At 39.7% G+C, this 102492-nt stretch overlaps 1 protein-coding gene across 2 annotated transcripts; it reads right to left on the bottom strand.

Annotated features, from left to right (window-relative positions):
* Positions 1-1148: 1148 nt before the first annotated feature.
* Positions 1149-85624, bottom strand: KDM7A (lysine demethylase 7A). 2 transcript variants are annotated; one of them, XM_045792524.2, is made up of 20 exons: positions 85358-85623; positions 47108-47193; positions 41631-41748; positions 37513-37673; positions 35550-35691; positions 35053-35239; positions 33684-33846; positions 30174-30261; positions 28810-28916; positions 25906-25997; positions 23608-23697; positions 16696-16905; positions 15117-15241; positions 14751-14905; positions 13413-13510; positions 12781-12929; positions 12436-12644; positions 10998-11083; positions 8499-8772; positions 1149-7692 (listed from the first exon to the last, which is right to left on the bottom strand). In XM_045792524.2, exons 1-20 carry the CDS (start codon positions 85549-85551, stop codon positions 7598-7600), a joined length of 2829 nt encoding a protein of 942 aa, XP_045648480.2. In that variant the 5' UTR covers positions 85552-85623; the 3' UTR covers positions 1149-7597. The 2 variants fall into 2 exon arrangements, with proteins under 2 accessions (XP_045648480.2, XP_087716915.1); XM_087860789.1 differs by lacking the exons at positions 33684-33846; positions 35053-35239; positions 35550-35691 and having other exon boundaries at positions 85358-85624.
* Positions 85625-102492: the final 16868 nt, after the last annotated feature.

Here is a 102492-nt window from a genome sequence, read left to right as displayed (position 1 = left end):
AGGGGTGGGTAACACGCCACACCGCACAGTCATGGGTCTGTCTCAGTCTCACTGCTCGGTGCAAACTCAAACATCAGGCTAGAAGTCTGAGCACAGTAGGTCCTGATAACTAATAACTGACGTGCCTGATGAAGGGTGAGCATCCCACAGGTATACAGACAGTCTGTGGATTTTTACAAAAGAACAGATTAGTTCAGATTTAGGTCTCAATCAGCTGGACCAAAAAGCAGGCCAATTAAGACGAAAGAGGAGGTGTAAATGTGCCTTGGGTAACACTCTTGGAACAGCCGTGGCGGTACGCTAAATATGTGCACTCTGGAATACCTACTGTCTTGCAGGTATTAGGGACACGAAGAGCACAGGCCTCTGTTCCCTCTGGAGCCTTGGTTTCCACGACCTGTGCTCGGGGTCCTCCTCTGGACTGGACTCTCAGCCACTTCCTGCCCCCTTTCCAGGCCCTTCTTCCGCCTAAAGTGCTGCCCCCAACCCCATACTCCTCCTTCCTTGGTCCATGGCTCCTCTCTCACTTTACCACATATCATCCCAGACCTGGCTTTGGAGTCCCTCAAAAGCACCATGTCTGAAACAGAATTCGTCTTTCTCACTAAACTAGCACTTCCGCTCCCAGCTTCTCTGAGGCAGCTGGTCACCACGACACATCCCTCCCCCCACCTTCACATCTACCATAAGCTCCCTGAGACTGGGACTTTGTTTTGCTCACTCCTGCAGCCCCAGCACTAGAACAGCACTTGGTATACTGCAGGTGCTCAATAAATATTTGTGGGGTGCCAGGGCTGGGGACAATGAGTGCTCTTAAATGTCTGTCAGTAAGCAGCCACATCCCAATTACCCTCTTTGTGTTCGTTCCTCTCTTTCAGCAACTCCTTCCCCAGCAACACTTTTCATAAAAGAACAGGGCACATTACTTTTCACATTTAAATCTTCAGAAACAGTAAGAAGCGTTAAGTTTGACATAGTTTTTCACATTCTCAAATCTATGAGTTAATAAGCAGAAAAAGGGAACGGAAAGTCAGAATTGGATATAGAATTCAGATCTTTTTTTCTTTCAAAGACACATTTTATACAACTTTCAACATTTATACTTTCAAACAAAATGAGCAAAAAATACACCGAGTGCTAAAAAAAAATCAAAACAGAAGTAATACAATTTTAATTTCAATATTTTAAAATACAGAAATTGGAAAGTAAGAATACTAAATACAACTTTAAACAAGTCACTTGTCCTCCCCTATAATAACCAATGTAAGCTACTTAAAGACTTACAAATTTAAAAGAGAAACAAAATAAATACTGTACACTTTCCCTGCCTGCAGGCAAAAGATGGGAAATACTGTTATGAACTTAAAAAAAATGCTCTTAAAGCTTCAGCATCCCATTTCCCAGCCACACCCCACTCTGTTGTCACACCGTGTGCTTCTGTATTCAAAGGACACACATGTGCACACATACTGACTGCCTATACAAACAGACAAGACACTACTCTGCAGACACCCCAAACAAGAAGGGTAACAGACACCTTGGACCATGGGCATAAAAATCAGTTAAGGAAAGTCAGTCAGGCTAGCAAAACATTACTACAAAACTAGTAAATACCATAGCCAACAACTGTCCCCTTTTCAAATTTCACAGATTTAAAATCCCTAAAACCAATACTACCCCCGCATCGCCACCCTCTACAACCCCATCCCCACCCCCAAAAAAACCTGCTGAAGCACTGGCAAAGTTAGACATTTCACAGTAAATGTGAAAATTCATATTATATAATCTCTTAAAATGAACCTTTTCACCCTCTTTCCACAGCATGAAACTGTTATGGCTTAATTTATATTAAAAGTAGAAAAGTCTTTTCGGAAGGAAATACAGTCTGCAAAGATGCATATGTGTTTCCTGATCAGTGCTATTTCATATCTAACAACTGCATGACTTGCTTTTGCAGTCAGAAGCTGTTTTTGAAAAATTGAGGTTATAGCTTTTGATTCAGTCTAACCATAAATGTAAGGCCCTTAGTTTGGTTTAGGTTTCTTTTGCAAGATAAAATAACCTTGGGGTTCACTTATCAAGTTACACCTCAGGTCCCTGACTATAATGTGGAAGTTTATATGTATGCTTTGTAAAAATAAAAGGTTACTTATGAATCTTAGAGGGAAGAAATGATTCTAGGCAAGGAATCAACTCCTCATTATATATCACACTTAATGCTGGTAACTGTTACCAACCAAAATCGACCAAAGAAATACAAGAGTATGTCTGGGTTACTTTATTCCTGCAAAATATTATATATTCCAGCACTTATGATCATTGTTTTGGTGAAAAATCTTGGGGGAAAAAGAGCTGACATTTTGAAAAGGAAATGGCCAAAATAAAACTGGGTGGAGGCAAGGTTTATCTTTATGATTAAGTTCCCTTTAGGACTGCTTTCTGAAATAAAGAAAAGTGAATTCAGAATGTCACAGGTCTTGCATAGGTAAACTACTTGGAGGTCAAGGGCTACGTGGTAGCCAGGGTTTATTAGTGAAATAGTGCAGAGCAGATAAACTTGGAAGAATCACTGAATACAGTTTCAAAAAGGTTTTAACAAAAAATTTAATTTTGCACTTATTAAGACAAAGCTTTAGGACACTAGCAAGGGCACCAAGGGTGAGTGTGAGAGTCTAAGGGGTAGAATGCAGGCAAGTGAGTATTATATTCCCTACCCATTATAAAGGGAAAAAATACCATAAAAGAATAAAACCACAGTCACGATAAGCTAATTGCTTTGGAAATAGGCATTTGTCTTCTTAACGACCTTACTTTAAAATTTGTTTATGTGAGGGTATCAAATATTTAATGATGTTCACTGAAAAACAAAGTAAAAGGGTTTTTAGTAAGGCTACAGTATTAAAATTCCATTACATTCCTCAGCAATGTAGTAAGTCCATTATTTGCACCCCTTTCTTTCCACCTGCCTCACAGCGTGTGACCATTCACCGCACTGGATGAGCAGAGCGTGTACAACGTCACACGACAGGGCCGGTCTGAGGAAGCAGGGTACCTGAGCTCTAGGGTCCACTGTGACCCCAGGCGGGTCACCGCGCTCCTGGCTTTCATCTGTCTCCTTTGTTTGCCGAAAACATTCTTTTCCTAAGCTCATGATTTGAAGCTCAACCTTCTCAAGACTGCTTTAGATAAAGGCCCAGGACATCTGAAAATGGCCCATGATTTTTAGCTTCTCTTTTTGGAGGGAGCAATTAGCTTAATATTTACTGGGGGAAAATGAGCTTTTGAAAAATTTCCAGATTTACATTATTAAGTCCTCATTTCTTAATATGAAATTGCAAAATGCTTTACATACTGCAACAGTTACTTCTGGCAGTAGTCGAGTGGGCTGTACAATTACGCATCCACTCTTCGGGGAGTAGCCCTAGCGCTACAGAGAGCATCTCTTGAAAAGGGCAGAACGAACCTTCACCTTCGAAGATGTCAATTCTCCTTTCCACCGTTACAGGGCTTTCTCCCTCTACCCAGCAAGCTGCTGGTAGCCAACCCTGAGCTGTCTTTGTTGGTTCCCACCTTCTGACCACCTTCTATTTTTTCCCTAGCTCCTTGGGTAGTTGCTCCATCATTTTAATTCCATGACTCACCTTACCTTTACCTAGTGCCTGAAGAGTAGGCAGAATCTGTGCAGCAGTACTGTCCTAATTCCTCTTCAAGCAAAACCTAAAACCATCCTGGAATTCCTTTAAATCATCTTGATGCTTACTTGGGGATAAAACGTTCTCACTCTTATCCATAAACTATCTCCCTTCTTTCCACCCCCACCCCCAACACTTCAAGCATGGACTCTGATTTTAATTCAACACCTTGTTAGAGAGTCTTCAGATGTTTTAGGTAGCATGCTCTGGGCAGATACTTGATATGAAACAAATTTTGAGTAACAGTTTTCATTTAAGAAAGCATATAAATGTGCACTGTCCTTTGTAACTTAAATAATGATAAATTCTCTGCAAGTATAAAGTGTTAGTAATTAAGGAACGCTTTTCTATGTTTTTCTTAACCACATTTTTATCCAAACTTACAAATGAAAAAATCAAGACTCAGAAAGAGTAAGTGACCTATTTACAGTCACACAGCTGATACATAAATGACAGAACTTGGACAAAAACCCGGGTTCGTGCTCCCTTCCATGCCATATACCACGCCCCTCTATTACCAACATTAAACTATTGACTTTTGAAATGTTTCTTAAATTTTAAAAATTAAAAAAAAATTGACTTCCACTTCTACAGTTGTACATTTCAGTTGAAACTAATAAAGTTATGCTATTTTTCTTAATACACGGGCCCTCTTTTGCTTCAAGTTTGCTTAGAAATGAAAATAATACTGCTTATTTCTTGGAGAAGATACCTTGAAGAGCAGAGACCACAGCATCAGCTTTATATTCCCCCACAGTACTAAGCAGCGCTGGGCACACAGTCCTCTGCAAATACGTGCTGCCGTCATACGAGTCAATACAGTAGAGCTCATTTGAAAGGCAAAAGTCAGGATTATTAAAAAATAGATCAGATTTCAAGCTAAGTATTTAAGTCGTGACAACGATGGTCTTGTTTTCTCTGAGTTTCTATGATTTCAGTTGGAATTTTTAATTATGCTTAAAAATTAACTGATGCTTACGAGATTCAGTGTATTTCTAGGATGCTGAACTACTATAAACCGCCAGCTTTGGACTTTTTACATCATCAATCAATTCTGGAAAGCATATTATATGACATTATAAGTTACAGTACAGGGGATCCCAGGTTAACAGAAGTCACTTATTTGAATCAATACAGAAAATCATTATCTATTACTACTACTAAAATAGCGTATGTTAAGTTGCAACTGTTTTACCTATTTATCTGCACATAACTAGCTAAATGCCACCACTGTTGTCTCCTTGTCTAAGCTGCAGCACCTGTGTGGGAGAAGAGTTTATAAAGGAGACTGAGGAAAACATGGAAGGCTGTCTATTACAGCTGCATCCAGATCCTGGCTGCAGTCACCTCCAAGTCCAGCCACTTCCGTGAGATAAAGGGATGCATCACGGTCAGTAAGTTTAGAAGAAACTTGACTAGGCCACTCACTGGGCTAGTAGGCTGAATTTTCACCAGTTTGGAAAAAGATACAGGAATTGTTTCAGTGGTCAGATTATCTTACTGAAAGTTTTTTTTAACTTAGCCAGTTCATGGGCTAAACCTGCCAAAAATGAATCCACAGTACCTTCACTTAATACTTACATACTGGCTACTTAAAATTAGGTTTATTGGCCTAAGTACACAGGGCAGATACTGGTCACCATTTTAATTCATAAAAATAAATTGATTTTAATTTTTATAGCTAAAGAAAAGAAGTCAGGTACTTAAAAATACTTAGAGCTATGAAAAATGTAAAGAAAACAAAAGAACCCAGATCATGATGTAGCTGGAAGAAGGAATTATAATTCTGATTTCTTAAACCAAAACAAAATCATGTGAACTCTAACGCTAAAACGGTGTCTACAAAAAACCCAAACCATCACAATAATATATTGGGAGGTAGGAAAATCAGTCAAACCCCAACTTTTGACATCCTGAGATCCAATGACCAAGCAAATGACTGATTATACCCATCTCTTAACCAGTTTTGGCATAGTGTAGACAGAGTTTAAGTAGGCCCTTCACAGACATTTAGTATTTCCATAAAAATTATTTTTCCTGACACCTAGATAAGACCCAGAATTTGGTCCAGTCACTTGGACCAAAAAGGTTAATCCATAAGATATCTTGTATTTATTCCATGAGATATTGGAATGGAGACAGAATAAGAAATATTTCTCTTTGAAAATACACATTTGAATGCAACCATGAAAGATGATGGCATAAATTTTTTTTCTTAGCGCTTCAAGTGATACTTAATACAGAAGGGAAAGTCCTGCTACCTTGCTGAGTAAAAAAGAGACAAATCCATAATATGGCCATATTACTTCTCCATAAAAATAAATTTAATCCTATTTGCCTCTATTTTCTTTGTAGAATTTTGTAAAATGTTCTTTTGTCAAATTTGGGAATATCTTCACCCCAGCCCCAGAAATCACTTATTTTTATGCCATGGGGAGGAAAAGGGTAAATATAAGCTATTACAAGCAACTGAAACCTGGCATTTAGTAAGAACTGTGCATATAGGAGAGAAATGATTCCTTAAAGCTCAACCAGATACTTAATCTCAATATGTACTGGTTAAGTTAGGACAGATGGAAGAAACTTAAAGAAGTACCCATTTTACTCCAAATCCGTATCTTAAGTAATTCTTTAGAAGGTTAAGAAATAAGAAACTAAACACACATACACCCAAAAGATCTACTCCAACATGCTTGCTTCTACACAACTTAATATAGTATAGTCCTATTATATTACGGCTTATTATGCAGATTTGAATATACTAAGTCAAACCACATCTCATTATTTTCCAACAAGTTAGGTACACAGAATAAAAGCATCATAAAATACAACCTCTGTGGCAGGTGCTCGCCCTGCCCTCCAACACCAGCAGTATGAAGAAGGCCCTCTGGAGTTACAAATGTATTTGAAAAACTATAAACATGACAATTTAACCAAACTTATAATCCTTTTCCCACAAGTAGGAAAAAGATATTAAAGCTGTTCTCTTTGGGACCCAGATATCCTCAGCAAAAATGAAAATGCGAGAAGCCTATTTTTACAGAATTAGAAGAAAACTGCAATGTCAAACGAAATGAGAAATGTGGGATCTTTTATGTAATTCTTACACATTGGCTGTGAAAGTGTTTCCCTGCAAAGAGAAGAGTCTTGTTGCGTCGTCACAAAATGATGGGGAGTGCAGAGGGAAGGTGGGATATACGGTGATCAACCTGGATAACAGTATGCACCTTGGATGTTAGCAAAAGCGAAGCTAATAGCTTATAAAAAACACATGAAATATATAAAATAAAATGATTTTCATATACATCTTAATTTAAAATAATTAATGCATCAAATCCCTGTTTAAGACTTTAACCTGAATATCAAATTTAAGAGTCCAGACTAGTTACTGTTACTGTGGCTCTTCCCCACACGTAACATACACACTATCAAAAATAATTTAAAAACTTTCACATTCTTAAATCTAAATTAGTGAGATATTTCTCCAGAAATCTTCCAAATAAATAGCTTTAAAAAAGAAAGAATTTAAAAGCTGTTAACTTTAAAAAAAAAATCTGTTAAATAAATTATTGATAATTCTTTACCCTACCACTGAAAATAAATCAAGACACTACCAACAACAAAATGAAATTCAAGCCCTGACAAGAGACCTGTTCCAGTTCAAGGTCTCTTTTTAAGGTTCTACCCTCCTTCTTCCTCTCCCCCACCAGGTCCCAAGCGGTTATTGCTGAGTGGGTGTGGCACAGTGAAAATGCAGCATCGGGTTCATTTTGTTCTTCAGGCAGTGTTCTCTACTGTACATGCAAACTGCTTCAGGCGGGGGCGCGGCGGCAGCTCCAGGCTCCCGCACCCCCCCCCAAACTAGTCTGTCTCCAAAGGAAAGAGGGGCCGCAACAGCAGCCCCGTCACACAAAGAATCGGGCATGGCCATTTCTGTTCAACTTCAGGATCTTCCCAAGACGTTGTTTGGCTGTTGCCATTCCTTTTTTTGGACGTTTACCTATAAGACAGCAACAACAGTGTAAATAATAGTGAAATCCATTCCTGACCAACAGCACCTGCAAGACTTAAAGGAAGAGCTGTACGGCAAGCAAGCCTTTCAGGTGGCCAAAGCGGCAAAGTCACGCTCCTGGAATTCTGTTTCAAACCTCCCAGCTCATTCCTTGAGAGATAAAGGCCAACCTCCTTCACGTGACTTACCAGGCCGACCCACAGTCTGATCCCAGCCTCTCTCTCTTGAGCAGGCGCCCTGACTGAGAGTATCTCGCATCAAACTGTGCCTTAGTTATGGGATCAAGCCCCACATCAGGCTCCTCCGCTATGAGCCTGCTTCTTCCTCTCCCACTCCCCCTGCTTGTGTTCCCTCTCTCGCTGGCTGTCTCTATCCTGTCGAATAAATAAATAAAATCTTAAAAAAAAAAAAAAAAAAAAAAACTGTGCCTCGGCCACAAAACTGACTGCAGCTTCTTAAATCGCCCACGGACTGTCTCTCACCTGGCTACCGTGGGCCATACTATCTCCCTGACCTTCAGGGCGGTCTACCCTGTCACCTCCCCAACCCAGCAGGGCTAAGCCCTTACCATCCTGGTCGGGACCTACCTCCTCCTCCTCTAGAAAGCCACTCCCAATCCTCAGGACTGACCTAGGTGGCCTTCTCTGTTCCCACAGTGACCTGTGCATACTGCCATCCCTGCGCCGTCCAGAGCGCATCAGGCTGGGAGCAGCTTGAGGGCAGAGACTGAACTGCCGCCGTCGCCGTCATACACGGTCAAAAATACCCTCAGCCTACAGACGTGTGAGTGTTACCTTTTGTTGCCTGGTTGCTGACAGGTGGTGGATTTGATGCAGGTCTCTTGGTGGGGTGAAGGGGCACTGAAAAGGAAGTTTCACCAACTGGCCTTTCTGGGCTTATGCTGCCATTATTTATCTGGCACGCCCCCGAAATCAAGCTTGAATTCTGCGTATACTTCCCATTTTGAGGGGCTGAGCCACTGCTGTCCACAGAATTCCTACTTTGTACCTTCTGACTGATTTCTGATGAACCCTCCTTTTTGATGCATTTCTGGCCTCTGCTTAGATCCTAAAAAAGGAAGGAAATAAGGCTGGATTTTTAGAGTTCCTTTAAGATAAGTGAGGTATTTAACCTCTCTATGCAATAGCAAGTCAAGAGAGAAAAGAAATAGACTACTGAACTTTGGTTTTCTTAACATGTAGCAGCCACAGACGACCACCCCTTCAGGATGGTCGTGTCATTCCAAAACCCGACAGCACGAAAGGATTCAAGCATTGAAGTTTTGCATCATAACTTAAGTCCAGAAGAAAACATTTTTGCTTGTGTGTGTGTGTGTGTGTGTATATATATATATATATATATACTTTACATATATGTAAATTTGTATATTTATATATAACTATATATAATATCTAACATATATTGTTTATTATAATATGGCATTCTCCACATGTCATGACATGCCACAGAAGGAACACGTGACTGGGACGTGTGGGCCTACCATTTCCTCAGCATGTCACAGCTCCCGTGTTATCTCTCACGGTGTAATCCACTATCTTTTTTAGAATCTAACTTCTGTTAAGGTTCATCTCCACTGTATTTAAATTGCTTGCTAAAAAAAGCACCTAGGTGCTGAGCCCTAAGCCTGGTTTTTCTCTGACAATTCTTCCTTCAGTCCCTTTAAGAGATCACCAAAGGAACCATCAGGAAAAAACAAACAATGCTACTGATGGGTAGGTCTTGAAACCAATGGAAAGGGTCATGGCCAGAATTTTTAAAAGAAAGGAAAATACAAACTTAAAAAGAGCATGCTGAAGATGTGATGTTTCATGAAACTAGCATATGTGTGTGTGTGATGTAAAATAAATTCCGGATTCTGTAATGGTCAAACAAGTTTTAAAAACAACACTAGAGGCAAAAGAAATCTGATTTTCTCTAAGGTGATCTTGCTAATTATCTGTCCTCTACTTCTCTATTTTCAAAGACAGTTATAAAAACAACAGCTAGATTTAAATAATAGCTTACTTTTCTTAAAAAGATTTTATTTCTAAGTAATCTCTACACCCAACGTGGGGCTCAAACTTACAACCCTGAGATCAAGAGTTGCGTGCTCTACCAACTGAGCCAGCCAGGCACCCCGATAATAGCTTACTTTTAATACTGAATCCTGTAATGCCAGTAAGTTATAAATGTTATGACCGGTGAGAGACTATAAAATCATATAATGAATAAATGAATTACTAATATTAAAGGATTCCTTCCTTGACCTTTGATTCTGGAGCATATTCTTCTATTAAAAGAACTTGTACTTACAAAATCTTGCCTTAAAAAAATAACTTGGCTCTTTTTCTTACTGTAAAATGTGTAAGTATTTAGAAAACATAGATAAACCAAATGAAGAAAATGAAAACCACCCACAAGGGGTGCCTGAGTTGCTCAGGTGGTTAAGCGTCCGTCTCTTGATCGTGGCTCCATCTCAGGGTCGTAAGTTCATGCCCCACACTGGAGCCTACATCCCAGCATGAAGCCTACCTAAAATACCTGAGTCCACTACTCAGAGTACGCTTGGGGAAGAAGAAGTTAGGGGACTCTGCTCTGCAGCATGGTAATTTTGATCCTTTGGCTGGCATCTTCCAAAGTTTGTAGGAGGAGGTCATATTGCTTTCTTGTTTGGTGCTACTGGTAAAGCTGTGGCTTTCCAAAAAGCTCTTTGGGGTTCATCTTGTTTGGTATAAGCATTAATACACTGAGATCCCAAGGCTTCAAGAGTCTTCTCTTAGAGCAAGGGCTCTTAATCAGGATTCAATGGACGGTCTGGTGTAAGGGGTGGGGCACAAACCATAAGAAAATGCTACGGAGAAATCAGTATTCATGATGAACATTTTTCTGGTAAGACAGTTGATAACTGTCATCAAATTCTTAAAGAAATTTACTGTCTAAAAATGTTCAAGAAACAATGTCAAAGATTAAAAAGAGATCCTTGTGGTACTTTCTTTTTTTTTCCTTCCCTTCTAGTCAGACATAACCTAGAAGTGTTGGCTGCCAGGAGTTTTTAACTTTCCTTGAATAAACTATTCTTTTCCAGATCACAGTCTATCCGTGAGCCTTGCGTTAGTTGTTACATCAGAATTCCTAAAAACGGATAGCTGTTCAAAGGTGCATTTAATTGTAAGTTATTTTTTAGCTTTCCAGATCTAATGGTTATTTACTGGTTGCAGTAAAAAAATAGAAAGCAAAAACAGAGTTAATGATGATCCTAAATCTTCTTTTGATGTTTCAAGCCTTGCATATACCTGAAGATGAAATCTGGACGTTGTATCAAACTGTTTAATCCAGGAAGAACTCCTCAAGTCTTGATCTTCGGTCTTGACATGGTACCCTAAACAGAAGTTTTAATTAAATTATCTCCACACAAACTTGATCGTAACTAGCAAAATTAACCTAATGTTTAAAACTAAAAGTACATTTAGGTCGACGTTTTATTAAAACACGAATATGTTAACTTATTATTTACTCATATACTTTTTACCACACTGCTTTCCCTCTCAAAAACAAAAGAGCACCAGCTCACAATCTTACATTTAATTCTTTCAAGTCTCTCAGAGACTGTCTTTATATGACAGGTTTTGTGCCAGATGCTGGAAGATCCAGAGTCAAATTCTATGGCCATCTGTTGTAGATGGAAAAGCCAAATGCAATATACTCTCTCTAAAACTGGTATATTTTTCCATATAGAAAAAAGGCATATGTTTGCCTGAATTCTGCGGTATTTTCATAGAAGCCTTCTTTTCAAGCGAGGACCAAAGAAATCACAGGGAGAGAGAATGGTGTGGACAGACAAACCCAGACCTGAATTTGAGTTTTTCCATTACCGATGCATCTTTAGGCAAGTTATTTAACCTCTCTAAACCTTGGTTTCCTCTTACACAGTAAGTCAAGATTTTGAGATCAGACAGTCCTGGATTCCAATTCCAACACCACTGGAAAATAATAGCTAAGTAAGTACGGGCAAGTTCAATTAGCTTCATTAAGTCTCCTTGCCTCTACCTGTAAAAGTCTTATTACATACACCAAAAATGTGGTTTCAAGAATTAAGTGAAATGGAAATCAGGTTGCCGGTACACAATTCACACAACTAGACCAGAATGAACACAATTTCTACAGCAGGCATTTGGTTTTAATGTGGTACCATCTTCTCTCCCATCCTCCTCAGACTTTCGGGCAACAAAATTTCTCCCAAAGGCACAGAGAACAAAACGCTACATGGCCATCATTGGTACTGTCCCTGAGTCTTCTCTTTCCAATACTTCTTTTTCAAGTAGGAGAGAGAATGTCCTCAACCAGAAACAGATCAAAACTTGTTTTCCCTCCCACAAAAGGAAAGAGGATTGATGGTTCAAGCCTAGTGGACCATGTAAGACATCTCAACACTCCTTCCATTCCGAAAAGCTTATGAAAGGGAATAAGTACTAAGTTTCTTGCAATAGCAGTGGTAGGATTATGCCAATGAACACAATTCTCTAGCCATTAATTCACATTTTGAGTTCTTATAACCCGCATCTTATATTTGTCAACATTATGTATTTTTTGGGCAACATGCTTAACACCATTTCCAACTACAGATGTGCAATTAACAGTTATTCATAATGTCTAACCTCAACTACGATTACAGAGCTCTGAAGCTGGGGGTCCTATGTTACTTTTTAGAGTCTGATCATTTACGTTTCTTACCACATTCCACTGGTTTATCACAGCGATACACCTGTCTAGCCTCCTGGTTACTGCTGTGGCAGCTGCCGGGATCTTGGAGAGAGTCTCTTTCGCCATTGCACTCTGTGCTTTGTATCTGCCTCTGTAAACATGTGGAGTAGTGCAACCCTGCCATAGACAACATGCCCTGAATAGCTTCTTCCTCTGTGCTCGTCGAGGTAGGACATTCCCTAAAGAGAAGGTAAGCAAAAGGACAAGAGCTTATTTCTTCTTTTGATATCTACAGTAAAATTTAAAATTAAAAAATGTTTTCATATAGTTTTTACATCACAATGTAATAAGACTACTAACCATCAGTAAGCCTACCTTTTAATTGGAATTTCACTTCTAGATGACTTCTGGCCCTTCTGAAGGAAGTTCCTCATCACAGTAGAGTCCTCCTTGAAGTTTGATGTTATTTCTTGTTTTTTTTCATCACCTGAACTTTCAGACTCTTCAGTGGTAAAATTATTTTTCTGAGATAATAAATAATTAAATGGAAGCAAATCTACGTAAGAAATCTGAGTAAGTCTCTACTAACCAAAAACATCGTATCAGTCTAGGCAAAGTTAGAATCTTAATTATCATGGAATTATTTCTGCATTTCCTATGACAGAGTTAAAATCTCTAGTAATTATAGTACGTAATTCCCTAGTAAAAAACATACAGTACAGGTTTTCTGTAAAGTAAAATGAAATATGAGAAATGTAAGAATAGTATCTCCATCTTCCCTCTCTAAAACCGGACAAAAGCTATGTTAATCAAATGTTAACAGTCAATGACAGGGTGCGTGTGTGCATGTGTGTGTGTGTGATTACCATTACAGGGAAGACCTTGTGCCACAAAGGTCATGGAGACAGGCTTTGGGAAAAGCTGTAGTTTATATTCCCCGCAGGTGAAGGAAAGGAGGTATCCTCTTTCCATCAAATAAAGCACAAGTCACAGGGGTTCAGGCCTACCAGTGCAGTACAGTCAGGTCCAGAGTCTTCTGAATCAGAAATATCAGAATATTCTGATGATCGATTCCTGAGTTCTGATTTCACACTTGTAAAAAACCCTGCGAAGAGAAAGGAAGAGAGAAAAAGAGAAAGTCAGTGGAAGCTTAGGAACAGGGTAGTACCTTATGTCGGACTGGCTTCCGTGCAGGTCTCGACTTCTCCAGCTCCGTCCATTTCCACTGCTTTCATCTTCTTCGTTCCTTTCTTCCCCCAAAGACTTTCTCCCAAATTGACCAAGATACAGATTGCATTGTACTCTTAAAACGTTCGTGGCATTTACTGAACATGATGATACATTCCTCATTTGCGTGGAAATTTTTTATTTCTTTCCAGAAAAAAACCTCCAACACTAAAATTGGCTACAAGATGCTCTTCACTTTCCCTCTTGCATTTTTTCTCTCAACAGAAAACAAAAAAATAACTCTCCTAAACCTCAGAAGCACTCAAGTAGATGGTGAAATCCACAAGCTTCAAAACCAGGCTTTACCACTGCCCTTCTCTCCCACGTGGCACTGCCAAGTAACAAGTGTTTGCTAACTCCACTGACTGGCTGCCTTTCCCCTGGCACGTGACACATGCAGAGTCACCAACGACAGCAATACCCAATTTACTTAGAATTAGCAGGAATGGAGGTATTCAACACAGATGAAATGTTAATTTTTCTTGTCAAATTATCAAAGTATTTAACCACTTTTTAAAACAGAAGGGTATAAGAAGGCCCTGAAGAATGCTAAGAAATTAAGACTTCTCTCAAAGAAGAAGGATCTCAAGGAGAAGGAGGTGTTCCTATTTGTCACACTGATGATAACCAATCAGTAACCAAGCAGAGGTCTTCTGTCAACAGGCAATCAAACAGAACAATACACGATTACTAATAGCTTCAGATAGCTAATTATAGATGTCTCCTAATTCTGAAAACCATATACATGTTAGCTAAAATTATATATGAAACTGTATGAAACTTCTGACTATTTTATTTGGAATAGAGGCCCATAAAATGCACAAGCTTTCATGTGACTCTTGTAAAAACTGTCATCTGACAAGGGTGTCACTGACCAGCACATACCCTCGTCACTAAAAAGACCTTCCTTGGGCACGACACCTCAGCTGGCATTCACGTTCACATTTCCCTGATGGATAAACTACTCAGAAATACTGCAGATGTTTCAAAAGAGTATTAGGGACATGACAATTTTCAATCCTACTACAAACTTAAGAACTTTAAAATTAGCAAGTGACTTTACATATTATCACATAGGTATAAGCAGACCTTTCAAAAGACCATTAAAACAAACATACTGTTAAGTGGTTTTTGAGACTCTTCATTCTCCATCCCCTCTATTCCCGAACTCTCTTCCAACTTCATTTTTGCCTTTTTTGTCCTTCTCTTGTCCTCCTCATTTTCACTATCTGCTGTATAAAGACTTGGATCTGCAAAGGGTTGTCTCTCATCCCTGCACATAGAGGGGAAAATAATCAAGTCACAAAACAGTGCAACATCACAGCCAAGTTCTATACCGTCCCCCTTAATCTCCAGTTGGAGTGCAGAACTGAGACACTTTCCCCACATCGGAGTCAGATGTGCACGGGTGGGGAGCAGGGATTAAATGAACAGGGGAATCAGTGAAAACTCATCTGTATGACACTTTTATCTGCTTTACGTACTTAATTATCCTTCCATTTGTCAGCAGTAATCGTAGATCATTATCTCTTGCCCTCCATTCAGGTATTGTGGAAGACGGCTGGAGATGTTTGTTAAATTTTCCATTCAGTTTAGAGCTCAAGATGTCCTTAAAAATATAAAAACAGAACTTAACTTACCATCTGCCCTCAGATATACCTGCCTGACTAAAGAAACCTGGTAGAGCGCCACCTCCCGCCACAGCCCTGCCTCCCAAACTGCGCACGGTGTGCGGCTCTGACGCTAAGTGGGTCCTAAAACCAAAGCATGACTATGGTTCATCTTTCTGTACGGCCATTAACAATAAAGCAGAATGTAAACTTTACATCAAGTAAATTCAAAGACATCTGACTCTTGCAGAAAGCTGAAAAGCTGGAGAAGCAGCGCCTTAATGTGCTGGAATTCTCTTTTCCTTGTTCCTTCCCACTGAAGCACTAGCTGCTGGGTCCTTCCCGGTCATCCTACCCTTGACCTAAGCCCTCGTTCTTCACACGAGGCACTGTCAGCAACTCCTAGATCACCAACTGCTAGCCCTGGGGACAAAGGCCACTGTGTGACATAAAAGCACAACAACAGCTGGTTTTTAAAAAAGAGTATTTCCTTTTTGTGGAAATTTTTTTCCTTAATAATAAATAGAACCTTCCATAAGCTAAATCTTCTCCCAGATGGCTATGGGTTAAAGAGGTTCAGAACAACAAAAGCTTAAAACAATATCAATACAATTATTTAAATGTAAAACCTTTAAGTTACCATTTCTATAGAATTTCTTCAAATATTTTAATTCAGAAATAATTCCATCTTATTCATTTTAAATTATTCCTGTCCTTTACTTAAGATGTGAAATGATGGATGTCTTATCACAAACTCACTACCATGTTTTAAAAAGGCCCCGCCCCTCTCCCCTTTGTCCATTAAGCCAGCATTTCCCAAATTTGAATGTGTTTATTCTAACAGTTTCCCCCTCCAATAGGTGCCCATGCTAGTATTGCTGGGAGAGTAACAGGCTTTCTGCACCTGCTCTCCCCTCTGTTTCCTCAAAGCTTTGTATACACTTGACTTCTTCCAGTATCCGTCAGCTCAAACGCCGCCACCCGCGAGGCCCTCTGACGGCCACGGCTAATGTAGCTGACCACAGCCCAGCCCCCTTACTCTCTCTCCCTCTACTGTTTCAGCTTCCTTCATAGTACTTATTATCGGAAATTATTTTAGTGTATGTCTTGTTTCCCATTCTTCCAACCTGAGCTAGAATGGAAGCTACACATTGGCAGAGACTTAAGTTTCGCTCACTCTGGTAACTTCCCCAGGGCCTAGAAGAGCACAGGGTTATTTAGTAAACACTCAAGATATATGTCCGCAAAGAAAATGAGATCTACTCAGCCTACAACACTGACGCCTAGAAAGCTGAAGCGTGTTCCCTGTCACGGACGTCAGTACTGTTGGCCCCTACAATGCTAAGCAGAGATTAGCAAACAAACATCACCAGACGATTCTTTTTATCATTCCTTTAAAGAACTTTCAAGAACAACCAAGTCTCTTTCTATAACCATGAAACATCATACTTGCCTCTTCCCATGGACACATCTCTAACCTCCTGAGGACCTCCCTTGTATGGAGCTCTAGGATGTCTAGGTTAGAAGGAGTTCGGACATTATGATCTCGAAGTTTTCTCATCTTTCGTCGGGAATGGTATGGGGAAGTTGCTTCATTTGAGGATCGTGAAACTGGACACACAGTAGGAATTCCCTGAGATTTAACTGGTTTGCCATTTTCCTCCTTTAAAAATTAAATTCAGAGTGTTTTTATTACAAGGGCACATATATACCTGACTCAATAATGGGCTGTAAAAATATTTTAACAAACAAAAACTATTCATATAAATAACAAAGACCAAATAGTAACACTCGTAAGATTCAACATAAGCTTTGCTGAGACCTTTATTCCCCTCTCTCCCCCACATAATATACTGTGAACATGTTTCTTTGATTTTAAATATCATTTTAAAAGCTGGGTAGTATTCCACTGTATAGATACAGCATAACTTATTAACCCAATACTTACTAGTAATTATAGGCTGCTTCCAGTTCTTTCCTATGATGAACATTCTTTCACATATATATTTGCATGAATCAGTAATTGCTTTTTAAATCAAAGTCACCAATCTGTGTAGTTTTAAAAATTAATTCTATAAATGTATCATGAAAAGCAGCGGTATACTCTTCCCCATCCCTGATTCCCATTCTCCAGAGGCAGCCACTTGCAAGTTTCCTTTCATTATAGTGACATAGACATAATTTTATGGCACATATGAGGTAACATGTAACTTACCATTTTAACATTTTTAAGTGTACAGTTCAGTGGCATTAAGGACGTTTCACACTGATACGCAACCGCACACCACCATCCACCTCCAGAGCTTTTTCATCTTCCCAAACTTAAACTCTGTGCCCATTACACAGTAACTCCCATTCCTCCTTACCACCAGCCCCTGGCAACCTTCCACTTTCTCTATGAATAGGACTCTTCTAGGAAGTTCATGTAAGTGGAATCACACAGTAGTTGCACCTTTGTGACTGGCTTATTTCACTTAATGTAATATCGTAAAGGTTCATCCATGTTGTAGCATGGGTCAGAGTTTGCTTCTTTTTGCAGGCTGAATAATACTCCATTGTATGTCTATTATGTATATACCACTTCTTGTTCATTCGTTCCTCCATCACGGACAATTAGGCTGTTTCTACCTTTTGGCTGCTGTAAATGCTGCTGCTACGGACACATGAGAAAATCCTGCTTTCAATCCTTTTGGGTCTATACTCAGCACCTGCAACTCTTATAGCTGTTTTTGTTGGTGGTGGTAAATTTGCCTCCAAATTTCTTTCTTTTTTTTTTTTTTATTAAAGATTTTTATTTATTTATCCGACAGAGATAGAGACAGCCAGCGAGAGAGGGAACACAAGCAGGGGGAGTGGGAGAGGAAGAAGCAGGCTCATAGCAGAGGAGCCTGATGTGGGGCTCAATCCCAGAACACCGGGATCACACCCTGAGCCAAAGGCAGACGCTTAACTGCTGTGCCACCCAGGCGCCCCCTGCCTCCAAATTTCTAGTATGTTTAAACTGTTATTTCTTGGTTTTCCAGCTTTATTATTTTTTTTAAGATTTTATTTTTAAGTAATCTCTATATCCAACGTGGGGCTCAAAACCACAACCCTGAGATCAGGAGTCACAGGCTCTACTGACTGAGCCGGCCAGGCCCCCTTTCAGCTGTAGACGTCACCGAACTCCTACTACACAAGATGAAGTTTCAGTCCTCGCACACTGCTCCTAAATGTACACATACTTCCTGTTCCTTCAGTAAACTGAACTCGGTAAAAATTATTTACAACCCAGTGCCACGTAATATATTATTACATTTCCTTTCTTTTACATCTTGTCTCAACTCTACAGCTGCTTTGTTTTCTATGTATCTATCACCAGTTGATCCCAAAATTCTTCACTGGGAGAATGCAAACATTCAAACACATTAGGTAATCTATCAATTTTCTATTTTTCTTTAGAGGCATTCCTCCTAGGCAGGAACGCCAGCTAAAGTACAAGACGCCCAGCTAAATCTGAATTTCAGATAAACAAGAATTATGGAGCCCTTCATCCTCCTGATCCAACCTGGAATGGCTGTTCTACGGGCCTGCACAGGTCATCAGAAACCTTTCCTGCCCCACTTGCACTCCACCACTTAAAACTGCACCCCCCCCCCATCGCTGGCTGTCACTCCGTATCTTTTCCCCCTTCTATATTTTTCTCCATAGCATTTGTCAATTCCTGATACATTAAAATATTTATGGCTAGCCTCTTCCTACTCCGCTCCATGAGGGCAGGACCTCTATTTTCTTCAGTGCTCTCTGCCCATCTGGGTATTCCAAATTTGTTGGAAGAATTCCAGAGCTCCTTTTTTGGCTTATTTCCCCTCTTTTGGAACAGCACCCCTTCTAAGAGTTTCTTGAGAAGGGATTCATGGGAGGTACATTTTTTGAGATCTTGCCTCTTTGACACCTTTTTTAAAGATTTCGTTTATTTATTTGAGAGAGAGAGAGCACAAGCAGGGGGAGCAGAGGCAGAGCGAGAAGCAGGCTCCCTGCTGAGCAAGGAGCCCGCTGTGTGGCTTGATCCCAGGATATACTCTCTTACACGTATTCTAAAATGTAACCACTACGTGGCACAGGTCTCTTCTCACTCACTGTACTGAGCATTCTGTAGGCAAGATGTGCCCTTCAATTCTAAAACATTTTCTTTGTTTATTCCTCTGATTATCTTCTCCTTGTTTTCTATGTTCTCTTTCTGGACTTCCTATTATTTTGATGGTGACTATGTAAAATGACCTTCAAATTTTTCCGTCCTATTTTAGTCTTTTTTTTTTTTAAACTTTGTGAGAGATTTTCCCAACGTTATTTTCCAATGATTTTACTAAATTTTTTAAGACAGAACGGAGTTTTCTTGTTTTTATTAAGATTTTATTTATTTGTCAGGGAGAGAAAGAGCACAAGCTGGGGGCAGAGGAGCAGAGGCAGAGGGAGAAGCAGGCTCCCCGCTGAACTAAGAGCCTGATGTGGGGCTCGATCCCAGCACCCCGGGATCATGACCTGAGCCGAAAGCAGATGCTTAACCGACTGAGCCACATAGCCTTCCCTATATTTTGTTTCTATTATATTTCTAGTTTCCAAGAACCCCTTTTCTTTCTTCTCTGAATGTTCCTTTGTTATAGCTGCCTCTTCTTTTTTCATGGAGACAATATTTATGTACTTTTTTCTCTCAAGGATATCAATTATATTTGGGTTTTGAGCTAAAGAACTTATTTCCTTCAAATACTTTTTTTTCTTTTTCTCCTTTATTTTTGGTCTTTGTCTTCAAAACTCTTCTTGGCTCTCCATGCATTTTAAAAGAGAAACTATTAAAAAGCTAATTGGTTTCAAGAAATGGTGGTAAGAGAACTAGATAAACGTATGGGAGGAAAATAGTGCCTTAAATTTACCTTATGCTACACACAAAGATTCAAGATTAGCCATGCACCCAAATGTAAAGGCTTCCAAGGGCGGGGGAGTATCTTCAACCCTTGGGGTGGGCAAAGAATTCTTAAGAGAGGACACTAAAAAATACCAACTATAAATAAGAAAACAAATTTATAGATTGGACTTCTTCAAAATTAAAAATTTCTGCTCGTAAAAAGACACCATTAAGATAAAGAAAAGATAAGCCACAGGCTGTGGGTGAATATTCACATGAATGCGTGCATGCCAAATGACAAAGAACTTGTGTCTAAGATATATAGTGAACACCTACAAATCAATAAAAACAACATAATTTCTTAAATGGACGAAAACTTCAAACAGGTACCTCATAAGAAAAGATATACAAATAACCAACACACAAAAGGTGCTCAACATCATTAGTCTTTAAGAAAATGCAAATTAACACCACACTGAAATCATATTTCATACTCGCTACAAAAGTAAAAATTAAAGAGATGGAAAACACTGAACACTTGCAAGAATACAGAACAATGACAACTCCTACACACTGATGGTGACAGTGGCACAACCATTCTGGAAAACTGTGTGGCAGATTCTTATAAAGTGGAAATTCACTTAGGACTTGCTAACTCTACTCCCAGGTACTAATTACCCCCCAAAAATGAAAACATGTATTTTCCACAAAAAGACATACAAGGCTGTTTATAAGTTTTATTCATACCGGCTACATCTGTATATGACCCAAATATCCATCAACAGAAGGAGGGAAAACAAATCACGGTATATTCATTCAATGGAATACCACTCAGCAACAAAAAAAGAACTACTGGCAGATGCAGCAACATGGATGAATCTCAAAATCATTCTGTTGAAAGAAGCCAGACACAAAAATAGGATACACTGTATGATTGCCTTTATTTGAAATTCAAAAACAGACAAACCAACCTGCAACGAGAGCCACACAGGTTTGAATGGTGGTAGTTTATGGCAGTCTGACTGACCAGAAAGGGGAGAAAGGACTTTCTGGGGGTGACAAAAATGATTTATAGGCCTCAATGGCAATATTCGTTACACAGGCATCTGAGTTTCTGTCAAAACTCATGATCTGTGCATTTCATTGCATGTAAAAAGAAAAAAGCTAACTGGGAGCTCTGTGTGAGCAGGGCTTTGTCAACTGGTGGGTTTCACTGCAGGAAGCTGCCTGGGTGGAAACCTCCATTGGAAGGTTCCAAATGGTCACTCTCAGTGGATCATCTTCTTGGCCTGGGAGGTATAGGCCAGGGTGCCAGTGTTTGGAAAGTCAAGTGGAAAAAGAATCATTCACTATGTAGACTATCACTTAATCCTCTTGTTTTCAGTATGGTACCCATGTCCCTCAGCTGGGTTCAGTGTCCCAAAGTCCAGTCTCAAGTTCAATCTCTCAAACAACTAAATCTCTAGAGTTTTCAGCATGTGTTAAGATAGGGATTTGGAGATCAATTTGTTTCTTAAACAGACCTATAATCAATCCTGTTCTCAAGCCCACCTCCACTCTTACATTCAGAGGGTCCAAGCATCCCTAATTCCTGGCTTTTTGTTGGTTCTCCTGTACAAGTAAGACCTGCCTCTGGGCTTCTCCCTCTGCCCACACAGATTTTGGCTCTCTCTAGCCTGCTAAATCTGTGATCACTTGTATATTTGCTTTCCAGCTTCCAAAACTGCGCTGGAGTTCATCTCTATTATTCTCTTTGTCTTCAGGAATACCTTTTTTATTCTTTTTTTTTTTTAAGATTGTATTTATTTATTTGATACAGAAAGAGAGAGCAAGCACAAGCAGGGGGAGCAGCAGGCAGAGAGAGAGAGAGAAGCAGACTCCCTACTGAGCAAGGAGCCCGATGTGGGGCTCAATCCCAGGACCCTGGGATCATGACCTGAGCCAAAGGCAGACGCTTAACCGACTGAGCCACCCAGACGCCCCAAGGAATATCTTTTTTATTCTTTTACTATCATTTTAGTTCCAACAGGTGAGAGCAGGAAGCAGGTATGGTCCATCTACCAAGTTTAATTAGAATCCTCTTATTCATTTTATTAAAGGGAAAATGCTCAATTAAGGGATATGCCATTTAGAAAGCACAAACTAATTTATATTTCCTAACCAGGAGGACAAGAATATAGAATGTTATCTCTGTCCATTAGATAAATGATCATATGAAATCATAAATTATTTGGCAAAATGTGGCTGATACTTTTTCACACACTGAGAACATTTTTCATATTTTTATTGGATTGGCATTTCTATTTCTTCTTTAGTGAAATACCTGTTTATTTTCTTTGCACATTTTTCTACAGCCATTTTGCTTCCTTTGGACTCTCAACCCTCCAATTAAAAAAACAACAACAACACATTGTTGGCTACTTTTGCCCAATTATTCTTGCAGGTATAACTCAGCATTTTAAATGTGTAATGTTAATTTAGAATTGACGTACTCTAGAAATGACATTTATTCAACTACTGTTTCACTTCCCTTAGTAAAGATTTATAGTTTTTTTCATACAGACCCACACCTTTCTTATTGAGTTTACTCTTAGTTTTGGTTGTGATATTGAGATTTATGTATTTATACATCTACATATATATTTAAGATTATATATGTGACTTTTGATTTAAAAATCTACTTATATGCAATCACTACTACTCTTTAAAAATAGAAAATATTTTTCTGCCATATCTGAATAAACTGAAAATTATATGAAATATTCTATCCAAGGATATTAAACACTGCATTTCATTATTTCTTAGATATATACCTCCTCCACTCCCCAAACACAGCCCTAATCTGTTAAATTACCAGTTAGCCTCCATTCCTCCACTTAATTTCCTTTCAGTTCAAGCTAGACACTAACAGAACCACCTTCCTGAAGAATTATTTTAATTAAAATCTCCTTTAATACCCAGAATAGTTCCTAACTAATCAATTAAAACACCTAATCTCAGATTTGATGGGCTTTTATCAAGGGGTATTTACGTAACCAAGTTGTTCTAATACTTCAGTCAAGGGGGTCTCCTTGCCTCACCCCCAGCGTGAGGCATCCCAGGTTCCAAACCAGCTTCACCTGGCTCTACTCGCCCCACCTTACATTTTCTCTCTTCCTCTAATTCCTTAACACATATTCATCTCTGCACAGCAGAAATGAATGGGATCTGAAGTTTTGTGTATGCTGTATTTCTTATTCTTGGAGTAAGCTGAAGAAACTGAAGTAACTGGTAACTGCTTCCTCATTACTTCATTAGGATACAATACTCTCAATTTCTCTGTAGGACTTTGGAAGCCTGAAAACCTGAGATTCCTTCCAAGATGCAGCTCATTCTATTTCAAAGACTATAAGGGCTTTTGAATGTTTGTAATGTGATGGCAGATCCATTTGCTCCTCAAAGCAGACAGTAACCAGGCATTTAGATGATAGTTTCTACTCTTACCTCTATTGCTCGAATGACTTTTGAAAGTTCTTTAATAAGATGTCCGGGTCTGACATTGTCTGGGATCTCAAAGGCATGTTCAGATACAAGCTATATTTGGATTAACAAAGATAAGACAACCAAAGTTATTCACACTATAATAGATAAAAACTATTTACTAAACAAATTTTGGATTCTCTAGATTTTATAGACATAGCAAAATACTCATAAGCCAGGTCTCAGAGCTCATGTAGTTGGTACAATACTCTTTAAGGCGATCCTTATTAAGTTACAAAATCCTCTTAGCTTAAGTTAAAGATGGACAGTCTCACAGTGAATTTTGCTTTATACTGAGAAGTAACCCTGTACTCTATTCCTCAAAGCCTCCTGTGATTCTAACTACTACTATAATTAGTAAAGTAAATAAGTCCAACATTTAATTCATAATACATAAGGATTTATAAGTGGGAACACAGGCACTAAAAAATGATCCTATTTCCTATGGAAGGTCTAATTTTGAATAAATTTTTGTAAACTTTTTTCTTTTACTAGGAAAAAGATCCCATCAAAAGGACAGAGGAATCGGTGAGTTACCATATCTACCCAAATGCAAACTACTGTCATTATTTCTTACGTCTATTTCTAAATACTAACCTTTGTATCTAAGAACATTTTAATTTTTTAGACGCATTTAATATGCTAGTTTTTACTTTTGCTTTACATTTTCTCCTTGGTTTTAGCATAATTTGTTAAAACAAACTAGTAACAACAGTAACAGTAAGTGCTAACTGTGAACCGGTCAAGATTCTATACTGTTAAGCACTTACGAGTGTTCACTCATTAGTCCTTTCAACAACACTATGACAGAGAGACTACTACTATTCTCATTTTACAATTGAGGGAATGAAAGCACAGAGGTTGGCTAGTCTATTAGCAGCACAGCTGAGGTTTGAATCCAAACATCTGACTCCAGAGTCCATGCTCCTGACCACTATGCTGAGCTGCTTCTCATGGTAGCACAAGGTGAACAGAGAGTTAAATGCAAACATGCTTTTAAAAGAGCACTTCAAATGTCATGATTAACAGTACTCATTACTGACAAATTTTACTGTGCATCAAAATCACCTACAAGGCTGGTTAAAAACAGAGGTTCAGATCCCACCAACCGGTCTATTAAATCAGTATCTCTCAGGGAGGATCCAAGGAGCTTATTTTTTAAAAGATTCTGACAAACACACAGGTCTGAGAACAACTTACCTAAAGCCTTCAGCAGGTAACAAATGATATAGTTTTTGCAACACAGACTTTACTTTGTTATTACCCGGTTACACAGTTCGGTAATCTACTTATGCCTTTACTTGTCAGCTAGATGACGATGCCTCTGACACAGGAAGACCTGAGTTTTACTTTCCTGAATGCTTCCACAGTGCCTTGCTCTAGTGGGTACATAAGAGCAATGATAATAATGTGAAAGGAGTAAAAAATTACTGGGAGGGTAACCTTTTAATAACTGTCTCCAGTATCTCTTAAGAGCAGGATTTTTATTTCAAGTGGACATTCAAAACATTAGTATGGAAATGTATTTCCATCAGCATACATATCTATCACTTATTAAAGAGTTGCATGTAACGTTCCAGGAGGGAAATAAAGAGAAGCAAGTCCCTGGTCTTTAAGAGCTCATAAACCTAATGAGGAGATAGGACATTACTTTTAAGTCCACTGGCACAGGAAATGTGCTACATAAGCATAAGGGAAGGACACGGACACGCTGACTCCAAATGGGGACCTGGGATGACCTCCTGGAGGTAGTAGGATTCAAATGCAAACATCACATTTATTAGTGAAAATGAAAGCTCCTGCTTGAACCTTGACCTCCCTTTCCCTTCATTTTTTATGAAAGTCTAGCAGATGGAAAGGCATACAGGCTTTGCAGTCAGAGGTCAAGCTTTAGCCCAAGGTCCGCCACAAGATCTTGGGCAAGATATAAAATTCTTTGAACCTCAGCTTCTCCATATATAAAATGGGGATAACGAAAGCAGATGTGAGCTCAAAGTTATTTATTATTATCCTATATCTACGTGTTCATTTCTTAGTCAATACCCTAAATCTACTTGAATTACTTTCTTTTAATGAATATAAACATACGCCAGCACACCCGTATACACTGTATAATAAAATGGAGGTTGTACCAAACCATGACTTCCATTCCCTCGACTGCCACCACTCACGTGCTGCCAAAGCCGCCTAAGGACTCTTGTTTCTGATCTTCCCACAGAAACGATAACAATAACAATTATTTCTCCAAAGAAAATGACTTACTTCTTTCTTCATCCATAACTTTAAAGCAGCATGCAGTGCTTTCACTCCCTGTACTAGGTAAGTTTGAGGCTGGAAACCATCTTCTCTCAGCTCTGTGGGGATGGAAGTGGGGTGGGGAAAGGAGTTAAACTGCCCCGAAGATACCATGGTTAGTTTCAGACGCTGAGCAACCAACAACTATCACACTGTGTAACTTCCAAATTCCCAGAGAGGGAAAAAAGTGAAATAGAAAGAATGAAAAAGACATGGAATGACATTAAATGTGGTTGTACCGAATGCTCCAAGTAAAAGGAAGCTCACAGACAGCGCTGAGTAAGAGACAAGGCATGGAACAATGTCTGTATGGATCTATTCACACGAACTCTAAAAACGGAAACCATTAAGCTATTTTATCATGTGTGACACAGCTGATAAAACTAAAGAAAAGGATTACCACAAAACCAGGATAGGGGTTCTCTTTAGAAGGTAGGGAGGAGGGTGCAATGGGAAAAGATGACTGGATGTTTCAAAGGTACTGGCAAGGCTGAGCCAGTGGTACGGGTGACCCAGGTGAGCCTTATAATTAATACTGAAACTATTAGGACCGTGTGTACGTACGCAGTGTGTGGTCTATACAGTCAGCTACAGGCATGGCAGAGTTCACGAATGTAAAGGCAAACACCCCCCCAACACACACACACACACACACACACACACACACACACACACACACATCTTCTCTGGGTCTTTAAAAATTATCTGAAACTAACACAAAATATATTAGATACGGTCTAAAATAAATTCAGGTAAGTCAAAGCAAAAGCAAAAGGTTTCACTTCTGCTAATTCACTTACATACATCCAAAATTAGTTCACTGTTTTACGATTACTGACACTAAACACAGTTAAGTTTCATACAATCTATCCTCATTTAACCCATCATATAAGCCTTATAACAGCCTGAGACCTGGTAAATAACAGGCCACAATGGGAAGTTAAAAGATCAGGGACAAAAGAGCATAATGTGGCATAACGAGACTACCATCCCTGCTTCCAGGATGAATGCCTAGGATGATGGCAATTGGTACAATGCTCATTTCGCCCCAGCCTTAGTGGGACTGGACTGACTCACTAGTATTGCCAGGTATCGTATCCTGTACTGACCCAGCTGATGAAATAAAAATATTTTAAAACCTGACCTACGAATATCCTTTTACAGTAATCTCTTTGAAGTCGTTAACGTATAGGATCATGTTTTCAATCAGACCTCAATATTTCTGAACTCTTAATGGCCTAAAACAAAGGCTTAATTATTATTCTAAGACTAAGCAGTCTGCTGTTTGCAGCTGGAAGAGGAACAGCAAGATTTTACCTTTCCGATAAATTCTTAATTTGTTCTAAAAAAGTTGATTGATGAACCCCTCTTGGACATTAGGAAAAAGCATCACTTGAGGGGTGGGTCTATGTTAGTGAGGAAAGAAAAGACGGAAAAAGGCTCTGAACTTTCTGAGTACTGAATTGCCAATCTCTTATCTGGAGGATTCATTAACTGGGTTTTATTTCCAAAAGACAAGAACACTGATAAATGTTTTTGTAAATATTTGTAAGTGTTCCTGTTTTTCTAGGCTTCTACTTGGACAGGAGACTGAAACTTTACTGCCCAGTACTCTACTGGAAACTACATATGGCAATTTTACGTGTGGTCCACTATGAGATTCCTGCAGCCCAGACACCAAGACACGCTCACTGAAGATGAGGTGCCTCAGCCTCGCCAATACCTGAAAACACCGAGTGACTCAGGGACTCGGGGTAAGGATGCATTTCTGGAGAGAGAGTGGGCTTGTGGAGAAAGCAGCCAATCCTCTTCACCCATGGGCTCCTTCCTCCATCGTATATATATACACCTGTACCATGTCAAGACATTGATCTCTCTACTGCTGCAAGCTGTGCGATGGGGCCCTACTGTTCCTTCCAAAGACAGTGAGGTTGCTTTCTGTTTTTGTTGTTTGAGGAAAAAATCATAAATGAGTTTTATCATTTAATTCTGGGCGTGCTTCCCTGGGAAGTAAGTTACTGATTGTTTCTTTTCATTTTACCTTTTCTTCCTCTGCAACTTTTAAATGGGAAAAAAAAAACCATATGTTTAGAACAGACTTTACTGTTTAATCTGTTTATATCTGTTCTTCTGAGAGTTCATTATAATAGTAGTCCGATTTGCAAACTGACTAGAAAAGTCAGACGACACAGAAACCAGACAAACTCTATTCTCATGGGCACAAGCGAAAGAACAGATAGAAGCAGACGTGACAATCAGTCTCCAACATGACTACTCGAAGATTATTAAACCAAAGATAAAACACCAAAATCTGAAATTCCACATAAAAAAAGGTAGCTAAGCTTACATAAAAGAATGTCCCCTCCCCAAAACCATTTTCTTCAACGGACTTGTAGCCTGACCTTTAGCTGGTCTGTGCTAACAGGTGCCTTGGACCGGCCAACATCATAGTCATAATGGGAATGGCCAAGCACTCCCTGGTTCTCTCAGGACAAGAAAAATTCCCTCAATTTTTTAAAGGAAATGTCTGGGAACACATACGACAGTAACAGCTCCATAGCCTGAACCGTACCCTTGTGAGGGAGGCACTTTTACATGTCTGACAATGTGTTCAGGCTACTAGAGTCCAAGGTGAAATGAACATTTTTCAGTATTACCTGTGCTGTTCTGATGCAGCTCTTCATAGATCTGATTTTTAAGGCTATGGACCAGAGACTGATGTGCTAAAAAGGTTCCTGGCAGGGGGAAATCATGCATTTTAAAAAACAGGGGCAATAGCTACACCATAATGAAAAAGGGCCCCTCTTTCTATCAGTGGCCTTTCGTGAATTTACAAACATCATGCATCATAATGTACAGATTATTAATTACCTTTCAAGGTTTCCAGCAAATTTTTGGCTACAAACCAACATATGGCTTCAAAGAAAGGGAATTTGAAAAGATCTGGTGTTTTTAGCCTTTTCTCCATCTCATAACACCTAAAGAAAATTTGAAGAAATTTAGTATTAATATTAGCATTCAAAGTTAAACGGAGGCAACCAACTTAAGGAAAATAAAAGGAGCAGGCCACAACATGTAATATCAATCAAGTAGTGTACCCTAACACCACCACATCTGAGTAAGAATGAACTGTAATCTCATCCAGGTGTGACCTTAACAAATCTGACAGTATACTGAAGATTTACACTGGTCTTCCAAAAGATCAGAACCTTGGGATTACATCGTGGTTTTAGCAGAAGGAATTTTATTTATTTGTTCCTAACAAATAAAACAGTATGTGTAGAAAACAGCTCCCTGTGTTAATACCACAACACCCACTCAGGGAGTTTTCTTTAGGCTCTTCTAAGCATTCCAGCTCAAGGACACACTTGGTGCTGGTCAAGGTGAGAAGACAGGAACCAGAGCTTGCCACAGTGTTATTCTTCTGTGGGAGTCCTGGCAGCAGTCCCTACAGCCAGTAGTCATCTTTCCCCCAGGGACACTCCAGGTAAAGGAACAAGATTCACATTTGATGGGTGTGGGAGGTGCCCTGGCTTTGAGCTTCATGTCACAATTTCTCACAATACCTCCAAAGACACATAGCTTCCAGGGCTCCCCCCGGGGCATGCCAAGTTACAAGAGTCATCACACTCAGGAAAGCCCAAAGACATGGCTTCCGACTAGGTATCTCTAGTTCTCCCAGTCCTGATGCAGTTAATCAATCAGAAATCATTTTACCTTAAGCAGTGTTGCCTGGTAACATTCTACTCTCTTTAGGCTACCAGGGGACAGAGTTACCCAAAGGTCAATCTCAGACAGAAGGGAAAATAGCTGTTAATCCTTTACCTGCAGCAAAACTAACGCAGGTGTTCAGACAGCAATCCTAACTTAGGATTACTTTCCCCCAACACCATGTCACACCTGAGTCCGGCTGGATTTGGTTCATTTCCCTAACTGTAAAAACAGCCAAAGGATAGAGCACACATATTTTTATAAAATTTTGAAATTCAGGGATACATTTACTGTCAAACTGAATAAATGACTCTTTGTTTTTAGGGTTGAAATGCATCAATGAGTCTTCCTGACAAAATAGTAGGATAATACATTTGGTTTAAAGGTCCTATTCCTAATAACTCCTCAGGGCCTACCTCCATGAGATCGCAATTAAAATATATTGCTGAATTTGTATGAAACTTTAAAAATGATGTCTTATTTATGAAAAAACAAAAGATCCTTTAAATACTGATGACACAAACCTGAGCTGCATGCCAATGTTAAGGTTGTGCAGAAAGTTCCCCCCAAAAGCCATACAGTCCTGAGATGTGAGCACAGCATGAATCCACCCTGGAATAGTTAAAACATACATCAGTGAGTTTTCAATATTTAAACCAAACAAATGTGATATCTACCTGTGAAATGAGAAACTCAAAATACCAACATCAGTTTACTTCATACTCCACCAGAGCTAGAGAAGTTAATGCCTATTATAATCTGTAGACACATTCATTCAAGTATTTATTAAATACCTACTATAGGCCAGACTCTGTGTGGAGTCTGAGGAAACAAATGCATTGATCCAATCAGACAAAATCACGGTACAGGATAGGTGATGGTTTTTGTGGTTGTTGCTGTTTTAGTTTTTTAGTTTAAAACCACAATCCAACTTCACACTGAAGAGGTTATTCTGAGAGGAGTCAAAAACGTGGTAAGAGTGAGGTGAGCACGCTTCTGGTAAATGAACGTGGGACTGGCTGAGTGCTTCACTTCTTTAGTGTCACCCTGAAACGAGCAGTGCCCTGAGGCACTAAGCAAGGAGCAGGAGTGGAACTCGACTGGAGACCTGGTGCTAAGAAGAAAAAGGCAGATCACCCACACTTCACTGTGGAGAGCTATCGGTCCTAAGATACAAATGTTGGCAATTAAAATGATGTCTTATTTTCCCATAAAGATGTTTTCAAAGTAAGAATCATTTCTAAGAGATGATGTCTAACTTCTGAAAAAATATCCATAGACTGAACATAAAGCCTTCGTATAAATATAAATATATACACATGTTGGCGTGTAAAACTTAGCTATTAAAATAAACCCCATTTTCTTAATAGTTTTCATCTTTTGCTCCCTCATTGTGCCGTGACGCACATGAAAAGAATTCCGTTAAAGACTGACTTTCAAGTGGTGCCCTCTGTGTGCTCAGGGACACAAAGCCTCCAGCTGCACCCTGAAATCACAAATGAACAATGTCCGTCACCTACAAATCCTACAGATCAATGGTTCTCAACAAAGGCAGCACTGCCTGCAAAGGACGTTCTGGAAAGTCTGGAGGACTTTCTTTGATTGTCTCAATGATCAAGAGGCTTTAGTGTCATTTCACAAGCCAGAGCCAGGGATGCAACGAGCAGGCCACTCCATATAGTAAGAACCAGTCGTGCATTACTCAGGACTCTCCACTGGGCATTTGCACAGGTACAAAATCTGTCATGAATGGTCTAAGTCTAGAAACTCTAAGTCCATTGTATGTGTAAGCAAAGTATTTTTTGCACAGTTTTGGCAAAATTTTCCAGGAATACAACTACTCTGTAAATTGAAGGAAACTATAGTTTGTCTGGAAATGTATCAGTTGCCAGCTACCCTGGGAAAAAACAACAGTCCCTAAGGCAGCGGTTCTCTAAGTGGGGTTCCCAGACCGGCAGCATCAGCCGGCAGTTGGGAACCTTTAGAAATGCAATTCTCAGCCCCCCGCCTCCCAGATATACTGAATCAGCACTGCTGGGGACGAGGGCCAGCAATCCATGTTTTAATAAGCCTTCCAGGTGATTCTAATGGTCACTGACATTTGAGAACCATTAATCTACATCAATGCTATAGAATTTGAGTTGCCAATCACACACCCGTATGGGCAGGCACATTCTGAAATAGTATTTTATTATAAATTGCTTTTTAGTTTCTTCTTTCTATTCTAGTTAGATCATTATATCAATTTCAGGGGAAATAATTGGTATAGGAGGTTTTATCATGAATGAATCTGAATTCAAGATTTTGAAGAGAGCATAACAAAATATTTGTTACAAAAGGGAGCCCTGGGAAGAGGATTTAAGGGAGGAGCTGAGCCCACACACAATAAAAACACTGATACTTCTCTAGATTTATAAATTCTGGTGGTTCTAGGCATTTATTCAATACATATTTATTCTTACCCCAGAGGCAAGGCAAGAAAGCAAGGCCTGCAGCAACAGATCCCTGTGAACTCTGCAGCCTTTAAGGGCACCAATATCAGAAAAACGTAATGCTCAAACCAGTGGCTGGGAGAGTCCACAATCAGCATTCAGTCACATCTCAAAGTGACACGCCTCATTCCTATACTTGAGGCTACAGCTAAGGCTGGTATCAGTCCCTTCCCAGGGTCCCTCGAAATATACCCACTGCCTCCAATGTTCCAGGACAGCAGCCCAGATTCTTATAGCAGGCTTGGCCCTTTGATAGCAATGTAGAGTCGACCAGTTAAAACTGAAAGCATGTCATCAAAATTTTAAGATTTTGTGCAAAGGACGTTACAAAGAACATATAAAGAAAGTGAAAAGATAAGCCCCAGAATAGGAGAGTTACTTGCAAATCATATACCTGGATATGTCTAGATCATATATCTAGTATACAGAATATATCAAGAACACTTACAACTCAACAATAAAAAGACAACCTAATTTGAAAATGGGCAAAGAATCTGAATAGACATTTCTCCAAAGACAGATATACAAATAGCCAATAAGCACAAGAAAAAAGTTCAGCATCATTATTCATTAAGGAAATGCATATCAAAACCACAATAAGATACCATTACTTCACAACTACTAGAACGGTCAAAATAAAAAAGATAATTACGGTGTTGGTAAAGATGTGGAGAAATCGGAACACGTATACATTGCTGGTGGGAATGTAAAGTGGTGCAACCATATGGAAAAGAGTTTAGCAGTTCCTCAAAAAGTCAAACATCATAAACTCTATGGCCCCACAATTTCATTACTAGGTATATATATAACCAAGAGAAAATGAAAACCACACCTCCACACAAAAACTTCTACACAAGTGTTCAAAGCATCACTATTCATAATAGCCAAAGAGTGGAAACAATCCAGTGTTCATCAATTGATGAATGGATAAACAAAATGTGGTCTATCCATACAGTGGAATATCATTTGGCCATAAAAAGTGAGGAAGCACTGACATGTGATACAACACGGATGAGCCTAGTAAACACTAAGCTAACTAAAAGAAGCTAAACACAAAAGGCCACGTATTTCACATATTATACGTGAAATATCCAGAATCGGCAAATCCACAGACAGAAAGTACATGAAGTGGTTGCCAGGGGCTCAGGGGAGGGGGAATGGGGAACGCCTATTAACTGGTAGGGGTTCCTTTTTGAGGTGATGAAATGTTCTGGAAGTGGTATGGGTGCACAACTTTGTTAATCCACCAAAAAACCACTGACTTGTACACTTTGAAAGGGTAAATATTATGGTATATGAATTTTATCTGAATAAAAATTAAAATGAAGGCAAATGACATAAAACACAATTCCAAAACAGGTCCTAACTACAAGAGAAGCCCTCTAAGGGACAAAGCAGTGAAAAGTCCAAGATCGGAATTATCTCTCAGGCTATGCAAAGCTATTTCCAACCATGTTAAAGCCAGAGGTTCTAATAGAAAGCCAACTCCACGTGACTGAGGATCAACTATGGGGAGAGGGGATGGTGGGATGAAAGCCTTACCTGTAGGAACAAATAAAGTATGTCCCTGCTTTACCACACATTTGTAGCATTTATCCACCTTATCTCCAAAGAACACCTCACTCTGGGTCACAGATGAACTCCAAGACTCATAGAGTGCCAAGTTTTCATCTGTTGGCTTTATCAAATAGAAAATCTTCTCACCCTAGAAGGAAGTAATCACACTATTTTTGAAAAAAAAAAAAGCCACTCTTAGGATGGCCTACATGGATCAATTTGCCAATATAATGATCTAAATTAAATCAGATAATCATCAGATTTTTTTAGGCTCGAGAGGACATCTTTCACAAACCTGGTCAGTTAACTATTGCCCTTAATAAGCATCTTCACAAAAGCTAAAGCTCCCCCTCCAAAAGACGACCAGGGGTCAGTAAAGTAGCTTTGGAGAAACAGTTACGAGAGAGGAGGGTAAACAATCACAAACATCTTAGTGATCTCATTTTCAAGGTATGGAAGCAAATACATGTTAATAGGCCCAGGTCACAGAGTCATCTCTGCAAACGTTGCCCTTGCCCCTAAAATCTATAATATGTTATTTTTTTAAAGACATGTAAATAAACTTCCTTTAATCAACTAACCCTTTGCCTTCTCATAGAGAAGAGGAATAGGAGCTCAAGGACACAGCACAGAATACAGTCCAGAGCATTGCTGAAGCACAGACATTGTATATAGATGAAGATCTAGTTCTAGGCCAGCATGTCCAATAGAACTTTGTGTGATGATGAAAATGTTTTATATCTGCACTATACAATACACTAGTTGTAAGCCACATGTGGCTACTGAGCACCTGAAATGTGACTAGTGCAAATAAGGAACTGAATTTTAAATTATATTTAATTATAATTACTTAAATTGAGCCACATGTGGCCAGTGGCTACTGTACTGAATAGTGCAATTCTAGATAAAACAAGGTGAATATAAGCTGCCAAGAAGAATTAGTATTTTCATGGGCATTTCTGACTTATTCAACTAGCTGTCCTGGCCTACCCTTAAAATCAGAAGCAAATATTACTGTAATTTTGCTGTAATCAGGTATCTGATTCAGGGATTAACTGACAGTTGGCTAGGGTGAAGAGGAAACAAAGAGACAAAAGGCTACAAGAGACCAATTTATAAGATGGGCACAAAAAGGGGAACCTAAATATAAATTAAAAACTCATGGTGGCCCCTCCATTACGTGAGATTAAAAAAAAAAACCACATAATGCTTAAAGATAAAATGCTGGATCCTACTTAAAAAGTACAAAAACTTCCCTCTTAATAAATGTCATTTACAGCAAATGAATGGATTCCTGGAAAAACAGGACTAAATGTTTCGTCAACAAGAGAACAAACAAATACCCCAATCTTACCCAGAGGACATGGTACCAAACTGAAGTTCCACCAAAGTCAATGTGGAAATCTGTGTAGCTGTCTTGAACTCCCATTAAGCAATATTTCTGAACAAATGGCTTGGGAAAAACTGAATCATCTGGCCAATAATTTTCCACCCAGGAAAGTTTTCTGGCTATATCAGGGACCTCCACCAATTCAGACATCCTTTAAAAAAACAAACACACGTATACGCACATACCCACATCATGCAAATTAAAAGTTCTTAAAGTTTCATCTCCCATCTCAACCCAAACCAAGAAATTAAATGGAACTCTAGGTTAACAACAATACTTAAAAGTTTAAAATTCATCATATTTCTAAATATTCTCTGTGCGTGCCAAAGCAAAATGTAAACATTGCTATTACTGGACCACTTCAGAAGTCATAATTAGGTTTCTTACTAAAATAAATTTATCATTTAACTACATTTAGCTAACACTGAGAAGACTAAACCAAAATGTCCAGAACTACTCACTTTGTATCTGAAAATTCAAGGCTGATCACATTTAACACTTTGGGTCTGTTAGGATTCGTGAAGTATTTAACATAATTGTGAAGTGTCATTTTGCTGTCTGCCTGCCTTGCCACATCAATGACATCTATCACTTTGTCACCACCTGCAGAGAAAAATTATAGTCTTATTATTGGGCTTAAGAGTTACAGCAATAGACGCCCTAAACAAAAATATTTTAAAGACTGTATTTACTTAAAGCCAACCATAAAACTGCATAGCCTAGACAAAGATTCTGCCTGTATCCTTACTTTTTAAGTCCAACTGGAGCTTTTGAAAAAGGGGGCCGCTTTGGAGGGAAAGAATAAAGCAATTAAGACAGAGTTACTAATTAACACGAGTGTGAAAACATAAATGTTTACAAAGTTTTCTACACACTAATGATTTCTCATGTGCAGCTCACGCTGACAAAAATGCCTTATATTGGTATGTGTGGACTGTGCCACGTGTTCTGAGTTTCCATGTCCTCATGCATAAAATGAGGGGACTGACTTCATCCTTTCGCTTCTATAACACCTAAGATTCTATCATTTAGAAAAACCAGTCAGTCACTGCGGAATTCGTGAACAACGCAACCATGACAATTTCTGCTTGCCAGGCAGTATCTTCTCTTCTAATACTCTGCTTCAAGAAAAAAATCAGTGGTTAGGAGGCAAAAATCAGTTCATATTAATGCATGTGAAATGAGTTCTCAATTGGGATTAATTTAGAATTTTCCTATAAAACCATGAGGTGTCTTTTGTACATCACTGTCCTGTCACCCTAGAAAGCATATCCAGTTTTGCAATGTCCTATAGGACAAATGGAATTCAAAATATGGTAACAATAAATCAGTCTGAGAGAGAAATCAAATACATGCCATTTTCTCACTTTAGTGTAACTTTATATTAACGCACTGCCTTTATACTTAAGAGGCAAAACAGTTCTGTTAACTGGAGCATTTTGCAGTGCTAAAAAGTAAACTAGGCATCTGAGTATTTTTTCCTATACTTATATTACACTAGCCACTTATTTTACAGTGCTACTGATGCAGACAGGCTCAGGTTAAACCTCAGCCTCATCCCCTAGTTTGTCAAATAATTCAAAATTAGCTAAATGTGAAGTCATGACATTAAACTCGCTTTCCTCAGTGAAGCAATTATCAATGAAAACCGTCACCCAATGGCTCAATAAAGGGACAAGTTCTCAGACATTTTATACTCAGGAGATAACGCACTGCAGTAAATGTACACTTCGGAGTCAAGGTCAGGTTGAGATCTAATCCTTAAAAAATCTCTATCTACAGCTGACAAGGAATGTGATCTACATATAGTCAGTTTCAACTATAGATACCATGATGAGAATGAACAAAATGACTGAAAATGTCAAGAAGACTGCAACAGAGAAATGGTTTTCTCCCTTGGTTCTTATATCCTCCTGGGCCTCCAAACCACACACTGAGTGCGGACACCATGAAGTGGCAATATCATCAAGTCATGAATATAGAAACGGGCTTGAACATGGTCTCCTCTTTCTTCCAGCCCTTCTCTAGGCACCAGAGGTCACTGACGCAGGATCCAGAAACTGAGCTCCTGAATGCTACAGAGTCCTAGAACCAGAGTCATTGCCCAGTGTCTTCCTCCTGGTATCTGCAGTTACGCCTCAGCAACTGTTTCTCCTAAGCAAGTACCAGAAAATTTGATAACAACAACAAAAAAATGGCAGGATGACACTGAGTAGATAAGAGATCAACGGTTTCATTCTTTTTCTGACAGTTGTAGGTTTGCTCAGAAGAAACAGTTTTCGACCTAGGTGATACTGAATTTCACTTCTCCTGACCCAGAAAACTAAACTAACATCTCCTCACTCAACTTCTAATGTAATTAGAACAATACTACGACTTCATTCCCCGCATTTTCCCAAGTACTTAAAGGAATCAAGTGCGTACCTACATAGCGTTCCACATCCATGACAGAAAAGGTAGGTGGAGGGAGCCTGAGGCCTAGGTCATCTAATTTGGGGACCATAATAGGAACTTCAAATCCATGTTTCTCCAGGTATCTTTGTGTCAGCTGGCTGCCATGCATCTTCACAATCATTTCATCGGCACTGAGGAGAACATATAAGAGTAAAATGTCATCTTTGCTGATAAGTTCATCTTTAAAAAATAGTTCGGTAATGGGCTGAATCATATACTATATTATTGTCTGTATCAGCAGTTCTCAATCTATCATACCCGATTCTCCTTTCTAGAACAAATGTTTTATCAAGTCCCTTTTACTCTTCTAAAGTAAAAGTCATAGATAATTACTTGAATACATATAATTTGAAAAATACATATATATTATATTAAATGCCTTCACCAAAACAAGAGAAAAAATTAGTTATAGCAAAATATATATTTCAAGATGTAAATGTTTAGGTAAACTACACTAGGAGAGATAATATAATACTAGGATGATTACAACATGTAATAAGTGACTGAGTTTAAGAGAAGTAACTAGATCGGAAGCCACCAAACACAAGCTGTGCAGGAAATCAGAAGAGCAAAAGGTAAGGGGGCACATTAGAATAAAAATTCTAATTGTTGGTGGGAATGCCAGTTGGTACAGCCACTCTGGAAAACAGTGTGGAGGTCCCTTAAAAAGTTAAAAATCGAGCTACCCTATGACCCAGCCATTGCACTACTGGGTATTTACCCCAAAGATACAGACGTAGTGAAGAGAAGGGCCATATGCACCCCAATGTTCATAGCAGCATTGTCCACAATAGCTAAATCGTGGAAGGAACTGAGATGCCCTTCAACAGATGACTGGATTAAGAAGTTGAGGTCCATATATACAATGGAATATTACTCAACTATCAGAAAGAATAAGTTCTCAACATTTGCTGCAACATGGACGGCATTGGAGGAGATAATGCTAAGTGAAATAAGTCAAGCAGATAAAGACAATTATCATATGATTTCTCTCATCTATGGAACATAAGAACTAGGAAGATCGGTAGGGGAAGAAAGGGCTAAAGAAAGGGGGGGTAATCAGAAGAAGGAATGAAGCATGAGAGACTATGGACTCTGAGAAACAAACTGAGGGCTTCAGAGGGGAGCGGGGTGGGGGAATGGGATAGGCTGGTGATGGGTAGTAAGGAGGGCACGTATTGCATGGTGCACTGGGTGTTATACGCAACTAATGAATCATCGAACTTTACATCAAAACCAGGGATGTACTGTATGGTGACTAACATAATATAATAAAAAAAAATTTAAAAAAAAAGAATAAAAATCCTTGTCAGGATAAGTAAAACAGAGAAGATTATATCTGGCTACAAAATTCTTTTTTTTTTTTTTAAAGATTTTATTTATTTATTTGATAGAGACAGCCAGCGAGAGAGGGAACACAAGCAGGGGGAGTGGGAGAGGAAGAAGCAGGCTTCCAGCCAAGGAGCCCGATGTGGGGCTCGATCCCAGAACGCTGGGATCACGCCCTGAGCCGAAGGCAGAAGCTTAACGACTGAGCCACCCAGGCGCCCCTGGCTACAAAATTCTACACAAATATTTGTTAGACATCTCAAGTCTCACGGACATAGAACAATTCACTGTTGTCCTGCACAACGAAGGACGACCAGCTCCCATGATCCCCATCCATTGAGATAAATGTAGAAAACGAACTTCCGATTTATCAGTTACAACCAGTATTTAAGTTTCAGTAAGTGGTCACCTTAAGCCACTGAAAAGGGATGCTCAGCCCCAGCTGCCCGCTCCCATGAGTACACATCATAAGCATCACACTTAAGTGTGGTTTGTCCCTTTCCACTGTCCTCTAACTATAAATCAAAGATCTCTTTTAATGGGGATGTTCTAGATTTTATCTCCCAATTGCTCCCAGAATGCAGCTGTTGCACAAATAAGTACAACACCTGCTTTACAGGTTAAAACACAACAGTTTCCATTTACACAATCAGAGCTTAACTGTCTTGCTGTCACCCGCAGCCTCGGCACCAAGGAGAAGACAAGAGGTACTGGTTCTCTGATTTACTGGGTTCTGATCTGTCCACCTTCTCAATGAGAAAAGGTCAGGTTGAAGCTCCCCAAAATGAGACAGACTTTTTCTGGATAGTCTTATATTTGAAGGGTTTAGATCTCCTTCATCTGACTCACCGAGTTCTGTACTGCCCTTTAGTTTCCCCACAAGCATATACCAGTCTCCCTCCTTCCCCAGGCTCTGAGACTCAAACAACTCAAACTCCAATCTGAGGGAGAACTTTGAATCACCTGTACTCCACGATCTTTAATGTTTGGTGTTTTACTTCCCCTGTCGATCAAAAATATACAAATACAAGTGCTTAAAAACATAGGTACATCATTATTTACAAGAGAAAAAAATTGGAGACAAACTAACCATAATCGTGGAGGGATGGTTAAGTCCATTATGGTGAATATACACAACCGCCTACTACAGCAGTTAAGGAGGGAGGTTAATGTGCGTATGCTTGGGCAACGATACCGATGAAACAGAACAAAAAAAAGCAAGCTGCACATCATATGCATAACATAACCTCACTTTATTTTTTAAAAATTAGATGCATATATATATATATACACACCACATCCATACATCTATATAGATAAATATCTTCAATGTAATTATTTATGTAGAAAAATGTCTCAAAAGGCTCACACTAAGTTTTAAAATGGGGGGGGAGTTGAGATAACCCATTCACTTTATTTTATACATTTCTGTGTTAATCGCATCAAGTATGTGTAATTTAATTACCGTCACTCCATATATGGTTTTAAATGACGTGCAGGTTTATGGAGTACCTTTAATTCACGGTAATTACAGTTGAGACATGTGTGACCATCTCTATCACCTGCTCTCATTTGCTATTGCTATTACTTTGGCACAGAAGCCACAGGCATCGCTCGCCAGGATTTTCAACACTGTTCTTTTGGATCACAAGCCTATTTGAAAAGAATAAAAGCTATGGCTCTTCTTCCCGAAAAATGCACCTTCACACATTGACACTAAATTGTTTATGCAGCTTTAAGAAACTCACAAGCCTGTCTGAAGCCAGTTCACAGACCCAGGCTGAAAATTCTGGCCCTAGGCTCCAAACCAATCAAGGAAAACAAACATTCCTCCAACCACTTTGAAACTGATAAAAGAGAGTATTTGAGATGAGGGCCTTTAATATCACAAAAGTCATGTGGAAACCAGTGTGGAAAGCTCAGCAGACCTGAGGGAGCCAACACTAGGTGCGTATCAATTATATGTTTCTGTTTAAGGATTAAGGGGGAGAGGGATAGACAGGAATGTTAAAGACTGAAGAAATAGCAAGGGTTTTATAGTTACAGGATCTGAAATAATTCCGTAATAGGCTGCATGTGATGTTGAGATTTAAATTTAAATTGTGCTTCCCCTCTTTAACAAGACTGGATATGATCTTCTGTAAAAGGCTATTAAGCATTATCGCTCTAAATAGATGTCAGGCAGCGAGCAGGAAATGATCTAAATTAGCATGATTAAATGCTGTGTAATACTTTTGACTCTCTCTGAGCCACAGATAAGTCAAACACTTTCCATTATCTTTTAAAAATCAAAAAGCCCAGTCCTGCTGCCACCAGAGAGGCTGAGCAATGGTTATGGGTACTTCTGACAGACCTAGCGTGGAGAGAAAGATATGAAAACAACATAAGAAAAAACTAGTCTGAAAATCAGAATAGGTGAGGTAGAAGGGGAAAAGAAGCAGCAGCTGCGTATCATGAGGAAACCAGTACTGGCAACAACTGCCTGAGATTAGTGTATTTCAAATGTTCTGGACAGAAATCAACAGTTAATGTATTTTTACAAGGTGCCCGGTACACATATATAACACGACAGTTCCATGAAACTGTGCTATTCACTCCGATTACTTACAATGCGCCAATATTTTCTATTTCATTAAAAAAAAAAAAAGTAAAAGGCTGAGAATGGGTTGCAATCTGAAGTCTGAACACATTGCTTTAGATAATGCCACTTTATTAGGTAACATTCTCAAATTTTCTTTGGTGAGAACAAATTTCCATACCTTGGGAAGACTCGAGAACGTAATTCCTTCACAAAAGTTCTAGTCCCAGCTTGCACTGGTTTGGAGCCGTCATCGATTTCTGTGTAGTCGTGCCTGTGCCAGTTCCTCCTCTTTTTCACTGGGTTTTTAGAAGATTAAAAAAAAAGAAAACAGTTGTGATAACTGGTGATACCATGTACTTTCTAAAAAGTATATTCTATATGATCAAAAATAACAGCTATAAGTACAATAAAAACACTCCCTTTTTAATGCATTTCCAGGCTGAAGAGGTAAATTTTATATTGCGTAATGCCACAATTATAGGCAATTAACTGTGGATTTTAAAAAATCTACTCTTGTATGTTAACTAACAAGAATTTAAATAAAATTTTGGAGAGCATAAAAAATTTTTTTGAAGTCTAGTCTTTTTATTTCAAAAAAATTTTAAATCAACAAATTCAAATTAGCAGATGGTGCCCATTATAATATCCACACTTACACATACTGTAAAATACCACAATTATTTTAAATCGTGATTTTCACAAGACCATTAAGTCATAGTATGATTTTTATGGATCATCCAAGTTATTGACCCCCCAACAGAAATCTATTTTAACAGCACAGTTCCCTTCTCTTTTATGTCAAGATCTATTCCCAAAATAAGCATGCTTACACTGTCACAAAGGAAGAGCAGGTGGCCACACCATAATTAAAAGAAGAAAAGAGGAATAACAGAACAAATAACCTCACGATTAGTTCTAATGCTCAGATCCTGTGATTCTACAGCTCTGGGCTGCTACAGTCTTGAAGAGTCATGGCAATCAAAATCAGGAGACTTGGACTGGACTCCTAGTTCAGCCATAACTTACTCTGCAACCTTGGGCAAGTCATGTGACATGTCTGGGTCCAGTTTCCTCAAATGGAAATAAAGGGAGGAATGCTGCGTTTCTTCCTTCCTTCCTTCTCTCCTTCCTCTTTTTTTTTTTTTTTTTTTTTTTAGGAGTGCTGTGTTTTAAACCATGTTGAGGAACCCTTAACAAAGGGGAAGGTGGGGAAGAGGCCAAAAAAGGAACTGTGGATCTCATTCTGCTTTCCACCAGGGCAGCACCACCTACAGCCCTTTCTCGAGCTAGCAATGTAAGATGTCAGTTTTACATCTTTTTTTAAGTTTGAAAATCACTCTTAAGGGACGCCTGGGTGGCTCCGTTGGTTAAAGGTCTGCCTTTGGCTCAGATCATGATCCCAGGGTCCTGGGATCGAGATCCGCATCGGGCTCCTTGCTCAGGGGGGAGCCTGCTTCTCCCCCTCCCTGCCCCTCCACACGCTTGTGCGCATACTCTCTGACAAATAAAATCTTTTAAAAAAAAAGAAAAAAAGAAAATCACTCTTAAGCCTAAAACCTTCACGATTCTGGGAAATGTACTAAAGTCTACAACTAGCCTATAAATGCATCAAAAAATAAGATGGATAGATACATAAATAGAGGGATAGTTACACAGACTGTGGTAAAGCAAATAATGTAAAATATTAATAGTAGACTCTACATGGTGAGTTTGGAGGTACTCCCTACAAAATTCTTTCAACTTTTCCCGTATGTTTGAACATTTTCCTAATAAAACATGGGGCAGGGCAACTCTATGAGTCTAAATTATTCCAAACCTTCACCCTTAAAGATCATAACACTGGATCCTCATATGGATAAGGAGAAGTCACACTAAATAACCAATAGGGGAGGAGATTGGGCTTATTCATACCTAAGAGTTTAAAACAAGATTCTCAAGTAATTCATGGCAGTCAAACCCTCAATATGGAAAAGAGTAAATCCCATTTTTTAAAAGTCTCATGAGAAAAACTGAGACTCATAAAGCAACCTTTCTAGAAAATGCCATTAAGGCATCCTTCATGTGTTATTTTTTCTCATTTAAAATCACTTATAAAATTCAAGGGTGTTTCATTCCAGGCTTCTGTTCTGCATATATATAGATACATAACCCCATTTTATTTTCAACTGGGATCATGATGTTCATCTTGCTCACCTTTCTTATTCTATCATGAGCATTTTCTCCTCATTAAATATTCAAAAGCAATTTAAAAGCAGCCTAGAATTTTAAGACGTAGATATAGATGCATCACTTTATAATCCTTTTTTTGATTTTTAAGCACTTAGCTCATTCTGAATCTCTCTTCAAACAAAGTTGAGATTAATATTCATATACATAAATCTGTTTCCCTCATTAATTCCTCAGGATAAATTCCTAGAAATGCTAGAAGAAAGACTCAGTATTTTTAAGATATTTGCTACATATTGCAAGACTGCCTCCAAAAAAGTGGTAGGTAACTCACATTCTTACCAGTATATATAAGCAGCCTATTGCAAAGCCCTGGGTCAACAGTGAGCATCACCATTAAAAAAAAAAAAAAAAAAAAAAGGTGGGACGCCTGGGTGGCTTACTTGGTTGAGCATCTGACTCTTGATTTCAGCTCAGGTCATGATCTGGGGATCTCAGGATCAAGCCCTACATCAGGCTCCCCACACAGCAGGGAGGCCTGCTTGTCTCCCTCTCCCTCAGGCCCTCCCCCCACCGCTTGCACGTGCTCTCTCTCAGATAAATAAATAAATCTTTAAAAAATTAAATTTAATTTAAATTTAAGAAAAGAAAAAGAAAAAGCTACCCATTTGCTAAGTAAACTACAGTATTACATTGTTTTAATTTTCATTTTGGCAGAATAGATTAGAATTAGAACAGATTTGGGATTGGAAAGCTATGGGCTCAAACTCCAACTCTGCCAAGTAACTACATGAAAGAGCTAGTTAGATAATTTTTCTCCCTCAATGTGTTACAAATATCGAAGGAAATAACATAGGTCAAGTACATCTTAGCATAGTTTCTGGGGCATCCAATAAGCTGCCAATTACTCTCTTTCCTTTTAAATGAGTAGATTTGCAGAATGTTAACAGAAGGCTACAACTGTCCTGTTAGGCCAACATGCTTAACACATAAAATCAGCCACTGTAAGAAGCTGACTGAATTTCTTGAAGGAAGGAATATTCTAGTAGTGCTCATAGGGAGAGAAAATTTTGAGTTTGGATTCCATGTGCCTGAAGAACACTGAGATATGTGTGTTAAGTATGGGGCTTTTTTGATATTTGCCCTTGAATAGAGTTCTTAACTCCCATTAAAAGGGTCAAATCTAAATTCACCATATCAAGTGAACATTATACTGTCTAAATAGTATCTACAAATAAGGATTCCTGGGGAATTCTGAGAGAACAGGAAGCCCTAGGTGGCAAGAAAGAGAGGCTTAACAGCACAGGGAAAGGGGCCAAAAGGAATGACCCAAGTTGAGGGTGGAGGGTGAGAGGCAGGGAAGGTGAGCCTTAAATCAAGATAAAACAAATTACTGGATCTTGGACATTTTCCCTGTGGGTATATAGTCTTGGACTTTTGCCCACAAGATAACCAATTCCTGATCTTATGGTATTCAAGCATGAGAAGTATACAAAGGGCCATGCAATAGTCAAGCTTCTCTCTGAAGCATCATTATTCAAAGTGCAGGTCGTGATCCATTATGGATTATGAAATCAATTTAGTGAGCATGACAAGCTTTTTAAAAAATTAAATCATATAGGAAAAACAGAAAACAGAATGCATCATATATCATAGTGATTTAAACACAACACTGTTCCATCTCATAGTAACCCACTTAATATTTCATAGAAATTAAAATGAAATTATTTCATTTGGGGATTACATAAATTCTAAACTAAAATTGCTATAAACTTTAGTTCTGTTTCCTTTCTTGAGATAACAACCCAATATTATTTATTTCCTCCAAGAATTACACTTGGTCAATAATTATTCCAAGTTATATACCACATACTTCACCGCTACATGGAAGAAGAACCTTTAAAAACATTTATGACAATAAACTGGCCAATTACACTAACAATTCTACCAATTTGCTAACCTCAGATTTTATACTGTGTAACTAATAAAATGGATAACCTGTATTTTAACATATTATGAAATTTAATGTAATATTTTGACATATTCTTATAGCTTGAATTTCTAAATCTTTTACAAAGAAACTAGGTAAATTACTAATATTTCTAACAGATGAGCAGTCAGTTGCTCAGATAAAAATTTCTATTTAAAAAAAAAAAAGTACTAGGGGGGCTACTAGGTGGCTCAGTCAGTTAAGAGTCTGACTCTTTATCTCAGCTCACGTCATGATCTCAGGGTTACAAGACTGCCCCATGCATCAGGCTCCTCGCTGGGCATGAAGCCTGCTTAAGATTCTCTCTCTTCCTCTCAAAAAAAAAAAATTTTTTTTTTAAATAATAATGTAATAAAATAAAAGAGGTTGTATAGGCCATCTACGTCTCACCTAAATGTGTATCAAAGTACGTTCAGGAAAAGGTTCCTTCAGTTGTAAAATGACTAAGTCTATAGTTCTTCCCTCTACTTTTATGAACACAAAAATGTTAGCTTGCAGTCTAAATTTTTTAAAAAAGAAAGTTACAGTATCCTTCAAAGTTTTTTTTAAATGTTATCTCTACTTTCCAATCTACTCTTCTGAAGCATCTGTAAAAGGCTAAGGATAAATACCATCTTAGGTGATACTGGGACACCCCAGAGGGCGCACGAACTTCCCAGCCTGCCCCTGGGGCAGAATAATGCAGGCACACATGTGCTCTGGGCGTCTGCCTTCCTGACAGTGGGACTGGGATGGGGGTGTGGTTTCAAGTTGGGCAGAACTCTAGGCCACGCTCAAACTGATGACCAAATTCAGAAAATAAAGTAACATTTCAGCATAATGATACTTGAATTTCCTCCTAAAAATATAATGCATGTGTGTGCATTAAAGTCTTACCCTATACACTGTCCCAAGTATTACTGGAAGTTTTTTTTTAATTTATAAAGAGATAAAAACATTTGAAATCAGTTTCCAGAATCAGAAAACTTTACTTTTCCACACTTCTCAAATTGAAAACTTTGAATATACGTCCTTAAGTTTAGAGACTTTGCACTGGCAATTAAGAATGATAGTATTTTGGGGGCACCTAGGTGGCTCAGTCGGTTAAGCGGTTAAGCGTCTGACTCTTGATTTTGGCGCAGGGGTGATCTTGGGGTTGTGGGATCAAGCCCCATGTCAGACTCTGCGCTCAGTGGGGAGTCTGAAATTCTCTTCCTTTCCCTCTCCTTCTGTCCCCCCCACTCACACATACTCGCTTATTCTTGCACTCTCTCTCTCTAAACTAAATAAATAAATCTTTAAAGGGAAAAAGAAAGAATGACAGTATTTTTTCATTTTATCTTCTTGACTTATTAAATGTTATTCAATAATTCAGAAAAACCGTATTCTCAGTATCTTCAGAAAAATATTCCCTATAGTTCTTGTTGGGTGCAATATAACTAGTCAAAGCATTATTAAAATATTGTCATATACACATTAAATTCTAAACTTTGTTTTTTATTTAAGTTTCCAGTACTTACTCAAGGAGGAACCATGTAGAACTGCACAGTTGGGACAGTGATAAAGGTCAATGTCAACAGCATGATGTTCTTCTACACCAACACAGCTAAGATAAAGAAAAACAGAGTCAATACGTAAATAAGTTGAAAATCTTTACAATAGATGGTCAGAATTTAGCTGGGAAGTGTACAACAACCTCACCAACAAATTCTATAGATTACAGAAACATATGCAAAGATAAATTTTATTCTCTTCTCTATACACTTACTAAATAATTATGGGGAAGAATATGCCCAAATACACGGAAAGTGATTTACTATTATCAACAGTAGAGACATCAGAGGTAATGTAATTATAAGCCATAAGACCCTCAACCATTATGTAAATGCCACCTAGTATGGACTCATTGTTTGTATCCCCCCCAAACTCACATGTTGAAGCTGTAACCCCATCAGTGTGGCTGTCTTTGGAGACAGGGCCTCTCAGGAAGTAATTAAGATTGAATGAGATCATAAAGGTGGGGCCCTGATACAACAGGATTAGTGTCCTTAGAAGAGACACCAGGGGCACCTGGGTGGCACAGTCACTTAAGCATCCAACTCTTGGTTTTGGCTCAGGTCATGATCTCAGGGTTGCGACCCTGGGGTCATGAGATCGAGCCCTGAGAAGAGTTCCACATCAAGCCTCCAGGCAAGCCCCACATTAGGCTCCATTCTCAGCATGGAGTCTGCTTGAGATTCTCTCTGCCCCTCTCACTCATGCTCTCTCTCTCTCTCTCTGTCTCTCGAATAAATAATAGATCTTAAAAAGAAGAAGAAGAAGAGACACCAGAGAGTTCTCATGCTCTCTCTTCTCTTTCTCTCCCCTCCTTCCCACCTCTATCCCCCTATCGTAGCATTCTATTAACCTAGCATTCGGTATTCAGTTAAAATATGTTTCAAGAAGGAGAGTGGAGAAGTATCTTAGTCAACCAAAAACTGGGAGTTCCCCTCCAGCTAACCCACAGTAAAGGAAATGCAAAGGACATACTGCTGGCAAAAGGAAGATGATCACAGAGAGGTCTGATGCAAGAAAAAAGTGCAAAGCTTAAAAAAGTAATAAGAGATATATGGGTAAATTTACATGGCTATTCCCTACATAAAATAATGTCATGTGGGATTTAAAAATGCACAAAGAACTTAAAATACACGACAACAGCAGCATCTGAGTCAAAAGAGAACAAGTGGAGTTATAGGGTCCTAAGGCACTTATCCTGGAAGGAGAGGAAAAGGTGATGATTAACACTGGACTCTGTAATAAGAATGCCTACTAGAATCTCTCAGGAGACAACTGAAAAAAAGGGAAATAGAAAGTGTAACTTCCACACTATCACCAGGGTGGGGACAAAGAATTTATTTTAAAAATCAATTCAAAAAAGGAGGGGAGAAAAAAGAGAAAAAGAAATGGAGAGACTAAAATAAAATGGGAGGTATAAATTCAAATATATAAGTATTATAATTATATCATATGCAAATTGATTAACCTGCTCCAGTTTAGAGACACAGATTACCTGGCAGGACTTAAACACTACAATTCACTGGTTATAAGAGACACACATAAAACAAGGACACAGAAAGACTGAAAGTAACAGGATGGGCAAATAGTAATTTTAAAAAAGTACAGCTATCTTAAGATTAAGCAACAGAAAATCTAAAGTAAAAAATATGAGATACACATATTCAGTTTAAAATTTTCAATTTCCCAGGAGGATATAACAGAATGACTATAGTCGGAGATTTTGACAACTCTCTCAGTATCTGACAGAATAAGCAGGAAAAACAAAAATCTATGAAATATACAAGATCTGAATTTCAAGATTAAAAAACATGGCCTATGAACACATGGTTGGCTCAGTCAGTTGAGCATCGGACTCTTGGTTTCAGCTCAGGTCATGATCTCATGGGTTGTGGGACTGAGCCCTGCACTGGGCTCCAGCCCAGCACCGAGCTCCACACTCAGGGGAGAGTCGGCTAGAAGATTTTCTCCGTCTGCCCCTCCCCCAACTCACATGCACTCTCTCTCTCAAATACCTCTTAAAAAAATAAAAATAATAAAAAATAAAAAACATGGCCTAATGGACATTTATGGAATAATATACCCAACATCTACAGAACATACTTTTGAGCATACATGGACCGACCATTCATACCAAGCGACAATACACTGGGCCACAGTCAAATTTTGAAGGTCTGAAATCCAGAACTCTCTAGCCATGGTTCAATTAAGCCAGAAATTAATAACAAAAAGTTAAATGGAAAATCATTTATTTAGAAATTAAGAAATAAACTGCTACATAACCCACGAGTCAACAGATAAATCACAATGAAACACTGAAAATTATCTTGAAATGAGCACTAATAAAAATGTTGCATAACAAAACTTGTGGGATGCAGAGCTTAGAATCAGCCTATCAGGTTCCACAGATTTTGACTGGGATTAAATTGAATCTGTGAATCACTTTGCAGAGAATTAGTATCTTTACATTATTAACTTCAAATCCATGATCATGGAACTTAAAAACAGAAATGTACAGCTTTAAAGCATGTATTAGAAAAAGAGGCTGAAATCAATAAGCTAATAAACATCTGCCTGAAGAAGTTACAAGGATAGCAAAATAAACCTTTAAAACATAGAAGGAATAAAAAAGCAGAACTGATGACACAGAAAACAAACCATGCAATAGAGCACCAAAGCCAAAAATTCTTTGAAAACACACAACTGGCAAACCTCTCTAGCAAACTGAAGAAATAAGCCACGAATAACCAAAACTGGGAATGAAAAGAGGTACAGAACTATAGATTCTGTAGACATTAAAGGCCAAAGAGAGCATTATGAACAATTTTATGCTAAGAGACTAGAAAATATAGATAAGATAGGCAAGCCTGAATCACAAAGAAATAGAGTATTTGAATATTCCTGTAACTGCTACTTTGTAATTTTAAAAATTGCTCCCCCCAACACACACAAAAATCCCAGTCCCAGATATACTCAAGAAGTAAGTAATTCCAATACTATATAAAACTTGCACCAGAGACTAGGACAAAAAGACTTACTCCCTAACTCATTTAGGATAGCACAGCCTGATACTAAAACTTGGAAAAGATGATACATTTATGTATCATTTATGAGCAAAGATGCAAATAGTAAGTTTGATCTATCTCAGGAATGCAAGGTGGTTTTAACTCTAAAAATTTTAATCAGTAAAATTTGCTACAGTAACAGGTTAAAAGAAAAAACTCTTGTGACCATTTAAAAAGGTACAGGACAAGTACTTGACAAAATTCAACATTTACTTATGATTAAAAAGCAAAAATTAGAAAATTAAGACTAGAAGTACACTTCCGTAATGTGTTAAAGGGTGCTTCTAAAAACTCCTATGCAAATGACATGAAATTGGTCTGATAAGAACAAAAGAAGAATGTCTGATGTTACCAGTTCTATTGAACACTGGCTGATATCGTAAAATAAGAAAAAGAATTAAAAGGTACAGGAATTAGAAAAGAAAAAAAGCTGTCATTTGCAAATACTATGCCTACATATGCAGAAAACTCAAAAGAATCTATAGATAAATAATAATCAATAAAAAGGTTGCTACATATAGTATCATCACATAAAAAGTAATCATATTTCCACATACAAACAATATAAAGCTAAACAATGAAATAAAACACCATGTACAATTGGATAAAAAATGTCAAGGAGCACCCGGGTGGCTCAGCCAGTAAAGCAGCCTACTCTTGATTTCGGCTCAGGTCATGATCTCAGAGTCATGAGAACAAGCCCCACATCAGGTTCCACATTCAGTGTGGAGTCTGCTTGAGATTCTCCCTCTCCACTCCCCCCCTCCCCGCTCTTCCCCGGACTAGCACTCAATCAATCAATAAATAAATAAATAAAATCTTTTAAAAATGTTGAGTACACTGGAATTGAACAAAAACTATGCAAGACCTCTTTAAGGAAAATTATAAAACATTATTAAGTGACTTTAAAGAAGATGTAAATGAATGAAGATACACATCACGATCATGGATTTGAAGTTCAATAATGTAAAGATACTAATTCTCTGCAAAGTGATCCATAGATTCAATTTAATCCCAATCAAAATCTATGGAACCTGATAGGCTGATTCTAAAATTGATACGGAAATTCAAAGGGCCAAGAATATGTAAGGCATTTTTGCATATACTCTACCAGGTACCAAGATTTATTTTAAAGTCATAGGAACTGAGGCACTATGAAAAAGATGCAAGAGCTCAAAAACAGACTCATGCACATGTGGACAACTGTGTATTACATGGGAGGCACTGCAGAGCATGCAGCAAGGACAGATTTTTCACCATAAGGTTCTGAGACTTTTATATATCTATATGAAGAAAAAAAATGAAATCAGGCACCCAATTCACAACATTAAAATTTATTGCAAAGTAGATTAGAAATTAAATACACATGAAAGTGAAACTATAAAGGTTGTAATAAGATAATATGAAAATAGGGGTGCCTGGTTGGCTCAGTCAGTTGAGCATCTGATTCTGTCTTGGCTCAGGTCTCGATCTCACAGTTATGAGTTCAAACCCAGAGTTGGACTCTGTGCTGGGCGTGGAGCCTACTTAAAAAAAGAAAAAAGAAAAAGAAAGATAATATGAAAATATCTTTATGACTTTGTGCTGGGATGGGTTATCTTAATCAAAATATAAAATGCCCTGTCCATAAGGGGGGGGGAACCTGGTAATTTCAATCATACCAAAATAACTTCTGTTCATGAAACTATAAAGAATGAAAGGATAAACTAGAATGGAAGAAGACGTTACAATACAGATCATCACCAAAGGAACTATATCTAGAATATAATAAATTCTTACAAATAATAAGAAAAAAAAAGAACCCAACAGAAAAAATGGCCAAGGGGCACCTGGGTGGCTCAGTTGTTAAACGTCTGCCTTCAGCTCAGGGCGTGATCCCAGAGTCCTGGAATCCAGCCCCGCATCAGGCTCCTCTGCTGGGAGCCTGCTTCTTCTTCTCCCACTCCCCCTGCTTGTGTTCCCTCTCTCGCTGGCTGTCTCTCTCTGTGTCAAATAAATAAATCAAATCCTAAAAAAAAAAAAAAAAAAATGGCCAAAAGAGTTGAAGAGGCACATCATAAAAGAAATTCCAAGTGGCTAAAATACACATGGTGAGGTGTGCAACCTCATTAACAACTGGGAGAAATACAAATTAAAACTGCAATATAATACCACAATACACCCACCAGATTGGCTAATATTAAAAAGTCTGATGCCACCAAATGTTGAAGATGATGTGGAACAGTGGAAACTTCCATAAACTGCTGGCTGGAGTAAATCTAGTGCAGCCATTTTGGAAAACAGATTTGCAACAAAACTAAAGAACAGTATTCTATGACCAAACAATTTCTCTTTAGGTAAATGTATCTTAGAGAAACTCATGCACATGTGCACCAGGATACCTATCTAAACAGGAATGGTTATAGAATCATTATTTGTAAGAGTCTACAGCAAAGTGAATGAATCATAGTACATTCTCAGTTACAGTATACACAGATATAAAAATGACAGAACTATTGCCCCATGCAATATATGAACAAATTCTATAAATAAGTGATCAGTGTGTTAAAAAGAGAGAGAGAGATAATATATACAGTGTATCCTATTCATAAAGTTCAAAATCAGACAAAGTTGAACTACAGTGCTTAGGGATTAAACTATAAAGAGAGCAGGAAAAGAGAAATCAGAATAGTAGGATCATGATTTCCTCTATGGAGCTACAATCTGGAAAGGTTTGTCTTGGGGCCCGGGGTGGTTGTTATATATTTTGTAATTATTTGTTAAACTGAAGATTTATGTTTTAGACACTTTTGTGTTATTTCATAATTAAAATGCTTTTAAGGATAAAATTCTATCCTATTTTTACAATCATGTAAAAAAAATTAAGCAAACAAAAGCTTTAAAATGTAGTAATCTAACAACTATAACAAAATATTTTAAAAAATATCTTAAGAGGTATCTGGATATCCCAAAACAAGCCTACTTTCATGGGTGAACTCCATCCAGTACATTTCATACCATACAGTTTTTGAGAATCTGAGGAGAGCTCACTGCAATCAAGACAAAAAAGTCAAAACCAGTTGTCAAAAATAACATGACATTGCCATTCAAATATTCAATCCGTGTAACTGAATCAAGTAAGCGCAATTCACTTTGAGTAGAACTGAAACTTGCTTTACTTGTCCAATTTAAATTTATTTCATTTATTTCCACAGAGAGCAAAAGGTGAACATGCTCTTTAAAAAGTTTTTTTTTAATAATTTTTTTAAGATTTTATTTATTTATTTGAGAGAGTGAACAAGAGAGAGAAAGAGCAGGGGGGGGGCAGAGGGAGGAGCAGGACCCCCCCCACCCCCCACCCACTGTGAGCAGGGAGCCTGACAGGGGCTCCATCCTGGAACTCTGGGATCATGACCTGAGCTGAAGGCAGACGCTTAACCGACTGAGCCACCCAGGCACCCCAAAAAGCTTTTTTCTTTTTTTAACTGAAAGACTGTCAATTTCCAAATTAATAAAATAAACCCTAGGCAAAATTTTCTACACATTTATGTACCATGTCCTGGGCCCACAGTTTCTTGTACTCAAAAGGGTTTCTACAACCCAAAGAAAAGGTTAACAATTTTTGGATAGGGGATCCAAAGTTCCAAATTTCAAAACTTACATACAAAACTACAGTAATCGAAATTGTGTGGTATTAGCATAAGAAGAGACGTACAGAATGCAACAGAATTGAGAACCCAGAAATAAACCCTCACATTTAGGATCAACTGATTTTCAGTGACAATGCCAAGACCATTCAATGGGGAAAAAATAGCCTTTTCAACAAACAGTCCTGAGACAAACATACAAGCAAAAGGCTGCATGTGGACCTCCGCCATACACATAAATAAAAATTAACTCAAATGGATCATACACCTAACAACTTAGTAAGAACTAAAACTATAAAAACTCTTAAAAGCAGAGGAATAAATCTTTGTGGCCTTGAATTAGTACCCAACCCCAAACACACAGGAACAAAGAAAAAAACTGATAAACTGGACATCACACTATAGCCGGAAGGTTTCTGTTTTCTCAGCTTAGTCTGGTGTGAGAAAATCAGCTGAGTATGGAAAGTGTGAGAAAAGAAAGGGGTGAGGTGTGAGGAGCTAGGAAAGAAAGTACAGAATCATTGATCTGAAGAATGAAAGACCAAGTAACACAGTAACATTGCCAGGCAGGGCTGAGCGTCCACCTGAAGTGTGTGATCATGAATTCCACTTCTGCACAGTTGTGTGATATGTTTTCAGCAATGTTCAACACAGGCCCTAGGGAGGAGGCTGGGTCTGTCCAGAGTTGGGGTTTTGTGGACAAAGACCAGAAAGAGAGCTGAGGATATTTACGGGGAAGTTAATATAATGCTGGACCCTGAGATCCGAGCTGCTGGATGAAAGGGGCATGAAGACAGAAGATAGTGAGAAAATGGTGAGATGGTCTGAGGATCTCGATGCCTCCTATCACCGACTCAGCCGAGGCCTCGAACAAGTGATCTGTAGGGGGCAGAGATTATGCTCAAACAGTGGAATGTTCACAATCTGAAAGAGCTGAGGTAGTATATTCCTTAACAGTGATAAGGTCTAAGTATAATAACAGCAGGCTAAGATGGAGAAGAAAGTGAGATGTGCGAGAGCCATCTCTGTATTCAATCAGAGTTCCAAACCAAACCTTTCTTTTTTTTTTTTTTTTAAAGATTTTATTTATTTATTCGACAGAAATAGAGACAGCCAGCGAGAGAGGGAACACAAGCAGGGGGAGTGGGAGAGGAAGAAGCAGGCTCATAGCGGAGGAGCCTAATGTGGGGCTCGATCCCATAACGCCGGGATCACGCCCTGAGCCGAAGGCAGACGCTTAACCGCTGTGCCACCCAGGCGCCCCCAAACCTCTCTTTCAAAGTGAGATTCATTAGGTGTCAGTAGTAGGGGCTACACTGCAACCAGAACAGAAAGTCAAAGCCACAGAAGCCAATCTGACACTTCCAGAAACTCAGACTTGTCTCGTCATACCTTGAGTATGGCCATATTCCTCATTCTTAAAATGTGATGGCTACACCAAATTAAGTAAGAAAACAATGTTAGACGTGGCCTGGAAAACCTAAACCAGCATATAACATAAACTCATCTATCAATATCTAAGATACATAAATAAGGGTGACTTCCACAAGGCTTAGGAAGAAAAGAGAGGATAGGAACATTCAAATTAACTCAGGACACTTTGGGCAAAACTTAGCTAATAATCCTCAAAGGTCCCTGGTTCCTCTCTCCAGCTTCTTTTTTTTTTTTTTTTAAGATTTTATTTATTTATTTGACGGAGAGACAGCCAGCGAGAGAGGGAACACGAGCAGGGGGGTGGGAGAGGAAGAAGCAGGCTCTCAGCAGATGAGCCTGATGTGGGGCTCGATCCCAGAACGCCGGGATCACGCCCTGAGCCGAAGGCAGACACTTAACGACTGAGCCACCCAGGCGCCAACCTCTCTCCAGCTTCTATTCTACTCTTCAGCCACCATCCCCACAACAATATAATCTCTTATATTAAAATATTAGTGATGTCTTCAGGTTTTGACAATTATAAACATTCTAACAACATTCAAGTTTCAGAATTTCACAGTAAATTTGGTATGTTTACTAATTTTTTATGACAACAGTAAATAAATTAGTAAATATTAGAAACTCCTTAAATTAATCATACAAAATATAATTTAAAAAAATCAAATTAAACATAAAAATTAAATGTTCCTAAACCAAGAAGTTTATTTCAGATCTTTGAAGGGCACCAAAGGGAACTACTACATATATTTCAGTTTCTTTCCCACCCTTCAACCTACATTAAAAGAACTCTACAATCACTATAGCTTCAACAGGTATGTTAAAAGCAAAATATAGTAGGACAAACAAAATACAGAATTCTGAAAGCAGAATTTGTAAGAATCACTTTCAACCCTTTAGAGTCTCTCTCACTCCACTTATTTCTCTTATAAAACTTTCCTTCATATACAAATGGCCCTACTTTTTCCTAACAGCAAATGTTCAATGTTTATTAGACCAGTGTGTGTACGTGTGTGTGTGTTGGGGGTGGTTTTCTATAGGGGTGACAATCTGACCTTTGCTGAATAGCTTCCATCTATAGAAGAACAGCCCCATTGCCTATTGGTGAGTGGGACAGTGACAACTTTAGCACTTTCTATTGTCTTAATCTTCTGAAATTGTTGCTTAGCTGGCTTTTTTTTTTTTTTTTTTTTTTGGACACTTGACAAGAACAGAATTGAATTAATGACTAACCAGAATTCCGTAGGATCTGCCAAACATTCTCTTTTTTCCTCTTGGATAATGCTCCCATTTATATTCTCTACTCTTGTTGTTGGAAGGGTGGGTGGCCAAATTCTTTAAGATCTTACTGTCCTGTGGACTTCATTAGATATTCCTCTGGCTTCAAATTCTCTCCCCATTCTTCACCAAGCAATCCACACTACCTAGTCTTCAAAGCCCAACTCAAATTCCAAATTCTTCGCTGGATCAGCCACAGAAGGTCCTTTGACATTTTATTGATACACATTTCTACATATTGGTATTGAGCTATTTTATATACTTTATTTCCTGAATTGAGCTCAAGACTTCTCTCAGCACGAAGTACAGCCTGCCCACAACACCATGATCACAGTAAATTTCTACTGATTATCAACTGTGCAGAAAACTTATTTGAAAACCAATACACTGTGGTAAAGCTACAAGCAACTTTTATTTTAAAAGTCCATTCAGCTTACATTCTTTTTAAGAATTTGGTGCAGGAACTAAAGGCAACAAATAATTGGTAAAAAGGGAAACATCCTTCAACCTAAGAATCAGTAGGTTTCTCATCCATCCTTGGATGATAGATGGCTATAGTAATGAAACTCATTCATTTAAAATTTTCCTTCCTTATAAAAGTTTTTACCTAGGTATCAAAAGTCCACCTTCTTACCCAAAGCACCAAACTACTGACTACAACCTCCAAACCCGACACTAACACCACTGGAGAGGCTGGGAGTGGCCTTTGAGGTGAATTACCTCCAGGAACATAGAGGACAGTTCATAACCTGCTCTTCATATTTCCTTTTATATCCTAACTCTGGGGTCGGTTAGCTCTTGGGACAGCTATAAGCCAGGCAAGACCTACCCAGCCTAGTTCCTTGCCACGAGATTAAACAAGTGCCAACCAGCTGCAGTGAGATGCATAGATATTGGAATTAGAAAGACTTGGTTTGATTTTTAACTCTGGTAGTCTTGACTCTGAGCAAGTTTCTTCAACTCTCTGAGCAGGAGTTCCCCTAGGATTAAACAATTTGTGTAAATATGTAAGGCACAAGGCTTGGCAAATAGTAAGCAATGGCACAGTACATATTTTAAGTAATAAATGGCAGCCACTACTATTATTACATTTCTATTAGATGGCAGTCATAGCTCATACGTAGCTCTGGGCTTATTTATGTGGTTTGAGCCTAAGCAGGAAACTTGGCTTAGTATCTTTTCTTCGGGATGGCTCTTCAGAGCACACTTCACATACTCAAATGGCCATTCTTAAAGGGTGGGGGGGAGAAAAAGATAATTTGTTTTCAATTTTTTATTAATTTTGATGGTTAAGTTCTCTGGAGTCAAGTCTGCCTATGTTGGAATCCTGGCTACTTCACATATTGGTTGTGTGACTTTGGCAACTGACTCTGCCCGTTTTTTGTCTTATTTGTGAAGATGGAGATAATGCTATTTGTCTCCCTCAAACAGTTAATAATAAAATTAAGTTAATATACATAAAATGCTTAGAATGAAACCGTAGAACAATAGTTTTGCTGGTCCAGAAACCCTATTTTGCTAACCAGTATTGACTTAATAGGCTGATGTTCCTACTAAAAGTACAAGGACGCCAATAGGCATTTCTGCTTTTAAATTATGTTTTGTGCAGTGTGTTAACCCTGTGATACTTTATTACCAGATATCTGCTAAAGTGAATTTTTACTTTATTATAAATTTTTATAATTTGCACATATGAAAATCAAACTGGTAATTTATGATTAACTCTGCAGTTCTGAAAAAGCCCAACTTCTGTTATTTTCTTGCTGACATATAAAATTATTTTCATAAAATTAAGTGCTTTTCTTTTAAGTTGAGTATGGCATATTTCAACTTTTGTGAAGATATTATTTTTGACACATTAAAGCTATTTATTGGCATATTATGTGCTTACCCATGTTTAACGAGGGTTTTGAATGAAGCACATACTCTGAACCAAATTCCTTCAGTTCATAATAATCTCAGAAAATTAGACACTTTTTCTACCTCAAACAGCTGGCTGATGCTTCCAACTGTTCCAGGGCTTCCAAACTTCTTTCCAACCAGCTGACTAAGAACCTCTATGTTACTAAGGAACTGAACAAAGAACATAAGAGAAAAATAAGGGGGCTGAAGAACCAATAGGTGTGCTCCCTGGTACAAAACGCACTCCACCGCTCAAAATCCGAACTTTCTGTACCAAGCTTCTAGCAAAACTTGTTCCAAGGTAAATTTGTGAAATATACACACCCAATATATATTTTTTAAAAGATTTTATTTATTTATTTGACAGAGAGACAGCCAGCCAGAGAGAGAGGGAACACAAGCAGGGGGAGTGGGAGAGGAAGAAGCAGACTCCCAGAGGAGCAGGGAGTCCGATGTGGGGCTTGATCCCAGAACGCCGGGATCACGCCCTGAGCCGAAGGCAGACGCTTAAAGACTGAGCCATCCAGGTGCCCCGCACCCAATACATTTTAAATGCTGATACATTATACTGTTTGCTTCTTGAGTACAGGAAACATGCCCCTTCTGCTTGTCGCTGTGTGACATCTAAGCACAGAGTAAGCAGTGTAAATGGTAAATGGATTAAATGGATCTTTACAAATAAGCACAACTAAACCATTCTCTCACAAGGGTAGTAATTTTTTTAAGATTTTATTTATTTGTCAGAGAGAGAAAGCACAAGCAGGGGGGCAGCAGGCAGAGAGAGAAGTAGGCTCCCCACTGAGCAGGGAGCCTGATGCGAGACTCGGTGCTAGGACCCTGGGATCATGACCTGAGCAGAAGGCAGACGCTTAACTGGCTGAGCCACCCAGGTGTCCCAAAGGTAATAATTTCTATTAGAATGTTCCAAAGAAAGGAAAGGTGCTTTAAATTTCTGAAATACCCAAAGAGCTAAACATATTTACCTTTCATCATCCTGCGGTCATTCCACTAGCCATTCAACCTCTTAAGCTAATACCCATACTTCTCTTTGGCAACCTACTTTCTGCATCTGGCTATGTATGAGGTATGTCTATAGCGACTAAGAGAAGCTATAACGCAAAGATGCCCAGTGGATAAGCTCTTTCATGGAGACAGACTATACTTCTACCTTTAGCAGTGAAACAGCAAACAAATGCCATCCCAAAATGAACATTATGTGAAAATTTAAGAACCCTGCGAATTATCTTGGGGGAGAACAAACTTGCCAGGTCAGTAAAGGATAAACAGTAGCAATTTCATAAAGGTTTGCTTGGCAATGTTCTTAAGTTAATGAAGGAAGGAATTTAAAAGTATGTTATCAGTATGCATATCAATATATACACTACTGCCTTCATGTATTTTTGACTGATAAATTTTACCTAATAACCATAACAAGTTACAAACGTTATGTAAAAATTTATTTTAAAGCAACCGAAATCTAGAAGTACACGAAATGTTTGCTGTGTCTAGTTCCTTGCTGCAGAATGCAAGACTCTAAAGTATTCACATTTCAAGAAAACTTTTTCTAAACTCCTTTAATAGTCTTTGTGACTCCCAAACTTGGCTGTGCAACAGAATCCCCTGTAGAACTTTTATAAGCTGCTAGGAGGCAGCCTTTCAAAAGAATGACGAAGCTCTGTAGGTAGAGAGAGAGAAAGATCTTTAAGATATGCCGGAAAGCAACAAAAGCCAGGTGCAGAACAGTTTGTATAATATGCCCCCACCCCCCGACCAACCACACATGCATGTCTGTAAATGCATGTTTACTCTAAGTCTACAACAACATGCAAAAAGTTGGTCGAAGTGGCTGCCTCTGGGAAAGAAACTGGGAATGAACGCACACTGGAGAGGGAGAATTGCTTTTTACCATATAGCCTGTATCTTTTGTGCTGTGCATTGCTTATTTTTAAAAAGAAAAACACATTCGTGAGCCTCCCCCCTTAGATCTACAGGGAAAAGTTAATGGGTGGGGCCCAATAATCTTTATTTTTAACAAGCTCCCCAGGTAATTATTTGCAGCCAGCTCAGCAAAGAAATGGTATTTGGACACAGAGGCTAGCACAATACCTTATTCACAGTTGCTTCCTATGGAAACTTTGTTACTCCAACTAGACTTTAAGCTCCTTAAAGACATGAGCAATATTTAATAATTCAGAATTTCCTATTCCCCATAGATCTACCTGAAGTTGATTACATAGGGGATGCTCACAAAATATTTACTGACTGACACAAAGCAGGAATTCCAAGCACATCTGGGAGGCATTTGTTTGGGCTACTATCCGGAAGCCTGTTTAAATATGAATTTTGCAAATACAGAGGGGTCGAAAATGGATGTGAAGGGGAAAAAATAAATAACTGATGAATTTTTGAGATCTCATTTTGAAATGTCCATAGTTTATGTCAATGAAAAAGGATGCAGTATTCTTGACTACTGAGGTTCAGTCACAGGTATAATCCTGTTGTACAGAAAGGGTCCCTATTTGTTACAGATTTATATATTATGACCACTTATTTTGTTTTCTTTTCATGTAGCTCCTAAGTGTCCCTATCTTGATTTTCCAAATAGGGTATCTATTTAAAGAACAGACAGATTAAATAGATTATAAATAGAAATGGATTTTTTAAAGATGTACCAACAGCCATCAGAAACATTTCAACCCAGTTGACAGTCCTATTTCCCACTGTGAGTATGGGAAGGAAAGCTATATTCCTGGGGTCTAATGACACCTACAGAAGATTTAATATATTCAGGGCTAAGAGATCACACCCTGGGATAAAAGATAACAGCAAGTCATAAACTTTTACACTGAAAACACTTAGTGATGAATCAGCTACAAAAGATAGAAGTCAACTCAAACAGATCTAGTTGCTCATAACCTTTCTCCTCTTGTAAAATCTTCAGTGCCCACACCTACAGGCAGAGACCACATAATCTACGCCAAGCCATGAGAAAGGATTCCTATCAGAGAACTTCTTTTTGGGACAGGATCTAAAGTAGCCTTCTGAGGGGGACCACTAACATCTTTAGCAGGCTTCTTCATTTTCAATGACGGATGAGCTGGAATAAGGCTTTGGACCACGGAAAGCTTGACATAATCCAGAACAAATGTTCCTACATGGAATTTCATGTATTATCCAGAAGATCTGAGAGAATTTCAATTCAATTAAATATCAGAAGTACCCATCAAAAGTGAAATGGCGGGGGTGCCTGGGTGGCACAGCGGTTAAGCGTCTGCCTTCGGCTCAGGGCGTGATCCCGGCGTTATGGGATCGAGCCCCACATCAGGCTCCTCCGTTATGAGCCTGCTTCTTCCTCTCCCACTCCCCCTGCTTGTGTTCCCTCTCTCGCTGGCTGTCTCTATCTCTGTCGAATAAATAAATAAAATCTTTAAAAAAAAAAAAAGTGAAAAGGCAGCTCGTGGGTGGCTCAGTCAGTTAAGCATCTGACCCTTGATTTCGGCTCAGGTCATGATCTCAGGTCCTAGGATCAAGCCCCATGTGGGGCTTCATGCTCAGTGGGGAGTCACCTTGAGGATTCTCTCTCTCCCTCTCCCTCTGCCCCTTCCCCCCACATGCTCTCTCTCAAATAAATCTTAAAATAAAAAAGTGAAATGGGTAGCCCTGAGTTGTCCAGAAAAGCTCAACAGCAAAGACTAGACCATCTTGTTTCCAATCATACAAGTAAGGGTAATTTAAAACATTATGCCATGAAACTTGCCTTGACTAAGTTTCTCTGGCTGTGTATCTACAGTTTCTCAAATGGCGTCCGTGTTAACATTTCTTCCATCAGTTATTTATTACTGCATTTATGCACAATTTAAATTACACTTCCAGAATCATCACTTGTTTCTGCTGCACTTTCCCCTTTATTAGCACTTCCTCTTTTGATAACCCAGTTTTGCCATGTGTCATGTGCGTTTATCACTGGGAGGCACAGAAGCAGCACAACAACATGCTTTCCTGTGTATGAATTGAAGAACAGACATGCACCTGTTATCTACACACAGATTCGCAGACCACATATGGAAGCGCTAGCAGCAAAGACTGTACTTTATGCACAGTTAATATATCATGGCAGCTAAAATTTGAATTGTGTTACTGGGGAACTAGTGTTATTTAACTGAACCACAGTGCTGAAGTGATAGAAGAAGAAATGTGTATTTGGTCTTTGTCCCTGGCTCCTGGCACTGGAGTGCAGAAAACCCTTGTTATTTTCCTGACGGGTGAAAGTAATGCCTTTTGTTGTTCCTAACAAGCTCCCTTCAATCGTGCCTGAGTGTATGCTAATGAGATGACACTTGGTGGGCTCCTAGATAGCTTCAAGATGGGGACTGGCTGCCAGAGGAACCAACCATGGGATCCGAGGGTTATAACTTTTAGCTCCACTCCCAACCTCAGAGGCCAGGATAAGGACTGAGGATTGAATTAACCACCAACAGCCAATGGTTTAATCAGTCATGCCGATGTAATGGAACCTCCATAAAAACCCTAAATGAAGGGTTTTGGAGCCCTTTGGGGTTGGTGAATGCATCCACATGCCAGAAGAGTGGCACATCCCAAACCCCAACAGGTGAGAATCTCCTGCATGCGGGACTCTTCTGGACCTTGCCCTCAGTACTTCTTCATCTGGCTATTCATTTGCAACCTTTACAATATCCTTTATAATGAACTGGTAATACTAAATGTTTCTTGGGTTCTATGAGCCATTATAGCAAATTATCAAACCTGAAAAGGAGGTCATGAGAATCCCCATTTGCAGCCACATCAAACAGAAGTGTAGGTTACCTAGGAACCCACTATTTGTGACTGGTGTCTTAAGTAGGGGGACAGTCCTGTGGGACCAAGCCCTTACGGACCAAACCTTAAGTGGGTTCTGCATTAACTCCAGGTAGCTGGTGTCAGAACTGAGTTAAATTATAAGGCACCCAACAGGCAACTGTAGAGAACTGGGGGACTGCTTAGTGTGGAAAATCCACACATTTGGTGTTGTAAGCAGAGAAACAATTTTCCTTTACACGGTAACTGAAATCTGTGCACATCAGAACCATGCTAAGTGGGACTGCCTATACAGCATTCTCCAAAAGAGCATTTATTTATTTTTTTTTTTTCAAAAGAGCATTTCTTAAACTGTCCCACAGGAGTTAAGCTTACTCACAGCCTGATTCCACAGTCAAATAAGCCTCCATAAGAAGACACACCATACCACTAGTACAGCCAGCTGAGTGTCTTCTGGGTAAAATTACCTATGAGCCAGGACTCCCCCTTATTCACCAGGCAGAGCTTCTGTCCCAGGCTTATAAGAATTCAAAGCTACTCTCCAGCTTCACAAGCACTCTGACTTAAAAAATTCTAACCTTGCCTGCCAGACCTATTTAAATGATATCTGCCAAATCCCTTCTGTATAGTTTGACTCCATTCCTGGCTGGGCTCATCCCTCAAATCTATCAGAATGACAGAGTGGGCAATTTAAGAAGACCTGTTGTCTGATTCCCCACTGAAATCTTAAGTTTCTCTCCGATTACAAAACCGCAGAAGCAGTATGTAAGAGAGAGCAGGAAAGTACAGAAAGGAAGGAGACGAAACACTACCAAGAAATACCTCTGGTCTGGGGCAATTTAGGACACAGTCCAACACATGCCGGCAGCCCATACAGCACGGCAAACTAAGGTCCATGACGCTTAGTCGTCAGAAATAAATAGTGCAATGTTCTCTACGAGAGCATAAGACATCCACCAAAACCCTTCTACAGATAACTGACATATGAGGAATTCTATCTCCTGAGCAACTTTTCACAAGGAGAATCTTCAGTCAGAGGAAAATTTTATTCCAGCAGACCACATCATTCCTCAAAGATGGCAAAGTGGTTGCTAGTTTGTATATGCTGAATAATCTGTGAAAGGTTAACACTTCATTGCAACTGTACCCATGATAAAGCTTACTTACCACTACACAGAATGTTTCTAGCATTTTGAAAAAGAAGGGATTTGAAAAGAATAAAGAAAGGGAGAAACAAAACAGTAGCAAACAGCTTCAAAGTAAAAATATATCACACATAAACTTCAAGGCAAGACATTTTTTCCATGTAGCAGGACCAGAAAACTATTCAATGAGGTAAGTAAGCGGCTTCCAGATTCTACTTTGTAGGTCACGTTCCCACTGCATCTGCACATAGATACATGTAAAGGAATGCACACTTATTACACAGTCATTAATACACAAATATGACCATCACGTAAAAAATCTGTTATCTGCTATTTAATAAAGGGAATCCAAACTCTACTTTCAAACCCAGTATCCCTCACTTATGACCCTTTTTCTCATTAATAATTTTCTCCGAGACGCAGATCCTGATACACAAATCTGAGTGCAGATGCTCACATGGCAGGTGATCCCCAGAAGCACTAGGAGAGGAGTGTAAAAGTGAGCCAGGAAGAAGCCATAATGCGTATGCACCCTAATGAGCACTTACCCCTTTGGGGACATCTGGAAGAGTGTGTAGAAGGGGCCTGGTCCGACCCAAGGGAAGAGGAACCTAGGTTATTTATCCAGTTTCCCAAAAGACAATGGTTGATGGCTATCCTAGAGGCATTAACCTTCTAGCATTTCCAGCCTGCTGCAAATGCAAGGGGCTGAGCTCCTACAGCTGGAGAAAAGTCCTTGGGTCAAGTCTTAAGTGCTTTCAGCAAGAAGTCTTCAAGAGATAAAGACAGAGACAGAAATAGAGAGGGAAGCACAGAGAGCCAAGGGAATAGGGTGGTGGTGTTCCTACAGAGCCTGCCACATATGTAAAATTCCAGTCTAGCCAAACTACTACGCATACCCACTTAACTTGTTCATTCTTTGTATACATATGTATGCTCATCTTAATACTCACTGTGAAAAAAAAAATACTCATTGTGTTCTTCACCCTTCATATTATTCCTCCACCATCTCTGGGATAAACACTGAACAAGTATATACGTAAAATACATACAATAAGGTTATCACAGGTAAATAGGTATAGATTAAATAACACTAACAAGTAATTAGTTAATAAGTAATATTTAACACTTATTTCCCAAACAAAAATTAAAGAAAACTTGTCCAACTTGATGAAGAAATCTGCAACTGATTTGTGTAGGAAGGGAAGAACCATCACTGGACTTCAGTAATTCTCTGAAGGGAAAAATAATCATTCCTAGCAACATATTATATATCGGTTCCAGAGACATACATAAAATTGATGAATCTTCAAGACAAATTCTATTCTGCCACTGAGGGCAGTCTCAGCGCCGGGCTGAGCCACCATGAATCTCCTATGAGTCTGGGCCATCATGCAGAAGAACAAAACGTGGAGCAGATGGAACGAGGGCAATCTTTTAGACAAAAGGCTTAAAATATCTTAGCTATCTTAAGCAAAGTTCCACAGAGAAAAGTAGCACTTCAGGAACTATTTTTAAATGAAGGAAGAAATCATGGTGATGACTAAGGAATTTCCAGAGACTTATGCTTAAGAGGAAAGTGCTACACTAAATTACATTTATGTATGTATGTGTGTGTGTGCGTGTGTGTGTGTGTGTGTGTGTGTGGCGAGGGGGGAAGAAGAGGGAGCATATGGGGGGGAGGGGACTCTGAGAAAAGAAAACAAAAGAAGCTAGGATTGGGTAGAAGAGATTAGGTGCAAAGAGACCCCTGGAGGGCAATGTCCAACCCTGGACGTTGAGAGCAGGAAAAAGAAATAAGAGCAGGTGGAGGTGGAGGTGGAGGTGGAGGTGGAGGTGCAGGCCGTAAGACTGGTCTATCAGTTTAGCAGCCATAACATCGTACGTGGGTAAAAGACACACTTAACACCATCTTCTTTCCTTCATCAAGGGATAAACTTCGTACTGTAAAACGAACCCAAAATGTCTTCTATGACTCAGCCCTTCACTCATTCAAAGCACTATCAGGACACCTGAAATATAATCATGACAAAACCAAAAAATCAAATGTCTACACTCTGGAAGCTTACATTTTATTGGGGAGAGACAGAAAAACAAGTAGCCATACGATATATGTCTGATAATAACAAGTGCTATGGAGGAAAAAGTGTGCCAGAGGGTAAGGGATTTTCTATTTTCTACTAGAGTAGTTAGGGAAGGCCTTGCTGAGAAGATGACAATGAGGAAAAAACCAAGGGGAAGCGTGGGAACAGGCCCTGGGGTGTCTGAGGAAAGATGCTCTAAGCAGAAGGAAAAGCAAATGCAAGTGTGAGGCCCGCGCAGGAAATGGAAAGCAGGCTGGTGCGGCTGCAGCCGGCGAGCCAGGGAGCAGGGCAGGAGACACAGTCCGCAGGCTCTTACAGGCCACGGGGAGGCTTTTACTCTGGGTGAGATGGGATTCTTTGGAGGGTTTCCAACAGAAGAGTCACACCACACCTAACTTATATTTTAAAAGTGTCACTCTGGTTCGTGTGCTGACGAAAGAAGGGGGACCAGTCAGAAAGCTACTGCAATAATTTCAATTTATATAAGGGGAGTGATGTGAAGGGATGAGATTACCAAGCTAAGCCAACTAGATTTTGCTGAAGAATTCAATGCAGATTATAAGAAAAGAAGTAAGGATGACGCCAAAGATTCTGGCCTGCACATCTTGAAGGAGTTGCCGTTAACAGAAGACGCAGGAGGAGGAGCACGGCTGACTGGGAAGGGAGTTCTGGCTTCGACTGCAGACACACCAGAGGGTGGGATGACTACTGCTCGTCCGAGGAGAGACATGAAGTCGGCAATGACATATTCAAGACTAGAGCTCAGGGGAGAGGTCTCTGAAGGAGATAAAAATTTGGGAATCATCCACATACAGATGAAAGTTGAAGTCAGGGGATCAGATAAATGCTAGAAAAAGAGAACTACTGAGGACTAACCCCTGGGGTCCTCCAGTGTTAAAAGATCAGGGAGAGAAGAAGGGATTGCAATGAGGACTGAGAAGGAGAAGTAATGAAGCTGAAGAAAACCCAGTACAGGGATTCCCCCGAAGCCACCTAAGGAGAAGCTCCCTGGTCACTCGGACAAGACTACTACCACCGAGTAGTGAAGATCAAAGTCCGATCAGGTTCAGAGAGAATGGGACCTTACTTAGGAAAAAAGAGAAAAAAGAACAAAAACAAAACTGGAGACCGTAAACATGGATACTTCTTTTGATGAATTTTGCTATTAAGGGAGTAAAGAAATGGGGCTGCAGATGGAGGGGGAATGTCAGGACAAGGATGTTTTCTTCTTTTTTTTTTTTTAATGAAGGTTATATACTATTTGCTAGTGAGAAAAAAAAATTATGGGGGGGGGCAGGAGTGCAATTACTGAAGCTATGTCCTTGAATAGACGAAAGGGGATGGGTTCTAATACACCTAAAGATAATTCCCAATAACTTGGCGTTTCCTTTTCTTTCTGAAGCTACATTTCCAGAAATTTCCTAAATCTGAAAATAGATCTCTCCATACTACAGCAAACTTTGGCAACTGTGTCTCACATATAAATGGCTGATGCAAGATGTGTAGCACTGACACTTCAAAAACAATGATTAGAACAGAATAGAAAAGAAAATAGGGGCGCCTGGGTGGCACAGCGGTTAAGCGTCTGCCTTCGGCTCAGGGCGTGGTCCCGGTGTTCTGGGATCGAGCCCCACATCAGGCTCCTCCGCTATGAGCCTGCTTCTTCCTCTCCCACTCCCCCTGCTTGTGTTCCCTCTCTCGCTGGCTGTCTCTATCTCTGTCGAATAAATAAATAAAATCTTTTTAAAAAAAAGAAAGAAAAGAAAATAATGTCATTTATATCAAGATAACATGCTTTCTGACAAAACAGATATGCTACCTTTCCTCATTTAAGGATCCCGTCTTTCCACTGGGTGTGTGTACACACCTTCTAGTTACTTTTGATTGATCCAGCTCCAGGTCTACCAAGGTGTAGGGTTATGCATACCTGGAGGAAAAGGAGTCAAGCAGGCTTAAAAGCCTGCTAGGAAGATGGTACATCTGAGAAGCTGATCTTCAAGTCACCCCACCTTGCTAGAAATACTGAGGAACATGCTACGGTTGAGAGCAGTTTCTCACACTTGCTGGGCAGGCAAGGTCACCCCTGAAGCAGGAGGCACCCCAAGAACCCCAGCACCATCATCACCATAAGGACGGCTAGACCTGATGGGCTCTAGTTCCCAGATGGCATTGTACTGGTAACGGGACATGCTTATGAGAACTAAGGGCCAGGACAGTTTGTCCTGCCACTGGGCCTCCTGCTGCATAAAGCCATTCTCATTCCCTTAAGTTCTAAACCTTACTTCCCTTAAAGAAATGTGTATTCTTTCCCTCTGTCTGTTACTATCCTTTCATCAATCACTACCACCCTTCTGACAATCTCACATGTACACATTTTATATAATAAAGACTCTTTATCTTAATAACTATGTCTTTTCTCACAAATATTAAAATATGTAGTGAGCATCACAAACGTGATTTAACAGATAACCTCTGTTTAGAACAAAATTAAATTTAAAAAGTCAAATCCATTTAAAGTTGTTTTAAAGAAAAATGTTAAATAAATATTGCATTACAGAGATAGGTTAGAAACCATGATGGTAGTCATGAAACAAAAAAATCAGTGATGTGGTAGAGAGGAAGAGCTAGGGAGGGTCATATCCTAACATGACTTGATCTTAAAGTCCTCAGAAGTTTGTGTCACAGTCTTCCTCTGCTCTGTCCAAAGAAACGGAAGAATTTCTCTGAGCACTGGAGCTGGTGAATGAACCGTGCAGCAGGCCTGGGCCAGGAGTAAGACTGAAAACTAGCACTCTGCAATTGGCAGGAAGTGAGTAAGTTCGTTCCCTGGGTAGGGTAACATTCCAGAAGAGATGGGCAGCCCCAACAAGGTGATTCTGAGAGAAAGAGGTATACAAAAGACTCTGGGTAATCAATTTTTTTTTTAAGATTTTATTTATTTACTTGAGAGAGAGAGAGAGCAGAGCAGGAGGGAGAGACAGAGAGAGAGGCAGGATCCCCACTGAGCAGGAAGCCCAACGCCACACGGGGCTCGATCCCAGGACCTTGGGATCATGACCTGAGTGGAAGGCAGATGCTTAACCGACTGAGCTACCCAGTGCCCCTGGATAATCGATTCTAACAGGGGTTCAAGGAAGATGGACACTGAGAAAAAAAATTTCACATCAGGTGATCTGATCTCTCCTACCACAGGCTGGATGCCCACAGAGAGGCAAGAAGAAAATTAGGGAGCAAAGTCCAGCACTGACTACTTGGATGGTTGGAAAAACAGGTTTGAGAAAAGAATTACCCGAATCAAACAGAAAGGACTCTGTTCTCCAGTAACCAGGGGATCTGATCCTTTGATATACAGAAAATAAGGACAGACTAGCAAAAAAAAAAAAAAAGAAAAAAGAAAAGAGATTCAAGGAACCAGGCACACAGAAAATTAGCTTTAAAAAAGTACTGAAATAGGAAAAATGTAAGAGAGAAATACGACTCAGAGCCGTGACAAGTTAAATTAAGTAAAAAGACTCAAATTCCTCTAATCTGCAGATTAAACTATTTATACCCCAAGATTACTTGAAAAAGCAGTAAAGTAAAAAGGACTGACCACATGTCCACAGCGTCGTGTGTGTGATAGGTGAGGCACTGCGGGAGTTCACAGAGAACAGGAAAAACCCATGAACCCACAAAGCAGTCTCTGGGGGAGAAGGCTCTAATGTGGTCACCACAGAAAGTTTCTGACGTCACTGATGGGAACTGGCCAGAAAGCCTCTGCTTCCAGGGTGCCTTGTGTCCCACATACTGTCACTCACTAAATCGGTTAGGATGCTAGCCAAACTGATTCTTTGTTCTGACTTTAGCTCATGTGTGTGTGTGTTTAATAGTCTATGGAGTTCTTGAGCAGTGAGACTATCTCCAGGGCCTCCAGGCAGATCCCCGGGACCATTTAATTTTCTTTTTTATACATTAATACTAAAGTATTAATAAGACACTATATAAATCAAAAGGACCACAACAGACATCATTCCAATTTCTTTGTCAAACAGTGACTGCTTATCTAAAAACAGCTTTTGCATGTAAAAAAAACACCGAATTATCTACGATGGTATCTCCCAGCTTAAACAATGTCGTAATTTACCGCACATGATGTCAGACTCTTATGATTACTAAATGATAAATAGGAGTCAATATTGAATGTTTTAAATTCCTGTTTGGTGCTCAAGGAAAACCATACTTCTAAATTACAGAAGAAAAGTTCTGCACTTCACAAAACATTCTGAAAGTGTTTTATTCCCTCTCCCCATAATAAAATACAAATCAGATATGTCACTGTATGTTCCCTAATATTGGTTTTTGATGTATTAGAATTAGCTGATGAATGCAACTTACTGCCCTGGTAAATCAGCACCTTAAATCTGCATAGTTAGTATGGTTAAGCTCACAAACTTATATTTCAGTATCAGTGTTCCTTATGTCCCTTTAGAACATAAATTTTAAAATATGACTACAGGGTGCCTGGGTGGCTCTGCCTTCGGCTCAGGTCATCATTCTGGGACTTGGGCTCCCTGCTCAGCAGGGAGTCTGCTTCTCCCTCTGCCCTTCAGCCCACCTGTGCTCTCTCCCACTCTCTCAAATTAATACATAAACTCTTTTTAAAAATAAAATAAGACTATAGATAAAAAATGTTTCAAAATGTGTAACGCTGGGAACTTATTTTAAAGATACCCAAATGCTTGTCAAGAATAAAGATAAACACACAAAAATATATACACTACAGCACTAAGTACTAAGAAAAAAAGAAAAAAAAGAGAGAGAAACCAGATGAGGAATCCATCAACAGAGAACCAGGCTAATTATGGTAAATCCACAGAATGGAGCTACTAAAAAGAATGAGATATCTGTATATGCTGATACAAAAAGCTCTCCTCAACCTCCAGGATATTTTAATGAAAGAAAAAGAGTACAGTATAGAATCAAGTGCACAGTATACAATCCCTGCCTTCTGGGATGGAAACCCAAAACTGTTAATGGTATTTACCATTGGAAAAAAGGACTGTTGGAAGGAGACAAGAGATTTTTCACTTCTCCTTTTTTTTTTTTATCTTTCCATATTGCTTGAATTTCTCACTAGTTCCTTTTTTTGGTTTTGTTGTTTTAAATTACCGGGTATGTGGTCAAAGGAGACATGAACCCTTTTTTTTAATTCATCTTTTTACTTGTCTATATTGCTTAAAGCTAATAAATATTATTAAAATTTTTCTTTAATGAATAACCAACAAAGAATGCTAATGAGCCAATTAATTCCAAAACTAGTTATAAAGGGAAAGAAACCTTTAATTCTGCCTCTCTTATACAAACTGTACCACTAGGTAACCAAAGAAGTAAGGAAAAATCTTTAGAGAAGTATTCTAACTAGTAAATGAAAAAGAATTATATAATTAACCATTCATGAATAAATGAATGGATATTGGCATTGGTCAATGGCAGCAAACATGACAAAAAAAGAAAACCACCAAACTTTCTGCCTCCTAATGGAAGACTATACCACCCACTCACAAAATATTCTTGAGGGAAAAAACCTGGATCTGATCAAGTTCTCTAGATCCAACTACCAATTTACAGGAAAGAGAGGAATATGTTAAAAGATGCAGCAGGGATGTAATAAGCAAAAATTCAGAAAGTGGAAAACTTTGTGGGATAAACAACCACTTGCTACCAAAAAGAAATTGCAAAGGAAAAATGGTAACTATGAGGAAAACCGATGGCTCGGGGTCTTCCAACACTACGGACACTCAGGGACAGACAGCCCTTCCTCGTGGGCTGTGCTCTGCGGGGTGTTTAGCAGCGTCCCTGCCCTCTGCCTACTAGACTCAGTAGCAATAGCCCCCACCCCAAAAATGTTTCTAGACATTGCCACGCATCTTCTGGGGGGAGACGAAACCCATCCAGTTGAGAAATACTGCTACAGATTAAGACTTAAAAGACATATGAACTAATAACAATGTGTGGACTGTATTTGGATCTTGAATCAAACAGACAGTATAAAAAGTTATGACATTTTTGAGACAAATGGAAATTTGAACAATGAATATTTCATGATATTAAGGAATTGGCAATTATGTTTAGTTGTGATAATGGTATTTCTTCTAAAAGAGACCGTATAGATATACGTGCTGAAATATGCACAAATATAATGAGATTGTCACATATTTGCTTCAAATTAACTAATGCAGGGGTGCCTGGAGGGGTCAGTCAGTAGAGCATGCAATTCTTGATCTCAGGGTTTTAAGTTCAAGCTCCATGCTGAGTGTAGAGATTTCTTAAAAAATTAAGAATCTTGAAAAAAAAAATAAAACTAAATGCAAGGGAAGGAGGAGGGTTAACTGAAACAAGAGTGCTCATGAACTGATATTCACTAAAGTGGAGTGATGGATAACATGGGAGTACATTATACTATTCTGTCTACTTTTGTGTATGTTCGAAATTTTCTCCCAAAAAAAAAAATTTTTTTTTTAATTTAAGTCAGAACCATCATGGTAGCTAGCAGCACTCAGCTGAACGACAAACCAACCCAGTAACTCAATGTTGGTAACATTCAACTGATTTACACTAACCATCCCATGAATGCTTGTTCATATATACACGCAGAGGCACTCAGGCTAATTCATTAAAAAAAAACAAAACAAAAAAACTTGTCTTTTTATAAGACAAATTAAAAGAAATGAACTCCCAGGATACCTTAAACCCCTGGGGTTCACAAAACACAGGTTAGAAAATGCTGCTTTAGAGGAATTCCTGAATCATTAATGCTTTAGAGATTCCTATTATATTTATTTGTATACATATATATACAAATATATATATAATATATAAATATACATATATAAAAAGTATATATAAATACAAACATATATGTATATGTGTGTGTGCGAGTGTGTACATATATATATATACACACATATAACTTGCTCAGTGTTTATTTGTTCCTCTATGTCAGTTCTATTTGTCAATTTTTTATACTAAAAATAACCAAAAGCAGTAGTATTTTATTTATTTATTTACATTTTTATTTATTTGAGAGGGCGAGCACAAGTGGGGGGGGAGTAGCAAGGGAGGGAAGGGGCAGATGGAGAGAGAGAAGCAGACTGCTCCCTGAGCCCAACTCTGGGATTGATCCCCGCGATCCCAACCTAAAATGAAGGCAGGCGCTTAACCGACTGAACCACCCAGGCTCCCCAGGCAGTGGCATTTTAAAATCTAGATACAGAATAACATTTTTAAACTTAGGTACAAAGTATCACCAGAATACAATTTAAGTATCCAATAGTGAAGCATGCAGTGAAAAATATTTTTACATGAGGCTGTCTTCACAGCAGCTAATGATAAAGTACACTTAAGAATATGTTCTACGTATATTAACAGATGTAAGGGGGGAAAGCATATGGTTCTCTTCATAGATGCTGAAGAAGTCTTTTGATAAATTCAAACATCCATTCATGATAAAGACACTAAAAAATTTAAGAGGCTTTTTTAATATGATAAATTATGCCTAAAGCTAGTACCTAATATAACAAGAAAATAGAGGCATTTCTGCTAAAATCAAGAACAAAGAAAGGATATCCACAATCTCCACCACTATTTAACATGTAAGGGATATAATAAGCCTGTGCGATTAGGTTAGAAAATTCATTTAGAGACAGAATAGGTAAAGCAGCAGAAAAACGACACTCTATTTGCATACGATAGAATTTCTAGTGAACTGATGATACAACAAACTCTAACAATTCTTTTCATAAAATAGCAGGAAATAAAAGTAACATTCAAAAGTCAAATCTTGGGGCACCTGGATGGCTTAGTCGGTTAACCATCTGCCTTCCGCTCAGGTCATAATCCCAGGGTCCTGGGATCAAGGCCTATGGGACTCCCTGCTCAGGGGAGAGCCGGCTTCTCCCTCTTCCTCTGCCCCTCCCCCTGCTGATGTTCTCTCTCGAGATCTCTCTCTCAAATAAATAAATAAAATCTTTAAAAAAAAAAGTCAAATCTTCATAGATACAACCAATAACCAATGAGAAAATGGTAGAGAAAAGCCCATATATAATAGTAACAAAGAAAACAATACATAGCAATAAACTTATTAACACATGTGCAAAATCTATAGAAAAAAATTTTTTAACTATATCTGAAAGTCACATTAGTAGACTTAAATAAAGAGACACCCCTGTTCTTGGATAGAAGACTCAACATCACATAAAGTCAATTCTCCCTGAGTTAATTTAGAAATTCAATGTAACACCAATAAAATACCAAGAAGCTTTTTTTTCAAGTTTTTATTTTAATTCCAGTTAGTTAGCATACAGTGTTATATTTGTTTCAGGTGTACAATGTAGTAATTCAACACTTCCACGCATCACCCTGTGCTCACAGGGACAAGTGCCCTCCTTAATCCCCATCACCTAGTTCATATATCCCCCCACCCCCCTCCCCTATGGTAACCATTAAATTGTTCTCTACAATTAAGAATCTGTTTCGTGCTTTGAAATACCAACAAGCTTTAAAAAAAAAAAAAGCTTTAATTTATTTACTTACCTGAGAGAGACAGTGTGCAAGCATGAGAGTGGGGGAGGGGCAGAGGATAAGGGATAGGGAGAGACTCTCAAGCCAACTCCACGCTGAGCTCAGAGCCCCACCCAGGGCTCATTCCCACAACCCTGAGATCATGACCTGAGCTGAAACCAAGAGTCCAATGCTCAATCAATTGAGCCACCCAGGCACCCCAAAATATCAACAAGATTTTAATGAAATTAGGCAAGTTGCTACTAAAGTTCATATGGAAAAATAAACCTGCAAGAATAGCCAGATAAACACTGTAAATAACTAACTACAAGATTGAGATTAGTGTTACCAGACTTAAAAACATACAATAAGAGTCTCCATAATTAAAAGTGTGGTACTGGTACAAGAGTAGATAAACAGATCAGTGGAAAAGAAACAGAAAGTGCAGAAACTAATCCAGAAAAAGAATTTCAGCATATGACAAAGATGGCATGTCAAATTACTGGAACGAAGGTGAGCTTTTTTTTTTTTAAGATTTATTTATTTAGGGACGCCTGGGTGGCTCAGTTGGTTAACCGCTGCCTTTGGCTCGGGTCATGATCCCAGGGTTCTGGGATCAAGTCTCCCATTGGGCTCCCTGCTCAGCGGGGAGCCTGCTTCTCCCTCTGCCTGCCGCTCCCCCTGCTTGTGCGCTCTGTCAAATACATAAAATCTTCAAAAAAAAAAAAAAGATTTATTTATTTATTTGAGAGAGAGAGTGGGAGAGAAGAGCAGGTGCACAGGAGCAGGGGGAGGGTGAGGAGAAAGAGAATCCCAGACTTCGCCCTGAGCATGGAGCCTGAGGCCAGGCTCCATCCCAGGACCCTGAGATTATGACCTAAGCCAAAACCAAGAGTTGGAAGCTCAACTAGCTGAGCCACCCAGGTGCCCCTAATATAAGCTTTTTAATAAACAGTGCTGGGACAGTTGGGAAAATTTATTTAGAAAAAAATAAAATTACATCCCTATTTTTTACCATATACAAGAATAAATTCCAAATGGACTAGGGATCTAAATGTAAAAAAACAAAAACAAAAACAAAACCCAAAAAACAAACAAGCAAAAAACCCCAGAAGTATACAAGTTCTAAAAGAAAACACAGGTAAAAATCCTCTTCAACCTTGGAGTAGAGAAAAGCTTGCTAATCATGACTCAAAACCCAAAGCCAATAAAAGACTGATAAATAGGACTACATATTTTTTTTTTAATTTGCATGGCAAAAAAAAAACCCAAAAAACAAAAAAAAACCACAACACCATAGACAAAACGAAAAAAAAAAAACTACAAACTTGCAAAGAATATTTATGTATGTCACAAAGGCCTAACAGCCCTAATGTAAAGAGCTCCAACAAAGCTCTGTAAAAAAAGAGCCAGAAAAAGCTATAAACAGATAATTTTTTAAAAAAAGAAAATGGCTTTCAAATATATGAAATGTTGTTTAAACTCATTTGTAATTAGAAAATGCAGATTAAAACATACATACCATTTTTCACCTACTAGATTGGCAAAGACTAACAAATTTGAAAACACAGTCTCATAACAAGAATGTGGGGGAAAACGCATGTTCATACACTGTTGGTGGAAATGCAAACTGGCCCAACTATTCTGGAGGGAAATATGGTAATCTTAACAAAACATATGCACGTATCTTTTGACCAAGTAATCCCACTTCTAGTAATCTAACCTGAATAAACCTCCAACAATATGAAAGTTATGTTTTTTTTGTCACAATCTGTAATTGCAAAATATTATAAACAACCTAAACGCCCATACACAAGAGAATGGATGAATAAAACAGGGAACATCCACATGACGGAGTACTATACAGCTATTAAAAAGAACAAGGAAGAGTTCTATGAGCTGACATAGAATGATTTCCAGTATATATTATTAAGTGGGGAAAAAAGCAAAGGAGAGTATTTATCATAAGCTACCCTTTATGTAAAGGAAGTAGATATAAGAAAATACACATTATAATATCTGCCCATTTGTGGGAAAAGAAACAAAAACTCCACACCAGATAGCACTGGGTGTTATACACAACTAATGAATCATCGAGCCTTACATCGGAAACCGGGGATGTACTGTATGGTGACTAACATAATATAATAAAAAATCATTATTAAAAAATAAATAAATAAATAAATAACTCCACACCAGATAAACCAGAAACTAAAGAGAGGTGGGTGGAAAAGGGATGTAAAAGCATTCAAGAGATGAAGAGAGTGTGACAGTTCTGAGTATACCTTTTCATATGACTCTAACTTCTTAGAACCCTGTATTATTTTACATACTCAAAATACAAACCAATAATTAAAACCAACCAGGACGTGGGAGGAATCCAAAATGCAACACAAACAGTAACAAACCCAACTGTATTACAAACAAATGACATAACACACTGAACTGGGGGAGAAAAGAACAGAACCTAAGTTAAGTGTAGAAAACAGGGGCTGACTAGATGTTATAGATAACTGGAAATTATAGGCCAGATATTATAGATATATATTAGATATTGTAAGGTGAAAGATATTATAGATATAAAGCCGAGAACAAAAAAACTGATAAACAAATACTGTAATTTAGTCAGTAAATTTATTACAAGGGTATGGGTTAGCAAATCTAGAACTACTTTATGTATACACGAAGATGGAACAAAACATAACTATACTGTAGATAACGAGAGCGGGATTTCTCACTGCTGGACAAAAAAGTTACAAGTAAGGAACCGGGTAGTATTGGATTAGAATCAAAGTTATCATTTTGAAAACTCACAGGTTTTAAAACAGACAGACAGAACAAAAACAAAGATGTGTGTGCATAATAAATTTCCTAGCTCTGTCCCCCGAGAAGGCCTACAGCAATGAAGCCCCTAGTGCCAGGCCTTGGTTTCTAAAAACCATTCTTCAGTAAAAGAACCAGAGCTCCACAATAGCTAAATCGTGGAAGGAACCGAGATGCCCTTCAACAGATGACTGGATTAAGAAGATGTGGTCCATATATACAATGGAATATTACTCAGCCATCAGAAAGAACGATTTCTCAACATTTGCTGCAACATGGACAGCACTGGAGGAGATAATGCTAAGTGAAATAAGTCAAGCAGAGAAAGACAGTTAATATATGGTTTCTCTCATCTATGGAACATAAGAACTAGGAAGATCGGTAGGGGAAGAAAGGGATAAAGAAAGGGGGGGTAATCAGAAGGGGGAATGAAGCATGAGAGACTATGGACTCTGAGAAACAAACTGAGGGCTTCAGAGGGGAGGGGGGTGGGGGAATGGGATAGGCTGGTGATGGGTAGTAAGGAGGGCACGTATTGCATGGTGCACTGGGTGTTATACGCAACTAATGAATCATCAAACTTTACATCAAAAACCAGGGATGTACTGTATGGTGACTAACATAATATAATAAAAAAATATTATTATAATAAAATAAATAAATAAATATCATTTATTAGAAATCTACAGCAAATACACAGAATGATTCATTCCTAAGGGCATTTCTATTAAAATTATTATCATTACAAAGACATTTGTTCCCAAATTTACTTTATATAATTTTTCTAATGAATTAAATTTAGAATTAAAAGTATAAGTACTAGAAAGAAAAAAAAGTTATTAATTGCTAACAACATTAGCATCTACCCAAATTTAAGAGAATTAGAGAATGAAATTTTTAAAAAATGAGTAAGTAGGAGAATATTTACTAGGTACAAGATCAATGTAGGCAAAGTTATATGTATGAAGATTTTTTTTTATTATTCACTGTAAGTCAAAAAAATGGAAAAAATGCTTCATAAGGATATAATGAAATCATTTTGTTATAGCATGCCATGGAATATTATGTAAACTTTGAGAGTACAATAAATCTGCATATACAACATGAAAAAAAAAAAGAACCAGGGCTCACAGAAACACATACTAAAATCATCCAGGTTACCATTAAATCACACTATAATTAATGGCAAAAATTATAGTGTTAATATTAGTGGAAAAGTAAACAAGCACTATATTAATAAAATGTCACTTCCAAAAAGAATCAGAAACTTGGTAGCAGCTGCAAGATCAACACTGTCCAACTGTTCAAAAGCTGTGCACATTATCGTGGAGTTTGAATTGCTCAAACCAACCAAAGTTTGCTTCATAATCAAATTCCTCTATACCTGTTTCATTATTCTTGAGCCCCCACTTCAGATCATCAAAAATAAAGGCATTCTCCCCCCTGGATATTCAGCAAATTCAATTTCATACATAAGAACACAGCATATGAGAGCATACCAAGGAGAAATCTGCCCCAAACTTAAGAGTTTAAAAAAAAAAAAAAAAAAAGCTTGATGAGAGGACTATACGTCACCAAGCAGCCTCCAAGCAGCCTGAGATGAGACTCCCACAACAAAACAGATTTTGTTCAAATAGCAAGATCGAGTATATATATCCACTTTTATAAGTGAAACACATGAAAAGAATGCTCATATATTTTTTTATGATAAACTGTAATTTAAAAAAGATATTGAGAAGTTCTCTGTTTGTTCTCTTATAGGAAGATACATGTTCACCTAGTAAGTTTATGTCATAACACTGAAAGTAACTTTATCATTACAGGGAAAAGCATACAAAATCAATTTTAAAAATAATTTTTATTCCTCATTTACAAAATAAAAACACACTCCAATAAGAAATCCATTATAACAAAGATGAAAACAGAGTTAAATTATAAAACTTCTCAAATAAATATTTTATAAACTGTTCCCAAAGCAGTTATGATCGTTTTTAACATATTCACCCTAAAGACGGTAATTTAATAAAGAGCAAAAACAAAGGTACATGGTTCTAGATGTATCTCTCTGGGACCCTGTGGCATCTGTTCCGCCTATGCCCCCTTACACCCCAGGATAAAGACAGACAAGGAGGAAGAAACCCAGTACCATCTACTTATTGGTCAAGAGAGTGAGCTCAGGAGTCAACCCACCTGAATTCAGATCAGCTAGCTCTATGACCTTATAGTTTTGTGACCTTGGGCGAGTTAATGACCTCTCTAACCCTCAGATCCCATCTGTAAAATAGGAATAATAATAACACTTATCCAGCAAAGTTAAGAAACAGAAGTTGAAAAATAGATGAACTAATTAATACATCTAACACAGTCAGAACAGTGCCTCCTCGCACTTGGTATAAAGCATTCAATAAGTGTCTGTGTGAATTCCAGGACTCCACAGTGAGTCCCTGAGAAACTGCTACCCAAAAGCACTACTCTAGATAAATTTTTCTATTCTCATAAATGAAGCTCTTTACTCATTCAAGCTTCAGGAATAAAAATTAATATGCATTTGAAAATTAACAAAACTGACTCCAACTTTTAAAATCATCTCTCATCTGGATGATTACAATAGCCTTCTTCCTGGTCAGCCTGTCATCTTTACCTCCCTCCAGTCCATTCTCCACGTAGCAGCCAGAGCAAACCTTGTAAAGGTTAAGTCAAAGTCTTTACTCCTCTACTCAAAATACACCATTTGCTCTGAGTAAAATCCAGAGTATCTTGTGTTCAAACGTCTCCTTCTCAAGGCCTTCCATCATCTCACCATGTAAAAGTGGCCTTATACTATCCCCAGGCCTTACTTTTCTCCTAACTCAATTTCCTTTTCTTTTGTCATATATATTTATCTATCTTCCCCCACTAGAATGTAAGTTACAAGAGAGCAAGAACTGTTGTGTTCACTGCTCTATTCCTAGCACCAAGAACAGCGCCACACACACACTGCAAACTCTGGGCGGAAGCCAAGATCACACTTAACAATAAAACACAAGAAGCATTGTCCCATTAAAGACAGGGACAAGAAACGAAATCACAAAATACCACATGCCAGCTACCAAACTGGCAAATTATTAATTTTTTAAACTCTGAAGTACACTTCAGCCATTACAATAGTTTTTAAAAATCTCCAGCGCACATCCATCTCAGTGAATTTTTACATCTGCGTACACTATGTAACCACCACCCAAGATCAAGATTTAGAACGTTTCCTGAGCTTCAGAAGCTCCCTTGACTGGGCCTCCTCTTGGTAAATACCCCCGCAGAGGTAAGCACCAGTCTGACTTCTCTCACCCAATTAGGCCTGTACCTGAACTTGAGTATAAGTAGACTCAAACAGTATCCGCTGTTGTGGCTGGCTTCTTTTATCCAACCTTGTATCTGTGACATCTGCCCATGTTGCTGCATGTATCAGTCATGTACTCTTTGTTTAATAACTGGGTAGCATTCTATCTTATGAATATACCATAATTTATACAATCTACCACTGATGACATTTATGTTGTTCCACTTTGAGGATGATATGAATAGCACTACTGTGAACAATCCTGGGTATGTCTTTTGGTGGAAATATTCATTATCTGCCGACTGCAAAGTGTTTGCTTGGTTTTTGGGGGGAGAGTTTACCAATACCTTAGATTGGCGATGATGCAGGGAACTAGAAGTGGGCACTGCTGGTGAGAGTATGAAGTGGAATAACCTTTCCGGAAGACAGTCTGGCAACAGGCACCATAAGCTTGAAAATATCTCTGCCCTGAGACCAATAATTCTACTTCAAGGAAATTTCTTACTGAGTACCTACAAGTGCCAGATCTTCTAAGTGTTTTACATGTATTAATTCATGTGACTTATTCTAAAGAAATATTAGAGATGCTCACAATGGTTTATAAGGATGTCAACCATCCATCACTAGGAATTACAAGAAGTTAATAGTAAAGAAGGTAAAAACAACTAACAAAAGGTGAATGATCTTTATAATATACTGTACTTGGGTGAAATTAAGCATTATGCAGCCAATGAAAATGTTTTCAAAGAACATTAAAGACACAGGAAAAAGTATATGTTAATAAAAGAAGTTAGGTTCACAGTGGAATGCACAAAATGAATTCCAGTTTTTTTAAATATATGCATATACCTTAAATGTTAAAGTAGTGGTAATTCCTGGAAGACATGAGTACTTTCATATTCTTAATACTTTTCTGTACTTCCATTTTTTCTATATTAATTTTGTCAATCAAAGAGAATACGGGACTAAAAAGACTAGTAAACAAAGGTTTTTACATTCAAATGAGGAGACAGAAGACGTTATAACACAATTTAATTAGGGCAGTGATACAGTTTTGTATAGGATGATATTAAGAGTACTAAGGAAAGACCTCCAGCCTAGAGATTAGGGGTGGGATATTATCAGGAAATATCTCCATTGTCTTACTTCCACCAAGGGCCCAGAGAGGAAGAACTCCTTGTCTAGGTTGGAAGGAACCTTCCCAGGAAAATCCTGTTAATTTCTCAGCTCACTGTCCTCAGGATATCAATTACACATTGTACCTTGGCAAGTGTTCTTCTCCCCTCCCACTTAGAAAAAAGCCTTAGGCAGACTGAGGGATAGGAATTCCTGAACATCAAAGACGCAGGAGTTCAACAGCCTCAAACCTGGAGGAAGCTGGTCCCGTTCACTCCGCCGCCTGGCTGAAAAGCATCAAGGAAGAGCCCCTCCTTCCCTGTCAGGTTGAACGAGGGCAAAAACTTTCCAGATTTCCAGATGTCAGAAACTTCAGACAGAGTAAACTCATATTTATGCCAAAATTCACTGACTCGAGTTTAAAAAATTCTTCTACTTGAAGTAATAAAATCATCAAGAAATTATCCTGGTAATGGGAATTCTCTGTAACAGCACTCCTACTCCCCCCTTCCTTCCCTGCAGATGGACCACCCCTGGAAACCAAAGGAAAGTGGAGCATGGAGATTAAAACTATACCTTAGTACTTTAGGGGCCAATTCTCACTTAAGCAAATTATATTTGTTTAATAATTAATATATGAGGAACATTTTGATGTGTTCAATCTGTTAAACAATCACTCACGTCATAGTACAATAAATGTTATTTTCTCTAACATTAACCAAATTACTCATACTTCATTAAGAAACCTGATAAGAAGATACTGCTTTTGCAATGACAGGGCATTATTACTAAATTTTCTAATTCTTGACATCTGAACCACATTAAATTGTCAAGCACTGCTGGTCAAAAAAACCACATATTTCAGAGTCACCTGCACAGATATGAAGTCACACAAATTTATGTAGAACAGACTTGTTTTGGCCTCACTCTCCCTTCTTCATATATGCCCTCTTTATTTTCCCTTCAAACTTCTTCTGTTTTCAGGTTTATACTTAAATGTATTACAAAGTTTTCCATAAACTACCTGCAGTTTTTCATGGTTATAGTGTAAAATTACCTAAATTGAGGTAAATAAAATTCTAGTCTAAAATTTATTAACATTGCACAATAAAACAAGTTTCTTATGCAGCTAAAACAGTTCTTTGAAAAAAGTAAGTATTTACATAATCACCAGGGATTCTGGTTTTATCCTATATGTAACCTAGATTTTTGGATAATCTACTCTGGTTGCCTAGGGTATATTATGGGAACAGAGGATATAGAAATAGAACTGGCAAGATGTGGTATGTTCACATTTCAGTTTCTCATGTAATCAAAATACAGGGGGGAAAAACCTATTTGGAGTAACAAAAAAAGAGTTTTAGATAATTTATTCTTAATTACGTGTGGCAAAGTTGTAATAATATTTCCCGAACATAGACGAGACTGTGAACGATTACCTGATACACAAAATTAAGACTCTGTCTCTCTTGTACAGTGGCACTTATAGGGTTTTCTTTTTCACTGTTGTTGCTGTCGGAATTGTGCAACCTGATTAAATAAATCTACTTGAAGATGAAGTAAAACTAAATGTACCTAGCACTAAACGCTGGAAAGAACGCTGTAACGTAAGTGATTTTATCTCCCAGGGCCAGTAGAGGGAGACTAAGACATCTGGCCTGGTCGTGTAGTGTTTCTGTAAAATTGGGGAGGGGGAGAGGAGGCTGTATTTAAATGTCCTGCTGTCAATCAAAGGACACTTCCTACAATCACAGTCACCATATCTGCTATTAGCCGTGAGCGTACTCTCGTCAAGATACAACACCAAACGGTGCTCGCGTAACCTGCTTCACCTAAAGGTGACCGCAGGCTTTGCCACAACACCCAAATAAGGACTTTGGGAGCCCAACCCCAACTAGTTTCTTTGTTTAAATGCCTGCGAATCCCTCCCACGCCGGAGTCAAGAGGCTGTGGCGCCGCCCTTTATTAGCCTCACACTTTGATTACAAAACACACGAGTCGACGGCTTGGCGGCGGAGGCGGCCCGAGCTCTCACAAACGTCAAACCCGAAACGCAAGCGGCTGCGGAGGCAGAGGGCGACGCTCGCCGCCCCCGCCACCCGACCCAAAGTGCCCACCAGCCGGCGAAAGTTCGCCCGCACCAGGGCCCCGGCTGCGAGCCCCCGGCAGTTCGGGTGTCGCCGGCCCCTCGGGCGACGGGAAATTTCACTCTTTGTAAAGTTTGAGCCGCGGCGCGGGGGCGACGCGGGGGCTTGGGGACCGGAGGCTGTCCCCCTCCCCCGGGCCCCGCTGCCCACGCCACCGCTCCACCCCCGCCAGGACACGGTGTGCCGGGGTGGTGGGTGGGGGACACGGTCCGAACCGACCTGCCGGCCCGCCCGGGACCCCCCGCCTCAAACTTCCGACTGGCATCTTTTTAAGTCCCCGAGAGTGCCTCATCTGTTGCTCTGTTTACTCCTCGGAGCCCCGCCGGGCTGGCGCTGCCGACGCCCCCGTCCCAGTGCCCCGCGGCCGAGGAAGTTTGATAAAGACCGGGGAAGGGGGCGCGACGGGGACGGCGGGGGGGGGGGGGGGAAGAGGGCAATTTCTGGACACCCGGAGCTGGGGCGAGCCGGTCGCCGCCCGGAAGGAAGACGCTGCGGCCGGCCGGGGAGGGCGGCCGGCCGGGCGGCGACTCCGGCCCGGAGCCCCGGCCGGGCGGGGCGGCGGCCGGGCTGCGGGCGCGGCGAGGGGCCGCGGGCCGGCGCTCCGCCCGCCGCCTCTGCCGGCGCCTGCCCCGGCCGCGTCCCCTCGCCCCGGTCTCCCCCTGCCAACTTCTCGGCCGTCCCCCTTTGTTCCCGTTTGTTGTGGCGACTCTTCTCCTGGCCGGGCGATCCCACCAGCCCCCCTCTGCCCGCCCGGCGCCCGACGAGCCCGGGGCCCCGCACGCCCCGCTGCCCGGGCCGGGGGCTCCACGCCGGGGCCCCTCGGCGGCTGGCGCGGCGCGGCGGCCGGGCGGAGGGGGGCGCGGGCGGCCGGCGCGGCGGCGGCGGTTGGCCCGTGGCCGGCGGCGGCGGGGCTGGAGGGGGTTTATTTACCTGCCGTGGAACCAGTCCTTGCAGATATCGCACTCGATCATGAAGCGGTTCACGTCGTACGGCTGCCGGCACACACAGTACACCGGAGGGGGCGGCGGGGGCGCCGAAGCCCGGCCCGGAGCCGCCACCGACACGGCTGCCGCGGCGGCTCCAGCTGCTGCTCCCGCGGCCACCGCCGCCGCCGCTCCGGCCATCTTTAAAAAACACACACACGCTCGCTCGCTGCTCCGCTCGCCGACTGGAGCGAGCGCAGCCGCCAGCCAGCGCCGCCTCCTGCAGCAGCCGGAGCAGCAGCCGCGGCGGCGGCGGCGGCGGCGGCGGCGGCGGCGGCGCCTCAGTGCGCGCGCGCGAGGTCGCAGCCGGGGCCGGGGGGCGGGCGGCGGCGCGCGCACGACGCGCGAGGCTCCGGCCCGGCTCCTTCCGGCGCTCCGCGCGGGGCCGTGCGTCTCGCGCACGTCGCCCCGCCGCCGGCGCGCGCTCCCCGCTCCTTTCGCGTCGGCCGGGCGGAGGGACCGGCTGAAGGGCACGCGGGGCGGGGGAGGCAGAGGGAGGCAGAGGCTCCCTGAGGACACGCGCGGCGGCGCAGGGAACGCAGCCAGAGAAGGAGGACGGCGGGAGCGTGCGAAGAGCCGGCTTCAGCGTTTCTGAGAGAAAGCTGAGGCCGGGGAAGTTCCTGCGCAGTGAAGAGCGGCACACGCTGCGTCTGTGTCCTGAGAGGGAAACCGAGAAGTTAGAGCTCGGCCAGGGCCACCTCCCGACGAGGGGAGAATCCTTAGGCAATTAGCAGCCGCCCCGCGACCTCCGTGGGCCGGAGCCGAGGGTTAGCAGCGCGCCCTGCCGAGGTGCAGGAGTGTGCTGGGGAGTCACTCAGACTTCGAAAACGTCCCACCTCAGTTCCCACCGACTGGCTGGGGAATTAGTGTTGATGGAGCCGCTGATAGGTGAAGGAGGTGGTTCCCAAGAGGAATTCATTAACGTCTGCGAGCCGAGAGGGACCAGGGTGAAGTGTGGCTGGTGCAGAAAGGACTGGAGAGGACCCTGGCGTGTCATCAATAACACGACTTAGATGCGAATGCTTTCGAGTTCCAAGTTTGGAAGATGGGGACAAAATTCTTAATGGCAGTGACACGTCGGAAAAGGAATCCTACAAAAGCCGGATAATACGGTCGTTGGCACATAATAGGCCATTAATAAGTATTTTTGAATGAAGGGTAAGATTGATAAGAATAAAAACATCTAACAAATATTGAGTAGAGAAAGAATGCCTTGGAATCATGCGAGTTGGAAGGCATGTTAAGGATTATTGAATGAGATGTTTGTAGCGGAATTTCGCAGGCATTTCTAACATCGGGGAAAGCCCTACAACTCCCATATCACCCAGCTCCAGGCAGAGAATCGCTGATCTAACCTCTTTTTTATAATTGAGGAAGCGAGTAACTTGCCTGAAGACTTGCAAATCTAAGCTGGAGCTAAACTTTCCATTTCTTGATTATGCACCCACTCCTTTTTCAAAAAATCCTTTTTAAATGTAGAGGTTGTGTGTAGGGGGACAGCAGTGTGTAAGGGAAGGGGAGGCAGCAAAAGCTGTCATGTTGGACTTGGGGTGAGAAGGGCGTCCACACAGGGAAGTGGATTGGTATAAGTGCCCTCCTCACCTTGCTGGAGGGGCCATCTGGCCTTGGGAATTCAGCATGGGTAGGTGAAGAGGGCAGCCAAGCAGAGGAGGGGGCAATATCGGTGGTGGGAAATTGGTTATGTACAAGAGTATTGATCCAATAAGTAAGGGAAATGGGAATCAAATTTCTTACTGTTGAGAGGGTTACAATGGAAAGAAACTAGAATGAACCTTTTGGTAGTAGACTGATAATGGAGGTATCAATATTTATATAGGTGTATAAGTACATATATACTCTGTACACTGAGAGAGTCTGGGAGTAGTGACAAAACAAAACAATGAGTACAGATCTTGGCTTCTCAATACCATTCTCATTTTCCTTTTTGGCAAAATGGCTGATTTCAGGACTGGAGAAGAGAAGTACAGGATGAGCCTGGAGCCTTTAGTTGTGCCAGAAAATGAGGACATGCTCAAAGACTGATGGGGCATGTCAAAAGGACACAGGCCGACTTGTCCCACTGGCCTAATCTTTGACAAATTGAGGTTCAAAATTAAAAATGATAATGTATTGTAACCCACTGAATAGCATAGGAAACCATACAGATGTAAATAAACATAAATTGAAAATCTGAAAAAGACTGGAATATTTTACATACCTTCAAATTAACTTCCCATAAAGTTTTTATTCATCACAAAGGGAATTAGAGTAATCTTACAACAGAGAGAGTCTGGCAGACACCATCTTAATTACGTGGTCAAGTGCCATCAGTAATGGGGCAAATCAAAATTGTGCACCAGCTGACAGGATCCAATGAGAAGCATACTAACATCACTTTTGTGTATTTCTTCCTGGTCTACTTAGATGAGTCTAGCTTGGAAATGCAACATCTTAAAAGTACATCAAGAAATCAGCATGAATGAGGGACGCCTGGGTGGCTCAGTTGGTTGAGCATCTGCCTTTGTCTTGGTTCATGATGCCAGGCCCTGGGATCGAGTCCCTCAGTGGGAAGCCTGCTTCACTCTCTGCCTGCAGCTACTCCTGCCTGTGCATTCTCTCCCTGTCTTTGACAAATAAATAAAATAAAATAAATAATAATATTTTTAAAAAGAAATCAAGAATGAAAACACGATAAGGCACACAAATCTGTAAGGAAAGGTTAAAGAAATTGTAAATACAAAGATTGACCTTGAGAAGAAAAGGATGAAGGCTAGAAGTCTGAAAAATGCCAAAATTTTAGTGACAAGCTCCATGCATAGTAATTAAGTGCATATGCTTGAATTCCACAATCTACTATCTCTGTGACAACTTACTACTGGGTTTTAGTTTTCTCATTTTAATGGGGATGATAAGAATATCTACCTCACAGGGTTGGTTTCATTAAAGGAGATAACAAAATGCTGGCCACAATTCTTAGTACATAATAACCCATATAGCTGTTAGCTATAATTATGTATAATTATTTTGCTTGTTTATTAATAATAAGACTGAAGAGCATCTAGAGAATTAGAACAGAAGCCTAGGAGAGTATTATCCCAAAAACAAGGGGGAAAGAATTTCAGAAAGAAAATATCTCGATGAAAGATACCCAGCTCCATGCCATCATTGGTTGGCAATGACTGTGGGGCTCCCTCTGCCTTTCTCCTTTGCAAGATCTCTAGTACCTGCAGTAGATCTTTAATTTTCATATCAAGTCTAAGCTGCTCTGTTGTCCACTACACTTGTCCTTAAGCCCTCATTTCTCTGAAATGTATTCTCCAACCTAAAACTTTTCTTCCTACTGCTACCAATACTTGTCTATCTCCATGACCATGTCTGCTATTCTCCCTTTTTCTTCAAAACGCTGTTCAAAACCGGGCCTCTGACAATACTGTGTACCTATATATATATAAATATAATTTGCATATTGCTTGTGTGTTACTCAGATTTTCAGTCAGTGCCTATACTTTTTTTTTTTCCCTAGGGGATAACTAATTTCCTTCTAACAAATTCAGGAACTGAAAGAGGCTGTTTCCAAAAAGCTTTACATATTACAGGAAAAACATGAATAATGAGAAAAAAATTTTAACAAAAGAAGGGTTATTAGTAGAACATTTAGCAGTAGCTCTGGATGCTTCTGTGGTGATGAAAGTTAGAAACCATTTGTCCTATGCAATTTATTTGGGGATCCTGAAAGAAATTACCTATCCCAAGTGGTTTACTTCATCAGCTTGCCAGGGTGCATAAAAGTCCCACGTACAGAGTCAACCCTTAAAGGGTCTTCTCTCCTCAAGGCTCCTGAGCAAACACAGATATAAGGTGTAAGAGGTATCCGACTGATAGTGATTCCTGTCGAACAGTAACACTAAGAAAAATTCTAGGGACTGCGGGTTTCTACAGTCAAATGTTTGGACAGGGCTACGTTAAACAAACAAATAAACCTAAAACCTGTGTAACTTTGGCTCAGCATCTCCCAAATTCATTTGACCTCTTAAGTTGTTGAGGTTCTTTGTTTTGTTTTGTTTTGTTTTGCATAATAGCCATTAATATCCCATGGAAGAAACCTATTTTGGGAACGCTACATTGAACCATCAACATGTGTTAAATGATAGTATTTGCTCTTGTATAGCACTTTGTACTACTTGATTTTCACAATTGCCTATGCATCAGATTAACTAGAATAAGAAAGGAACAACCTGCCTAAAGTTATAGTGAGAAGACAGAAATTTTAATTTTACAGAGCGGAAGGGGAAAGGAGATGTCTAGACAGAAAACATGACTCAGGGAGAGCAGATCCTGAAGCGGTAGTACATTGCTGGTGCTGGGAGGGAGAGCACTGCCCCGGGAGAGGAGACAAGACCCCCAACACATGAAACTCAGCAGCTTTATCATAATCAGCCTGATTTTTCTTTGCTTCTGTCCCAGGAGCTGGGGAGAATTCTAAACTGACAGCCCAAGATTAGGATATTATTAAAGGAGGACTCATAGTGTTGAACATATTTGATCAAAATGCATATCTGAGAATAAAAAAGTGATGAGAAAGTAGTATAAATGAAGACAAACCAGGTAAGTGACATTAAAGTGAATAAAAAATGTAGCCTGAGGGATATGGTATAAAGTACATAGCATCCCTTATGAAGTATTCTTGCTAAAAGTATTTAACTTGAATGTAATTTAGCCTTTAGACTTAACTTCCAGCTTACAGGACATTTGGGAGACAGAGCAACAAGTTGCATGATGCCATAGGGAATTCAGACCTATCCAAAATGTGAAACACTCTACAAGACAACTGGCTCAGTTTCTTTAAAAAGTTGTCAGAAGGAAAGGAAAGGGAAGGGAAGGGAAGGGAAGGGAAGGGAAGGGAAGGGAAGGGAAGGGAAGGGAAGGGAAGGAAAAGAAAAAGGAGAGAGTGAAGGAGCACTGTTATAGATTAAAGTCTTGAGAAAATAACCAAGGGGTGCCTGGGTGGCTCGTTGGTTGCACGTCTGACTCTTGGTTTCGGCTCAGGTCATGATCTCAGGATCCTGAGATCAAGCCCCAAGTCAGGATCTGTGCTCAGTGGAGAGTCTGCTTGAGATTCTCTCTCTCTCTCCCTCTGTCCCTCCTTTCTCTCCCTCAAACAAATAAATAAAATCTTAAAAGAACCAAATACAATTCATGAACCTTAATCCAGATTCAAAAAAGAAGTAGCTATAAAAGATAGTTTGGGGGATAACTGGGGACATTTTAACATAACCTGGGTATTAGATGATGATAAGGAAACACTCATATTCTTTGGTGCGATACAATCGTGTGTTTTTATAGAAGAATGTCCTCATTTTTAGGAGATGCATGCTGAGGTTTTAAAAGTGAAGCATTTTTTTTTAGAGATTTTATTTATTTATTTGAGAGAGAAAGATAGCGAAAGAGAGAAATAGGAGGGAAGAGAGGGAGAAGCAGGCTCCCTGTGAGCAGGGAGCCCGACATGGGGCTCGATCCCAGGATCTTAAGATCATGACCTGAGCCAAAGGTAGTTGCCTAACCAACTGTGCCACCCAGGAGCCCCAAAAGTGAAGCATTATTTTAAAAAATAAGTAAATAGGGGCACCTGGGTGTCTCATTTGGTTGAGTGTATGACTCTTGGTTTCAGCTCAGGTTGTGATCTGGGCTTTGTGGGATCGAGCCCCACAGCAGGCTCCTCACTCAGCCAAGAGTCTACTTCTCTCTCTCCTTCTGCCCCTCCCCTCTGTTTGCACTCTTGCTAGCTCTAAATAAATAAATAAATTTATTTTTAAAAAGTGAAGCGTTATAATGTCAGCACTTGCTTTGAAAGATTTAGGAAAGGGTGCCTGGGTGGCTCAGTCAGTTAAGGTCTGACTCTTTATTTCAGTTCAGGTCATGCTCTCAGGGTCCTGGGATCAAGTCCCACATTGGGCTCAACACTAGGCATAGAGCCTGCTTAAGATTCTTTCTCTCCCTCTCTTCCTGCCCCTCCTCCCCCCACCCAAGCTCACACTCTCTCTCTTTAAAAAAAAAAAAAAAAAAAGAGTAGAAAGATGGAGGTGAATGAAGACAATACAATAACATTAACAATTTGTCAAATCCGGGTAATCGTGTATACACAACAATTCATTGTACTCATCTTTCAACTTTTCTGAAAAGCATTTTTGTAATTTTTCATAAGTTTAAAAATACAGCCCCTTTCTTGACTCTGTTCAGAACTGAGGGCTTCAGAGGGGAGGGGTGTGGGGGATTGTGATAGGCCGATGATGGGTATTAAGGAGGGCACATACTGCATGGTGCGCTGGGTGTTATATGCAAATAATGAATCATGGAGCATTACATCAAAAACTAAGGATGTACTGTATGGTGACTAACATAACATAATAAAAAATTATAAAAAAAAGTTAAATGTTATTTATGTAATCAATGATTTCCTATTCTGAATATCTCTACAGTTTATTATAATGCCTTCTACAGTTACACCTGTCTTCCAGAGATCAAAGTACTATGGGATCATTATTTTGTTAAGCTCTAAAAGCCAAATATGGCCCTTCTTTTTTTTTTTTTTTAAGATTTTATTTATTTATTTATTTGACAGAGAGAGAGACAGCCAGCAAGAGAGGGAACACAAGCAGGGGGAGTGGGAGAGGAAGAAGCAGGCTCCCAGTGGAGGAGCTGATGTGGGGCTCGATCCCAGGACCCTGGGATCACGTCCTGAGCCGAAGGCAGACGCTTAACAACTGAGCCACCCAGGTGCCCCCAAATATGGCCCTTCTAAACAGAAACAGGGAGGGACACATTTTTAGGCTATCTATATACACATCCAGAAAGTTTCCTAAGTGCTCCTAACACTGTTCCTCCACCCCTCCATCTGTCATCTAATGGGAGATGTCACTCATGGGTGTGTGCCACACATATGCCCAACGTGGAAGCAGAAGAAAGTTGGTAACCACCATGTTAGATTGTGTCTCCTTACAAAAAACTCTGCCTGTGCACCAGTCTAACCATGAGAAAAATATCAAACAAATTCTTATGGAGGGACATTCTACAATTCTGACCGGTATACCTAAAATGGCCAAGATCATGAAAACAAGGACAGCCTGAGAAACTGTCACAGCGAAGAGGGTCCCAAGGAGATATGACAATTAAATATAATGTGGTATGCTAGATCGGATCCTGGGTGGAGGGACAAACACATTAGGTTAAAACTAAAGAAATCTGGGGGCGCCTGGATGTCTCAGTCGGTTGGGCTTCCAACTCTTGATTTTGGCTCAGGTTATGATCTCAGAATTGTGGGATCGAGCCCCGTATCGGGCTCTGCACTCATCGAGGAGTCTGCTTGGAATTCTCTCTCTCCTTCTCCCTCTGCTCCTCCCCCCCACTGATAGTGCTCTCACTCTCTCTCTCTAATAAATAAATACATAAAATCTTTTAAAAAAACCACTAAAGAAATTTGTATAAACCATGGGCTTTGGGTAAAGATAACATATCAATATTAGTTCATTAATTATAACAAATATATCAGACAAATGTAGGATGTTAATAGTAGGTAAGACTTGGTACTGACATATGGAAACTCTACTACTCAATTTTTCTGTAAACTTAAAATTGTTCTAAAAAATAAACTTTATTCAAAATTAAACAAAAAAATTTTATCTTTCAGAGGCCTAGAGCTTAGAGCTAACCGAATTTGTATATTACTTTGGTCTAGCAAAACACTGTTGTGTACATTATCTACAAAGTCTGCATGTTTCTAATACAAACCCAGCTGCTTAAAAATAGTTATGCAGGGCACTAGATCATGGTTTCCCATTCTGAATTCTGAGGTACTATGATGCAGTTTAAGAAGGTATACCTAGTGGGATGAGCAACATATTATTAATGATTAGATCTGGAAAATTACGGAGGCCTGTGTATGTGTAGCATTACTAGCCTGAGGAATTGGCTAAGTTTAAAAGTAAAGTAACTTATTTATCCATCCATTTATTCATCATTATTCATCATTATTGAGTGGCTACTACATATATCTGGGAGTTGCTAAGAATATGGGGATAAAAGACACATCCTCTATCCTCAATGGGATCTCACTGTAAAAGAGATAAACAAGTAAATATAAAACCGTAACACAATATGATAAGTATTGTGGTGGAGAAAAACACAGAGCTGTGGCAGCACATAGGAGGGACAGCTAATCCAGACTGGGGTAGATCAGGGCGTGTGCAGCTCTAAAGGGCAGACAACATTGAAAGTTCTATGTCCTTCACCATCCCTATCTCTGAAATATTAAAAATTTTACTTTCTAAGCAGTATAAGGAAGTTTTACACTCCCCTCAAGTAGATACATATATCAAGTAGATATATACATATGTTATAAATATAGATACATATATATATCAAGTATATAAATACAAATATAAGTATACTTTATATATAGATACATATATATCAAGTACATATATACTTATATAGACACTATACATAGATATCAAGTATTTATATACTTATGTATAAACTTTACTAGTATGTATATACATGTGTGGTGTGTGTGTGGCTATATATATTATATATATGTGTGTCAACTATATATATATATATCAAGCATATATATATGTGTGTGTGTGTGTATATATATGTGTATATGTATATACATATATATATATATAGGTTTTGAATTTTCAGGTTATAAGAAGCAAACCAAATAATCAAGGTAGTACTCACTAGTAAACGAGTTGGGGTGCGTATCAGGGGACTGAATGAGGGGCACCTGGATGGCTCAGTGGGTTAAGCGTCTGCCTTTGGCCTACGTCATGATCCCGGGGTCCTGGGATGGAGCCCCAGATTGTCATCCTCGGGCTTCCTGCTCAGTGGGGAGTCTGCTTCTCCCTCTGCCTCTGCCCCTCCCCACTGCTCATGCTCTCTCACTCTCGATCTCAAATAAATAAAATATTTTTTAAAATTAAAATAAAAAATAAATAAAGAGGACTGAATGAGAGTCTGGCAAAGTCACTAGTGTATCAACAGCCACAAACACTTATTAAGCACTGAAGGCAGTATGTTTAGCAAAACTGCAGATAAAAAGAAAAATTGAATAAATATTGTAATAGAAAATTATGGACAAAGTCTTAATAAATTTTGTTTCCATTCTTAGTTTAGGGGTGATTCATCCTCATTTCTAATTGATAACAATCAGTAGTCACTCCTCATAACCTATAAATATTTCCAAAATGTGAAGAATCTCTTTCAAATTGAACCCAAATGACAAGTAATTCTTTTCTGACCTGAAAAGCACAGCATTAAATATATATGTAATAAGTTCAGATATTGTTCATTGTCATTAAATTCCTCATATATGACCTACGGCCTATGCATAACTAACTTATAACCTATTAAGTCTGTAAATGTAGTTAAATTGTGACTCCTGCTTCTCGAATTTATCACCCCACAGATTTAGTTCTCTCTAGGTCTGAATTGAGAAATTAACATTAAAACCAAAATCGAAGTTTTAGTTTTGTTTTCTAACTGCTCAAAAGCTGTAAAATACCACTGAAGATCTTTCTTCATAACAAGAGACAGAGTTCAGAATTCCCAGCTCTCTTTTGCCTAAGTGCATAAAAATAGTAATTAATGTATAGTCAGCCTTAATATTTAGGGCCAGCTATGGGAAAGAAGTTTGCATTTTCATGTGTTTGAGAAAGAATGGCTTTAAAGATGCTTTTAACAAATGCACTAAGAATTACCTTAGCGTATAATAACAAAAATAAGTTGGGTTAATAAGATTATACTGAGGTCTGCTTCATGGAAAGGCAGTATGCTGGAGGTCATGGAGAGAATGAAAGAAATATACAATGGCTCCTGCTTTTAAATAACTTATAATTTACAGGAGTAAAAATAGTGAGCAAAGGGCTAATCGCATGTACACAAGGAGCCCTGTAAAGCCAAGATTTTCAGAGAACTTGGACAAAGGGACATTCAATCAAGAACAAACACAGAATGGCAGCACAGACTTGTATAAAAGGTGTGAGGAAGATTAAAGCATAGGATGAGCTGGACCTTGCCAAAGTAAGTCCAGGACAACTAAAAGGACTCTTTAATCTATATTTAGAGCGAGAAAAAGAACAAGGTAGGTGTAGGTATGATGTTTGGGGCTGATGGTGTAATACTGACAGGTGATAAAGCAAAATTGCTCAATATCTATTTCGTTTTCATCCCTCTTATCAGAAGACGTCTTTGAGCTAGAAAATACTCTCTGCCAAAAAAGATGGCATGTGGGATTAAGTACTGATCTGACCCACTTATTTGTAGCAGGATTGGGAAGACTAGACAGGTTCTCTCTTTAAAACTAGATTTAGCTTCTTGAGTGGGCCAAAGGGAAGTATCAGAGTATGGAGAGAGGCAGAGGCAGGTGGTGCCAGAGACAGGGCGTCAGTTTGTCCAAAGGAAACAGTAAAGCCGGGTGAGGCAAAGGAAGCTGTTTAATGGTGGGATCAGAGGCAAGGTCATAAGGAATGGAGAACAGAGCTAGTATTTCTGTGCAGGAACAACCCTAGATGCATAGTGTCGCTCTTATTGAGAGTAGTATGGTCTCTGGACTTTTCTAATGTGGAAAATAAGACTTAACTTGCAGGTTAAGTTGAGGCAGCAAGCGAAAGGAGCAGGTGAGGTTTTATCCCAGGTCCGTATGACTTCGTCATCTCTTCCTCTATATGCTCAAGATGGCCGAATAATGTAGCATCTAAGGGATAACAAACTCCAGAATCAGCGGTGCCCAATGGCGTCAAGGAAGTCCGTGAGCAGCTATGAGAGCCCCCTTCTTGGGCCTGGAGTTTGGGGGGAGGGTGGCCTTCCCTGGGCAAGAAGACTGGTAAGAACAAAGCGAGGTACTAGGCCTACGTTGTCTTCGATATATCAAAAGAGTGACCTAATCACAGGGACTAGGCCAAAGGGCCAGGAATTTGATGTACAATTCAAGGAAGGATGACTTGATGCTGACCTGCTTAAGTACTTCCTGTTAAGATTCATGCAACGTGGGAGAATAGTTGAGGGAAACCCCAGGACCGCACTGAGCAGAAGCCGGCCGAGCAACCTGTCAGCCGGAGAGGCGGACAGAGAGCTTCAAGAGGAAGGTCTCCAGGGATTACAAACAATGAAACTGACGGATTGCTGGAAATGGCCTTTTAAACAAACAAACAAAATACAACTGATGAGAGCATGACAAACATAGTGGAGTATTTCCGGGAAAAAATTAATAAATAAGCCCTTGGAAAAATAAGCAAAGTCACAAATAAGTTGATTTTAACTTTAGGATAAACTCAGACTGTAGGAGAAAAACAGAGTACACTATGGGGTCTGTAGTGAATCCTATTTAAACTTTGGCTATTGGGGTTTTTTTTTTTTTTTGAAAAAAATAGTAATATAAGTGTACTTAGAAGACAGGCCAAGGAGAAAAAAGGGTGGATAGGGTGAAAGAGTTACAGTGCTCAATAACAGTAACAGGAAATCAAGATGTAATGTCCAAAGTCGATAACTTGAGAAATAGCCGTATAAGTATGCTATTTAGAAATACAGAGTGAAGGGGCGCCTGGGTGGCAGAGTCGTTAAGCGTCTGCCTTCGGCTCAGGGCATGATCCCAGCGTTCTGGGATCGAGCCCCACATCAGGCTTCTCCACTAGGAGCCTGCTTCTTCCTCTCTTACTCCCCCTACTTGTGTTCCCTCTCTCGCTGGCTGTCTCTCTCTGTCAAATAAATAAAATCTTAAAAAAAAAAAGAAAGAAAGAAATACGGAGTGAAATAACAGCAAAGTAGCTGAAAGAGTTCGAAGCAGTTGCCAGTAGAGAATGGGTCTGGGTGGTGTGGGTGGGGGCCACGGGGTGTAGTGATGTCGGCAGAAGACCCCTTTTCTCATCGCAAGTCAGTTTGTACTCTTTGATTTATTACTTACATCATTATGACGAAATCGCTAATTTTTTTAAAGCAGATGGGATCTGATCAAAAAAGAGAAAGGAAACCACACCGAAAGTAATTGTGAGTCACCAGTCAACGCATTTAAAGAGAAGGAGTGAGCCAGGGCACAGTCAGCAGAGTAACTCATTGACCAACTTGGGAAACAGCTGGAGCAGGTGTCCCCTCCCCTCTCCTCCTCCAAAACAGAGAAGCTGGCGGCAGTGGCCTTGCCCTAGGCCAATAGGTGTCAAACGATGGGGCTTGTTTTGGGGCTTGTTAAAACCTAGCTGGCTGAGCCCCACCCCACCCCTCAACGCCCAGGTTTCAGTAGGTGTAGGGTGGGGCTCAGCAAAGAATTTGCATTTTGAACAAGTTTCCAGGTGATGCTGCTGGACTGCTGCTGGTCTGAGACACACACACACACACCCCCCCCCCCCCCCCCCCGAGAACTGGGGATCCAGGCTGAAGCTACAAGGGCTCTCTAAAGAAAACAGGCAATGTGCCTAAGGAGGGCTCTTAATAAGGGGACTGAGGGCTGGGACGGAAATGCAGCAGAGCTCCAGGCCTCCACAACAGCTGCTAGGAAGAAGGAAGAGAAGAAGGAGGAGTAAAAGGCAAGGATAGAAATACACTAAAGTGCTATTTTTGCAGAATAAGGCCTTTCTTACTTTGATAATTGGAGAGGTCCCCAGCCTGTTGGCCTGCTGCCCACATACCTGACCGGGAGAAGGCCTGTAAACACTCCTCACCCACTGACCTAAAGCCACAGTCAGGGCTCCCATGAGGGAAAGAACCATGTCAATAAACTGCAGAAAAAAAGCCCAAAGCAGCTACACACTAACAAACAGGAACATGTATTATAAATGTGAAGGGATAAAAAGACATGTGAGGAAAATCAACAGCATACAAGAGAAGGATTAACATGAAAAACACACACAAAAACAACTCATCCTAAAAGAAGCATAATTCAGGAACATAAGGGAAATACTTTTTCTTAATTCCAGTGAGTATTCTCAGAGATCAACTTGAGAGGGGAAAAAAAAAAGTGAATGAGCAGAGTAACAAATGAATAAAGCTAAAGGCTGAATTAGTGATCTGGAAGATAAACCTAAGGACATCCCCAGAAATGATACAAAAGGCAGAGAAATATAAGATATGTGAGGGAAAATGAGACAGAAGATGAAGGAAGTCCTAGAGTCATCAAATGAAAGCTCCTCAAGGAAAGAAAACAGAGAAGGGAGTTAAAAATCAGAGAAACAAGGAAAACATTCCCTAAGTTGAAGAATGAACGATTTCAGAGTGAAGGGGCCCACAGAATGCCAAACCAGAGCAATGTAATAACATCCAGAACTAGGTGCATGCCGGTGAATGCCCTGAATAAAAGATTAAATCATCTATGAGTTTGTATGTGGGAAGTTTCCAGAAAGAGAAAGCATGTTACCTACTGAGGAGGAAGAATCAGTCTGACTTCAGACTTAGCAACGCTGCTAGATGCTCGAATGTCTTGTAAACAAGGCCGGCTTTATAACTTGCAGGGCTCAGTGACAATGAAAATGTGGGACTTCACGATAAAAAATGATTAATAATTTCAAGATGGCAACCATAGAATCTTAAGCCAAACGGGGGTCTGGGGGCAGGGGGCGCTTCTAGGCACAGGGCCCTTCTAAGCACTTCCTTTACTTCCTGATCCTTCCCAGAGACCAAGGCTTATAGTACTTCACGCGATTTTCTTTCTTGGAGAGCACAGGTCCCGTGCCAATGGAGGAAGCCCTGTTTCCAAGTTCGGAGAGACAAAGATTTTTGAACCTAACATTCTCTATTCAGCCCAACTGTCGACTGAGTAGAAGGGCAAACAGAGATGTTTTGGAACTTGTGAGAATTTAGAAAATTGACTTGATGCCTACCCTACCTGAAAAAGGTATTTGACTTAGAAATTCCAGAAAAATAAAATCAGGACTCCAAGAAATAGAGTGGCTTAAAATACCAGACACAGTGGTAGCTGGGGATGACCTAAAAGTAAAGGGAGATGAAAAGAAAGCAGGGGGTACATTAGGTATTGAGGCTTAAGTGATTTTCTTTAAGCTTCAAAGGCTTAGTGACACTGGATTACATTCCTTCTCTCTGGAGCCAATCATTGTTGGTTCAATGGTAAATAATATTTATTTTTTTTAAAGATTTTATTTATTTAGTTGACAGAGACAGCCAACAGAGAGGGAACACAAGCAGGGGGAGTGGGAGAGGAAGAAGCAGGCTCATAGCAGAGGAGCCTGATGTGGGGCTCGATCCCATAACACCGGGGTCACGCCCTGAGCCAAAGGCAGACGCTTAACAACTGTGCCACCCAGGCACCCCATAATATTTAAATAATTATAATATTGTCTTGGCTTTTTCAATGGTTTTTATTCTTAGAATCAGTCTATAGTCAAAACGTACAAAAAAAACCCCATCATTATGATTACAGAACAGAATGTAAATATTATAAGCTTTGGCAGTGTAACATAAGAAGTCATATAAAGAAATAAGAGGCAGATAAGAAAAGCAGAGAGTCAATAGGATCGGCCTGAATTTGATAGACCCAGAAATAAAGGTTTTAGTATTTTATTTGAAGTTGTAAAATACCCGAGAGAAAAACTAAAGAACTAAAATAATATATCTAATAAAAACTGGTCAGGGAAAGTAGGTGGCATTATAAGATGTATTAGAGTCTTCATTTTCATTTTCATAGCAAGGAATTAGTAGACCCTTTCTACACTGAGAAATCAAGAAATAAAGGTATAAGCAAATTATTCCAGGTTCTATAATAGCTACCATAAAAATTTTAAACAGGAAATCTTGACGATGGGGGCTTCTGAGGAGTGAAACTGAGGGAGAAGTTTGGAGAAGAAATATAATATTTATTTTTCATTTTATACTTCCATCCTATACTTTTCTGTATCATTCCAATTTTGCCACGTGGATGCATTATTTCTATAATTAAAAATCAGTTCAGCAAGAAAGGAAGTAGGAGCAATAGGAATCAGTGGGAGCCAGTATGGCTCAATGAACTTGACTTTCTTCCTGGTTACTAGCCTGCTAGATCAAGGGAACTCATTATTACCATGTTTCAGATCCTCTTCGAGGAGCTGGGGAAGCAGTAAGTGATCCTTAAAAAGAGAAATGAAACAAAAAATTGTCCTCATGGAACTTACATCCAAGTGTGGGAAGTTGACATCCTCCACGATAAGGTCTAAAGAAACTTCAATTAGGGAAAGGTCAAGGGATGCCTGGTGTGTGGCAATTTTGCATTGGGTGAGCAGAGAAGGCCTCACAGAGAGTGATTAAATGACTAAAGACGTGCAAGTGATAAGGGAGTAGCCAAGTGGATACCTGAGGGGAAGTATTCCAGATAGAATAGCCAGCGCAAGGGCCCTGGGGCAGGAACTTACCCAGGAAGCTCCAGGAACACAAGTGGGTGGGGTGGAGAAAGCAAAGGGGAGTGCTGTAGGAGATGATATGAGAGAGGTAAGGGAGTAGGGGCAGGTCACACAGGCCTATCTGCTCTTTGAAGGACTTTGGTTTTTCATGTGAAAGAGTTGGCAAGAGCCCTGTGATATGGTAGAGCACAGAACTTCTCAAACATTAACAAGCACTTGCATCACCTGAGGGGCATGTGAGAATGCACAGTCTGATTCAGTAGACTTGAGGTGGGCATTGATTCTCCAGTTCTTACAAGCTCCCTGGTCATACAGCACTGTTGGTCTGAGAACTAGCAAGAGTAGCCCACCCGAGCAGAAATAAGCCTCATTAGACAGCTTTCGACAGAGGGAGACGTGCTACTTTTAACATCTCTGAGCACTAGAGACTTTATTCATATGGCCGGATAGAGTTATTTTTCCCAGGTAAATAACACCTAAACAATGAACGGGTTCTTTCATTTGACTCCAGTCAAAAGCCAGCAAGGAACTGAGGTCCTCAGTCCAACAACCTATGATGAACTGTATCCTGACAGCTACCACTTGAGTGAGCTTGAAACAGAATCGAGCCCCCATCAAGCCAACTACAGCCCTATCGAATACCTTGATGGTAGCCTGTGACAGATGCTGAGCCAGAAGACCCAGCCAGGCCCACAGACACTGTGAAATAATAAATGTGTGCATTTAAACCACGAAATTTCAGAGTAATTTGTTACACAGCCACAGAGAACTAATACACCATCAAAATTTTCTTTTGAATATAGGGGGCATTTAGAATGCTCTAGCCTACATTATCAAGCATGTTCTCGATAGATTTTAATGAGGCTTTGATGAGAACCCAATCATTTGTGTAAAACGTACATACCTGAAGATTGAAAGAATTTTCCACTGACTGGCCTCTGACTCCATACATTAAAAGCAATACAAAACAAAAAACGAATTTCTTCTCCCTTATTCACATATTTTGTATCAAATTACTAACTCTAGCCCTGAACCTGCATGTCATAAAACAGGGTGAATCAGCACAGTGGGTGGTCAGAGAGCTCCTGGTTCTCAGCGGTGTGATGGAGCTGGCTTCTTCTGGCTCACAAGAACCGTTAGCTTTTCAGGAATGTGGGGAGGCAGTTGTTAATCACAGCCACTATTAAAAATTAAATAATATAATCTTGACATTCAATCAGTAATCCTAAAAACAAAGGTCACACATTCTCAAAACTCATCATTTCCTACTTACACATTTTACTCTGACTGTGCTCTTGACGTTACCTACATCTATAGTATTTCGATGGTACCAGTGCAGTATAATGGTGTCTACTCTTTCCAACCCTGCGTACAGGGCTGACACACCAACAGCTTGAAATCAGTGGGAGTATTTATACCACAGAAATCAGCCAATATTACCAATCTGGTTCTCAACATTTACAGGTATACCACTGCCTGGTACCCATTCCTACTCCAGGACAGCTAGCTATAGCATAACCAGACACAGAGCTGACCACAAGCCGTGTAAGTATGTCCCACGAATCCAAATCAACTCAAATTTCCTCTAGCTGGGCGCCACTCCTACCCAACTCAACAGGAGGATACGTGTGATGGAGAGGAAACTGGAGTGGAAGGAGGTGTCAGTTTTCACCAATTGCAGTGAAAATATCTTTTTGCAAATTTGTTC

The sequence above is a fragment of the Ursus americanus genome, chromosome 3 (assembly GCF_024610735.1).
Source record: "Ursus americanus isolate L20-20 chromosome 3, mUrsAme1.1.p, whole genome shotgun sequence".
Lineage (NCBI taxonomy): Eukaryota > Metazoa > Chordata > Mammalia > Carnivora > Ursidae > Ursus > Ursus americanus.
The sequence above is the reverse complement of the archived record's forward strand: the minus strand, read 5'-3'. Positions and strand labels throughout refer to the sequence as shown.

Coding starts and splice junctions, on each gene's coding strand:
- KDM7A (XM_045792524.2), bottom strand. CDS start 85,551: ATGGCCGGAGCGGCGGCGGCGGTGGCCGCGGGAGCAGCAGCTGGAGCC. Junction 16,906..23,607: donor AAGTCATTCGAGCAATAGAG/GTAAGAGTAGAA, acceptor TAATTTTTAAAG/GAGGAAAATGGCAAACCAGT. Junction 11,084..12,435: donor TGATAAACCAGTGGAATGTG/GTAAGAAACGTA, acceptor ACTTCTGTTTAG/GGTACCATGTCAAGACCGAA.